Source organism: Lygodium microphyllum, chromosome 25, assembly GCF_053477565.2.
Source record: "Lygodium microphyllum isolate KBCC chromosome 25, Lygodium_microphyllum_v1.1.10, whole genome shotgun sequence".
Classification (NCBI taxonomy): domain Eukaryota; kingdom Viridiplantae; phylum Streptophyta; class Polypodiopsida; order Schizaeales; family Lygodiaceae; genus Lygodium; species Lygodium microphyllum.
This window is the reverse complement of record NC_141159.1, coordinates 40,960,679-41,104,857: the sequence shown is the minus strand read 5'-3', so window position 1 is coordinate 41,104,857 and position 144,179 is coordinate 40,960,679. Positions and strand designations below refer to the sequence as shown.

Sequence of the window (144,179 nt, the reverse complement as noted above, 5' to 3'; positions counted from 1 at the left end):
ACACTGCAGGTGGCGAGCACCCGTCACCATCACTTTATTCTTTATTCTTTTAGTGATAGTTTGAATAAAGGAAGGCCCAGTCATTGTGAATGTTGGAGTTCCCATTTGTGTCTCTCTCTCTTCTTGCTCTTGCTCTCCGCCATAGCTCACTTCCAAGCATGCTTCGATTCTTCTCACCTTTCACTTAACACATATATTTTGGGCAAAGGCTGTTACTATTGTATTTTAGTTGATTAATCAATGCCCCTGCACTACTCTTGGCGGTAGAGTTGCAGAGGAGGTATGGATTGTGATAAACCTTCCTCATATGCTCATTTGAGAGTCTTTGGATATGAGGCATTCTATAATATTCCCAAAGACAAACACAACAAGTTAAATCTGTAGCTTGTCAAATACATCTAGATTGGATATGGTGATGTAGGTGAGATGGGCTATCATCTTTGGGATCTGCAAGCTCGCAAGATTATCCACACTAATGATATTGTATTTTATAAAAGGCAAGATGCATAAGTAGCTAGTGCAAGTGATTGAGATCCATAAGGCGATCTTTTAAGAGGAGCCTCTTGTTACCATATAATCAACCCTAGTTAGACAGCCTCATGTAGTTACTAATGATGTAGTGGCCTAGGATATGCCTATTGTGTAGGATTATCATGTTGGATAGAGAGGACAAGTTGAACAAGTCCCCTAGTCATTCTTGAGATGCTCTACAAGAGTCTCGAGTCCTTCTATACATTATGAGCCCTCTATGCATTATGTCACGGTGATAGATTATGGTGAGCCCCTTACTTATAAGGAGGCATGGACTTCTCTACTTGTCATCATAGAAGGAGCACATTCACAAAGTACTTGAGCAGTTCCATATGAAAGATGATAAGCCAATTGGCATCCCTTTATCTTCTCATGTGAAGGTGAGTTTGGAAAATTGTCCCTAGTCAGTTGTCCCTAGTCAGATGATGAGAGGGCTGAGATGACCAAGATCCCATATGCATCCATAGTGTGGGCAACTTGATGTATGCCATGATAGTAGTTGGATGGATGGCCCTCATTGAGTCTGAATGTAATGTAGGACTCATATTTGTGATAGCAAGGTTTGCAACCAAGCGACCTAACCATAGGGCCTCCTTGCAAGCATCAATGTGACTGCAATGTATTCAACCTTAATAGTAGACAAGGTAGTGCATTTTTACACCCTAGACATCCAAGAACACACCTCCAACAAAGTGAAGACATAGCCAAAGATGAACTTCCTACTATTTGCATGTCCTGCATAATCTGAGTCCATGTAACCCATGACTCTAGTGTCCTGGCTACCATAGCAAAGACACAAGTCTATAAGTGTCCTTAAGGTATCTCATGATACTCTTTATGACATCCCAATGTCTCCCTTGCGAGATGTCACCATACAAGGAGTTACAACTCCCACTACAAATGTAGTGTCAGTTCTATTGGCAAGTAAGATAGAGAGAGGGGGGGAAACTCCCATCATAAAATTGCCCATGCACATAGAAAGGCCACATTAGGAGCCTCCTTGCTTACTTTACCATGCTTCCTACCATACTCCATTGCTCTCAATTTGCTTTATGCATAGATCTCACTTGAGGTCACGTTCATGGTGGCAATTATGCTTGTAATTGCAGTTTCCTCTCACTTGACACTAGCTAGTTTTGCTCATACCTTTCTTGGATCTGGGCTTTGACTTGGAAATTGACACATTAGAGGAATATTTGTTCAAGCTAATACCTAAGAGCCCAGTGCATCTCTCTAAGCTAGGGTGAGGGCTCTTGGTCTTGGCGAATGCAACAATATGTCGGGGGGGAGGGTTGGGTTCTTGTGGCAACACACAAGGCACGCCAATGAGCTAGTAAGGGGTGGATTGATGGAGCTGTTGAGAATAGCAAATGATGCTTGATATGTATGCCCATAGAGGCTGGATGTGTGCTCAAAAGAGGCTTGCCCATAAGTGGCTTTGTATGAAAGATAGACATATGATGTATGCTTTAGGAAGAGACGATAGAATCCCATAAGCACAGTGAGGTAGAGTGGTACTATCCAAATGCTATATAAGCATGTACTTGACACTCATTTCAATGCAATGGAACTATCAGTTTGAGTCATTGTTAGTGTCATTGTCCATCTTACACAAGAATGTCTTTATGAGTCCAAGCTTCCATCTTGGAACCTAATTCACTTGTGTAACAGTTAGTCTATCTAAGTCCATGTCATCATGAATAGTGTCTTCATCTTCCATCCTCCATAGCTACCATGCTCTAGATTTGTGTTTTGACATGGTATCAGAGCCATGGTGAGCATGGTACAGCTCTATACACTACTCCTTTAGCCTCTCTTCACATCTCCTCAACTCAGGTTGAGTGTATGACTCCATCTCTCCACTTGAATCACACACTCCCTACTTGGCAGCCATAGCCAACTTGCATCGTGCCTGTTGTGAGCTCTTAGATCTCCTCATATAGGCCAAATCTCTTGAAGCTTCCTTCTGGAAAAGTATTTCCCTACTATTGAAGCTTCTCCATGGCACTTTAAACATCGACATTGCATTGGCTATAGCTCAGCATTGGCGAAATTCGAGCTCGATGTTGAAATTGCGCTTGCTGGTCGTCCGTACACCTGTTCTCTCTGCATGTAGCACGATTGATCGTGCTACCATAGAGCATTTCAAGCTTGTCTAATAAGCTCCCTCCAACTCAAATATTTTGCCGAATCATTCAATTGATGCAGTGTTGCATCAAAAAAACGAGCTGCTTGCCTGTCAAATCCTAATCCACCATAGCTTCCTCATTTCAAGCTCTTTTTCCACTTCATTTCCTCACTGTTGTCAACACACTAAAGCCTTTGACACTCAAATCTGATTAGTTTCCAGCAAGTGCAAACCTCAGAAGAAGATTTGGAGCAACCCACCTGAAGACTAGGCATCATGAAGCTCGACGTAAAGTCTTCAAGCATAGTATCTCTTGATACTAATCTAGTGCTTGTGGTTTCTTTAGCACATTCAAGAACCAACTCATTGCTGGTTATTCCCAATTGTTGGATGCTGATTCTTGGTCATGTCAATGACAAACAAGAAGATTTTTATGTGGATACCTTTCATGAAGAATTTTGAAGACATTCCAGTTGCCTTGGTCATTATACAAAACTCAAAGTTGGTGGTACCTTTGCTTGAGGGGGATAAGAAGAGCAAAGTCAAAGTCAAAGAAGCTGCAAGCAAAGTGAAGAGCGACAAAGCAAGTTAAATGAAGGACAAGATGTTGTATGATCTCGAGAGGAAATCCAATGTAATGTAAAGCCATGAGTCAAAGCCATATGAAATCCCAAAATTCTATGTATCCAAAGCTAATTTAGTGATGTGCTATCAAGTCATGAAGCCAAAAGAAAAATGTATCCATCTTGTAATAAATGTAATGAACTCGCAAGGTCAAATGGAACTCCAACACCCTAACTTTTGGCCAAATGGATCTATGTAGTGGTTCAACAAGTGCTGTCAAGTCAAAGCAATGTACCTGTTTATATGCATCACAAAAGCAGAGAAAAAGGCACGTACCACACATCAACAAACGGGATAAAGAGCACAACAAAGGAAAAGAGCATGAAGACAAAGAAAACCAAGAAGACCAAGAAGATCAAGAAAAACAAAGGATGCACAAAGAAGATACATTCCGCTGCTCTGACAACAAAAAAAATTCCCATAAGTGGATCATGTTTTCCCATAGTGGATCTTTATTTCCCATAGTGGATTTTGTTTCCCTTAGTAGATTTACTTTGTAAAAAAAAACCCTTGTCAAAGATATAAAGTCTCAAGCTTTAACTTGACTAGGATGCCTATGAGCTAGTCTCCCATGGGCCATGTCATCATGTAAGGGGGGCAAAAGCCAACAACTGTAGAAACTCATCATTTGAGGGGGGGTGTTGAGAATAGCAAATGATGCTTGATATGTATGCCCATAGAGGCTAGATGTGTGCCCAGCTTGCCCATAAGTGGCTTTGTATGAAAGATAAACATATGATGTATTCTCTAGGAAGAGACAACATAATCCAATAAGCACAATGAGGTAGAGTGGTACTATCCAAATGCTATATAAGCATGTACTTAACACTCATTTCAATGCAATGAAACTATTAGTTTGAGTCATTTTGTCAGTATCATTGTCCATCTTACACAAGAATGTCTTTATGAGTCCAAGCTTCCATCTTGGAACCTAATTCACTCGTGTAACAGTTAGTCTATCTAAGTCCATGTCATCATGAGTAGTGTCTTCATCTTCCATAACATAGCTGCCATGCTCTAGATCCGTGTTTTGACAGGAGCGTGAGCTAGGGATCATGAGAGCATGGAGAGATATAGGGCTAGAGAGGCAAGGCTTGAGAGACAGATGCCTTTCTAGGGGAGAAGGGAGCTTGGGATTGACGAGAGGGCTTCTCTCCCCTAAATGTAAGAAGACATTACACACACACACACACACACACACACACACACACACACACACAGAATATGTGTGTGGGGGGAGAGCTAGAACATCGTTCTTAACTCCACCACATGAAGTGTGCCTCTCCTTCAACAAACTACATGAGAGAAAAAAAAAGTAATTCTTTTCTAAAATAAAATATTTTAAGAATGCCAATCATTCTTTTCCTCTAGATTCTTGGGATGCTTTCCCCATTCAACTTAAAAGGTTGCTAGAAAGTATTTATCCATACTTTTTGTTCCAAAAATTAGGCCTCAGGAATCATGCTCTCCTTGCCATGTAGGCTTGGCAACTGACATGTTAGGTTTGCTTTATGCCTTGGAAAATGTGAAAACAAAAGATAGTTTAAATATAGATGAAAAGTGTTTCTTGTCCCTTTTCAAGTCTAGTTCATTCCATGGTAGCAATTCAATATGATCCACCAAAGGTTCTTACTATATTACTTCTTTAATAGGTTCTCAAAATCTAATGTAAGGATTAGTAATACAACCAACTCCTTATTTGACAAACTCTGTATACATAGAAAAGTCAATTTCCTTTCTTGGGAAAAGAGTCCCTATAGTTGTCTTATCTTGGTTATGGAAGTGAAAAGGTTTTCAATATGTAGTACATGTGATTATTGATTATTGCAAAGATGGTCATGATTGTTAAGTCACACATCACTTTGCATAGTCTCATTTTCAACTGCTTTCCACAATATAATTGTAGATTGGAATTTGAAGAAATATATATCTTCTTGCATATATAATCCTCTCTTTTGCCTTTGAACAGTGTATAAATGATCCTTGCATTTGACAACTCCCTAAGTGCAATTGCATATCAAGTGGAAATTTGAACATGTAGCTATGATGGAGAAAAGTTGAATGAACCTCTCTATGAGTTCTTTACTTGATTACATCCTCGAAGTAATCTTTTGCTTGCTTTTTGATGAAAAACTCACCACTCATTTGGCCAACAAGCTCGACATGGTAATGATTTATGTTTCTCAAGTTTCACTTGATTATATAAAATATTCGTAAAATATGTCACCCCTCACATGCCAGGCTCGTTATGCTTAAGAGTGAATAAATTTAAACATATAGTAAATCATCATAAATTGCATATTTTATAAATTTTTTATTTTCTCCTACTTTTCTATTACAATGAAGTCTCCATATTTCAACCAGAAAATGAAAATTTTGTATTAGGGTTTCTAGGATTTTTCGATGTTTCATGGGCTTGTTGACATTACACAAGCAATGTGGAATCTTCTAGTATTTTATTGACCTTTTGAAAACTTTCAAGCATTTTGATCATTAAACTTTTGAAGTAAATGTGAGCTGTAACTCACATTCACAATAAATTGCACATTACTTTAAATTGATGATCAAGTTTTTGTGGATACATACTCAGTAGCCCATATTGGGAGCTAGAACATGTTTTTTTTTTGCGAGGATTTTTTATCACAAGTTTTTGGAGTTTATGGTCTCTAGAGAGAGGTATAATAAGGGGATAGAGACAAATGCAATGAATATGGAGATACAAGAGTGGAGAGTAGAGAAAATTGAAATGCTAACAATGTAATGAATATTAAAAGCTAGTCTATTTGTTAATTACTACTTGATCAATTTATGCAATAGTAGATATATATAAAACAAGATTTCTATTGAAAATAGACTAAGCAATAGTGCCACAAAATGAAGTTTTTTTGGGTCCACAAGTGCTCCGAAATCCCTACCTTGACTTGGACCTTTTTGAGTTTTTTTATAGTGCGAGGTTGATAATATTAGAAAGTCAAATATTTACATCTTCCCATCTTGGGGTGGGGGTGGGGAGGTGGGTTGCCCTAACTTTCAACCCTTTTAAGAGCTTGACCACTAGGGGACCTTGTTGAGTTTCATGGTTGACACTTGATTTTCATGCTTAATTGGAGCTTTTAATTCAAAGTCAGGTGCATTTGTAGTCATGTGCATTATCTAGATAGGAGACTTGACTGTGGACCATAATGTAGTGTAAGAAAGAGCCTTTGGGATTTTTGTAGTTAAACCATGCTTAATTTGAGCTTTTAATTCGAAGTAAGGTGCATTTGCATTCATGTGCATTATCTCGATAGGAGACTTGAATGTGGATATTAATGTAGTGCAAGATGCATTTGGATAATAATAATGTAAACAACATTTGAAGTCATGTGCATTATCTCAATAGGAGACTTGAATGTGGATCATAATGTAGTGTAAGAAAGAGCATATGCATTTTTTGTAGTTAAATCATGCTTAATTCGAGCTTTTAAATTGAAGTAAGGTGCATTGGCATTCTTGTGCAGTATCTCAATAGGAGACTTGAATGTGGATATTAACATAGTGCAAGAAATGCATTTGGATAATAATAATGTAAAGAGCCTCTAGAATTTTTGGAGTTAGTATACTTCTATCTAAGAACAAATGTAATTTAACTTACCACAAGATCGAGCATTCAAAGTTTCATAGACTCTTGTCAAAGGAAGGTTATAATTAGAATGTTACACATACTAAGAAGCCACATAAGCAAGACATGTTGAGCATGCTAAAGTGTTGGTATATAGCACTTTTGGACCACTACATGTTTGATTAAGGATTGCTATAAATGAGCATGCACTAGGTGTATACATAAACACTATGGCATTTATATGAGATGATGGGGTGAATTTTGATAGGATCAACCAATTGGAGTTATAGTTGGGTGGAAAGAGAAACATTATGCTAAGCCAATCATCTCTTATTGAGAACTTAGGGCGTGCAAGCTCATAATATTAAAGCACATAACCTTAAAGATTTTATTAATCCAATAAAGAAGAGGGCCTCTTGAAGAAGGTGAAGGATGTCATTTTCTTTGGATGACCACTGTAGAGAGCACAACAAGTGGGATCAAATTGATCTTTAAGATCTTAAATGCTTGCATGATTTTCTACTCCAAAATCCCCTTATTTTACAAAGAGGACAAGTATGATGTTCCATTATAATGTATGAAGACAAGTTTGATGTTCCATTATAATATAGGACACATAGTGTATCATAGACAAAACTGCCATAATTCTTCAAAGATAATGTTCTCTTAATAACATGATGTGTTAAAACATGACCATGTGTAGTAAAACATTTTTAATTTGTTATTCTTAAAGGGTTAAATACTTTTTATCATGATCATCATGTGTAAGAAAACATTTTTAATTTGTTATTGTTATAGGGTTAAATACTTTTTATCATGATACTCCATCACCTTCCCTTTTTCATTGATCGTGATAAGCTTATAAGTAAACAATCATGAAGTTGTGGCCTATATGAGGAATAATAAGACTTTCCTTTCTCATTTTATTAAATTATCTTGTTTGGCTAGTGTTTCATAAAGAAAGCTCAACTTGAGTACGTAATACTTAGAAACTTATGTCAAGTTGCAAAAACAACACATTTACCACTATAGCATAAGACAAAGAATGGGATTACATAGATGTGGGATAGGAACTCTTGTCAATTGGTGATGGGTTCTACCAACATTTTGACATGAAACTTTATACCCATGTGGATATGGGACACCATGTAACAAGTAATTGGATCGAGCAAGACTTCAATAATAACAAGACTTCTTAGATTCTACAACGGTCTTTATTAATGGGATGATCATCTTTTTAGTGTATTTTCTTATGGAAAACGTGTGCAATTGTAGCCACACTATGATGCTACATGTTGAAATAAGGATGTGGCTACATGCTAAACTAAGGACTTTTAACAGATTTAACTTTTTATGGTCTTACTTAGGTTATGGGGGCCAATAGATTGATGACTCCCACAAAGAAATTTGATGCGAGCTAAGAACTTGACACTTGAGAACCTATGTATTCTCATGGTTTATGTTGAGGCTTTGAGTGCTCATGCAACAAATATGGATTCAAATATGGCATTCTAATGGTCCTTTGTTTGAAAGGTTTGAATTTATGTGCTATGTGATGCCACTTTATACCTGCAACTTTGTAGTGTGCTAGTAACTCCAATGATGCTCTTTGCTGCCAAATTAAGGATAACCATTTTAGTGTCACTCTATTGTCCTTGCTACTTATCATGTCATTTCTCTTCAATATTAGAGCTCCTCATTGCCTTCAATTTGAACTAAAATCAAAACTCAATTTTGACATTAGTAGGTAAATTATTTTTGCTCTTGCTAGTTTTTCTTCATCTCCTTTTCTTCACATGCATACACATTTTGTAGAACCACATTGGATTACTAAATTAAATCCCTTTATGAGAGTTCCAATGAGAATGATGGAAAATGAAAAATTTGGTGTCTGTTTTAATTGCTAGAATTCAAGAGAGTATAAAGAAATTCCATACAAGTTGGCACAATTATGAGCACATGTCAATCTTAACTTTAATGTCATGCTTAGTAGAAGTGTATATGGTATTTTGTTGTTACATTATTATAGTGGGCCAATGGATAAATTGATAAGTTGATTGCATTGATAGCCTTTTTCTTTTGCATCTAGAAAATATCCAAAGTAGAGATGGTATTGCTTCAAGACATGAAGGGCACTATAGGCAGTAGGTAGAAGCTATCTTCCTTGGAGCTATTTTCTATTTAATAATAGGGAAGTGCTTCTAGCAAGGGATACTCCCCTTGTTTTAGGGCTACCTTAGTTCTCCTTATGTTTCACATGTCTTGTTTGAAACACACATACATGCACTTGCATGCACGTGCATGTGCGCGCGCGCACACACACACACACACACACACACACACACACACTCTCTCTCTCTCTCTCTCTCTCTCTCTCTCTCTCTCTCTCTCTCTCTCTCTACTCCCCACTCTAGATGACATCAAGAGTGTGTTCAAGTAATAAATGAGATAAACACAAACTAGAATCATTGTATGAATGAACTCTTAAGATGTCTCAATAATGTGCGCGTAGAAAGAAAGAAGAGGACTTCATGTTTGACTTGACGATGGCAACATTGATAATTGTAGCTCTACTAATGGTTGGATATGGTTGATGAGTTGATGGGCTATGGTAATTTTCTCATGACATATATCCCTATTGAAAATATTTGAAGATTTGTCACGCCCCTTATTGTACAATTCAGCAAAAGGGCCACATGAGAACACCATAAACAAAAGACTTCAACCTACTCGAGGACATATTTATGTTTTGTTCGATTTTTTATCGATAGGTGAGATGTTTGGGCCCATATTTAAAGTTTCTGAAGTACGTGCCAATGTTGGATAATGATTGCATGCTGCATGTTGATGTGCTTGCGGTTTCTTCGATTCAAGGTACATATATCTCATACAAAAAATGCTAAAACCACCACCTTTTTTTTGCTTGATTAGAGTAGATTTCTCATTGTGCTGGTGTCGGACATAGAAAGCTTAGAACTCAAGAGTTTGACTTATGCTACTTAAGGGGAGGGCTTCATGAGGAGAATGATGGAGGCTAGAAAGGCGGAACCTCCTACGGGCAATTACAAAGTATTCAAGGGCATGGCATATATACCTACTATGTAACTTTCTCTCCTAATGGTTGACGCTGGCTATTCCTCAAAGCCTCTTTTTGGGTAGTTCAATCGTTGCAAATATTTATTACTTTTCTAATATTTAACATTACATCATTTCCACCTAAAAAAAAGTCCCATTGGCATACTGATAAAGTTGCATTGCAAATAGTTGCTTACAACGGTGATGGTTAAAACCCATTTTGCTCTTATGAAGTCACATTTAAGCACTTGGTGTCGATTGAAACGATGATATGTCAAACATTTTGTGCGTGTGATTCTTATGAAGCCACATTGTAGTATTGGTGATGGTTGAAATCCACATTGCTTGTGTGAAGTCACATTGGAATATCTAAATTATCTTGGTGCGGATTGGAATGACGAGGTGCCAAAAATTTGTGTACATGTGACTCTTATGAAGGGCAGGCACATTGCAGTATTTTGTGTACATGTGCCAAATTTTTTTTTGCATACGTGTGACACTTACGAAGGGAAGAAGGTACAGTGGATACGGCTTGATATCGATGAGATGTCAACATTTTCGTGTGTGACTGACTAGGGGAGCTTATAGAAAGGGGGCCCCTGGGGTCTTTTTTTTTTTTTTTGGGGGCGGGGGCTCATAAGTAGGGTTGGTAAGAGCGGTTGGAGATAGGGGCAACAAGAAAGAGGAAAAAGGGAGGCAACAAGGTCAAAATTCAATGAGGGAGCAGTCAATGAGATGGTTGGGGACGTTGAGCCACAAGGAAAAAGATTGCATACTGCAGGTTTTTATAAGAGCTGCAATGGTGTCACCTCTATTAGGTCTAAGCCCCAAAAGCAAAGTTCCCCCCCAACCCTCTCTCAAGATCTTCATCATCATCTCTCCTTTCCTTCTCTCTCTCTCTCTCCCAAAAGAGAATTCAAAATCCTTTAGCTCTTCTTCCTCTCTCCCTTATCTGTTGTCACCTGTGCTCTTCTTCCTCCTCCTTCCTTTTGCCATCGCCATCAAAATCCTTCTGCTTCTTCTCTTCCGCTCTGCTGCATTAGAAGCGCCGCAACGCAGAAGACCTGCCCGATCCCTTTCGCAAACCCTGCCCGATCTCATCCGCCCGGCTTCCCTCCCTCCAACCAGAATCTCCTCCCTCGCTTCTCATACATTTCCCGTTCTGCCATTGTCCAAGACGGCCCTGCGGTCTCCATCCCCTTCCCCCCCTTCGAAGGCAAAACTCCCCCCTCACATCCCATACGTCTCCCGTTCCGCAGTTGCCCCGGCCCTTTCTTGGACCCGTCGCTCCTCCCGTCGCATCTCAGCGGTTGATCCGCAGAGATGTCTTTCTGCGCGAAGCCAGACACCTGCATTGCGGGAGAACTGAAGTTCTGCACGCACGCAGAGCCTCGCGTCCTTTGCTGCCGCCCCAGGAAGTCGGCCTTTCTGGTGCGAGCCGTTGCTAGCGATTTTGCCAAGGTGAACTCCGTTGCCAACCATACCAAGGTAGATAAGCCGGGATCGAAGCTGTTCTTCGAGAGCAAGCCGACGGAAAGCAGTAATGGTGCGCTTCTGTCGAAAGATAAACGGGGAGATCATATAGATGCCGCCGTTTCGGCCATGGATGTGGTTTTGCAGGGACAGCAGACACGGCACAAGGAAGATGTCAAGGAGAAAGTCATTCCTCTGGACGCGCTCAGGAAGGGGAGGCTTGTGGAGAACAAACTTGTGTACAGGCAAACGTTCGTGATTCGCTCGTATGAAGTCAACTTCGACAAAACAGCTTCCATCGAGACCATTACCAATCTCTTTCAGGTACAAACAGTGGATGTTTAGGTTCAGTTGTCAATCAATCAGTTATGGCACCTTCTGTTCGCGTGATCAGTGAGTATTTGACAGAACAATTTGTTTCTCGTCCCTATCGATCGGCTGATGAAGATTTTTGGCGCCTGCCTAATACTGTTCCACGCGGAATGTACATGTTCACATGACCGTAACAAGCTTGATCATATGTTTCAGGAAACTGCTTTGAACCACGTAGGCATGATGGATTTTGTTGGAGATGGCATGGGAACAACTCATGCCATGATGAAACAAAGACTGATCTGGATAGTGACGAAAATGCACATCGAGATGAACCGCTATCCCCTCTGGTATTGCAACCACAATCCGCTCGCAAAATCTAGATGATAGCTGGTATTAATGAAAATTCGTCATTTCTGCAACTAGAATCTAGAGCTCTCAAAATATTCATTGAATCGTTTATTTTGACTCGTTCGTGCATCGTTGATGCAGGGGGGATGTGGTCGAGATTGACTCCTGGGTTAGTGCCTCTGGGAAAAATGGGATGCGGAGGGACTTCTTAGTCCGAGACTACAGCAATGGTCACATCCTTGCACGCGGTACTAGGTAAGGGACTTAATGCTCGTCTGCCGTTGATACCGATCAGTGGTACATTGCAATCGTAGCATCATTCTAATTTATTCTCGGCAATGTGGTTGGCAGCAATTGGGCCATGATGAACCAGGACACCAGGAGATTGTCCAAGATGCCCGATACTGTGAGAGGAGAAATCGTTCCTTCTTTCTTGGACAGGTCTGTCATGGAGAATGACAGTTTCAGTGGAAGGGTTCCCGCTCTTGACGGCTCTGCTCCTTGTAAAAGAGGTGGTTTAATGGTAAGTTTTGATGCTATGGAATTACACTCTTGTGACCAAAGTCCAGAATCCGGACGGTTGATGGGACAATTGATCTGCTTTCAATTTTGAAACCAAAGTCGTGAATCCGGACGGGTGATGGGATAATTGAATTTGGAGAGTTTCAATACAAGCGAACACTTCAAAACACTTTATATGTGTTAGTTAGCACAATCTTCCTACCGAGCTTTTTAACTATGCATTGCATGCGTGACAATTCAGTCGCATGTTTCAGCATTCATGGTGTGTCAACCTTTGTCTTTAGAGCTAAATCTTCCTTGAAAAGGCTGACGGCTCTGCCCTGCGAAATTGCAGCCGAAGCTTCACGACCTGGACATGAATCGGCATGTAAATCACGTGAAGTACATCGGCTGGGTCCTCGAGGTAACAAACATACCTGGATTAAATTCCAAATAAATTGTTAACGAATCATGAATGTTGAGTGATCCGCAGTGATTTGACTGAGAAACAAAGCCTGGAGATTAACGATGCCGATGGAAAGCTGAAAAGATATCTGTAGCTGCTTGCACAAACGGACACAGACAAGTTTAAAAAACTAAATGCGTGCGTTTTGGTTGGCGGGGATTGTGATCTGCAGAGTGTTCCGCAGTCAATGCTGGTGTCGTACGAGCTGAAGAACGTGATACTGGAGTATAGAAGAGAGTGCGGGCCGGATGACGTGGTGGAGTCGCTATCGTGCCAGGAGGCGAGCACCATGGAAACGGGCGCGAGGGCTGATAAGGAGGTGCGATTCACGCACCTACTGCGCCTGCAAACTACAGGCACGGAAGTCCTGCGAGCGCGGACGGAATGGAGGCCCAAGCGAAAGTGAACGAGGCATGCGAACGCCCGCGATGCATCCTGCCCTAACGGGGCACCCCCAGGGGCCCCGACTCCATTTGTATATTTTCATGAATTATAAAGACGATGACGACGGTGCCGATGTGAAGATGATGAAAGTGAGATGCATACTTTGTACAGTTGGGGCTAACCGCCAGGTCAGATTCGGGCCGCTATTATTTTTTTCTCCCTTTTCCCTCTCAGATTTTTATAGAACCCTCCTCTCTTCCCAGATTTTATTTATGCTTCACAATGTGTATTTCTTTATAAAAAAGAAAAGATTTCGGGAAAAAATGGGATTAAATTTCTACCAAACGGGCCCCCCCTTTTGAACCACTTTTATTTTCTCTGCACATGGAGTCACGCGAGTCGCGTCCATTTGGGTCCCCTCTGTCCTTCGCATGTTTTGGCAAGCTGGATGGCAGCAGGTCTTGGGTTCTGCCAGAAGCGAACCACGTTCTCAGCCATGTTTGTGCCAGCGTGGCGCCAGCCGACATAGAACCTTTTGGTGTTAAAAATTATATGGGTGGCTCTCTTTTCCTTTTTCTTTTTGCGCTCCCGCTTTCGGAAGTCGCCACGTGCGAATACGCGGCACGCGCCGTCCACACACGCACGGGTTCTCGAAGTTTCTGGCGCAGTCGCAATCGGCTCCCAGAGCGGCGTACTTCTCTTTACCAGCATCTGGAGAATAGCTGGCTGATTGTGACTCCACGAATCGCTTTACTCGCTTTTAAAGCAAGCTGCACAATGTCGATCTATATATATATAGTGGAAACTCTATCACAATGGAAAAGGTAGAAAAGAAAGGTCGGAGTCACAAACGACCTGTCGCCTCTTGTTCTCATGGGTGAAAGGAAATTCCGCGAGTTTTTAATGCCCAAAGTATTATTTCTGCCTGCGTCGACGGTCTCAAAAAGCCTCGAATAATACTATCTTTCGAATTTCTCACACGAGTCACCAGATGTACAAAAGTTTAAAGCAAATTTTGGATACCTTTGTCAGCAGTTTGGTTCGCAATCGAGTTAGGCAACAGGACTTCTTGCAATAGGACTTCTTGCAATATCGCACCCTCCAAATTGTCACGAATGCTGTAAGGCTTCCAGGCACAGGTCACGCAAAAGAATGAGGTGTGCTACATTTCAACATGTGTTACGAGCTGGACCATGTGAAGTGTCAAAAATCGAGCCTTCCGAACATGGTTCCTTTGCAAAAATTCCCGTGTGAAGAGGCTCTTACTCTTGCAGAACAAATAGCAAAACGCTAGGACCATTTATTGGCTAAACTTTAGTGACTTCAATTGTTTTATCTATCAACGGCATGCTCTTGTATAGAGCTAACGGAGCTCTACCTTGCTAAATTGAGGAATTGAACCTTGAAACATTGAACATCCACGCCCTAGTGAAAGTGTCTTGGAACCACCCTAGGCAAACAATCTTATTGTGTTCGATATCTCTCTCCCTTCCAAATGAACCACTTGGAAACCAACTACAACTAGTAAAAGTACCACGCGTACGTGATGTTGCGAATTGGTGTAATGCATTATGCTCATTTAAATGTTTTACTTCAATTTGATCAACAAGATCAAAGAGGAAATCGATGTTTCAATAGTTATCCAATCATGAAACCTGTACTAAGGACTTTGTCAAGCCACTTGGAGGTAAAGGAACTTTGTCAATTTCTTGTATGCAATGTTGCTAATTGGTGAAATGTAATATGCTCATTTAAATGTTTTACTTCAATTTGATAGTTTATACATTTACAAAAAGTGGGCAATGACACAATACAATGAGAATGTGACCTTGCTTACTAGCTAGAGCAGAGCCAATGCTAAAAATAATATTTGGGATGGCATAAAATATATTTCTGCCCAGTACAAACCCATATTGCATGTTGTGTACAATCTTTGCAATGATAGTTTTGATCCTAATTGCCATAGCTTTGCATGAGCTTATATAGGACATTTAGCATGGTCATCAGCAATGAGTGCTAGTGACTCGGAGTCCTCATTTGAGCATTCTTGGGAACTAGCTTGATTACCCCTTCATTAGCAAAAGTAGACATGTTGCTAGTGATTTGAAAAGGAATCAATAGATGGCATAAATCACTAGCACATGTGTCCATAGGAAAACCATTCGGTCGAAGGGCCTTCTCTATTTTCATGGATTTAACGAATTGTAGCAACTCCTCTTCTAAAATTGGTCGATCTAACCTAAGGGTTGTATTAGTTTCAATGTTGCCTTCCATGCAATCCAGAAAAGATTGAACCCAACTAGAGTTATTTGCACCACATTCACATTACTTACAATGGTTGACAAGTGTGAAAGACAACAACAATGCCGTCCTCATTAATTATCACCTTTCCTTCCTCATTCTTTATCATAATAAGGGACTGCCTCTTCTTCTTTATTCTAAGAGAGGCAAGGTAAGTAAGAATATATGCTTCCATTAGTAACATCCCTTCAAATCTCGATTGTGGTTGAATAGTTGCAACTCGATTACACTCCTAGCTCTTGATGAAGTCTTTAGTATTTTGTGGAAGTCGAGGCAGTGTACCATTCGCAGGCATGAAAGAAGAGTAGTTGGAAGAAATCTTTAGCATTATTGCACTACACAAAGCTATCTTAGCTTGAGGTTGGCATGACTATGTCCATAGTGCTTGCTAAAGGATGTGATTCTTTGAATACATAAGTCCCAAATTTTTTATAGGATCTACAACAACTGGATTGTGAGCTCCTTCCCAAGCCTTAGATACACTAGCCAAGTATTTCTTTTGCTTGAGAAAGCGTATGTTCAACTTGAAAGGGGAAGACCCTTTTTATAGGTTCTCCAATATATATTAGCCTATATGTGATGATCACACTAGCATGGTCAGGAATCTATCACTCATATTGGTGGCCATGTTCCAATCACCAAAAAAGACAACCGTTTCACCTATTGACTAGTCCTTGAGCCACGTCCCCTTTTGTTTCCACATATTGGAAACATTAGAAGCATGAATTGTGACATGTCCAATGCCCCACCACTTACATTGATTTTGATTCCTAATATAGTACCTTCCTCATCCTTAAAGAGTAGTGAAGGACTAGATTATTTTTTATTGCTAGTAAAACACCCCCTTTTCCATGTACTGTAGGATCTAACAGAGCATCAACCCTTAGTTTGATTTTTGGGAAGCCATCAACATCTGGTTTACATCTCCTAATAAATGAGGCCACCTCTCACTATTTTTCTATTGCTCGCTTTCTTGTGAAGCCCTTCTTCGCTTGCTGTACCATGTTTATAGCGAGAAGGTCACTCTCCATGGCAAAGTGCCTTGATTATTTGCACACATCAAGCATCAACAAAATCGAAAAATGTAACTTCAAAAAAGAGGGTAAGAATACGTTTGTCTTATATCTCCAATGCTTGTAGGGGTTCCATCCTTCTATCACATAGATTGAAGAAGGGTGGAGCCCAAGTAGAAGGATGAGCAAGCGAAAGCAAGGGAAATGCAAGCTATGGCAGAGAGACAATAGACACAAGGTGTGGGAACTCCAACAATCACAATATGTGACTAGCCTTCCCTTATTCAGTAGTCACTGAAAGAATTAAGAATAAAGTGACAGTGATGGACACTCGCTACATGAAGTGTATAGGTATGTGGTCAGTGTGTGTAGTAAATACAAAGCGATGTAGGCACAAATGTCTTTACCCCCAATAACCTCCCACTTAAAGGCAAATGTTCCTTGAGTGAGGAAAGAACAAGAAAAAAGGTGACAAAGTACAAATATACATAAAGTACAATAGGATGAATAATAGATGTTTTCTCATTCTATGCCAATCATCTTCTTAAGGAAGGAAAGATGTTTTGCTAAGAGACTTTTAGTAAGGAGATTTGTAGGATTCTCATTGTGATAGCACGCCTCAATGTGCTTTGTCTTTGTATCGAAGATTAGATTCTTAGCCAATTGAATAGCAATCATAGAATTCAAATATAGTGAAGGAGTAATAGTAATACTAAGGTCTGCCTCCACTAGACGACCTAGCCATAGGGCCTCCTTGTAAGCCTTGGTGGTTGCAATATACTTTACCTTAGCCATCGTAGAGAAGATTGTGCATTTCTACACCCTGGATATCTAAAAAGTAACATTTCTCCAGCAAAAGTAAAGACATACCCAGAGGTGGACTTTCTACTATTTGCATGTCCTACATAGTTGAAGTCAATGTAACCAATGATTGAATTATCTTGGCCATCGTAGCACATGCACATATCTAAAGTGCCTTTCAGGTACCTCATGAGATCTTTCACAACATCCAATATTGTCACCCAAGTGTAGCCATATAGCATGGCACAACTCCCATTGCAAATGCTATGTCAGGGAGAATGGCTATCATGGCATACATCAAACTATCCACTATGGATGCATAAGGGATCTTGGCCATCTCAGCATTCTGCTCATTTGATTGGGGAGAATTAGTCGATTGACCTTCACATGAGAAGATAGATAACAATCAATAGCTTAACATCTTGCATATGAAATTGCTCAAACATCTTCTGTATGTATGCCTATTGTGATAGGTAAAGAAGCCCCTTAGAGTGATTACCCATGATGCACATACTAAGAATATGTGATGCATACCCTATGTCCTTCATCTCAAAGCTCTTCTTGAGCTAGTATCCAGCTCATCATGAGCTCTTCCAATAATCAACATATTATTGACATAAAGTACAAAGATAATAAGGCTACCATCACGAGCCTTCTTCATGTATAAACATGGATTCATATCACTATGAGTATATCCTTGTAAATACATGAAAATATCAAACTTATGGTAGCATTCCATATGTGCTTGCTTAAGGCCATAATACAAGGGATGAGTATGTTGTGCAAATATGTTATTTACCATATCTTTCAACAAGTCTACACAATAAGGTGGAAATTATAGAGCTCAAAGATGAAGTCTCTCCATAGTAATACTGGTAATCCGTGTGTTGATACCAAAGAACAAAGGTGGTAGGCCATCCTCATAAGGACTCGATGGTTGTTGCAAGTACTTAACTATTATGTGGAGATAATTACAAGTAAATATGGATGTAGGTTTAGGAGAGTTTAATGTTTAAGGAAATTGTTGAAGAATGGTTGCAGATCTATAACTAGAAGATATAGATTTCCCTCTCCTATGGAGCATTAACATTAGGGATTTAAAGAAAGTTATACATGTCATGCCACTCAACATCTTAGTCACTTTTGTGCCTTCTTGGATATATAAGCAATAAAGCACATCTGCCATTTGATTTGAGGAGCAAAAGGTAGAATAGGCCAGTTCATTTGCTTCGAGGATAGAATATTTACTATTAACTATAAGAAGAAGATAAAGAAAGAAGTCTACCAAATTTTGAAAAAAAGAGTACTTTTTATAATGTTTGTTGCATGTCAAAGAATCATAAACCCTCATGGCATTTCCAACTTTGCATGATAGGAATGGTCGAATATTGAGTGGAATAACTCTATCTTTATCAAATATTCCTAATATATAGAGACATGGATAATATCCTCAAGGATGAAGACGTGTATAAAAATGCAGTACATGTATTTATAGGTGAGGTACATTACATGTTTTGCTTCCCTCTTTTGAAAATATAAGTAAGAGCAACTCACAAGCTCATATAGTGACACCACATAATGCATACCTTTTGCTGACAATCCCAGTATGCTCATATAAAACATGTGAGACTCATTTCAAATAATGATTCCTCCCTTGCAATATAGCAATCTGTTTGAGAAGGACACACTCCACTATAGCACATAAGCTTATAAGAAAGATCAGATCAATCTCAAGCAAGAACCCTGATGTTTAAAGATCTTCCACCTCTTCCAATGATAAATATGTACCCTTAGCCACAAACTATACACTAGGAGCTAGCTTAGGTGGTGCAATCATGAAAGTGGTGTCTACAAGCTAAATATAAAATAATAGAAGTAAAAGATCAAGTGAATCCTTCATGAACACCCCCCATGGTACTTGTAGATCTAGGGTAGGTATGTTGATCCCTAAAACAAGGTGCAAGTACTCCACACTATAGTAGAGCACCTTGAGGACTAAAGTATGCCCCACATCACTTTTTTATTGACAATTAGGATTGAGGCTCTTATCCTAACAATTGCACTTGTCTTTCGCTCTTTATTGACTAGAATAGGTACATACTCTACTATGTGGCTATCATCATCTATCACAAAACTAGGGAAGAAGAGCACATGACACTTATGCCTAAATCTCTAGCTAGCAATTCCAACTTCATTCATCACCGTATGGGTCAAGTAAACAAGTCATCTAATTGAAGTTACCTCATCTAGTTCTAGTATATCCACCCACCAAGTGTACATTACATGTGCACTTTGCAATGCAACCATGGTGAGGTGTAAAGTTAAGTGCTTTGTATACCTAATAGCTACTCTCATACTAGAATGCTTTGTTTTTGCGAGATTTATTGTTAGTAGAAATGGACTATTTTCCTCCTAAATCAATATCCATGAACTCCAATAGATTGCTTGAACCTCCCATCAAGCAAGCCATGTATCCAGGGCTGCCAATTTACTCTCAATTGCATGACCTTTTCTCCACCAATGTTGTTGCAAAGCATGCTTACAATCCATTGCTACGACTTTTGAATCCATACCTCTCCATCTCCTATAGAGTACTTTGTGCTCTTTATGGAAAGTTAGCCTCACACAACACTTTGTGTGCCTTACCATGGTTTATTTCCTATTGAAGGAGCAAGATCACTCCTTATGTGGTTGAGTTTTTTTGTGAAAATGGATAGATAACAACATTCCATTTGGGACTCATTTCATCTGCTGTGAAATCCTTGAACTTTGCATTCTCATATCCATTATCCTGGAGCATATCATTTAGCATATTCCGAAATGATTTTTGAGCATCCATGTCTTCAAGCTTGAACTCATAAGTGGGGATGAAGAAGAGGACCATAAATAGGAGCTCCCATTGTATATACCATCTTGGCACATGGTGCACATAGCTTTAGTCCAAACCTCTTTCTCAACAATTTTGGTCCTTCCATGACTTATTCCCTCTACATAAGGATGATCATGAAATTCCATGTGTATTGCACCTCTACTATGTAACTCCTTATCTCTAGGAACATAATTATATACGATTGAAGCACAATACTCCACACAAACAAAGAAAGCTTGGAGCATCTATCTCCAAGTGTTCGATCCCACATCTCCGATTGGTGAGTACTCTATTAGTTTCCCAACTTGATGAGTTTCATTAACAACCGATCTACATACCATGTGTAGGCAATCTATGTTATAACAGAGTAAATGACCAGCATGATGACTCAATCACATCGTGTTTGGAAAACAATTACATGTATAGGGCATATAATCTACCCATACATGCCATCATATTTATGCTCCATGCCAATCATTGGAGAGAAGTTTTTACCAAGTGGTAACTCAAACACAATGTAAATCTCTCTCCTTCACTTTGTCTCCCTCTCCTTTCCACGACTTTCATGCTTGAAGCAATCCACGACCGGTCAACAACATATGAGGGGGACTCTCATGTTCAATCTAAGCCTCATGCTCTCTTTGACATGGTAGCAGGTTGATTTAGTGGCATGGAAGGGAGCGCAGGGGGCTGTCCCCGAGCAACTTGCAAGGGTATAGGGGAGAAGCAATCATTATGCATCCAAGAGCATTGGAAAGCCTTCCCACATTGGGCTATTTGATGACTATTAGGAGCATCTCGAAGCAGCGGCCTGCACACAAAAGTACAGTCACCTTCCCACGTGGATTGTTAGTTACGCCATGAATCGGATGGCTCCCCTTCTTCCCATGCTTTATTTGAGGTGGAGCTTTTCACCACCAGATTCTCATTGCCGCCAGTGCCTCCACCAGCCCCGCCGATATCCAACGCCCGCACCCACAAATGTCAAAATTTTCAAAATTCTTACATTTACAATTCTCAATCACTTTGTTGGTTATAATTTCTAATGTTCATAATTGCAGTGCATATGATAATGCTTACAAGTCATAACAGTACTGTCACTGAGACGGGTAGTATTGCAGTAACCTTTGGTGAGACCTGACTCAAATACCTCAATCACTCATTGCAAGGATAGCACGATGTAGGCAAATGAGATCGGCCAGGCTGCCATTACTATGCAACATGAGCCCTCATCATCCCAGCTGATTAATCCCATGGTCAGCAGGCCTTCCGGATTCCAGCTCAAGGCTGAATCAAATTGGCAGCTAACCACTTGCACTCCCAACACTCATGCCTCACATCATGTCAAGCTCCATGTTGCTGATATTGAGAAGATCAATACTATTAAAGCATGTTGGATGATGTAGACCACTAATCTTTCCTTTCCATGCTTTCTATCTTATCTCCTAATATATCATACAAGATTAATGAATGACTCTTGATGTTGTCCCTCACAAACTTGCAATCCACATTGAGTTGTCAACTTCAAGTGTTTTGGATACTTTCAATCTTTAGGGATGACTTGGAAATGCTTGACTTTGAGCATCAAATCATGTTCTTCACTAGCATGGTTCATTTTTGTTGCCTTGTCTTTTCATTTGCCCATGTGCATTTGGATGAGATCCAGTTTAAGGACTGGTATATAAAACCTCAGTCCATCCATTAGTGGCCAAGTTACCATGTATGGTGCATGGAGGATCAAATGCGATTCCAATCTTTTTTTCGCATATCCCCAACTTTATTTTTCACAACTTGTTGTGATGCTCACACTAGCTCTCCAATGAGGTAGGATACTAGAGATATTGTTGACTATGAAAGGTCACCTATTCTCAGTTTGTTGAAAGAAAGGTTGTGGTTGCTCTTCTCCATCTTTCAATTGGTTGCTCATATTTGCTTGTTTCTGAGCATTTTGGATGTGGATTGTCCACTACATCAAAACTTATAAACAACTTAACTAGATATCGGTCGATGGCCTTCATCACATGTTGAGATTCAATCAACCAAAGATGGAATGGAAAAATTCTAGGGCTTCCCTAAATTCATATGCACAATTGATTGCACCCATATCAAAATGGAAAGATTGGCAAATGAGCTCACAACTAATTCGTACGACAAGAAAGGAAATTACTCCATGACGGTGCAAGGGATTGTTGATGCGAATTTGCAATTCCTTGATGTGTACACAAGTTTTCTTGGCCTAGCAAATAACAAAAGAGTCTTGCAAAATAGCTCCTTCTTTTAGTTGGCACAAGCCAATCAATGGCTAAATAGACCATCCTTTTACAAGAGGGGGTTACAACATCTGCAAGTACATAATAGGAGATGGGGTAGTCTACCACTTGCCAATATGGTTGCTAATTCCTTTCTATGTGCTACGCTCTCTATCACAATTTCAATATAATTTTTTATTGTCATCCTCTCAAGGATAAGCCTTTGGTCAACTAAAAAATGCTTGGCGAATCGTGAATGGAGTCATAAAAAACCATGATGTTTTGCAAGGTCCCCAAGATCATTGTTGTGTGTTGTATGTTGCACAACATGGCCATAGATCATGGTATGGGTGTTGACAATGAGGCAGATTGAGATCTAGCAACTTACAACGAGGAGTTGCCTCAAAGATTGAATCCTTTGAATGCTATTAGTGTTGAGATAGTGACTATGTACCTTGATGAAATTCATGGCACCTTTATGTAATTTTGCCAACTTTTTGCCAAGGAATTGCATCGATAGTCTTACTATCTTATCTCGAATAAGCAATTGTTCACTTTTGCAATCTTATAAAGATAAAATGCATATGATATTTAAAAATATTCACTTATGACTTGACTTAAGCTAAAAACAAGCTAATTTGAATACATGAAAAATAGAACAATTACTTGTTGTGTGTAGTGTATATACTAAATGAATATAAGATATGTAAGATACTATGTCCAATGCATTCAACTAAATCTCTAGCCATATGAGCAAATGTGTTGATGTATTCTAGGTGCTACAAATTGATTCACATAGCTAGGAAATGTGTCATGAGGCCTTGCATGGGTGAAACACTTCAACTTATATGAAACCTATTAGTATAAATGTGGACTTAAACATGAACAAGTGAGCTTGAATGTGAGTGAGCATCCTTTTGATACATTGGTTGATTCAAGTACTATTGAGAGGAGTTGATTCAATTAAGTGTAAGGTTAAGGTGACAATTTAATTTGAGGTGAGTAAACACTATTTAAAATGAATACGAGCTATGTATGGCACTATGACCAATTTATTCAACTAAATCCCTAGCAACGAGAGAAAATGTGTTGATGTATTCTACGTGCTATGAATTGCATGCTTATAGCTAGGAAATGTGACATGAGGCCTTACATAGGTGGACCACTTAAGGAACTATCCTATGGACTTTAGAGTTTGGCCCCCTTTAGGAACTTAGGACTAAGCAGTAGGGGGACTCTTTCTATTCAAGGATCCTTCATATGGCTAGACTTGTCCTTGAAAGCCCACCCTCAAGAGCATCCATTCTTAAAGCACAAGATGATCTAGCTAGGTAAACTCTTTGACATAGGGAATGTGATTGTTCTATTAGGACTTTAGATCAAAGTTACTCTAGACGCATGACAAAATGAAAAAAGCTTATAAGAATCCAAATTTTCTCCTCATCATGGGGAATTAGTTGTCACCTTATTAGAATGGATGTATGTGAATGCAAGTTATGCAATGCTTATGGCCACAAAAAGTAGAAACAAAATGGTCGGGTAGGCTCTCAATAGACATCAATCCAAGAAGTGGGTGTGCATAATGTTTAAGGCCATAATAGAAGCATATAACAAATGTTTTACTAGACTTCAAAATGATTGTCAACATTCTAGACTCAATTACACTTTAGTTTCGATTGGTTGTAAGGAAATTTTTTGTTGCTATGAGGCCTTCTTCTAGCATTGGCTTGTTGGATGTTTCCTTGCCATTTCTCATTTGATAGCCTAAAAGATAATGCATATCGAAAAATGGATTGGATGGATTTTGTGTTACTAAAAATGGTGAAATACGCATAAGTTATAAATCTATTGATACTTTTTGTGTCATGTTGGATCTTCTTTAGTAAATTTTTTGATAATTTAAGAATCGTGTTAAGAGAATCAATGCATAAAAATGGTTGCTAATACCCTTGAGGCAATCCAAATATCCAAATTGTCTCATATGTGATTGTTAGCCTTGTATTAGCCCTTATAGAATACCACGATGTGACATGTTGAAACATGGGTGAAGATGAATAAACATCCACCATTTTTTGAGCTCCTCAAGCAAGAGATCGTAAACCACCTCACCTTGTAGAGCATGAGCTCATCACACTTGCCCATCAAAATGAGTTAATGAGAATTATCCACTATTTTAATTACCAAATATAAAAATCCCTATTATATTAAAAAAAAAGACACAAAAAAAGTTGCAGTAGATTTTACTTACTTTTTGTACATTGTGTATTTCATCCTTTCGTTTTGAATATAAGGTTGCCTCAATTTAATGGTTGACTAAAAAGGCTATAAGGTTTTCCCTTTGCCAACATTCTAATGTCCTTTTCATTTTATTGATCAAGTTTGCTTAGATAGTGAACCTTTGAAATCACTTGTGTGTTATGAAGGTATTGATTTGACAATTCAACATCCTTTTAGAGCAACACAAAAAAAAGAGAAGTACTTCATATTACGAACCAATTGGCTTGAGAATCATTGGTCCAAGTAACACAGAACAAGAAGAGAAATGTTGCAAAACTAGACTTATGAAATAGAAAATTCTAATACAACGTAGAGAGGCACAAGCTTGCTATTGGCATTATAACTGTCCTTTGAACCCTATAAAGCTAAGGGGATGGAGGAAATTGGTCAGAGAGGTAAGCACAAAGGAAGTTAGACATACCCTTTACAGAGTTAGACACACTCTTTATTATAGAGTCCTATAAAACTTGGACTTGATTTTCAGTAGCTTGAACCTGTCTGCGTTGCAAGGAAAGCATTTCCTCAACCTACCTCTGTTGTGCTTTAGCTCTCTCCTTTTGGGTGCATTCCATAGTATCCAAGATTCTTGGTTATATCTTGAAACTTCTTTTTCATCCTTGTTGCTTTTGCTTTAGACTTGCCCCTCCTTTTCCCGGTTCAGTTGGGGCTATATTGACAAATAGGATTTGAGTAAGTCCCCTTGCATTGTTTGCAATATTACTTGCCCCACTTGTAATACTAAAACTTCTAGTTGTTGGGCTTTTCCATGATCTCAAAGTCAAGTTTGGGTTCTCTACAATACACAACATGCATCTAGTCAATACAATGACATGCAACATATATAACAGAAAGAAAACAATGGGAAGGATAAGCCTATGATACCAAGAGCATTAGTTGAAGTATCCATCAAGATAGGATCGGGGTCCACTAAAACATCAGCCCCAAACTTGTTATCTAAAATGTCATGCAATCACATGTCAAAGGTCTTTGGAAATCCTTTCGCCTTATGCTCCTCCACTTCCATTAAGTTGTAGGTGTTTTTCCAAGATGGGATGGCCTAGTCCTAGTCTCGTAAATTCTTATATTTTGGAAAAGTGTTCTCCCACTTGTCTTGACATTGCAATGGACTTTTTTTGACCTTCTTGGCCTTGCACCATGTGGACACCCTATACCATCTCTCGTCCAATAAAAGAAAGTTATTCTTACCTTTGGCTTTTGTCATTTCCTTATCAAGTTGAAGTTTTGCATTTGGGAGAACCCTAAAATCATTAATGGATCCAAACTCGGACGCTGATCCTTCCCATGCACGTAGGTTTGCATGTGCACGCGCTGTCAGGATCCACCAGAGGACATCCAACTTATGCTTACATGGTGGTCTAGCCGTGTGAGTAGTGGCATCGGGTATCATCTCCTAAGGGCACTTTATTCCTTAGCACTGATAAACTCCCAACGGGGAGAAGGCCACTTCGAAACCCCATAAATAGCACTCACGCTCAGTTTCCAAACCTTCAGATGTGCTTCCAGGTCCGCCAAGCGCACTTGTGATGCCTCTAAAGTTAGTTTGCATCAGCAAAATTGATTGTGGTTTTACCCATTCTGCGTTGTGGTATCCCAATTCATACCTGGATGGCTACCCAAGCATGGGTTTCATTTCTAAGATTTCTGGGTCATCAACTGAGAGGACCCAAATGCTCTCCTTCGACAGTTTGAGGTGGCATATATAGTCTATTTTCCCACCCAAGTGGATTCCGCCCATAAAATATGGAAGCTTTGACTTGCAATGAAAAATATCTGGGCAACTTTTGATGATACCAAGGTAGCATTCTACTCACAGTTTCAGCTAGACTAAACCGAAGCCCAGAAATTGGAGAGATTGCACAGTCTCAAGCAAGAAGATGCTACAATCCAGAGTTATACAGTCCAATTTAAAGCCCTAAGAGAAAGACAAGCTAGTGGTGAAATATTGTACTCACTATATGTGCAAGGTATTGTTTGCGGAGGCACTATGCTTATTGATGGTGCGTCAATATCAATATCATCATTGTTGTACATAGGACTATCACCATCTTCATCTTCATTAGAATGAAGGTCTTCAGCATCAATTGGGGTGTTCGTGTTTGTGTCAACCTCGCCTAGCAATTCAGTTGTAACATGTGTTCCTTGAGGCACTTGAGGAGCTTGGATGGATGCATGTGAGAGTGATTGAGAGGGAATGGATGAATGAATATGTGATACTCTTTTAGAAACATATGGAGTAGTCATGGTAGGCAATTCAATGGTTGATAAACTATGACGAGCACATTGTTGCTGAAATGAAGGGTAAGGAAAAGGGGATGGACATAAAAATGGATGGTGAAAGGGATGAGAAAGATGTTGCTATGTAGGGTTACCATGAGATATTGAGTGGAGGCCCATTACACTAGACATTGAAGATGGTGGAAGAGGCAAAAATGTTTGTGGATTCGATGATATTTGCGGATGCTAATTTCAAAGGGGCTTTATGAATAGAATACTTGGAGACATCTCGGACCAACTCAACTCCTCATCGTTAGAGTGGCTAGTCTCATTGAGATCAAACATTGATGCCATGCTATAGTCAAGTATTATAAAGGGTAAGATTGCCACCCAAGGTGTGCAAAAGCAAAAGCACTTTAGAGATCCGAATTTAAGTTACATTCGCTTATGTATATGTGTTAATACTTGGATACATGATGCAAAGATCATGGGGGATGGCATTTCACCTTTCACCACTATCTACTCACAAACTATAAGCACCAACCAATTGATGATTAGTCTAGGACAACATGCTTTATCCTAGCCCACTGTCGTCCATTAAGCTCATGTTCAATTGGTTGCCAGAAGTTTCCAATATGTTAAAATTGTGTATACAAATATGTGAGCCCAAAAATGAAGAAAATAATGTTTTGTTCCAAACAGTTTAATTACTCACTTTTTTTGGCTTCATTATTCATTTAATGGAGGTTGTTTATACATGGTGGCAAAATCATTAAGAGGTTGAAAATTTGAGAGAGAGAGAGAGAGAGAGAGAGAGAGAGATTGTGTGTGTGTGTGTGTGTGTGCACATACATGTGCGTGCATGCATTATATCCAAGCTCAAGGAAAACTATGCATCTAGTTCACCTTGATCAAATTGTAAAATTGGATGGGAAAATAGCATACTTCGCACCTCATATTTACCCATAGGTAGGCGCACGCTTTTCTTAACTAATAGTTGAATGTGTGTATCTTGGTTCCAATAGCTTTATGCCAGAGGAAATTTGACATCATCTAATGACATTGAACTGATGTAGCAGCCCCATCACCACTGAGTTCCTCGACGACATGTAAGCTCTGATCACTCCACAATACCCTCTCCTCTGCTACCATCATAGCTGCCACATGCTAGGTTCTCTCAATGCTTATTGAACAAAAGAATGCTTAATTCTAACGTTGTGCTTCTCTTTCCATACTAATTAGCACAATGAATTTTAAACAAATTGCTTGTCTTTGGCAGATTGCCTCATCGCACTGAGCTTTTCATGGAGCATATTCACATCTGGTCACAGCGACTGTGGGGAGCCTCAACAAGCCCTTCCATTTCTTCTGCAGAATGTTGGACCATGTCCACCCGAGTGATTACACATACCTTGCTCCCTTAGAGCTTCTATGAAGTTTAATGCAGTAGAAAGAAGCAAAGAGCTTCATTGTGAAATCCTCAAATTGGGATGGGACATAGACCCTTTCATTGGCAGCACCCTCGTGGATTTCTATGGGAAATGCACTTTGCATCCAGAAGCAGTTCAAGTGTTTGATATATCAACTATCTGACCTGGGAGATCTACTCGCAGGTGGGTTCGCTAAGATACCATCTCGTGGAATGCATTGATCACCACGATACACCAAACATGGTAATGACAGAGGAGGTTTTGAATGCGGAAGTATGCAGTGTCTCCAGGTCTTTTGACATTCCGTAAGCTTGACATACTATCAGGAGGTTAGAAGCTAGCCAGGAAGTGCTGGGTTTGAAAACCCTTTTCTAGTCAATGCATTAATAGATATATATGAAAAGATGGTGCATTTTAGGATCCTTACCAAGTGTTTGACAAGGCTCTTGTTTGGGATACACTTTCGTGAAATGCAGTCATTGCAGGATATACAGAGCATGGAATTCCTGAGAATGCTTTGACCTGCTTCAAACAGATGCAAATGAAGGACGTTTCTCCAGGTGTGGAGCCGCATTTTCTCGCAGCTTGAAAGCTTGTGGTACAGTAGGAGCTTTAGCTTGTCAAACACACAACGTGATAAAGTTTCAGTGTTCGACTTCCCCTCTCTCTTGTGAACTTCCTTCACTATTTAGGTGTACTAGGACTCTGCACAACATGTTTTGAAACAGCCCCAAAAATGTATTAAATAATTTTGGAAGAAATCTGGACATGTCTTACTTGGAAAGAGCAGATCTCTAGCTAATGCTAGAGATAGGCGAATTCTTTTTGGATTCTTTGGAGCCTTCAAAGGGGCATAACATGTTTCAAATAGTCCCAGGACCATCATTGGAAACGTCATTCAATTGTGACAAGTGTTTTAAGCAACAAAGTGTTGCCAGGTGTGGATGGACCTTCCACTATCTGAAATTTGAAGCAATAGTCAGAGAGTAATGCTAATGTAATACAGTTCCTTTGACCAATGCATGCTGCAATGGTAGGATAGATGCCCAACAATATACATGCTGTAATAATAAGAAATATTCTTTGACAACTATCGCATATTAAGTTGATAGCAAGAACTATATTAACCGCTAATAATATAAGGCATCAATAATGACCCAATAGTCATTGGTTCTTCTCCAAGGAACTTCAGAACGCTGCAGTAAACCTATAGACACAACATCAACAGGTGTAACAAGCAGATCAATTTATCCAAATCAACTTTGCATAATAATACTCTTTGCAATAAAATGGGATTGGTAGAACATGCAATCTGGTTATCAATGGAGGACACCTAGATTAGGCAAGATCTTGCTATTCGACAGGTTGTGAATCGACTATAGACATTTGTAGTTACAGCATGTAATATGCTTTGTCATATATCTTTGATATTTGAACTTGTCATCCGTAGAAGTTCCATTGGGCAAAGAGGTTTAGATCCTTTTAAGCTGCACTAAAGAACCCCAAGTTATTGATTGATAATGCTTGGGAGGAATGCACTTGAGGTGAGAACCCATTGGTAGTGTAGGATAAATAATTTGACAAATAAAACAGTTGACAAAGAATATGGGGTATGATAGGTGAAATGGAAGGAGGCCAAAGAGTCTGACAGCAAAAGGGTGCTATAGTGTGCCCCAACACCATGCCTTTGCCCTTCATCAAGCTTATAAAGTTATAACTTTACCAATTCTTGCTAACCAAATCTAGTCCTTAAGTACTATGCTAATTTTGGCATTGCTTCTAATCAATTGGTTTTGTTCAAACTTCAGAGTGTTTGTTTGACATTATATCAATGTTTTGTGAACACCATACTTTTGCATCTGCCTTAAGTGTTTTTCTGAAGTAAATGGAGACTATAGCATGGTATATGGCTCAAGTTTTGCATAGTGAGAAAAGAATGAAGTGTAAAGAGGATCTTTCGATCCTTAAAGGGCATGCATCATTTTGTGTTATCTACCCACATGACATATACCCACAACAACATGGCTTTTGTCATTCTAACTGGGCAAGTTACTATATTGCTAGAGAGTCTACTAGCAAGTTTTACTATTTTGTTGTGGCCACTTCAACTTATGGAGCTAAGTGCAAGGCAACATTCACACTTCAAATGTGATTGTATCGTTGCTCTAACACGTTGCCGACTTGGATGTTGATCTATCATCCCCTACCACTATCTATATAAATACTTAAGAGTGCTTTGGCAATCGCAAAGACTTTGATTTGCCATACTCACAAAAAGCACATTGATGTGCATCATCATTATGTACAAGTGCAACTCTTAGCAAGCAAAATCAAGTTGATCTATGTGCCTACACATGATAGTATGACATCTATTCACAAAGCAACATTTATTTTCATTACATTGTCTTACCACCCAATTCCTACCAACATTGCTATGTGTGCTCTTGTTTTGTATCCTGCAATTGTTTTCAATACTTATTAGGAACTAATAGGAGCGCAAATGAACAAATTTTCAATAAAACTTCACTTCCAATGCATTCATTTTGAATAATGCAAGGGTAAAGGCTATAGACATCTAGCAAATTGGAACTTATGGAGCATGCAATCATCTTTGCTTGAAAGTGGCATGGTTTATGCTAAAGAAAAAAGGATTACCTAAACCAAGTTGTGTACACCATTAACATGAGAACGATCAACCACCTCTTCATTAGATTGATTAGGTGCCCACTCATGTCTACAATACTTGTTTTACAAAAGAAAAAAGAAGGGCATTAGGAGAATCTAGGACGCATTAAGGTGCGCACATTATATCTACAACCATTGCAAAAAAAGAAAAAATCAAGAAAGATGACTAGGACAAATCTCTTAATCCATAGCACCACTTCCCTAGGTTCTCTTATTGTGGTGGCAATACAAAGTTCAAGTTCAAAGTGGCAGGAATATATCAAAGCTCAAATGGGGTAATTGAGAAAACAAGTGCATTATCATGACAAGGTTCTTTAGTATTACACAAGTACTTTGAAGGGACTAAAGGCTCTCGATGCTCAACTATGGTTATTATGGATGATTTTGATAGTTTAGGCTAAGTTCATTCTATGAAGAAGTCATTTGGCAATAACTCTAACCAAAAGTGGGAATTTGCTACATCACATGTTTAGCATAGTTCCTCAAGACTTCCAAAACATCCAAAATCATCTTATCGTATGACTCAAGCAGGTTAAAACTGGCAAACCTTCATCATTGCAACTACAATCCCAAGTGCTATGTCTGATTTTATGAATGGTTCACAAACTAAGAGGATGGTGTTCACTGTGTTGAATGGAGTACCCAGTACCTGTAATACATTTAAGAGTGCGAGAAATTGGCATGTTAGATACACTGGATGCAAGGGAAATGTACTTCACCTTTCTAACAAGGGCCAGATGCACTTTGCATTTCTTTCAATGCCAAGAATAATTAACTACCGCCTATCCTTCAAGGTTAGAGATACTATTATCCTTTGCAAAGACTCAACCTCTTCAGTTTTCTCCTTGAGTAGCCGCCTAAGTGTTTCTAGCTCTTTTAGATGATCACAGCAATCCGTGTTACCTATCACATCTGAATTATGTGTGGCAGAGTGCTTCCTCTTTTTCTTAGATGAGGCATAATTTCCTGCTGCTCTGTCATCTGGCATCTGTGCATCATCATCATCCATTTCACTCGTATTTTTGAACCCTTCCTTAGATGAGATATGATTATCTGCTGCTGCGTCATCTGGCAACTGTGCACCACAATCATCCATTTCATTCACCATTTTCCTCACTCTAATGAATGCCTCCTTTAAATCAGTGACAGATGTAAGGGTAACTGTCTTTTGAAGTCTTCCATAGGAGTCCTACTTTGCCATCAGAAAGCTTCATTAAGCTCCACAAGAACAAAACAAAAATGAAATTTCATGCAGCAGATGCCACGTTAGCTTCTCAAAGAGGGGGGAGATTAGAGTGAAAAAAAAACAAAACCTGTCCCAGAATGCCATCTAGCTGCTCAAATGCTTTATTTGCTTCATCACTGGAATCGAATACGGCGTAAGTCGATCCATGTTCTTTGACGCGCGATATAGGCTGTAAGAAAAACCATCACATACATTTAATCTTCTTCATCCATAAAAACATATTCATGTACGCACAGATCTTACCTCGATTCTGCAATCAAATTCTTGAGAAAATATCTTCAGCAAGTCAGTTACAGATACTCCACTGGGAATGCTATGCAGATAGAGTTTTGAGAGAGAGCTTTCATCCAGCTGGTTTAGAGACCATACAGAAACACTCTGTGAGGAAAGATAACTCATAAAGCTCATCTAAGGACAACTCAAGACAGCTAAGAAATAATACCTTCTTTGTTGAAATTATATCTATTGGGTTCTGCAATCCATGCTCTAAAGCATGAAGAATGATCTGCATGGGTATCCTAGCATCCTCTAGGCAACTATGAGGTTTCCCTTCACGCCTGAACTCATACCCTAGCACTGTCTGGTTCGATGAACAGACTCAAAGTCAGGGAAGTACAGGAGAGTTTTATAACTGCGACCAGGCAGTGAAACACTAGCTGAACGTTATTCATGTCACCACAAACCATATACCAAATAAACTTAGTGTAAAAGTGTGACCTTTACACAATAGCTTCATAAAGCAGAAGAATGAACAGTGCCACAAAGAAAACTCTCCATACAAGCTTCATGGCTATCAGAAATATTAGGACTAAGATCCAAGCATAGCTGTCAATGCAACATAGAACTGTGTAATAAAAAGTACAAATGTGTTGTCCTTCGAACCAAAAACATTGCTCTGGAATGTATGGGGTTGTCGTTTTTGTTATTGTTGCTCCTCATGAACTCCAACAAAACCTGAACCATTGGTGGCGAAACTAGGAGCAGACACCAACCAGAGCAAGAATCCCTAAACAAACCCGAATTATTTCCTACGGAACCTGCATAATAGCCTCTTATAAAACACACAATCTAGCAGCTACAGGCTATACAACTTAATTTGTGGCTTTCTGAATCAACTATTGCAAAGCATTCACGACACTAGCCAATTGTGCCCTAAACATAGCATTTGCTTCCCCTTCATCTTCAACATGAGGGGTTGCATGACAATGAGCTGTATGCTCATCAATCACATTTGTTGCTTGTCCTGAATCCTTTCTTGCATTAGTGACTCGAAGCATGCAAAGAGTGCCTTTATGTATATGGTTCTTGTTCCTCACTCATGTCGCCACCGTTATGATATGATTTTCAGAAAGCTAAAACCTTGCTGTAATCAAATCACAAGCAGCTAAAAAGTGTGTTTTTGCACCTTCAGGCAACAGCAGGCTCGCCTTCTTAAAGAAGATGGTGATGTCCTAGTGAGAAAACCATGAAACCGACATTCAGGAACCCAATTGATAGTAAACTATAATTGTACACACACTAATTACAGTTGTCAGGTACGAAAGATACGATACAATAAAATACAATACTAAAAGGTAACTTATGATTTTATAAGGTACAATATGATATTAGTATGAAAAAAAAGTTAACTGGATTTTAAAAAAAAACTATAAATCATTAAATGATAGTTCACTCCTTTAGGCAATAGGTCATTGTGATTGGGCAACCAGGGCAGTGCTTGTGCTGCCACGACTTTGGGCATCAGGCAACACATTGCACATGTTTTGTAGCCAAGGTGGCTCCGCCGACAGGCCCGTAGGTGGACACTAATGGCTTCACATGGGTCCAGAGACAATAGAGAGGGAGATGACAAGGGGGGCCACAGCGAGCTCCTCAGACACAGCCTCGACAGCAGGAAGCAGGAGGGCGAGTTATTACGTTGTGCAAACACCCATCTGAGCTCTGTCGATTCTCTTGATGAAGCACGAGAAATCTCTCTCTCTCCACCCAACCACGCTCAGGAAGATGCTAGAGTGGAAATCGACGCCGTGACTCCTCTGCCAGCCGTCATTACTTGGTGAGTTATACTATTTTTATGACTCACTTACTTCCTAAGCTCCCCTTAACCTTGTACAGGCGCCCAAGGCCCCAGGACGGTCATCTCTCGCGCTTGTTTCCCAATAAGTTACATTTATTGATGTAACATTTCCTCCCCCTTAAGAATCGGTTTCGTCCTTGAAAACGATACTTAGAAGGTCCAACTGTAAATTGGGAAACCTTTTTCTTAAAGTGCTTACTCGCTCCCATGTTGAGCTTTCTTCTAAACAATCCCTCTATTTTACAAGACATTCTTGATAAATAGTATGCCTTGTTCGTCTGTTACGAACATTTAAAATTCTTTCCGGTTCATGTGGAATAGATTGGTTACCTAATAGCTCCTCAATGTTATCATTTAAGACTAGATTATCCATATCACCTAGCTTCTTTCTTAGCTTGCTTACATGGAAAACTGGATGTGTTTAACTACCAACAGGTAGTTGGAGCTTATAAGCCTGTTATCCCACCTTCTTAAGTACTGTGAAAGGACTACAATACCTGGGTGAAAGCTTTGGACATCGTTCCGTTTTCATAGTTTTAGTTTTTCCAGACACTTTAAGATAAACCAATTCCCCTTCCTCAAAGGAGACATCTCTTCGGTGAGGATCTGCATAAGCTCTAGCTCAATCTTGAGCTTTCTTAATATTTTCTTGAGCAACATTCAACATACTATTCAAATTCTCCAAAAAATCCTTTGCTGCCTGAACCCTTTCCTTATGCAGTCCTACTGTATGAGGAGCTCTGGGCTAAAACCCATACATTAACATAAATATCCAGTGGAAGAGTGTTTGGCACTATTATATGCAAACTCTGCTATTGGTAAATATTCTTCCCAATTAGTTTTCCTTTTACTTACATATGCTCTCAATATATCTTCAAGGATTTGGTTAACCCTTTTAAGTTTGCCCATCAGTTTGCGGATGCTCCACCGTACTCATGCCAAGTTTAGCATCCAACTTCTTAAATACAGGTGCCAAAATTGACTATCAAATTTTCTATCCCGATTAGAAACTATATTTGCCGGAAGGCCATACAATCGGTATATGTTCTCTATGAATAATCTAGCAAATTCTGGTGTTTTAACATCAGTTGAGGTTGGAATAAACCTAGCCATTTTGGTTAACCTATCCACAATCACCCACACGGAGTCATGCCCCCTCTGTGTTCTGGGTAACGCGATAATAAAGTCCATGGAGATACTCTCCCATTTTCCCGAAGAAATCTCTAATGGATGGAGAAGTCCTCCCATTTTCAATCTTAACTTTATTAACCTGGCATTTATTACATTTGACCACATAGTCAAGGACGTCCTTATTCATTCCAGGCCAATAGAACTGCCTTTTAATAAGACTATAAGTCTTATTAACTCGTGGATGTTCCGCACTAGGAGTATCATGACACTCAAAGAGTATCTGGCGCCTTATTTCTTCATCTTTCGGGACACATATCCTACCCTTGTAGAGTAAATAATCATTATCAATGGTAAAATTCTTCCACTTGAATCCCATTTGAGCAACCCCTGATGCTCCATTTCCTTGTTGAATATCTTCAAAATGTTCCTTCCTCAGTGAAGGCCCTTCCATTTGGATCTCCATTTTCTATTGGTTCCCATATGTTGAAATATGCCGGATCAACCTGGCATTTCTCTTTTAAGGATTCAAGCAAATCGGAAGTGAACTGAGTAAAACTCAATTAATTTATGATGGGCATTTTGCTGAGTGCATCAGCTACTATATTGTACTTTCCTTTTCTATACCTTATCTCATAGTCGAACTCTTGAAGGAGTTTGGCCCATCTGGCTTTACGCCCTTGTAGATCCGGTTGGTCATTAAGCCACTTAATGCTTTCATGATCCGACAAGATCAAAATTTTGGCACCGTACAATTAATGTCTCCATTTCTTCATTGCATGTACTATTGCATACAGCTCCCTCTCATAAACGGAATAATTCCATTTTGCACGGTCTAATTTCTTGCTTTCAAAAGCAACCGATCGACCCTCTTCTAATAAGACCGTGCCTACTACCCTGTCACTGGCATCAGCTTCAACCACGAATGGTTTATTGGGATCCACAATTAATAGTACTGAAGCTTTAATTGGGGAATTCCCCAATTAAAGCTCTTCCCTTTCCCTTTAAGTTGGTCCGTCATTGGAACAGCTAACTTGGTATAATCTCGAATGACCTAGGAAGATCTGCAGCTCTTCCAAGTTCCTTGGAGATGGCCATTCAATAATTGCCCTTACTTTTTCTGGATCCATCTTGATTCTCTCTTTCAAGATAATATACCCCAAATATTTGACTTCTTGTGCGAAGAATTCACATTTAGTTTTCTTCGCACAAAGGGAATGGGTTCTTAACAATTGGAATACTAACCGTAAGTGTTCCAAATGTTCTTCTCTTGATTTACTAATGATCAAGATATCATCCAAGAAGACTACTACAAAGTGTTCTAGATAAGGCCGTAACACACTATTCATCAGATTCATAAAAGTAGCTGGTGCATTAGTGAGACCAAAAGGCATCACCAAAAAATCATAATACCTGTATCTAGTACCAAATGCCGTCTTAGGAACATCCTAGGCCTTAATTCTTACTTGGTGATAGCTTGATTTCAAGATAATCTTTGTGAAGAATTTTGCCCCTTGTAATTGATCAAAAAGATCTTCCATTCTGAGTATAGGAAATTTATTCTTCACCGTTATCTTATTAAGTGCTCTATAATCAACACAAAGTCGCATAGAACCATCTTTTTTCTTCACCAATAAAATTGGCGAAGCCTAAGGTGAATTGCTGGGTTGTATAAATCCCTTATCAAGGTAATCCTTGATTTGTCTTTCGCCTTCTTGGTGCTGTGTTTCACTTAGCCTGTAGTAAGGTGGTTTAGAAACAGGGTATATATCCCTATCTATGTCAATTGGGTGATTTACATCACCCCTATCTAGTGGAAGGCCACTAGGTAAGTCAGATGGAAACACATCTTTAAATTCATCTAACAAACCACTTAATTCATTATTTACATTCAACTCACAAACATAAGAAAATTGTTGCTTTATATTACAAGAAGTAAAAGTGTCCTGCACACGAAGGGACCATAACATATATACCTCACAAGCTTCCTTTTTTATCATCTTTTGAATTTCAAAGGAACATATCAAAGGGTTATCAGATACTTCATGTTCACCTTAAATCACAAAAGTCTTACCATCCCTTTCAAATTCCAGTGTATTATGATGATAACTACGCTTTAAGGATGGTTCCAATCCCCATAGCCACTTCCTCCCTACAGCAATATCGGCTCTTTCCATATTCATAATCTGAAAATCAAGCTTATCTTTATATCCTTGGATCTTGATTTCCAAATTGGATATCATTGTATCCCATATTTTGTTATCCTAACCTTGCATCATGCGAACAATGTATTGATGCTCACTCTTTTGTTGGGGAAGTTTCAACTTTTTGACAAGTGTATAACTTATGAAATTGCGGGTGACAGAGTCATCAATAATGACTCTAACTCTCTTCCCACCTATCGATCCATGCACTCTAACTAAATCATGTGGCCCGAAGGTAGCTTGCCACATAGAAGTTGACATACAATACCTATGTTGTACATCCTTGTGCAAGATCTCTAAAGATTTATACTTTTCATGCCCCTTTAATTCCAGGGTCTACACTACATGGATTTGTTTCTCTTTTCCCTTGCCCTTGTCCTTATCCTTTTCTTTATCTTCCCCCTTTTTCTTTTGAGGGCAATTCCAAGCAGCATGGTTACGAGATAGGCAATTGAAACAAAGCCTTTCTTTTTTGGCCTTATCAAAGTCATCTTGACTTAGCTTTGGCCGTACATATTGTTTCTTTTCAAAGGGTTGTTTCTTGCCCTTAAGGAATGGCATTTTGCTTTTGGATTTACCTACAAATTTTGAGGTCTCAAATTCCTTATTCTTGGGCTCTGTGTTGGTGAGACTAGTGAGTGCACCTAGACGCGTATTATCTTCATTGATTAATGCAAATTTAATTGCCTCTTCAAGCGTCTTAGGTGAACTCCTTTTCACTTTCTTTTATAGGCATTATTAGCCCCCTTATAAATCCTCGTCTCTTGCAATTCATCTATTCCTTCCAATTTGAGGATCTTCCCTTTTGTCTAACAAAATCTCAATCTTTCCAATTTATTTCCATTTCACTTTCAGGAAGGAATTCTTTCAAAAAGACCGATTCAAATTGAGCCCAAGTTTTAGGTATTTTATTTGCCTCCTTTAGAGTTCACCACCATTTATATGCCTTTAGCCCCAAGGTTAAACGAGCCTCCAACACTTGAAGATATGGTGGAGTATTCTTTAATTTGTGTAAATCCTCCCATTTTTGGAGGAAGTTAAAGATAGTGTCTTTGTTTCTATCTTTTTCCTCCCCATGAAACTAAGGGGGTTTTATATCTTTTAACACTGGATTGTCCCTCAATTTTTGGTGGGGTTCCCTAGGGTCTCGCATAGTCACATCTAGATCTTTCGATGAAGATGGAATATCTGAGGTCTCTACCTTACTTTTATCCCTTTCTAGCAATAAGGCTAATTGGGATTTTATTTCGGTGAGTGCTTGAGTTAGCAACTCCATTTGAACCCCCTGTGCTTGCACACGAGCAGTTAAATCATCAAATTATTCTCGTGTAGCAAAAAATTCTTCCCAGTGTTCTTCTTGTATTTTAGTTTCATGGGGATCCACCATAGGATGGTCCCTAGAACTAGAGCCTTCGGTTACCCCCTCTCTCTCTTTCCCCTCCATCTATACACTAGAATTGAAATTGAAAAGAAATTGTAAGAAATTTGGAAACAAAGGATGGGACACTTCCCTGCATTTCCTCCGCCTGATTTCTATTAGGCAGTGTGACAGTAAACCGGCCGTGGAAGATAAGGTGGAGTTTTCATACTTTCCTGTCGAGCAAGAAAGCTAGGCTGCCCTGTCACGCTGGATGCGGCAAAAAATTTACGGCTGAAGGGAAAGGATGTCACTGGCCATGTGTTGCATATTATGGGGTCGCTTGAAGTTGGGCGATGGCCCAGACGAATTACGGGGTCGCTTGGACCCCTAGACACCAGCTACAAGCCACGTCACCCGTCTTCAAATCGTGAGTGGCCTTCAGTATCAACGCCCATCTCCAAGGCTTTGTCCAGGATAGGAGCATCCTAGACAATGTCTTTACCTTCTTTGAGGTGACAAAGGGGGCCCAACACAGTGGTCAGGGATTGGCAGTACTACTCCTGGATTTTGAGAAAGCCTATGATAGGGTAGACCAGGACTACTTGGAGGGAACCATGGAGAGGTTGGGCTTCCCCCAGGCATGGATCCATGGGGTCTCCGCACTCTATAGATCGGCCACCAGTAGGGTTTTCATAGGTGGCAGGAGAGGGAAGGAGTTTTGGCTAGAGAGATTGGTACGGCAGGGCTACCCACTGGCCCCATATCTGTTCCTACTCTTTGTGGAGGCGATGTCTCCCTTCCTTAGATCATGTGTGAGTGGGTTACGCGGCCTTCGACTTCCAATGAGAGAGGAGACAGAGCTGTTAGACTCAAGTATGTAGATGATACAACACTTGACATAGAGGACGATGAGTTGATGTTGGAGAGGGTGAGACTAGCTCTCGAGGTGTTTTGTATTGCAACAGGAGCGAAAATCAATTGGCGGAAGTTGGCTGGTTTCCTTACAGACCCGGACTCCAGTACGGAGTGGGACGTCCACTTGGGATTTAGATGGGTGTGCAAAGGGTAGACCTCCGCTACCTAGGGTTCCGGGTGGGACTCGACATCACCCTTGCCCAACAATTTCTCCCAATCCTCGACTCTATTCGGAGGAAGTTGACCTATTGGAATACGGCTCGCTTCTCCCTTGCGACCAGGTCCTCTTAATGACGGCTTGGTACATCGCCTCATGTTGGTACTTATCGTCTTATGCTGCTCACCTTCGCCGCCTAGTGTGGAATTTCCTCTGGGCCGGGTTGGACCATTCCAGGGACTCTCGGGCCAAGGTGACGTGGGCGACCACCATTTGACATCAGTCAAAGAGAGGGCTTGGGATCATTGACCAGTGATCTGGAACCCCCTACATGTGGGAGGTATACAGGTTGATGGACGAAGAGGTGTTGCAGCAGACATCAGATTGCCAAAGAGGAGTCAAGTTGAGGAGCAGGGAGATTGACGCAACAATACCTCAAGAGTGGCTTGGCCCCTCAATACAAGAGCCAGTAGAGCTCGGGGAGATATGGGCCTCTAAGTTTTCACTGACAAGTACCCCCCTACATGTGGCAGGCAGAGTGGGCAGCACCCCGCAGGGAACTTTCTTCACCATTCAGGAGGGGGGGCGTCTGGTCCTTGATAGAGGGCAGCAGGATGAGGGGATAGCTACCCTTTCGTGGAGGAGGATTCGGGTGATGGGCCTTCACGGGAAGACATGGTGACTAGACCCCTATGTTTTTTGGAAGGAGCTTACAGAGTGGCATCTTTGGAGTGGGATCCTAGGGTCGCCAAGAAGCCATCAAGGTTCCTGGAGTACACAGCCAAGATTGGCAGACACGTGCTGATGCAGGAGGACATGGACTGGGCGTTGTCGAGTAGCAGGTACTGGGCGGAGTATAGCATCATGGATGCTTTCCGACGGACTTTCTAGCACCGCCTATGGGACAACTGGAGGCCGAGGAGGGTATCGTATTTCGTATAGTTGGTGGCACATGGAGGCCTGGTGGTAGGGAATCAGTTAGCCCAAATGCAGAAGGATGGAGGATGTAAACGCTGCACATACCAGCTTCTGGAAACTCCAAAGCATTGCCTCTGGTCGTGTGAGGCGGTGCAACTAGTGTGGAGAAGAGCATGCCACATCCTCCGCCGCATAGCACCTAGCCTTGGATGTATCTCATGAGGAGCTTTTTGTTGGCAAGTAGTCAACCAGTGTCATCACCTTTTGTATGAGGCTAGGATGCAGGACACGATCTTCCTTTTTGAGGTTGGGTCATGCGCAGTAGCCAGCTTGGAGATCCTACCCATCCGCTAGGTATTGGAGCCCACAGTAGACCGCTCTGAGGTATGGGAGATCATAGGGAGTCTCACCGGATGGCATATTTGGACAGCGCGGTGTCAGGAGGTTTTTGGAGGTTTTGTACAGGCGACTTTGGCAGAGCTCTAGACCTCCATCATCCACTCCCTTCGCAGCCCATGGGACCAAGTGTAAGGCGAGTCTCGAGCTCATTAGGAGCCCCATGCGCAAGTCATCCTTTATATGTGTTGCATCAATTGGCACATAGTTTTGAAACTTTACTAAATACTGACGATAGGACTGTTAAAAAACTAAGACCCCGTCAAGTTCCTTAACCCTTCGTGATTAATCTCATTTTTAGCACTACATAAAAACTGCTTAAAGCACATAAATACTTTTAACTTCAAAGATTCAACCCATGTAAATCCTCGGTGTCATTTTTAGCTTTTAATGGACTGAAGTCTAAAAATGCACTTATGTTGGGAGATCATTTTATTGTGTAAAGCCATAAAAATCTTCGCAATTGTATTTGAATATAGAGAAACTGTGTAACCAAAAGACACACCAAGCTCAAGGCCCACAAGTGTCATTGTCTTGAGTAGGAGCACTGTAATTAGCATAGTTATCCGTGTACGACGTACAGACTTGTTCCTTCCGTACATATTCATACAGATTCGTACAAAATAATGGGACACTTTTGTTCGTTGCATCTAATGCATTCTTGCATGGTGAGAACGCATTCTAGGTGCACGTTTCTAAATTCATGTTATTCTATGTGGCACTTGAGGGGATGGAAAAGCCTTGGATTCTACAGCCCATCCCCTTTTCCAGCTCTATACTTCTACCTCCACCTCCTCCGACCCTCTTTGATTGTTTGATCCTTCTTGGATCCCTCTTTTCTCCCATACTCTTCTCTCACCTACAAAAGGTGCTCCTCAGCACCTGTGCCCCAATGAGCAGTTTTGGTAGAAAGTCCATACTATTATCATTGTAGTGACTCCCTTTCATAGAGGATTGCATATGAGCAATTATGAGGGGTCCACCATAGGCCTTCTCGTTTACTTCTTTACAGCAACATTAGTAGAGGCATATGCTTGCACACTGATCACAGAGACACAGCTTATACATGTTCTAGAGATAGCAAAGAGGAGATAGGCATGGATGCATAAGCCCAACCATCGTTTTGCAACAACAATACATATGGCCTACAAGTCACCAGCGGCCATGGACAATAGAAATCCCTAGTTGAACCAACTTGCATATTTGGTTCATGTGGTCCTCATGGATGACCACAATGCATAGTAACAGGGAATGCCCGTCTTGAGGCCCCAAAACGTGGGAACGCCATCCCGAATGGGGATGCCAAAATGGGATGGGGACGTCATTTGTCCTGTCCCAACAGCCGTCCCCCCCCCATCCCGGCCGTTCCCTACCCCGTCCCTTGTCACGTCCCTTGTTAGGGGACGTTTTTGACAGTTTTTTTTTTGGGAGTGGGTGTCTTTTAGGGGGTGGTTTTTTTGTATGTTCTTTGATAGTATATATTCACCAACACACACAGTAACATGGGACCAGTTTTGGGAATAGGGACGGGCCCACAGGGACAAGAATAATAAATTGCCATCCCTTGTTACCATGAGAGGGGGCTCTAACATGGGGATGTTACTAGGACTAGAAGCTACAAAATGGGCATCCCCTATTACTATGCCCACACATCCATTCACCAAATCACATGCATACATTTTCAAATGCTATTTATGTATGCCATTCCCTCCCGCATCCCATCCCTTGTCCCCGTTCCTTGCTTTTAGCCGTCCCCCATCCGCGACCCTGTCCCCGTCTCCGTTCCCATTCCCCGTTACATGTTGCTATGCCACAATGCAGTGCTGCAGAAGCTAGGATGCTATGTAGATCAAAGAGGATATGTGGCATTTCCTTCCCCTACCTGTTGGAGGAGAGAGTTACTTGGAAGATTTGATTCCAATTATGACAATGCCAAGGTCATTGAGCATTGGTAGATCAATTTTATCATAAGAAACCGCTGAAATTTCAGCAAGTTGTATCCCAATTTGGAAAATTTTTGTGTAATCCAAATTTACACCAAAAGGGGCACCAAGCTTGGGGCCAACACATTCATTGTATCGAGAAAGAGCATTCTAGCTCCAACTAAGAGTATTTTTAAGTTGCTGAAATTTATTGTTTTGCTACAATTAATGTGTCTACAATTAGGTTCCAATATCCTTTAGGTTCACGAAGGCCAATTTCAATACATTTCAACAGTCATTTGAGAGTTTTCAAAACATTAGAAATTTAAGAAAGCATCTAGAGAGAGAGAGAGAGAGAGAGATATAAATACAGATATATTAACGTCTTCTTCTGAGGCCAAAATTGGCGCATGAGACAAAACCATATACAAAACTGATCGTCACTAGACATCAAACTATTGTGTACTAAAAGATGATCAATGAGATAAACTATGAAAGGAACCTAAAGTAACGTACAAGACAAAATAGTGCCTATGTTGAGATACAACAAGAGGATGCAGTATATATGTCTAGCTGTGTGGCTAAGTGATATCCGTATACCAATTCCACCCAATCAAGATGGATGGGTAGGGTATGTGAAGATATGCTAGGGTTTCCACTGAGGAAACACAACATGTATGACCAAGACTAAAACACAAAGACTCAGACAAAGACAAGCAAAACTCAAACCCTAAATGCAAAGCGCAAAACGCAAAAACTCTAAAACAGAGATAAACACAAAGAGAAGAAACTATGAAGTGAATGAATGTTGTACATGAATGTAAAAGTATACAAAATGCCCAAGGGCAGAGCAATGCAGTGTCGGAGAGTGACGTCCACCACAGACAGATCCTGAGTGTTGTGACCACCAGTCGAGGTGTCGAAGTGCAGGAAACACCAAACATTGATCACCAAAGTATCGAGGAACAAAGGCGACAATAGGAGAGGTGTTTGTTGATGTGGACCGCCTACTAGATAGCAAAAACATAGGTACTGCAGCAGTCGGCTAGTGCAAGGAATAGTAGCGACATACCGCTTGGCACCCAATTTTGAAAACGTAGGTTAATTAGATGCTATGATGATGCAACAAATGGAGACCACCAAAAAGCAAGGCGATGGCTGAAAACAAGCCGCCTAGAGCAGTATAGTGATGGGCTGCAATCGGTGATGGTTGGATAGTGGATGGTAGGTCATTGTTGATGGCTGAAATCTGTATGGTAGAGTGAGAAACCTGCACAAAAGAATGAGGCTGAATGGTGGGTGACCCGTCAATTTATAGATGTTGAAGGGTGCCCCAAAACTTAGGGTTTTGGGGGACCACTAAAACTCTCTCAAACCACGTACCAAATTTTTGTTTTTCATTAATTAAGCGTGTTTTGGGACTATTTAAAATTGCTAATCAATTGTAAAGCGGAGAGAAGAAACTTTGAAGTGAATGAATGCTATAAATGAACGTAAGAGTGTACAAAATGCCCAAGGGCAGAGCAATGCAATGTTGGAGAGCGAAGTCCATTGGAGACGGATCCCAAATGCTGTGACCTACCAGTCAGAGTGTTGAAGTGTAGGAAACACCAAACACCTGCATTAACTCAACATTGGCTATGACATTGCAAGCTCTCCATTGAGACGAATGTGATCAGGGTGAGCTAATTGAGGGTCCTGCATAGACTCGGTACTAACAACGAGGTCCCAAAGTCCCTAAGATTTGAGCACTTGTTGCATGAAGTTTGACCAAGTAGTGAAATTCGACCCATTAAAATGAGTCTTATCCGTGAAGATATTCACGGCCATGGCAACAAGAGTGGTAGTGCTAGGAGATAGAGATGTGTAATGGAAGTAGGGTGGATAGGCAAGTGGATATCCCTACGTCTAAAAGCTTGTGTGGGGGTTTGTGAGTGTCTGGGGGTAGTGAGGGAAATGCCCATCATAGCCGCCCTAGAGTAAAAGGATGGGATAAAGTGGGGGTAGGTAGAAGGTACAGTGTAAAAGGATGGCATTCCGCTTCACAATGCACCAAGAGGTGAAGTGAATGGAGGGTAGGTAGATGATGGGAGGAAGAAAGAGAAACTGTTAGGAGTGGAGGTGGAAGATTCGACCCCTGGTGTGCTTGAAAGGGAAGTGGAACCCAAGAGGAAGAAGCTTGGCGGTGAGAGCTATGGCGGATGGAGAGCAAGAGCTAAGAGAGAGAGAGACTCAAAAGTGGGAACTCCAACAACCACAATGTGTGGCTGGGCCTTCCTTTATTCAAACTGTCACTAAAAGAATAAAGAATAAGTGACTATGACGGGCGCTCGCCACCTGCAATGTGTAGTGGCAGGTACTGTCAGTGTAGTAATACACGGGTGGCTAAGCGGAGGCGCCTTTATCCCCAACAAATTTGCTCCAAATCAATGCCAAAGCATAGACATAGCATCCCATAACATTTGGGCATCACCGGGCATCAATAGGCATCAAACGGACAATGCCAAGAAGCATTAAACAGTAAATGTCAAGTGCTGCCCTGTTTTGACAGTCCTGGGACTGTGTATACAGCAAAGGGCTGAATTGTAAGCACTCGAATCGATCACCGGGAGTCAAGCACTAATGCCAGGGAATCAAGCAATGCTCCGGAAGGTTGCCAAGAGTGCCGGGAAGCCGAGGAGAAGCAAGGAAATGCCAGGAGCAGGTCAGCCCAACCCCCTAAAAATGTGCCGAAAAATGTGATGTCTGTTCCTGGGGGCTAGGGGGTCTTCAACAGGCCTTGAGGGCACTTGGCAATGTCGAGGGGGCTCCAATGCAGCTCGGGAAGAAGCGATGAAGGTCTGGAAGCTCGAGGAGGAGGCGGGAGATCAAAACATACATGCAAATGAAGGTGCCATGGCTGCCATTGAAGCTCTTCAAATCCAGGCTGAAGAGAATACCGAGCAAGCTCCAATGCCTTTGCTCTAATACCAGTTGAAAGAGAAGCGGAACCCACGAGGAAGAAGCTTGGCGTTGAGAGCTATGGTGGATGGAGAGCAAGAGCTAAGAGAGAGAGAGAGACTTAAAAGTGGGAACTCCAACAACCACAATGTGTGGCCGGGCCTTCCTTTATTCAAATTGTCACTAAAAGAATAAAGAATAAGTGACTGTGATGGGCACTCGTCACTTGCAGTGTGCAGTGGCAGGTACTGTCAGTGTAGTAATACACGGTCGGCTAGACGGAGGCGCCTTTACCCCCAACAATGCTTTGAACCAAAGTAGAATGTAATCCAAGATTTTGGAATGAAGATGTGAGTAAATCAGAATGTAGAGAAAATAGTGGTGAAATAGGAGGAAGTTAAGAAATGTGGTTTACTTGCTCAAATGAAACAGATGGTAGAGACATACTTGATGAAGGGTATCTGCTTCAAGAGCCTCCTCTATGAAAGTTAACATAATGAAAACCATCTGGCTCCTGTACACCAAAAGGAGAAACAAGAGAGGGTTTTGGCTTATACGACTCGAAAGGGTTATATGAACCTGACATAAAGCCTGGCTAAGATAAAGAAGATGAATCGCGAGACACACCGAATGTCATGGTTCCTCCAAGATCAAAGAGATGGCCAGTCACCAATCAGTCTAGACGGAGTAGTAGCACTCGTTGGAAAAGTGTAATCTGGACTATACGTGATGCACGAGTACTCCTTTAACTCTTTATTTGTATGATGACAAAAACAAGAAGAAGATGGTAAAGGTGAAGGTGTATCTACCTCCTTCTTGAGATCATAATGCCTTCTCAGCGCTATCGACGATCTCCCTCGCCAGCGCCATTGTCACCAGCCACCAGCACCATCAACTCCCCCCCTCGCCATCAACAACCACCAGCGCCCATCTCTCCCCCTTCCCGCCAGGGCCCATCGACAGCTCCCTGCGCACTGCCTGCGTCTGCCCTGGCCCCCCCCAGTTCTATTGGGCCAAGGGATCTTCATGGTCCGCCTCAGTTCAGCAGACGCAGCTCGCAAGCTACTCGCCAGTTCACCATATGCATCCACGAAGGGGGTCATATAAATGGTCCCTTGGTACAATGGCTTTACTGTGGAGACGTTTGCACTCCACAATAGGTTTTTTCGGCACCCGGTCACCCTTCTTTTCCCCGGCCTTGCGATTGAGTACCGCCAATTAGTGGAAGACTTTGGGAGGCTCTTCGGCACTGTCCTTCCCGCGTCCTTCACGGATGCAGTGACAGCTGCAGGGTCCCAAAGGTATGGGTGGCAGTGAAGGAGGTCAAGAATATCCTACAGTTCCTAGAGATTGAGGCAAGCAGGCACTCCTTTAGGCAGCAAGTCATTGTGATTGGGCAACTAGGGCAATGCCTGCGTTGCCACGACTTTGGGCATCAGGCAACAGTTTGTATACGTTTCGGAGCCAAGGCGGCTCCGCCCACAGGTCCGCAGGTGGACGCTGACGGTTTCACACGGGTCCAGAGGCGACAGAGAGGGAGACGGCAAGGGGGGGCGCAACCAACCCCTCAGGCACAGCCTCGTCAACAGGGTGATGGCGGATGAGCGGCCCCCTCTCGGCAAAGCACTCCACAGCCTCCTCCCCTGTCTGCCCCACCCGACACAACTGCACTCCCCCACTTTTTCCACATGCGCCACAAATTGCCTCGCCTGAGTTCCCACAGGCTCCTCACCCACCCCCCCTCCCTCCACTGACCTTGGCCCACAACCCCCCCTGCCAGGGCCACCACCCCCCCCCCTCCCTCCCCCCCCCCCCGCCCCCACGCCCGCCATGCTTCTCCAGCCATCCCACCATATCTCGATCCTCTTCACCGCCATCACCCCCCCTAATCCGCACCCAGGTTAGGTGAGCCCCCCCAGACCCACCCCCCCTCCTCCCACAGGAGGTGATGAGCTACACACACCTACCTCCTCTGCACACCAGCAGTCCCCCCCCCCGTCCACACAGCCACCAGCTCATGTGCCCCTGTCACCCGCCATACTTTCCCGAGACAGGCACAATTGCTGCCACAAGAGTTTTTTCGCAATGGCCCATGGTCCTACCTGTGAGTTGCAGAGAGCACGAAGTGTTTCCATTACCTCTAGAGGTGGGGATCTTCGTGGTTCATAAGTCAAGGAGGGGCAAGGTCCACCTACTAGCACCATCGGATGGACCAAACTACGCCTTTTTTCTTCAATCATCTTACTCAGAGGAGTGGATGACAATACAAATTGAGGAGGAGTTGAAGAGTCAGGTGGTGGATCACATCTCCCAGTGGATGTGAGATGAAGGATTAGCACTGTTCGCACAACAGTGGCCAGGTTGCATGATGGCCATTAACTGATGGGCTGGCGCCGACATCCCGCATTTGAGCATTATCTTTCGAGCCCCCTCCATAGTGGAAAGCACCGAGGGACGTGATCGAGTGGCCCCCAGAACAGGCGGTCCGCTTCTACCAATGTGCAGAGTCACGTTTTTCAGCATGGCTGATAGATGCATTGATAGTACCACCTGGAGCATCTATCACCCCTATGGTCCGACCGAGGGCCACCATGGGGGACTGGAGCTCACCATCCGGACTGGCGGCAAAACGCACTTGCATGTCTCATAGTCTCTCTTCCTCATCTGCAGCATCCACACCGAACAGATGCCTGTTCGGTCAGTCACAGGTTTCTCCATGAGCTTACATCTTGCATCCTGGAATGTGAACAGTCTCCACTACAGTGGGGCACGTGGCTCGAGGAAGCTGATTGTCCGGCAGGAGTTGCAGCCTGCCCTTGCCGAACGGATAGACATCTTGCTTCTGCAGGAGCACAAGCTCACCCTCGCCTAGGCTCAGCAGGTTGGGAAGGTACTTCCGGGCAGCTCGCATACTTACTGGGAGCAAGCCATAGGTGCCCACGACAGGAGCGGAGGCGTATGCACCTCTATTGGCCCGAGTCTCAGCACTTGAGTACGAGACCACAGGACGATAGTGGCAGGAAGGGTTCTATGGATCAAATTGGATATTGGGGACTCGTGTATTGGAGTCCTCAATATCTATGCCCCTATGGAGGTTAGGACACGCAGCAGGTTCTGGATGGAGATTGCAACTGGACTCCCAGAGGTGGACTCCTGGATTGTTGGAGGAGATTTCAACAACCTGGAGGCTTTGGAGGACCAACAGGACAGAGGAAGAAACTACCAGGGCATGGCTGGGGAGGAGCAGGAGGCATGGGAGGTCTTTTTGCTTGCAGTCGGAGCACGGGATGCCTGGAAAGACCCTGCCTTCCACAGAAGGGAGAGGTTGTTGGACTTTTCTTGGGGAGAAAGGCGGCTAGGTGGAGCCTTGTTGGAGCGGTTGGACAGGTTTTATGTGGGAGAGTGGGGAGGTTCTCGTGAAGGCCAGATTGAGTAGTTGGCAGGCACCACATTATCCGATCACTGCCCGGTTCTCCTAGCACTTGATCCCCCAGCATCCGCCCTAGATACACAATCCTGCCGGAGCCCTAACTCGATCTATAGGAGGGTAGAGGCGTCGAGACAGATAGAGCAGATTTGGACTAGAGAGTGGGTTAAGAGGGACAGGATAGCAGAGGAGGTTGCAGAGATCCTAGCCGAGTCAAGCAGAATTTGCCAAGAGGCAGCCCTACAGGCCAGGCAGCAGTGTTGGGAGGAGGAGAGAGCACTCCTGCGGGACCTAGCAGCTACGCAGAGATTATTGCAAGAGGCACCAGGGGACCCCACCCTCCATGCACAGGAGGTGCATGCACGTGCAAGCCATTGTTGGCCTAGAGGAGAGGCGCTCGGAGTTCTCTTTCCGCACTTCAGCAGCCTTTTGGGTGCGGAAGGGGGACACGATGTGTAGGGAGTTCTTCCAGGTGCACCAGCCCCGCATCGCAGGAGAGCAGATATGCAGCCTTAGGGATCAGTATGGGAGGACCCGTTCTAGCCCTGATGAGGTGATGGAGATTGCCACTGACTATTACATGCGCCTCTTCCAGCAGGAGACAGCTTCAATTAGAAGACAGAGATGCAGACAGCAAGTATGGGATCACACCCCGTCCCTTGTCACAGAGGAGATAGGACATGCCCTCCTAGCCCCCTTCACAGAGAAGAAACTAGAGGAGGCTTTCCATACACGGGATGGGCAAAAATGCCCGGGGGAGGATGGCCTCTCTAAGGCTTTCTTCACTACCTACTGGGAGGTGGTGAAGGATCCCCTACTGAGGGCTTTCCAGGAGATCTTCACCTCAGGACAGATGCCAGGGAGGCTCTCGGCAGGCCTTATCAGTCTTCTCCCCAAAGGGGGAGACCGGTTGGAGCTATCCTAGTGGAGACCGATCACCTTATTGTCAGTGGCCTATAAGGCTCTGGCAAAGATGATTGACCGCCAATGATGGAAGCTTGATAGGGTGTAGGATCCGAAGAAGGTGGCTGAGACATTATGAGTCAAAATCGAGTCGTGTGTGAGTCTCACACAAAGACTAGCCTCCATAATCACCGTAGGATGCTCTTTAGAAAAGCATTGACTTTGATGCCATGTGAAGATATGCTAGGGTTTGCACTGAGAAAACACAACATGTATGACCAAGACTGAAATGCAAAGACTTAGACAAAGACAAGCAAAACTCAAACACTAAACGCAAAACACAAAATGCAAAAACTAAAAACTCAAACACAGAGACAAACGCAGAGAGAAGAAACTCTAGAGTGAATGAATGTTGTAAATGAATGTACAGAATGCCCAAGGGTAGAGCAATGCAATGTTGGAAAGTGACGTCCACCGAAGACGGATCCCAAGTGTTGTGACTACCATTCGGAGTGTCAAGGTACGGGAAACACCAAATGCTGATCAGCAGAGTGTCAAGAAAGTGAGACAACAACAGGAGAGATGTTTTGCTGATGTAGACGGTCAACTGGACAACAAAAACACAAGTACTGCGGCCAATCACTTGGTGGGAGAGATGGCAGTAGCATATTGCCTAGCACCAAATGCTAAAAACGCAGGCTGATGAGGTGCTATGATAATGCAGCAAATGGAGAAGTCCAAACAACAAGGTGATGGCTGAAAACAAGTCACCTAGGGCTAGATAGTGATAGGCTGCAATCGGTGATGGCTGGATAGTAGATGGTAGGTCACTAATGGCTGAAATCTACACTGTAGAGCGAGAAACCTGCACAAAAGGATGAGGCTAAATGGTGGGCGGCCCGTCTATTTATAGATGTTGAAGGCTGCCCCAAAACTTAGGGTTTTGGGGGACCACTGAAACTCTCTTGAATCGCACACCAAATTTGTGTTTTTCATTAATTAAGCGTGTTTTGGGGCTGTTTAAAATTGCTAATCAGCTATAAAGCGTGTTCTAGCTCAAGAAAGTATATCATACATCCCTAATAAAATAGTATGGGGATAGAATCTGGTTTGAGCCCTCAGCAATGTCATGTGATGCTCATGTTGCCTCACAGATCTCCCTTATCTCTCTCTGATATAGCATCTATGTTTGTTACCCAATATCCACGATTGGCGTGCTACTCTAATCTCCTCAGCTCTCTGGACTATCACCTCTCTCTGTGTTTGAATCTCAACTAGGAATTGACCCAAGCAGCACTGGTCAAGGGACTCCATGACTAGTGCAAGGGAGGTGCCTCCTCCAAATAACCTGGGTTATCTAGCTCAAACTATTGTACTATAGGTTCTGCATCTGCAAATGTAGTGCTCCTCACTCTCCACCTCCTCTTGGCAAAATCTGCAGATCCACTTAGTGTTGAGGTCAATTGAGCAAACCTAAAAAGGAAACGAATGAAATGGTAAAAGCTTGAAAACAAAAAAGCTGAAAGAAAATACAAAACAAATGTAAGAAAAGGAGGTGTCCTCTTATGTGTGAAGAGGATCAATGGAAAGAAATAATTGCAACCACTCTATTAATGGCTGGAAAGAACAGCTAAAACCTTTAACATTTTACCTCATTATCAACCAAATACTGGATGTAAGTTTTGAAATATTCACTTGTAGTCATCTTAACAACTTCATAGTGAAAACCCTGAAGAGGATTGGAGCTTCAAATACAAAATTCTTAATTTCTAAATACAGGTTATAGCGTGGTGCAGATGGAAGAAATTAAGACCCTGAAGACAATTGGAGCTTTCTAATACACAGGAATAAAAAGAAATTCCATGTAAAAGGCTGCAGATGGAAGAAATCAAGTGATTGAGAATACATAGGAATAAAAAAGAAATTCCATGTTACAGGCCGCAGATGGAAGAAATCAAGTGAATACCACCCCAATTGGAAGCCAAATCAGGTCAATACCAGGATTGACCCCCTATCACTCAATAGTGGAAAGATTATCTGTTTTAAGAGAAGATGTTGAGTGGGTGCTTATCCTGGCTTTCTAATAAGAAATCTTTTGTCTGCTTCCAAGGTAGACCCACCTTGAGGAAACTTTGATGGACCCAACCACAAGCCATGATTCCTATCTGAGTGAGTCCTTGAACATACAAGGTGCCTTTGACGAAAACAAGTATACATGGCATTTCAACTTTCCGGAAACAGCTGGACCAAACTCTTCACAATCATCTAAACCAACCATATTGCTGTTGAATTCTCCAGCCTCCTCTTCCTAATCCTCCATGAGGCAGACTGGAGTACTGAGAAAGTTCCCTCTCTAAGATCGGTGAAAACTAGTGCCCTAGATGCCTCAAGCCTCAGGAGTCCAGAAGTCACCTGTTCATAAGTTGCCCCTTAAACAGAAACAGTAACTGCTGCTTGGTTGGCTTTGCTTGTAAAGTTGTAAAAGATCCAGGACTGGAAAGCAATTCTGCTGTCGAAGTGATAAATCATAAGGAATATGCTTAAAGCTGCTACTCAGAACTCGATGAATGCTTACCAATATACAGATGGCCTCTTTTTGTATCCACCCTTCTAGCTATTTTCAAGTTGACTAAGGGGAAACTCAGCAAACCACCCCCCTCCCCCTCCCCTGGGGCACCAAAACCAAAAAAAAAAAAACACAGGATGATGTAACTACTTTTTATATCTCTCCACCCAGTTTTTCGCCCCGAAAACATGAAGGCAAATATCTTAAACATGAACTCCAGAAAGTTGTAAAACTGGACACTGAATCCATTCGTCACCTTATACTTTGTTAGGGATGGACTTCAAATTTTTTCAGCATGCGTACAACCACAAAAAAGAATCATCAACCTTTTATCTGCATGAATATGTTTCATATCAATCGCTATAATACTTGAAGCAGACATGGTCAGGATTTCATCATATCCCTCACCAGTAAATATCTCTATACCTTACAAAGATCATTAAGCCCAGGACTGTAAGTCTGTGGTCGGTTGCGGAATGCAAAAATAAGTGATGTATCAATGACTCTGAGGTGGTCAATCTTCAAAGCTGGAAAAAGCAGTTTCATAAAAAGATCATGCTGGTAGCTCACACAAACCCAGCGAAAATGTTGATGAAGTGTAAATATGTTCATGCATGTACCTTTCAAGTCATTATAGAGACAATGTCCGACTAAAATGGTGTTGCAACTCAGCAAAGCCAGTACTGCAGCCTATACAAGAGAAAGTAAAACCCCCGCAAAAAGAAAGAGACGATGCCACAATTGTGTCAGTCTGAATAAATGATACCATAAATAGTACCACTTAAGTTCAGGTATTTTATGGGAAGAAATTAACTACATTTACAGCAATCACTAAATTCTAACTTACTGTCCCTTCTCTAAAATTGCCAGACCACAACATTAGTCTGAACTAAAAGGTTCTAAGTCTGTAAAAACATTAGTTTTAAGTAATGTGTCCAAGTTGACAAATCCAATTGCTGTTTATAATTATGATTAGAACTGCATTCAATATAGTTTTAGCCTTCACTTCGGAATTTGGACTACTAAATCTGAATGTCTTTCTACTGTTAATCTTTACAGATATATCACTCGCAAAGTATAAACTCTGAACACGGGATTCAAAGCTCAAAAGCTGCATTCTATTGCAATAGAGGGTCAGGATTAAATCCACTAATGTGAAAGCTAGATGCAGTTCATGACTGTCAACAAAAAGCATCCTATTCTAGTTCCATAGCACTCTTCTCCTCCTCATCCTTGAGCCTGACTTAGAGATTTGCATTTTTGGCTTGTACAAAGGACTGAATGCAACATGACAATTGAAGAAACCTGTAATCCAATCTTTATAAAGCAAATAACAAAGTTTTCTAGCTGTTGCTTTCCTAGAATAGTGCTCTGAAAGGAGAATGTTCATAGAACAGTGCTCCATAGAAGCAATTAAAATATTTTAAATATGCAACATTAGCAACTGCAACACTCCATGTCTTTAGAAAAAGGTTATTAGAGCGTATGTCCAAGCAAGCATCATTTACATGATGCTTGGATGCAGCTATGAAACAGTATTAACAACAAGAAACAATTTAAGCCGGCTAAGGGCATTAGCGATGATAAAAGGTAGGAGGAATTCCAATAGATAAAACTAAGAAAAGCCTCTAAAGGTCAAACTGTCCTGGTGAATCCAATGTTCAGATTCAGTAAATTTAGAAGCGGGAGATGCTACCACTGAGCTCAGCAGCACTAAAAAAGAAACATACAGGTTTATCAACAGCATCAAGTGAAGAACAATCAAATGGGATTTCTAAAGAACCATTTATATGTCCTTTTGGTGGAATATGAGTCAAAAGCTGTAAGCCTGTTTTTATTGCATGCTGTCATCTCCTAGTTGTGAGCTCCAACAGCCTGACATAGACAGAGCAGCAACTGTTTCCAGCCCTTGTATTAGAATGCATTTCAGTTTTAGACTGTTTAGGACCGTGTTCGCACTGGCTGTCCTTTATTTCCAGCCAGTGCAGTTTGATTTAATGTGATGGTCCAACCCTTAGAGACCCGCTCGGGACCCCGTCTAGGCCCCGGGGCAGCACTAGACCCTTCCTGTAACTTTTGCATTTTGACCCCTCAACACGTTACGGGGCACCCCAACACGTCACGGAACGCGACACGGAACATAACACGACGCGAGATTTGCACAAGGGCCCATCTTGGGGGCTTCAAGTCATATTCATAGATAGAAAGCATTTACAAGCTTGCCGGGGCTCAGTAAGGGACCATGTCACGGTGGGTGGGTGGAGCTATCAACGCGCTGCGACACGACGCCAACACCGTGGGGTGAGGGAGCGCTCCGATAGCTCCACCCACCCACCGTGACATGGTCCCTTACTGAGCCCCGGCAAGCTTGTAAATGCTTTCTATCTATGAATATGACTTGAAGCCCCCAAGATGGGCCCTTGTGCAAATCTCGCGTCGTGTTATGTTCCGTGTCAAGTTCCGTGACGTGTTGGGGTGCCCCGTAACGTGTTGAGGGGTCAAAATGCAAAAGTTACAGGAAGGGTCTAGTGCTGCCCCGGGGCCTAGACGGGTTCCCCAAGGGGTCCCGAGCAGGTCTCTGAGGGTTGGACCATCACATTTAATGCTGCCCACCTGAGCATTCACACTGAACGGCTGGCAATCAGGTTCCAGCAGGCCACTGCTGCATTAACTGCAGCTACCCAGTCAGCATTTTCCACAGTTTAACCACATAACCAGCATTAAATGCTGGTCAGTCAGTTTTTTGGCATGGATATGCAGCAGTTGGCCAGTTTTTGAGGGGCTGCTGCAGCCCCTCCCCACAGTCAGCTAGACATTCTTGCTTCAGTGCTTGCAGGTTCAGCACTCTCTCCATCATCCGGTGCATTCTCTGCCATCAACATAATGCGGTGACCTCACTGACACTTCAAGAAGCATTCAGAGATCAATTGGTCCACATGTGTATTCAGCATTTCATTTCAGATGAATGTATATTTCTCCTTCTATTCTCTGTATTTATATCAGTTCTCTCTTCCATTCTCTCTCTAGGTTCGTGTTCTTCTTCCATTGTGCATTCCCACATGCTATCATCGCCAAAAGAGAGGATGGGGAGGATCAACGAAGAGGAGGCCACACTCTACTTGTTTTGTGCAAACCCTGAGATATCGGTTGGTACCAAAGACAAAAGTTGTAATAAGTTGTACTTGATAGGTACTAGGTAGTATCTAGTGACAAATTTCGGCTTATATCATTTTATTAGCTTTTAATGTCTCTCGTGACATTAGGAACTAGGCATTAGTTAACTAGTTCATGCCAATTCAAGGGTTAATAAATGCTCACGAATACTTGGGTGACAAATTTGCCTAACCAATTTAATTCTTGGTTGGTGAAATTATTTTTTCACTAAGATTTAATACTTAAATTATCTTTCACAATTAATATTCAGACAATTAATTTAATTTCGCTGAAAATTGCTGGAAAATGGAATTAGAAGTTGGCAAAACTAGCCCATGCAGGTGAGAGGAGGCTAGTTGAATACTGAGAGGAGGAGAGAGTAATTCTAAGTTTGACCAATTGGGGAGAAGTCTGTTGGATCAGGTTTCAAGCAATCCAAGCCTAATTGCAACCAACAAGAGCACCACCTAGGGCAAGCAAGGCCAGCCCGAGGCCCTAGAACAGTACGCAACAGCTAGGCATTGGAGTTTGTGGGCAGGTTAAAACCTCTTGGCTGTAGGCAATAGTTCCAAGGGATGCTTTATCTGTGCAACAACAGAAATCGGCCCATTTTGCATGACAAAAGTCTAAATTTATCTCTCTTCTCAGCATTCTCTCTCATTTTCCAGACATCTCTCAAGTTATTTCAGCCATTTCAGCCATTGAGGTGTGGAATCCAGAGATTCACTACTATAAATCTTTTTACAACAAAATTTGAGGTTTGAAAACCGCATCAAGAAGCATGCTCAGAATTCAAGGCCTAGTACCTGAAAATCTGCAACTGAAATTGGGGAATTTCAAGGAATTTCAAGAGGCCAGCTAGGGGCAAAATTTGTCATTCAAGGAGTGAATTGAAGGCCAATTTCCAAGTCAACCAATGGTCGAATGTGTTTGAAGGCTCACTGGTTGTTATGGACAGCAAGATCTATTGAAGATTGAAGCAGATCATACTGAATATTCTCAATGTACTTCAACCTTTCGTAATATAAGTTAAAGAAATGCCGCAAGGGTCACCAATTTTGGGACCAAGATTAGGCAGTAACTATTACATTTCAATTTATTTGGGTTCTCTTGTTTTCTATAACTAGTGCATAATCAGGTCATTACCGTCCTTGCCAAGAACGAAGGCTAGTTTCATGGTTCCATTGCCAAGATTCATCTATAAAGCAATACTCTACCACAAAAAACACAAAAACAATAGCACAACAAATACACAAAGTAATAAAGAACACACTTAGGGTAAGGGTAACCCAGAGACAATGAACACAGTGAAAGATAATCAATGAATATTGAGTAGAATACAATGCTCAATGCAACATACTAACCCCCAAACTCCAATTTAATTCATTAACTAATTGAGTTTTGGGGCTGTTTTAATAAATCCAATGCATTGTTAGCTCAACGTCCCCTTTCACACCCAAAATTGGGACCGAAAGAGGTTGTATGAGCCTAAGCCCAAACTTCCTTTTCTTTTATCAGAAGGCGTGCCATCCCAAAGCAATCAAGATAGCAAGCAAAGGATGCACATCAACTACCCATTAACCTACCAAGACTACAAAGGCAATGATTATTGTTATGTCCCTCGACATCCGAATGGGTGCTAGTAGCATTGGTCATGGTGGTTCACGAAGTGACTTAGTATGAATGCACTAAGGACGCTTCGGGGTTAGAGCAACCAAGTCCTATTTAATAGGACTTAAGGCCTATTTGTGCACATTCTTTGTGTGATCACTACTCTTGGACTCTTGGCATGTTGGTCAACGCATCCATACACTAGGATGGTGTGGGTTGGTGATATGGGATGCCAACCCTTGGGATGTGGTTGTAACCCGGAGTGCTACTATCTCCCGAGCTCATGGGTGAGCCCATTTGGCTCTATGGGGAGATGAGTCTAATGTCCTGTCCCTTTTATTGTGAGTTTAGCTTGCATTGTATTTCATGTGCAAGTTGGATCCTAGGGGAACATTTCATTGGTATCAAAGCATCAACTTGCAAAAGGACGACGCCAGATTCAATGATGTACACAAAACCACTCTTGCACACGGAATTGTGATGCTTCATGCCTAACATGTATGCCTTTATCTTGTTAAGGGTCATATGGGACACCCCTTGTGGGAGAGGCGTGCATGGGGGGCATGTGTTGCAAGTGGTGGGTACAAAAGCAAGATACGTTTCTTGCTTCATACTCATGCTTGGGTTTTGTGTTGAGATGGTGATGCTTGTACGTACGAATTTTCGGTAGTTCTAATGATTGGAGTCCAAGGAGCTAATACTCCAAGGCTATGGCAGAGCGTTGTCGAAGCCAAAATCTTGTAGCAAAGATAAGCAGCAAAGTTTTGATTAACAATAATTTTTGTCGATTTAATTTTTAATGTTATTGTTATTAATTTTAATAATAATGTAACATGAAATGTTATCATTATTTTATCATTTAATGCTAACATTCATTTTAATTTAAACATTAGGATTAAATGTTAGCATAAACATGGCAATCAATGTTAGTCATCGAGGAGAGAGAATGACTATGATGTCGGGGAGAGAGTAAAATGCCTTTGATAGAAGAAAGAGGAAGTTAGCCAAGCATACACAAAGAGAGAGAGAGAGAGAGAGAGAGAGAGAGAGAAGGGATAAACTCATTGTAATGATTGCAAATGGAGATATATATATATTTCATTGCGTCGCAATGGGATGGGGGGGTTGATTCCTCTCTTTGCGTTTAGATGTGGAGAGCAAGCCACCTGAATGTTTTGTGTGGTCAAATCTTTGGATGGCCACATATAAATTTCTTTCTTGGGGTGTGTGTGTGTGTGTAGCTTTTTTTTTTTCTTACTCTTGCCCCAAATGTGCCCCTCCACATGTCCATTTTAAAAAAAAAGTCAATAGTTTCAATTCTACATTAATTGCAAACGGCTTTTCGTTACTATTAATTGTTACTGCTTCCCTCTCTTGCCCTCTTTGATCTCCGAACCATCATTTCTCTCTATTTCTCCAAAACCTCTTCTCTTATCAATACTATGTCTTCTCACAGAGTATCTCCCTTTGATGCGCCCATTCCCACTCAACTTCAACACATGGAGGATGCCTGTCTAGCTTCTCCTGAACCTGCACACATAGGCAACATCCCAAAGCCTCTTCTTCTTTCAAATCTATTGGAGATTGGTCCCTCATGGCGAATCTCCAAGCTCAAGTAAAACAAATGCAACGCAATTAGCCTAGGTATGCACTCCCCATTTCCCATTCATGCCCATAGCCATAAGGACATTGCCTCTTCAATTCCAACTGATCCATTTTTTGGAAACGTTTTGTGACCAATAATTGAATTGAAAATTTCCAAATACTATTTGAGCTTAATATAGAGAAAAAGAGCTTGGATATGTACCCTCAAGAATTTAAAGATCTATTATATTAAACAAAGGCCTTAGACAATCCTCAAGCACTGATCTACATGCGAATATATTTTTGGATTGCCACCGAACTTCTATTTTGGCTACAAGTAGGGGCAGCTAGTCAACTAGGGCTTCCCATTGAGTTGCCTCGGTCTTTATATCAAAGAAGTTACCTACCTTGGTGGCAACTCATCAATCATCTTCGGAGTTACATAAGAAAAAGGACAACAAGCACAAGGTCACTCATAACGAGGATCACTCAAAGGGTCGTTGCTTCACTTACCATTAGACATGTTACTTTCGTGGTAATTGCGAGTGTCCCTAGAACAAAAAAGCGAAGTCTATTTCCAAGACTTCGATAAATACTCTTAAAGCTCTAGGTATATCTTCTCAATAGAACAACTAGGGAAGGTTAACGCTCTCCTGCCTGTTACGTCGTTGTGTCTCCGCCTGCCTTTCGTCGTGCCCCCGCCTGTTCGTAACGCCTCGACTCGCCCCTGTCCTGGCACTTCGTCGTGCGCCAGCGCCATCGACTCCCTCCCTCGCCACCAGCCACCAGCGCCAGCACCATCGTCTCCCTCCCTCGCCAACGCCATCGCCACCAGACATTCTTTGAGGCGACAGAGTGGGCTCAATACAATGGGCAGAGACTGGCAGTACTACTCTTGGACTTTGAGAAAGCCTATGACAGGGTGGGGGGATTTCCTAGAGGGTACCATGGTGAAGTTGGGATTTTCCCACGCTTGGATTCGCGGGGTCTCCGGCCTGTACAAATCAACCACCAACAGGGTTCTCATAGGTGGAAGGCGAGGGAGGAGTTTCGACTGGAGAGATCGGTCTGACAGGACTATCCCCTGGACCCATACCTGTTCCTACTCTTCGCAGAGGCGATGTCTCACTTCCTCAAGTCACGTGTGAGCGGACTACACGGCCTCCGACTTCCAGTAAGAGAGAAGACTGAATTGTTAGACTCAGAGTACGCAGACAATACATGCCTCTACATAGAGGACGATGAGGTGATGCTGGAGAGAATGAGGCTGGCTACTGGCGAAAGTCGGTTGGTTTCCTCACAGACCCGGACTCTAGCACGGAGTGAGGCGTCCACTTGGGATTTAGATGGGTGAGCAGAAGGCAGACCGTCCGATACCTAGGGTTCCAGGTGGGACTTGATATGACTCATGCCCAACAGTTTCTTCCTGTTCTAGATTCTATTCAGAGGAAACTGACCTACTGGAGCACGGTTCGCCTCTCACTAGCCGGTCAAGCCCTGGTGGTTAACCAGATCCTCCTAGCAACAGCCTGGTACATCGCCTCGTGTTGGTGTTTCTCCTCATCGTGCGTAGGGCAGCTTCGCCGCCTAGTGCGGAATTTCCTTTGGTCTGGGTCTGATGGCTCCACAGACTCCAGGGCCAATGTGGTGTGGGCAACCATCATACGACATCGATCAGAGGAAGGGCTTGGGATCATAGACCCAGAATATCAGAGTATGGCCCTCATGGGCAAGCTAGTTGTGCGCGGTCTCACACCAGGCGGGCAGACCTAGAAGGTCTTACTGCAAGAGGGCCTTCAAGACTGTAAACCGAGGCTTGGCGGTGAGTGGAGGCCATCCCTGAGATGCATCTTCACTTCAGCCCAGATCACCCCCCCAAATACCTTTCCTGCGGAGCCTACTCCGCGTGTGGCAGGGCCTCCGTAAGGCCCTGATCCAGAGCCCCCCAAGTTGCCAAGAGGAAATAGACCGTTAGCCGGTGATCTGGAACCTCCAGATCAAAGATAGGGAAGGGGCACAGATAGGTGAGTGCCCCCACATCCAATGGGCTGGGTGGGAGGCCGGCCTAGCTTGCTCCATCAAGACATGGCGAGAGGTATACAGGATGGCAGATGAGGAGGTGCTACAGCGAGTATCAGGGTGCACGAGAGGAGTGGAGTTGAGGAGAAGAGAGATAGATGCAGCAATACCTCCGGAGTGGCTTGCCCCCCCCCCCGATACGAGAGCCGATAGAGGCCGGGGAGGTATGGGCAGCCAGGTTCTCTCCAGCACGCATCCCTCTTCAGGTGGCAGGTAGAGTGGGTGGTGCCCCCCAGGGGACCTTTTTTGCCGTTCAGGAGGGGGGATGTCTGGCCCTTGACAAAGGGCAACAAGATGAGGAGATTGCCACCCTTTCATGGAGGAGGATTCAGGTGGTGGGTCTTCAAGGGAAGACTTGGCGACTGGACCCCTATGTTTTCTGGATGGAGCTCAAGGAGTGGCGCCTTTGGATCTGGGAGGGTAGACCACTTGATGAGCTGGAGTGGGATCCAGGAGAGCGGCTATGGCCGGCCTCTACAGTTGCCAAAAAGCCACCTAAGTTCCTAGAGTATACTGCCAGGATTGGCAGACATGTACTGATGTAGGAGAATATGGACTGGGCGCCATCACGCAGTAGGCACTGGACGGAGCACAACATCACGGAGCCCTTCTGACGGACCTTCTAGAGCCGCCTATGGAATAGCTAGAGGCTGAGGAGGGTGTCGTATTTTTTATGGCTGGTGCCACATGGAGGTTTGGTGGTGGGAAGTTGGCTTGCCCAGATGCAGAAGGAGGGAGGTTGTAAGCGTTGCACACAGCAGCCTCTGGAAATCCCAAAGCACTGCCTTTGGTCTTGTGAGGAGACGCAGCTTGTGTGGAGAGAAGCATGCCGTATCCTTCGACGTATAGCCCCCAGCCTTGGATGTATTTCATGGGGAGCTTTCTGTTGGCAGGCAGTTAGCCAGGGCCGTCACCTTTTGTATGAGGCTGGGATACAGGACACGATATTCATGATCGAGCCAGGGTCATGTGCAGTGGTCGGTCTGGAGGCTTTACCCATCCGCCAGGTACTGGAGCCCACAACAGACCGCTCGGAGATATGGGAGATCATAGGGAGTCTTACTAGATGGCATATCTGGAAGGCGCGATGCTAGGTGGCTTTCGGTGGAGAGAGACTTTCAGCACTTGCGACCTTAGCGGAGCTATGGACCTTCATCATTCACTCCCTCTGCGGTCGATGGGATCAGGTGCGGGGCAAGTCCAGGGCTCGCCAAGAGCTCCGTGGTCACTTCATGCGTACCTGGGGTGGCCAGGGCCTGTTCTTTGTGATGCAGACAGACAGCCCCATTTGGCGATATACCCCCCTCCCCCCCATGGCTTCTTGCCTCCATCCCCCCTAGACCGCCTTGAGAGGCTTGTATACATGATGTATTGGTGACTTTGCATCAGCTCCAGTTAATCTGTTGAGCATGAGCACTATGTTGTAATCAGTTTTTTTTAGTAATATAATCAACCACATTTTACTTGCAAAAAAAAAGGTATATCTTCTGAAATTTTATTCAAAGATTGTTTTGTTAATGCTAGCAATAGCAATAGTACTCCAATTAATAAAATTACTTTTGATTGGCATGACCTTTTAAAGGTCATTGGATATATATATAGCCAAGAAGTTATAATTTTATTTGATAATGGTTCTACTCATAAATTTATTTCTTCTCACTTGATGTAGAGACTATGGCTCCACACAATACCCATTAACTAAAATTATCGCATTTAATATGCAGAGAACCCTACCGTGGATTGTTGGAACCAGGTTGTACTGAATTTGGATCTTTTGATCTAATAATACCATCAAATCATGGATTTTCAACTTATAAGTCTTAACCATGTCAATATCATTATTGGCATAGCATGTTTCTTTCTTCTATATTAATTATCAAAATCAATACTTTCTTTTGAGCTTGATGGTCGTTTCAATGTAATCGAGGCCTATTTATCCTCTAAGATCACAAAAAATAATGTACATATAATCTCAACAATAGATTTTACTCAATGTTTTTCCAATCCAAGTATTACAACTTATATTTGTTTTGTTGAAAAAGTTCAATTGTTTGATTCTCAATGTAATTCAATCTCTTTTAGTAATAATCTTAACATGAATTCAAATGTAAATGAGTATTTGGATTCAATATTAGATGAGTATATTGACGTTTTTCCATCCAAGCTACCTAATGGACTTTTATGATCTCATAGAATCTTAGACCACAAGATTGAAATGTTGCCCAATAGCCATCTCGTCTCTTGGCAACCTTAGTGATTTACCCCGAAAAAGAAGAGTGAGATAGCTAGGTAACTTCAAGACTATTTAGTTAAGGGTTTTATTAAACCAAGTAAATCCCCATGGGCTGCATCTGTCCTTCTCGCAAAAAAGAAGGATGCACGATGTGCTTCTGTGTTGATTACAAAGGTCTCAATAAGGTAACCATTAAAAATAAGTATATGTGGCCTAAGATGGATAACCTTAGAGATCAGATTTATAGTGAGCAGTATTTCACCAAAATCAATCTAAGGTCCAGATACCATCAAATACGAATTGCTTTGAAGAATGTTCCGAAAACTACATTTTGAACGTGATATGGACATTATCAATTTTCTGTCCTACAATTTGGATTCACCAATGCTCTCACAACTTTCCTACACATGATAAATGACTTATTTCATCCATATCTTAAAAAGTGAAGTCATTTTCCTCAACAACATTCTTATTTATAATAAGTCAATGGAGGAACATGTCAAACATTTGTGCATCATCTTAAGTCTCTTAGGACAAGAAAAATTGTTTGCCAAACTACCCAAGTGTGAATTCTTTTGTATGGAGCTATTATACATGTTGGAGATTGTTTAGTCTTTGCGTTCTCACGTAGGATATAGGCCATGACCCAGCGAAACTGACAAGGCCCAATTGTAGTCTTGTCCGGTTAGCCATCCCTTGACCAGCATTTCTAAGGATATAGTTGGTACGATCAATTCTCTCATAGGGCATGGCATTCTGCAATTTTCTTGTCAATTAGTAGGCATTTTCAGCAGTCACTGTGCAACTATGCCACAAGGCAAGCTAGTCAACGCTGATTATTTTATTCATTCATGTTGTAATCAGCTGGTTGCTGATCAAATCAACCACTCTTTTGCTAGCCGGCTGCATTATTTTATGCCTTTATTTCGAGCTATTTATGCCCCATTGGTAGCTGCCTTCTTCACTTGCTTTTCACATGTCAATGGGAGAGATTCTGCTTGAGGAGATACATCAACAGCCCTTGTACATCTGCCCTCTTCATTCCAGCATGCATTGACTGCAGATTTCTGTGTTGTTATGTTTCTTTTCTCTCTCCCTTTCTCTCACATTCATTGTCTTTCAATCTTTTCCATACGCTACACTCTAACATGGTATCAAAGCAATGTACAAGAGCTGATTGGCCATGGGCAAACCTAATCAGGAGAATTCTTTGCGACAAAAGTTTTTTCAGCCTTTGGAGCCTACAATCAGCAAGTTGTGTACGAAGGAAGAGCAAAGTTGTTGTTTGCTGTTCGTGAAGGAGGAAGGTTGCGTTTTCATCCTTTTGCTGCTTATTTTGAGTTTTCATCGCCTCTGATGGTTGAAACTCTTTGAGAACAAACAAAGGAAGCCCTAGCAAGCATCGGCACCGTGCGTGAAGTCAGAGAGAGCTGCCCTTGTTTTTGTGCAAGTCATTGTATTTACAATGTAGACTGAAATTGACATAGAGTTTAAGCTATTATGGACCGTAAGCTCCCCATGTTGCCAGCTCTTCCTTCATTTCAAAAGCTTGATGGAGAGAATCACCCCATTTGGCACTTGATGATGTTTGCCATCTTGGAGTCTTATGACTTGGCGGAGCTCGTGACCAAGGCTATAGACCATCCTCCAACTTGTGATCCTTCCAACCTTTCTACAAATGAGAAAGCTGAGTTGATGAAGGTACAAACACATTGGCACAAATTGAATGCTCACATCTGTTCTTTCTTCTTTCTCTTGCGCTCCAGCTGTCATTGCTCAAATCAAGCACTTGACCGTGGCTCAAGAGATATGACTAGAGCTTGATCAAATGCATAATTGGATAACCGTGATAAAGCGGGTGTTTCTGGAGGCTCAGATGAGGACTCTAAGTCCCAACAAGTCTTTTTCTATGCAAGAGCATGTCAATAAGCTTTGGCAATTGCAAATGCAGGTCCAGAATGCAAGGAAGGCGATTACCTCAAAGTACATGGCGATAACTCTTCTTTCTCAATTATCGTCCTAATTCGATGCATTCTATTCCACCTTGATTGTTTTAGGGTGGATGTTGGGAATAAAGGGCCATTGTGCCTTTTATACATGCTCGAGTGTGAACACACCCTTAGCACTTGTACTTTAGTACTTTACATATAACTACCACAAAAACCTAAGAGAGGTACAACTCTTTGTATCCACACATCATGCATCTCTCTACGTCCACTGCTATATGGGAGGAGTATCAAACTAGTCTTTATACTGTGGAGGGTCAGCCACCTCTTCCTGACCCACTTGAGCCTTGTAAAGAGACCACCACTTTCTTTACAGAAAGTACGGTCCAAGAGGCCATTGACAGACTTAGCAGAGGAAAGGCACAAGATCATGATGGATTAGTAGCCGAGCACTTCATGCATGCTAGATATTTGGTGGCAGGATTCCTAGCTTACATGTTTAACAGAGCCATGTGTGAAGGCCTACCAAAAAGCTGGAGCACGAACACTATTGTGCCTATCCTCAAGTCAGGGAACCCTACTCTACCCAGTAACTATTGGACTACCATGGTTGAGCATACATTGGCTAAGTTATATGCTTCCATCCTTGAGCATGAGTTAAGCAAGCGGGTAGAGATGTGGGGTCTTAGAGCACAGGGACAAGCTGCCTTTAGGAGAGGCTTCTCCACACTGAATCACGTCCTCACACTCAGAGCAATCATTGAGGAGGAAAGGGCCCATGGCCGACGAACCTACTGCTGCTTTGTGGACTTCCGCAAAGCCTTTGACACAGTACCGAGAGACACTTGGTAAAACCAAGGTGATGGTATTTAATACTACACCACAGTGGGTCACGAGATCAGCACCTAAATTCACATATGGATCTAAGGACCTGGAGTATGTGGATTCTTATACATACTTGTAAGTCTTATTCATAGGGCCCACCTTTTCTATGCAAGAGGCAGCAGACACTAGACTGACTCGCGGATACACAGCACTAGGTGGTTTGGAGAGAATGTGCTCACAGGTACAATTCCAAGAACCCCGCACCAAGCTATGGCTCTTCGATACACTGGTCACATCCACACTATTTTATGGAGTACAGATATAGGGGCCCAATCTTGATCACTGTAGCAGATCAGGGCGCACTTATGATGGATGGAGGTCGATGGAGAAACCCCTAGTGTCCATGATATCCAGGATGATCAGATGTAAGGCCTCAGTGCCACATGAGATCATCAAAGCCAAGCTAGCACCTACATCGATTATGGTAGAGACCCTCACCCGATCGATCGCATACATACATAGCCTATGGGACTTACCCAAACACAGATATGCACGGTTGGCCCTTGAGTCCTCCAGGCAGCTTGCCAGAGAGGGTGATACTCATGTTGGTATGCACAGATGTCGACCTGGTTTAAGCTGCATGGCTTTAGCATGGACAAGTTACCCCCCTTCCAATACTCCCTTGATGCACCATCTCTTGATCTGAGCAAGTTAGAGATTCGCAAGATCATCAGGATGGATCTTACCCAGTTGGATATCAGGCAGACATGGTTGATGCCAAGGCAGGAGCTAGGGACAAAGATAGCTTTCTAACGCGAGCATTTCCTTCATACTACAAATGATGGATTTATTGTTCGCCCACCTTTCCCATGGGATTAGATGTACCATTGGCCAATTGCACACCTCCTCACATCAGCTAGAGATTGAGACTGGCAGATATAGATTCATCCCACCAGAGGAGCACATATGCCAGATATGCCAATTAGAGCCAGAGACAGAGGAGCCTTATATCTCCCCCCGCCAGCGTATTATAAGGCCCATGGTCGTTTCCACTGTCTCTTTAGAGATGGATTTGGACCACTATCCAGAGTCATGGATTTTACCGATCAGCGATGCCTTGGCCTCTTTCTTCTCGAGATACGACGGCTTCGTGACATGTGCCTCAAGAGTACAGCTGCTCCAAGACACCGAGGCCCTTCATAGAGGCAGCTCACTGACTTCTTTGCAAAGGAGACTCAGAAGACTTCAACATAGTTACAGCCACAATCCACACAAGAGCCTCTCTCACCACCACAGTCCACACACAAACAAGGAGTATTGATTGATCGAGCCATTCAGCTTAGCTGATCCAGATGTCCTAGGCCTCGACACAGACACCGACGACACCTTCATAGGCGGATACATGGGATTATTGCTCGGGCTAGAGCTAGGCCCTCCATACCCACATGAGATTGTACCATTTGGAGCTCATTGTTACTAGATAGAGCTCTATGTTTTACACATAGCCATATTTAGTTTCTTTTCTTATTTTTCTTTGTGCTACATACTTTGCCTAGACAATTGTACCATCATACACATGATTGTAACTCATGGTCTCATAGGTCATTTTGGCCTTTTGTAGGTTAATATATCATTTCATCTCTCTCTCTCTCTCTCTCTCTCTCTCTATGCCATTGCCATTGCTGAACATTGAACCTTCAATGCGCGTAGGCCACCACAAACTGGTATCAGAGTTGAAGGCATCCCCACCAAGCCTCCAAAGCTTGGCCAGCTATGACACAATAGGCCATGGGACTATTCAACAGTCAAGAACAAGTTGCAATCTGGCGCAAGCAAGCGTAGCCCATGCAACAACTAGGTCAAGTGGCGCAAGGCAGTCAAGCAACATATCACGGGTAAGTTCCAAGGTAACAGTTCCACGTCAACAAGAGGCGACAGGCGGGAGGCACCAATCAGGCATAGGTCACGTGTTGCTCGACAGTTTTGAGCAATTCGCCGGCATCATGCTATCCGACATGTCGGCAAGTCGTTTTTTTTAAATGGAAATTTTTTTTCCTTTTTTTCCCTTCTTTCCTTGGTGTCTACAAGCTGTTACACGTGCACAAGCACAGTTCCACAAATACCAAACATTTAGCACACATTTGCTCCCGGAATTTGGGGATTTTTATATATGTGTGAAGACTTTACTCGGTAAGTAAAATTTGTGGATTTTTGTACACTCTCGGGTTCTCAAAAATTGAGACTTTTCATGTATGTGCAAGAATTGCAATGGAAAAGTACAATCCTTGAAATTTTAACACATTGGAGCCCATCAAATTTGAGGCTTTTTCTCTTGCATCCTGAAATAGAAGACTCTTATCTCAATTGGAACAACAATTGAAGAAGGGGACGCCCTTCATACTCTACATCTCAAGGTCCAAGAAGGCAATGTCTGTGGCCTCTCTATTGAATTCTTCAAGACAGATGGCAAAACATCGTCACTCTCTCAATTAACAATATGGATACTCCTACCATTCCTTATCAACTCTTATTGGATTATTTCTACCAATCTCCAAAGTCACTTCCTCATCAAGTACATCGCTTCTACTTCTCTTACATCTCTGAGTACTATCCTATTTCCTTACATTTATCAATCTATATCTACTCACTATCTAAAATGCATTTCAATCTCAAAATCATATCTTGATCCTTATCTTACACTTTCTCTATATACTCAATATCCTCATTTTCTTATGGTCACACACACACTCCACTTCAGCTGTGTGTCACAATCTCTTGACCAAATGCAATTACACACATTCTTGGCTTCCTCCTACCCATTCGAGATTCTCGCAATGTTTCAACGTTCACATCAAAATCCTATCTTCTTGAGTTCCTCATTGTCACATCACTACTTCTCAATTTGCAATCCTAAATCCCTACGCATGATGTTATCCTACCATAACAGTCCATCCACACTATATTTATTTATTTCCCAATCCATCAGATCATCATTTCCTTTTATCCTACCCTACTCAACAATTCACATTGTTATCTTCCTCCTACAATCATCTTGCTCTAATTGTATACCCAAATTTCAATTATCATTCTATTTTACATGGCAACAACCTCATCAACAACCACAAGTACTCTCTCTTCCAATTTTTTCTCAATATCATCATAAAATGGTCTACCTTCTACCTTACCCAAATCATCATCTACAAATTATATCTTTCTCAAATCAATAAACTATCTTGCCCTTCCAAAGGAGAGGAAAGGAATGGATAAAGTACAAAGAAATGCATTAGCACATTGGTATAAACTACTTTGTATGGATAACAAAGCACACTGATAATAAGTCTACTATTATTGAAGATGTTATATCCAACTCTTCAAGTCTGCTATTACTGAAGATGTTATGTCCAACTCTTCAAGTCCTCTCAAAGACAATATGCTTGAAATTCCTCATCAATCACTTGTTATTTTACACTTTGTGTATTCATCAACAACCTTCCCAAAGATCACATCACAAGATCCTTATCAATCTCTATCTTACTATGGTATCTAGTGAGATCGGGATCATATTTCCACATACCAACATGCTCTCACTGTTGTTTCACTCCACCTCTATCAAGTCAATTGCAATACATCATCAGGATCATATTTCCACCTACAAACATACTCTCACCATTGTTTCACTCCACTACTATCATCAAGGTATCCATCAATAAAAGCCCAAAGATATTCATCATCAAATTACATCCCTTAAATTATTGTAAGCAAAGATTGATATATCTTTTGTAACAACAAGGATAAGGTCTCATGCTATACTCATCATTCTAATCTTACTACTCTTGTAGCCAAGATGATTGGCAGAAAGTCTTTGTACTACGAAAGAAAATCCTATTTTCTTTTGAGAAGGGAGAAATAATGTCAGAAGATATTATTAACATTTTCTCGAGAGGAGAAATGTTTAAATGATGATATATACTCATTTGAACATGTACTTAGAGAGTGGTGGATCAGAAGTCTCGACATCCATGGGAATCAATGCATCGATCATTGCCTCCATCTCAAGCTCCAAGATTGTACCATATCCACAACTTTCTTTATATATATATATATATATATATATATATATATATATATATATACACACACTCAGCTATTGCAATGTAAGCGAGCAATACAAGTGTGTGATTCATTCTCCATCTCACTGTCTCATTGTCTCACCATCACTTTCACTACAATGACAGTACCTCCGAAAGATGTTGATGACTTGCACAAAAGCTAGAGGCTTAAGAAAGTTGAATGCAATGATGGCAACCAAGAGAGGGATAGGCTATATAGGCCTAAGGCCAGCCAACTAGCCGACTTGTTCTGATGCAGGTCAGACTTGGAAAAACTACCGCCAAGCCCATAACTGACCACCCAAGTCTACCCACCTATGTGCAAAGAGTCCATCCAAACCAAAATGGCTGAAATTCCTACTTGGATGAAAGAAAACAGGCCACTTTACCATGCTACCCACATCAAGGACATGCAAAAGGGCAAAAACACAAGACCAAGACAACTAAGGAAAAATACTAGTCGTGAAATTCACAAATATAGCTAAGAAGAAAGTCTTCCTAACATAGAAGAAAGCACTCAAAGGGGAAAAGATATTCTTGGATGAGGATGTTACTCCCACACAAGTGGCACATAGGACAAAGCACATGTCGCACATCCTTGAGGCAAGGAAAGAGGAAAAGTACACTATTTATCATAATGTCAAGCTATGTAGTTGTTTTGTTTAGAGAAAAGCTCAACGATGTGGTCAATGTAGTGCATAGATATGTAGAGGTGAGATACATGTGGATCAAAGTACACATAGATAGACCTAGGGACATTTACATTGCATACGTTACTTTACCCTAGCATACTCTAAATTCACCACTAGAAACAGATCCTCCCGTATGCATCACATTACGAGAAGATCATGAGATGCACAAGCATCAAGAATGTCTTACTAACAAGAGACTTCAATGCCCGCACAAAAAATAGTCAGGCCTACATTCTATGAGACAACTAATGAGATATTCTAAGAGCTTACAATGGATGAAATGGGGTTACTAAGATTTCCCCAAGACAAACAATTGATGGAATACACAACAAACCTATTGGCATTGGGGAGTGCACATAGTCTAGATATCCTTAATGGACTATCACAATGGCCGGGTACAAATGGTTTCACATGTTGGAACAAAAAGAAGAGACCAAGTACTATGGATTATTGGATTGGTTCACCATGCTTGACACAAGATATCAAGAGTTATGAGATCTCACACAAACCAACTAGCGAAGAAGCAGTTGATGCTATTTAACCTTCACAATGGCAAGTGGTCATATACACATGGCACAGTTATATGTATCTAGGTTCCCACATTATGAATTTGTGGAGGCCACCTCGGAGTATATAGTGCTACAATTCAAAACTCATTGATGGAGCTAGCTTTACATATTCCATTGGATAAGTTCCCAAGATATCTAGCATAGGTATTATATTTCAGCATCCCATGTCCTTCCTCACACTATGCAATCCACTAAGCTGCCAAGGACCATGAGAACTAGACTCAATTACAACTATGCATCCTTCACTAATGCATGGTGTACACTTTGGGGCATAATCTTTACCCTCCCTATTCTTCCTTCAGCACTAATACTCCGGCTACTATAGTCAAGAATACCTTCAGTAGTAAGACTCATTTTAATGGGTCCAACTTCACGACTTGGTCGAACAACGTTGAACCTTACACAACAAGTGCTTAAGTCCCAACACCTTTGGAACCTAGCCATTGGTTTGCTGGTAAGTTTCACTCTCAATTCCAACACTTTTCCCTCGTATCTAATCCTTGGATTCATCTTATTGACCATTGACCCCTATGCAGCAACCTGCAAGAAATCAAACCCACTGCATCAATCTCAACCATATCCTCCGAGAGCTCTTCATAAAGGAAGGAAATTATGTGAAAATTAAGTTGGCTAAACATAGACACACACTTGCAAAGTTAGCCAACTCGAATGGCAAACAAATCACATTACTATTGAACAAGCTAGCTCACTTCCTTGCTACTATCTTCGGAGGGGGACTTTGGTTTCCATTTCTAAAAGAGAGACGATACAATTGACTAACGATTAATTGAAACCGTCAAGTTTTAATTAAGAGGCATGTGAGTTATGCTTTCTTGATTGGTCGTTCTGACAGACCCTTCTCAAGGACATGGACTATGTCGTTTGCCCATTGAGGCGTCAAGTCGGCCTTGAAAAGCTAAGCTTCCTAATGAATGTGGAACAGGCGAGCATCCAAGAGTTGGCCATCAACTCCTATGGCCTTTTCACTATTGGTCACTCTTAATAAGTAATCCACAATGAAGTGTTGTTTTCCCTTGCACAACAGCAGAAAAATCAAATTCCAATAACAAGAGAGAGAAGCCAAAAAGTGACGTGTCTGATAGCACAAGCCTTATTCACAACATAAAGCAATGCTTGATGGTTCACAAAGAAAGTGAAAGGCATGCCAAAAAATAATGGTGAAATTTCTTTATAGCATAAACCATTGCTAAGCCTTTATGTTCCGTGGTTGAATAATTCATTTCAGTCTCGATGAGTTGCCGACTAGCAAAACTCACCAAAAAATCCATGTTATATTCATCGGACTAGCAGAATACGGCTCCAATCAAAATTTTGGAAGCATCAATGTATACATGGAATGTTAATTGTCTAGTCCAGGGCTCTTAAAATGGGTGCAATCATTAGAATCTTTTTTAATGCTTCATAGGACCACTCAAGTCTTAAAAAGTGACTCCCTTATGTAGATTGAACCAAGAACACTAGATTAGTTTGGAAGATTATGCCTTGAAAAGAGCCGATCTTGCACTCACTGCTAGCACTTGGTCATGTGGACAAGGAGTCTTATTCCAAGGTCCAAGGTAATTCTCCTAGACCTTCTCATTATGCCCATCAAAACTTGAGCATACCCATGAATACTACAACCCTCCGGCGCTGTCGTGCCACTACGCGGACACGGTGTGAAAAACTCTAGAGTGCATCATCATCCGACTTTCTTATTGATCAAGAGAGTCAATGACATTTGAGTCATTAGTGCTAGTGTGAGTGGCATGGATGGTCCAAAAATTCTAGATTTTTGGACAATTTTAGCCTATTTTAGATATGTTGAATATTATTTATTATAAATATCCGAAAAAGCTAGGAAAACTTCTAGATTAGGGTGGCATGGAAAAAGCAAGTTGCTTTTTCAGCCAGTTATGGGATTTTTCATGAAAAAAAAAATGGGTGAAATCGTGCACGTCGCGATCGCAATTGACAGCCAGAAAACAGCACTTTGAACTAAAAGAAGAAGAAAAAGTGATCTAGGAGATCCCCGAACACGTGTCCAAGGGTTTTACTCCCCTTTGGAAGCCAACGGAGCCATCAAATTTGGGTTCCGAGCAGCAGAGAGGAAGCTATTGTTTTGATGTACGTTTTTGGTCTACGAGGGAGCTCCAAGAGATCTAATGCTTGGAGATTGCTTCTGAGTAGTGCCAGACAAGGAATTTCAGGTTCTGTCAATATATATTGATTCGATTCATTATGCTTTGTCTTTATCGTGTTTACCACTTGTCTATTCTTTTTCTTCTCTTCCATCTCCTATCTCTACTTCCTTCTATCTCTAATCCCCGGTGCATAGACCTTTCGACTAAAACCCCTCCGACATAGGTGAACTTGATGTGAAAGGCCGTCATAAGAAAAGACAAGATGGGAGAACCTTCGAGTATAATTTCCAGTGATGTTTTACAACAGTTGGTATGGAATATGAATATGCTTATACAAGTACAACAACAACAGGTGATGCAAGCTTTTGCTCAAACAGAAAGTGTTCTAATGAATGCTCTGCAAGCAGTTAAGCGTGAGATGAAGTTATTCAATGGCAGGAATATATATGTATATGTACATGCCTATGCTCAAAAGATAGAATTGTTTGGAGTGGCTCCACTTGCATGGAGTCAGTATTTTGTTCAGATCATTGTACATAAACTAAAAGCATGAATTACTGAATTATACATACAGGATGCTGACTAGGTAGCTTTCAAGAAAACACTCAAGGAAAAATTTTACATTGAAGATACCAATTTGATTACGCGCAAGATTTTTTAGGAGTGGGTTTTACAACCCAATAAGGGTCTTGTGGCTACAGAATTGTTAAGAGAATTTGAAAGTCGATTTGAGCAGTTGGATCTTGCAGAACAGCAAGCTCTTGCAAGTCAGAAAATTAAATTATTTCTACAAGCAGCAAATCCTGAGCTTCAAGAGAAGCTTGATGATTTGCTAGAGAATCAGACTATAGATACAGGTCTTAAAACAAAGTGGAGACATGTCAAGGAAGCTGTTACTGCACTTGTGAAAAAGCATAGAAGAAGACAAAAATTGCATGTCTCTAGCTCACCCATTGTTACAGGCAAAACAGTTGATGTATCTAGTAAGCCACCCACTTCTGTGGCTAAATCTATGGTTGTACCTGCTGTTCCCGCTATTAGGGAAGATGTATTAGATGAATTGGTCAAAGGCATGCGGGATCTTCAATTGAAGGTTGAAAAATTGGATGAAAAAGGATAAGAGGAAAGGGGACGGACAGCAGCCCCTAAGCCAAGAAAAAGATGTATGTGGTGTAATAGTTTGCAGCATGAGAGCAAGGATTGTGCTGCCTATCAAGAGGCCTTGGCACGATAGCTTATCTTTTGGAAAGATGGAAGAAACAGGATTGCCTCTTGCTTTGAATTTTGGAAAGGGAGGTATGTAGAAGTTATTGGAAGACTTGGCTGTCCGAAATGCTTATGCGGTGGTACATGCTTCTACTTTTGGTCCACAGTTGGATAGAATACATGACCAAGTGATGGTTCGTCCAAAGGCTACAATATGGACACATGCTTTGCATGCAACTGAAAAGAAAAAAGTTATTGATAGTGAAATGTCTTATGTAAGGCAACATATTCGTGGCATAATTGGTTGGGAATCACCGGTAGATGCATATTCAATGTATGCATATTCAATGTATGCATATTTAACAAAGATACAAAGCACGGATATACTTGTGGAAAAGAAACAAAAGAGAGATGAAGATAATGCAGGGACATTTAAAAGAGTGACAAGAAGTGTGGATCAACCTAAAGCTACAAATCAACCATCTCCCGAGCATATTATGGAAGAGGTTAGTCAAGAGCAAAAACAAGATAATAAACAAGAGGATAAAAAGAAGAACAAGCAGCTAAGATATAAGTTGCAGTCTGACATTGAGACAGCCACAGATCTTAAGAAGGTTCTTGAAGAACGAATCTTAAACAGTAGGGTGGAATTCACCTTGGGAGAGGTACTTGGCATCGCCAAGCGAGAATTTCATGATGAGATCATTGACATAGTTAAGAGAAAGCGTCAGTTTCTTAGTGCTACCACTAGTGCATTACTACAATTTGAAGAGGAAACTAGTTTGTTGGATATTTGGGCTGAATATGAGCATGAAATAAGTACTGGATTATCTATATAGGATGCTACTAATCAGCGGACAACATGTGGAAAAGAGAAGAAAGTGGCTGAAAATGCATTGTCTTGTAGCAATATACATGGTGGAGTAAGGCAGATGCAGCAATATGAGAAAGAGACTCTGGGATTTATTCCTCGAAGTCATTACACAAGAAATGATTGGGCCAGAGCTACCACTGAAACGGTAGTGAAAACAGGGGAATATGAAACTCCTTGTGCTGCTTTACTTGACCATGGGTCTGAGATAAATATCATTGAGCGTAGATTGTATGAAAATTGTGCATTTCCTCTGGACACTGATCATGGTTGGTATATGAGGCCTGCAAATAATTCTTGGCGATTGGTGATGTACAAGAAGAGCAACACTTCTTTGTACAAGATAATTCCTCATATGCAGTGATTTTGAGACAGCCCTATATTACAGGAGTGCGTATGGAAACAAAGGTGTTTGATGATGGTTCTACTTATGCAAGAGTCAAAAGCAAGGATAGGAGAAAAGTAGTCCAATTTCTTACTATTTGTGTTAATCATCCTAGAAATCGAGATACGCTTCAAGAGTCTCCTTTGGCTCCAAATGCAAGGGAATTCAAAGACCTGGATTTTCATTAAGCACTATTGTAATGCGGAGCTACAGTAGTGCTGATCAGAGGATGTACTCGCCTCTTGATGGAATGAAGCATGTATTTATTATTGGTTTTTCTCAGTTTACAGCAAACAGTTCATGTTGGTTTAAGTCTATGGAAGTTATGTGCAAGGCTAAACACATATCTATGAAACGGGCTACTAAGAAACTAAGAGAATTGAGACTATTAGCTGAAAATGAATGCATTTCAAGCATCTTTTATGGGCTGAATATTAATGATACTATGGCTGAAATTTCAACAACTATACATGCAAAAAATGAGGCTGAAAACAGAGTGTTGTCAATATGTTCTTTGGACATGTATGATCTTATAGCATTGTTTGCTCAACAAGAAGGATTACAATGGGCTGAAGCACTTGTGGAGACAAAGTATAAGAGAGTTGACAAAAAGGTGAAACCAATTGCTTTGCCACTTCCACCAAAAAGTGAGGGTTTCTATGAAAAAGTGTCAAGGCAGCCAAGCTTACGAGATCCTAAAGATATAAGACATCAGTTTACATCTGAAACATTACACGAATTGAAAGTTAGTGTAGAAGGGTTTCTTTGCCCAAAAAGAATGGGGCTTTGAGATTTATTCAAGACATGCAACCGGTCAATAAAGTGACCATAAGAAATGTGGGTGCAGGTCTTGTGCTTGATGAATTCGCAAAGGCTTTTGCAAGCAGGGCGATCTATTCTTTGGGTGATCTTTACTCGAGGTATGATCAGTTTCACCTTGCAGTTGAAAGCAAGGATATCACAACCATGAAGACTCCCTTGGGTTTAGTACGGATGTGTGCTCTCCCACAGGGTACAACAAACTCAGTGGCACACATGACAAATGCTATGAATAGGGTACTCATGGATTTTATACCATGATTGATAATGCCCTTATTGGATGATGTTCCAATCAAAGGGTGTGCAGTGGATGAAAAGAATGAAGAGATGGATGCTCATGCGTATAAACAGTTTATTGCAGACTATATTGTGGATTCTGAGAGGATTTTGACGCATCTAGAAGAGGTGCATTTAACTCTTTCTGGACAAAAGTCTGTCTTTGGAGTTAAAGAGGTTTTGATTATTGGGCATATGTGTGGGCCCTATGGGCGAAGTCCATCACCAACATATAGATGGGATTGATAGAATGCAAGATGTATGCACCAATGTATCAGAGGTGCGTAGATTCTTGGGTGTATATGTGTTCTATTTGATATGGATTCCTCACTTTGCACATGTAGTTGATGCTCTATTTTAGCTTCCGAGGAAAGGTCAGAGATTTCATTGGGGAAGGAAGCATTAGAAAGCAATGAAAAAATTGAAACAACTCTTAAAATCTGCTCCTGCATTGAGAAAGGCTGACTATTCACATGGAAAGCCTATCATTATTACTGTTGATACAAGCCCAATCAGAATTGGATGAGCAATTGGACAAGATGATGAGGAAGGGCAAAGATATGCAATATGCTTTGGTACTAGAGTATTGACTGAACGACAAAGAAGATACCCACAAGTAAAAAGAAATTTATGGAAAATTGTGATAGCCCTTAAATGTGATAAAGAGTATTTCATGGGTGCTCGTGTAGTCATTGAGACCAATTGTTTGCCAATATTGGGTATTATTACTAGTTGTGCTACCCTGAACATTGCTATGCTCTGCTGGATTGCATACATCAAATCTTTGAACTCTGAATTTTGGCATATTGCAGAAAGAGATAGCCCAATGGCAGACATGTTATCTCGAGCACGCTATGAGAATAAAGATGGGATAATGGATGAGGAGGAAAAAGATGACTTTCTTGCGGCTAAAAATGATTTTGTAAGAGTGAATTTAGCAATGTAAAGTGTTGCTACAGCATAAACAAAAGCTTGGACAACAAAGGAAAGATACTTTAGATGTTTTGCATCTTGTGTAGAAGTGTTTCTGAAAGACAAATACGCAGGAGAGTGGTTGAGAATTGGTCAATACCTCAGTACATTAACAAAGAGAGATGAATGGTCAGATAAGAAGTTTAAGAAGATCAAGAGGAAAGCCTATGGGTTTTTCTTAAAAGATGGATACTTATGGAAACATGCTAAAAAGAAACAAGGTATGCCATTGCGAGTTTTGGGTGATAGAGCTTCACAAGTAAATGTTATGCAAGAATTTCATGAAAGCTTGTGGGCTAACAGAACAACTCATAGTGTTGTTACAGGATATATGCCTGCAGAATTGATGTATGGTCAAAAACCTATCATGCTGATAGAACAGATGGAAATCACATGGAGTGTGCTACCTTGGAAGGAGGAGTTGAATTGAGAGGAGTTGTTGGCCTTACGCATTAGACAGTTGGAAAGAAAGTCAGAAGACATAGAGACACCATTTGCAAAGTTAAGGGCAGCAAGGATACAAAACAACAAACGGTTTGACAAAAGACATAGATTCAGGCCAAGAACTATACAAGATGGAGATTGGGTATTGGTTTATGATAGCAGTTTAGACAACCAGCATAGTGCCATGCGTAAAGTTTCCAAAAGATGGTTTGGACCCTATGTGGTAAGACAGGTGTTTGATAATGCTACTTATGCACTAAATGAGCTGGATGGGACAACCATAAAACTTCCGATAGCAAGGAAAAGCATCAAATTATTCAAGAGGCGGGAATCTAATGCCTATGAGTTGCCAAAATTGAAAGAAAATAGTGGCCATGATACAAGGGATAGCCAAAAAGATATGAAAGATAAAGAAGCAAAGGATATGGTTACACAGGAGGACTCAGAATCTAATGACAACTAGGATCTTGGCACATACCGGAGGATGTGCAGATTCAGAGAGGGTGGATGTCGTGTCACTACGCGGACACGGTGTGAAAAACTCTGAAGTGCATCATCATCCGACTTTCTTATTGATCAAGAGAGTCAATGACATCTAGGTCATTAGCGCTAGTGTGAGTGGCATGATGATCCAAAAATACTAGATTTTTGGACAATTTTAGCCTATTTTAGATATGTTGGATATTATTTATTGTAAATATCCGAAAAAGCTAGGAAAACTTCTAGATTAGGGTGGCATGCAAAAAGCAAGTTGCTTTTTCAGCCAGTTATGGGATTTTTCATGAAAAAGAAAGATGGGCAAAATCATGCGCGTCATGATCGCAATTGACAGCCAAAAAACAGCACTTTGAACTGGAAGAAGAATAATAATAAGTGATCTGGGAGATCCTTGCCCAGGCATCCTAAAGTTTTATCAGGTGTCCTAGAGTTTTACCACCCTTTCGAAGCCAAAAGAGCCATCAAATTTGGGTTCCGAGCAACAAAGAGGAAGATGTTTTTATGTACGTTTTTTGTCTACGAGAAAGACCCACGAGATCTAATGCTTGGAGATTGCTTCTAAGTAGTGCCAGACAAGGAATTTCAGGTCTTATCAATACATATTGATTCAATTCATTGTGCTTTGTCTTTATCGTGTTTACCACTTGTCTATTCTTTTTCTTCTCTTTCATCTCCTATCTCTACTTCTTTCTATCTGTGATCCCTAATGGATACGACCTTTCGACTAAAACCCCTCCGACACCGCTGAGAGGAAGTCCTGCTTCATCCTTTACTCCAATTCTTCCTACTCCTGGTCCCCACACAACCTAGTGGCAAACCGTTGGTAATGTGGCTTATAGACAATCCCTCTCAATGCCTTTCAAGATTTATGACCTTGAAGGTTCCCTAATTGGCCATGCAAGTCACCTGCATTGGGCTTTACTCCACATTGCCATCCAATCGCCCTAATGAGGACTCATGATGCATCTAGCTTCACCCCCTTCTCATGATTTCCCTTGGCAAAGACCTACCAAAGGATGTACACAATGGTGGCCCTACCCCTAAACTAGATTTATCTAGGTCCTTTAGCATACATTAGGCTAGTACATCCATCAAGCTAGTATGGTAGTTTCTCTTATTCTTTGTAGGCGAAACGAATTCAAGCCTATAAGCTACTTGAGCTTATGCATGTACACTAGGACTTCATCTCTCCTTTCTCTTCTACTACACTCTACTCTCTTAGCTTTGCTTTATTTTCTTTCTTAGCTAAGCACCAAAGAATCTCACTCTGAAGCACTAGTATGCATACTTTGGTCTCTTCTAGTACTTACATGTTGGTTTTGTAATTCAGTAAAGGACTAATACTATCAATATCCATTGATTCTCACTAGTTTGGAGACATGGTTTGTTGGCCAACCCTTAGGGGCTCATTTCTCCCTTAGTTCAACCCTCCTTTTTCAATTGGCATGGAGACTTCCCCTCTCAAGCCCAAACTTCAAGCATCTCTCAATGCTACCACGGTCATTGCTTCTTTGACCCAGCTCCTCCCGTTGAGGTGCTTCTAATCTATCAACTTCTCCATGAGATCCTCCACAATACAGCTGACATCAACTCCTCCTTTAGCATCAACATCTACGATTTTGAGAGGAGATTGCTTTCTCAACATGGTACATTCAAGTTTCATCTTGTCTTCATCTTTAACATCAACATCCCTTTCCTATTATATCTACCCTTTACATTGCATCATATAACCGCACCATTGTAAGAGGGAACTTGGACAAGTGAACAATTCCCCTATGAGGACACTATCCAAGGGACATCTTGCCACATAGCCATACCTATCGGACTACCCCTTTGCATTTGCATGGTGTGTATATGTTGTCATTTGAATCGAATTAAAACCTATGACTATAAGCATCCTCCAAATAAAACTCATACATTGTGTAGCATGATTCCCTTTTACCTCATCAAGCACAGCATTTGAACACTAATTGCTCACCCAAAATCCCGAGCAGCTACCATACTCCAATCAGCTATCACACTCATCTATTTCTTCAGACCTCTACATAGGGACCCTTGATTGTGGTTTTGTGCTTTGGGTCTAACTTTCATACGAACTATCGAGCTAGGTCAATCACGAAAACATCCCAGTGATAATAATAATGATCACAATAATGATAACAATAATATATAATTCCCACAAGATTGTTCATTGCCCTTGCAACCATTGCACACTCATTGGCAATTGTCATAAGGATGTGTATTTTTAATGATTACCTTTGGCATTATTAAGTCATGCACATGTAAGATACACATGTGAAATACAAGTCAATCAAGTGATAGTAAGACCTTGGTGATCAATGGGTGACATTGGCAAAAGTTATAATAAGTTGTCTACTAGGTTGTACCCAGTGTCAAAACTTGGCGTAAAACGTTTAATAGCCATTAGTGTCAATGGCGACACTAGGAAATCCACATTAATTAATTAACTATTGCCGATTCTAAGCTAATGAGTGCTCAAAATCACTTGGGTGATAAATCGGCCTAGCCAATTTAATTGTTTGCTGATCAGATTTTTTTTGGAGTCGTAAATAAAGACATGTCTAGTAGAGACTACAGCAATAGGTAACACCAATTTGAGGATTGTTTCAACCAAGCAACATTATATTAGGGTGTTCAATCAGTGGCAAGAACTTTCTTGGGCTATCTAGACAAAGTAGGAGTTGATTTCTTCCATTTTTTCCAAATGGAATTCTAAATTTTCTCTCTTCAGTATTCTCTCTCATCCTCCAGCCTATTATCATCCTTCCTTAGCAATTTCCAACAAAATCAGCCCATTGGAGGTAGAGATTTTAACTAATCTCTATTGTAAACTCTAATTTACAAAGCAAAAATTAGGGCTTAACAACTACCTCCGGAAGCATGCTCAAAAATTGAAGACCTATGGACTTGAATTTCAGTCATTGAAATCGAAGCAATTTCAAGACATTCGAGTGGCCATTCAATCAACAAACATTTGGGGCTGAATTTGTTACCCAAGGAGCACAATTGAAGGCCTATCTCCCCAATCAACCAAGGGGCAAATTGGTTTCAAGGCCTACTGGAGATGTAAGACAGCAAGAGGCAATTGGAGAGCTTGCTGGCAATTGGAGCGAATAAGATTCACAGAATCTCATTGTATTCCATCCAAATTGCAATCCAATATAAAGAAATACAGCAAGGGGCACCAATTTTGAGGCCAACATGCTATCCATTGTCCAATATAAACGTATAACATTTTCATTTTTATTTTATGTGAATTTTATGCTTGTTGTAATTATTGATTAATCAAGTTATTACCACCCTCTCTAAGAAGGAAGACTCGTTGCACAACAATCCATCATGACACCCCTAGTCCCATATCTTCATTTCAACAGGTGACGTCTTGGGTGAATCAAAAGAAGATATCCATAATCCATCGCCTTTATTATTCTAGTACATCCTTGGGAAATCTAGAGCGACGTCCATGGCTCAATCCCTTGGTCTTTGTAGGGTGGCACCTTTTGTATCCGAGTTAAAGCCTTCTTTTCACTCTCTATGATCACCCTTTTTGGGCTTAAGAGGAGTGTGCAGCCACATTAAAATTCTGTTTGGAGTATCATATTTTTATAGCATTTTTCTTGGCTCTTCAAACAGCCCACAAGAATTTTCACTAGGGCAGTTGACTCAAAATGTTATTTAAATAGGGATCAATGTGCACTCCCGCTTTCACCCCTCATTCCCACATCTTGAGCCAGCTTTCCATCACCTTCTTCGCCATCATCTTCATTGTCAACCTCTGATTTCTGCTGCCACCTAGCTGGCTGGTGCCGTCGTCCATGAAGACAGCTTAATGCATTGCATTTGAAGAGTCTCAAGATCACCATGCAGCACAATGGAAAAGTTGAGCTCATGCAAACAGCTAGATGCTAACAGTGAGCTGCCCTATACTAAAATGTGCATGTATCTATTTAACATAAGAAAGAGAGCAGCAAATGGCACTGAAAATCTCAATAGAAACAAAATGAAGCGTGGTCAGCCTAGCTCAAGTAGTTTGATCAAACATCAGGATTTTCTTAAATGGAACACTGACTGGAATAGTAAGATCCCATCAGTTTAGAGAAAAGCCCGATATTATAAGGAATAGTTAACATTTTAAATCCAAAGCAGTCATTTAAAACCCAACTAATTTGGGGTTAATCAATGCACCTGTGCATCAGTAAATTGGCAAGTAACACTTTCCATATCATCCTCACATATTCCAGTTATAGATGTCAAGTAATCAACAACTTTTTTTGTCGGTTTAACAAGCGAGTCTAAAATCACCTGGCAAAGTAAAAGAGATTTCAAGATATAGAAAGAGAAAGATCACTTGATTCAAAATTTTAAAAAGAATAAAGTTACCTCACACTGGCTATTTACAGCACATACACGGACCAATTCTTTCTGTCCATCTTCACATAACACCATTTCACAGTCAATTGAAAGTATATCCTCAAGATCACAATCATCTCCTTTTCTTGAGTCTGTCATCACCCATCCCTACACTCAGAAACAAGACACTCCAAAAATTTTAACAAGCACAAAAGCAAAACAGCTTAGCAAGCAAAAACAAAGAAAGCATCTTAATCTTTAAAACAGCTCAGGTTGTAGCCATGATGTGTGATGCAGGAAATCATAAATACAATGTATTGTGCAGTGACAGTAATGTAGTCACAAACAGAATAGAACCCATCAACATGTATGAGTGAGTTATTAGGTGTGTCATGATATACATGTGCAGCTGGTCTGCCGTAACTATCCAATGTCAACCACCCATCCTCATGTGTATGCATGCACATGTATGCATTGTGCAGTCCAGTACACTTGTGTGGTTTGGCTTTCTCATGCACAAATATTAAAACCCCCCCCCACCCAAAACAACATATTTTCTGTGAAACTAATGTTCACTAGCTCATTAATATACAAGCAGAATTGGTTTCACGCAAAACACTATTTTTAAAAAAGAGAGACACACAATGCCAATAATAATAATAATAATAATAATAATAACAATAAACCAACAAACAAACAAACAAAAAAGCCTCTCACATGAGTTGCAATGGGCACTGATTGTTGACAGTCAACAAGATGAAGAGTCGACTATGAAATGTTTCACTCCCGAGATGTTGTGTTTTGGCCTGAAACGTTTCATGCCTAGGTACATCCTAAGTGAAATACTGCATGAAGTGGCAAAATAACACGTTTAAAATACATATGCTCATCAAATTATCAAAAGGAATTGCTCTTTTCTCTTTGAATGAAATAGATAGCAAAATGTCGCACATTCAAACGTTTCAACAGTGAAACATGTTTCACGCTTCAATCCTGATGAAAAATGTGTAAAAAGACGACGTACCAGTGAGATAGTAGGGTTTGCGGGGAAAAACATGGAGTGAACTTGGTAAACACTGAGAAGAGAAGAGAAGAGAGAAGAAACTCTAATGAATGCAATGATGAAGATCTGAATCATGGAGTGAATGTGATACAAGGGAACAAGGGTGGCGTAGCACAAGGAAGATGATGAAGACAGCCATAAACCACGAACCGCAATGTCCTCCTGAAGGGGTGTGAGGTCAGTGGAGAGGCTAGAGAGAAGAGGTGACGGACTGAATGAATCAGCCGTGTCAAATGAGTGACAGAGGCAGCCTATAAATAGGCAAGAGATTGTCTAGGGTGGCGCCCGGAGGAAGGGTGCCAGCTGTCTAGGGTGGCGACTCACTGTGGGTGCCCAGCCCCTTTTTGGGGCTGTCCACTGTGAAACCCTAAACGTAAAACACAACCCTAAACGCAAAACGGAGAATGCAAAACTACGGATGAAGGGTTTCTCAACACCCCTTCTCAAGCCCAAAAAAGGGGAACAAGAGAAGAGAGAGAGGTGGAGATGCAATACTACATGCTAAAGAATGCTCATGCAGCAGGTGCCACTTGGACAATGTCCCACATGGAAAAATTGTTCACTTGCATAAGTGCCCTAGTAAAAAGATGATGAAAACATACAATGCATAGGAGGAATGTCGGACTTTGTGTGGTGCCGAGAACCATCAGGATATGCCTGTACTCAATCTCGGGAGTTGGCTCCATGCGGACCAAGGGACGAAGAAGATTCACCCTGTAATCTAAGAATACCACTTGAAAGGAGACCTTTGAAGATAGTCAAGAGACTGGATGAGCTATAGAACCCGAAACTCAACCTCAGGAGAGAAGCCACTAGCTCCGTGACTCCATGTTGGAAAGAATATAAAGGCCTAGCCACCAAGTCACTACTAAAGACCCAAGGGCCCCAATCTAGGTAGATCCTCTAGATCCTAGGTATATATAGAGGAAATGACTGCTCAAAGGAGAGCCACTCCTCGAAAGTGAAAGGTGGTGGTGTGTGAAGAAATTTATGGCACATAGAGTCCCTCTCTGAATGGAAAGGGGTAGAATCAGGAGCCCCCTTTGAAGCCGAAGAACAGGAAGCTCCCTTTGAGGGCGAAGTAAGAAAATCCCCCTCTCAATCCCAATCTGAGAGAGAGAGAGGCAATCCAATACCTCATGGCTCACAGACTGCAAAGCATCTGATGACGAAGGAAGTGCTGTCGGTCGTTGTCGTGACACTGTGCGTCGACCACTACGAACCTGAGGGCGGAGTTTTTCGCCAAGAATTTGAACACATTAGGCAGCGCCATTAGGAATTTGTTTTCCGTTGTGTGTGTCTTTTTTGTTTGCATGATGCACGAGCACATGTAGTTAGGCTAGGCACATTCTCTCCAAAGCATTCATAAATTTTGTGACAAGCATTGTTTGATTGATTGCATCGCATGGATCCAACATTGCATAATTTCTCGATTCATGAATGCTTGGGCATGAAAGTTCTATTTCGTAGCATATTTTTGCTAGATCACATTGCATAGAGCAAGATTATTATCAAAAGAACATTGACAGGTACCATGAAGAAAACAAAAATAGAAGGAAATATCAAAGGCAAGCTAAAGGAGAAGACCCCAATACGGGCATAGACTATTCTCATGTCAAGTGGAACAAATAATATCACAGAAGGCACTTGTTATATGCTCTGCTACAAAGGTTTCTTACCACGTGTCTTGGAAATTTAAATGTCCAAATGTTGACAACATTGCTCATGGATATTGCCAACATATGCTAAGAAAGCCTCATCCGTGGTTGTAAAATATGAGGCAGTTCTCAAGTTCCGAAGGTCACCAACTTAAGAACATATTTCAGGTGACAGCTTGTCATGAGGGGAGGACGAATATAATGATGACTGTCTTGATTTGGAAGGGAATTTGGTAGGCAGCAGAGAGGCACAACCTCCATGAAAGAATCTTTCCAATACTCTAAATGATACAAGAAGATCCTTTGTACAGTTTGTAAGCTCCTTCATGACAGAAATACATGGGAGCAGACGATCCAACTCCTCCAGAAGTTCTGAAATCATTGCTTGATCCACTCCAAGTTCTTTAGTTGTACTAAGGTGGAGATCTTTCACAGTATTAAATTCAGGAATGGAAGCAGACATCCTAGAACAACAAGCCATTGCAGCTTTTCCAGCCTTCAGCAAATTGTTGGTAGTTTTCCCCACTGCTGAAAGAACTATGATCGGGGTCTCCCGGGGGACAAATCTGAGGATCAGGTCAACAACTTCATGCATCCGCTCAGCTGACACTACTGATGAGCCATCAAACTTCATCACCACAGTGAAACTCTAGCCAGGGGCACCGAACTGCACACCGACGGCATCCTCCTCCTCGACAACAGCAGCAGCTGCCAACATCAAAGCTCTGCTTGCACCCATTGCTTATGACCCTTCCATGTCGCTGTATTCGGTGACGCTGGAGAGGCAGCATACCTTGACCTTCCACTCCGGGACCATGTTCCTCCAAGGCCTCCTTGGATATCCGTTCGCCTGTACCTTCTGCACCTCACTTTAGAGGGAGAGAGCAAAGAAGTGGGTGCTGCATGATCAGACGAAGCATAATTCTGGCTCCATCTTAATCGTCATGCAAGCACCATGGCTGCTAGAGCAATTTGAATAACTGTGCATCATCACCTTTACCATTAAGAGCAGTATTGACTGGAACATTGTCGAGTGGGTAATACTTTTGGAAAAGATTATTGCGAGATGCAGGGAGGAGTTGATGAGATTTTCTGAAAAGCCTCTGACGGCCAGGAAAACTACATCACATGTAAGATGACAATGTGAAGATGGGCACTGAAGGTGATGCGGCAGATGGCAAATTTTGAATCAGTGATGACAAATGGATAGCTGCCATTAATGGTTCACAGGATGGGGAACTAATTCTGCGTTTAAGGTTTTTTTTAAAAGCAAAAGCTTAAAAAGCATAACCTTATCCTTTTAAAGTTAAAAACCTTAAGCTTTTTTAGAAAAGCTAAAAGCATATCAACGTGGAAGGGCATAATGAAAACTATTTAAGAGGATGGGTATGAGGGGTTCTCGATATACTCCTTGAACTCTCCGAGAAGAGCTTATATGGGAGTGGCTAGAGATTGAGATTGTATCCCTCGCCCTCCTCGATATCGCCATCAAACATCAAGGGAGAGAGGCTAGAGATTTGAACTTGAATCCCTCGCCTCCTTAAAGATCTTACTTCGAATTCAGGAGTGTGGGCATGACGTGGAGCTTGTATCCCTCGCCTTCTTCAAAGTTTGCCATCAAATTCAAAAGCAAAGGCTTGAGGTCGAGCTTTAAGCCCCTCACCTACATCGAAGTTTCCATAGTGAGTTGTTCATGAAAAGTGGCTTGAGTTTGAGCTTGGTGCTCTTCGCTTCATTTAAAACCTTTCCTCGAAATTCTGAAATCCCACCTTCTTCTCTTCCCTTTCAGATTGAGAATTCACCCTTGTCTTTTCTGAAACTCTTGTGATCAAATTCGAAAATCTTATGAACCTGTAACTTGCCTTTATTTTAAATCAAGAATTTGTCTTCTCATTCAAAATTCTTTTGGATAAGTTTTATTTCATTGAATTCTCCCATCTCAAAACATCCCTGCGGCGAGCAACTTTCAAAAAACCCCGCGCAAATTCTGTGCGACATCTAGTGAACCCAACGTGACAGCGTCGCTTCTGATCATCGAGATGGGAGACTCTTCGAATAATCCTTCTTCTTCATCAACTACTTCCTTTTCGACTAATGAGACAAAGACCTTATTACAAACTCTTTATTCAACTATTATGATGCAGAATAAACAAATGTAGTTATCTATGCAACAGCAGCAACAATTACATCAACAGCAGTTGGATCAACAACAACTATTGCATTAAGAACAAGAGCATACGCATGGAGTGACCAAGGTGATTAAGGCTGTGGTTAGTAAGCGCAAATTATTTGATGGCCAGAATGTTTCAGCCTATCTTAAAGCCTTTGAAAGCCAGATGCGCTTCTTTGGAGTTCCGACCAACTAGAGCAACTATTTCTTACGGCTTGTCATGCCTACTTTGCACGTTAGAGTGACAAATTTGTTTGTGCAAGACTCCAACTGGAATGTTTTCAAGAAAGTGCTTAAAGGCAAATATTTTCTGGAGAATTATGGTATTGCTACACAGAAGACATTTAGAGAGTGGGTCTATCAGCCCAACAAAGGACTTGTTGCTTCTGAGTTGTTGCGGGAGTTTGAAGAGCGATACAACCAGTTGGATGCATTAGAGCAAAGAGCTTTGAACTCGGAGAAAGTGGAGTTACTTTTGCATGCGGCTGATCCTGCACTTCAAGATGAGTTGGGAGAGCTTCTTGAAGACCGTACGTAGCCTATGGGATTGAAGACGGATTGGCAGGATGTTGTCGATGTGGTTTCTACACTTACAAAGAGGCGGAGATGGAAGACTCGCTTGCAAAACGGCATGCAATCACCTCCAACCATGTCTTCTCCTACCTCAACCTCTCCTACTTCTCCTGTTTCTCCATCCACTACTTCTCCTATTTCTCATCCTGTCTCTATGCCTATACCCATCCCTATTCCTACTGTGGTTGTCAGACCATCTACCAAACCAACTGTCGAAAATATGATAGAGGAGATTTTAAAGAACTTAAAAGACCTACAAAACAAGATGACTCGAAGGGAGCAATAGCCAGCTCCAATTTCAGCCCCAACTTCATGTACCCCTGCAAATTCTTCCAAAATGGTGAAATCTCAAGAAGTCGAAGTATTTATTGAGGAGAAGCGGAGAAGAGATGATGATCAGTCTGAAGGTTTGCAGAGGGTGACTAGGAGGAGTGATCCAATCTCTCAGCCTTCTTCTTCAGGACCAGAGCAGAGTATAGCTGAAGTTCAAAAGCCGAAAGTACAAGAAGATCAGAAAGCCCCAAAGAAAAAGGATCCGAAGCCGAAAAAGTAACCTTGATTTAAGTTGTTTTCCGACATTGAGATAACTACGGACTTAAAGGAGATTGAAGAGATTGATTCTGATGAGGAGGTTACTAAAGGTCTTTATAACGGGCTATTATGCTCAGATACTATGAAGGATCTTTCAGCATTGTTGAAAACTAAAAATCAAGAGTTTTTATATGCCTTACAAGTCAATTCTCTGGCAATAAATTGCCAAATTGCTGATTTCATGCAACAAGAAAATTTAGGTGCTGAGAATTCTTAGCAAAAAGTGTTCTCTGATGAAATATTTTAGCAAAAAGATTTACAGAGTGTCAATTTACAACAGCAAACAGGATTTACAACTGAAGTAAGCTGTGAGTTTCACTGTTGGGCTATTTATATGCAGTCTAAAAAAGATATGGCTGTTTTTGTCAATCAAAAGAGATGGGTGTTGTTTATACACAGCACAATTTGTGTTTACCAGGGAATTTACATCAAGAGCTGAAATTTGTAGATTGTAGCAAAGAAGCCAGAATACACACAAAATATAAGACAGTTGACAAGAAGGTTAAATTACCTTTGGACAGCGTTGATAATTTCCCAATGTTTACACCATTTATGGAGATGGATATGGATATAAATGCCAATGTGGCCAAGACACAAATCAAACTTGTTTCATTGAAGGAGGAAAGAGAGTTTGGAGTCATGGGATTGTTTAAAGATCAACCAACCAAAGAAGATTTGGATGCTATGGAAAATATTTTTGCAGGAGAAAAGATCAAGTTATTCCATACTGTGATGATTATACCTACTTTGATTTATCCATATGATCCAAGAGGATATTGTGATAACCTATGCCAACTTAACTACATGTCATATTACCCCGGTGATTTCCCATATGATCCTAGTGGGCACAAATCTGCAAGTGGTAAACAAGTTGGCACATGCCGAAGGATGTGCAGGTTTGGAGGGGGCGGATGTCATGATGCCGCACGTCCACCACTGCGAACCAGCCTTCCTTCTTGGAATGGGTAGTGATAACCTAATTTAAGAGTTAATTACAGCAATAAATAAATGCACATAAAATGAAATACACACTTTACCATAACATTCTTGTACAGTAGACCCTGTTGGCCCCAAAATTGGCGCCCCTTGCGGTATTTCTTTAGCTTTCATACAATTGGAAGGAGTACAACTTGAAATTCTTCAATCTCCTCCTGCTATCCAATTGCTCTTGCTGTCATAAATGACCAGCAAGCCTTTTGGGTCATTTGCCCCTTGATTCACCCAAGACTTCTTCTCCAATTTGACCCTTGGCTGGCCAAATGCTGCCCCAAATCAATTTGGAATGGGCTGGCTCCTGAAATCCCTTGATAATCTTCAATTATCAGCTGCTGATTTCAGTCCCTTGAGCCTTCAATCTCTAGCACGGATCCCAAGGTGGCTGCTAAACCCTAATATCTGCTGCTGTAAATTAGGGTTTACTGCAGAAACTACGGATCAGCCTACCAAAAATGGCTGAAATCTCCTCCAAATGGCTAAGAATTGCTGAGAATGGCTGAGCATAGGTTGAAAGAGATGAGAGAATGCTGTAGAGAGAGAAAATTCTGAGATTTGTCGAGAACTTATCAAAATCAGCTGCTTCCCTGCTATACCAGCCCCAAACGGATGCACCAACAACAATAGGAGCATCAGAGATTGTGATCTTCAGGAGAAAGTGCATCAGCAGCAATTATCAGCTTCCCAACGTCAAGAATATGCAATCCCCATCACCTAAAAGGTCTCCAATGGCTAGGAATTGGCCCAAAAGCTGGCAGCAACAGTCCAACACTCTTTCCAACAGCTCCACAATGAAAAAAACAAGATTTCCCTCTCCCTTCAGCCCTATTTAGCCTTTCCCCCACTTGCATGGGAAATTTTTGTTAAGTGGCAGCTTTCTTAATCCATTTTCAGCAATTTCCAGTCATTTAATTAATTTTCAGAATTAATTAATTCTGTAAATTAATTCAGCCCTTAATCAATGCCCAGAAAATTAACCTTGCCCATCCAAAAATTAATTGGCTAGGCCATTTGCAACCCAAAGTGGTCCCATGCATTAATTGACCCTTGGACAAGCATTAATCCATTAATTAATGCTTAGTCCCTAGTGTCACCACTGACACTTAATGGCCAATTAATGATCCTAGGGGCAAACTGACACCCAAATTCACCTAGAATCTAACAAGTGTAACTTGTTACAACTTTTGCCTTTGACACCCATCTTTTTCACAAGGTCCTTCGGCCTTCAACTGTGAAAAGTAGCTTGCACCTCACATGTGCAACACATGTGCATCTTTTAATTGCACATTTGATTAATCCTTTAATCAAATGTCAATGAAACATAAGCAAAGCATCAAATTTTCACATCCTCGTGGCATTAGCAATTTATTTTCTATTGTGTGTGTCTTGTTAGTTTGCATGATGCATGAGCACATGTAGTTAGGCTAGGCACATTCTCTCCAAAGCATTCATAAATTTTGTGACAAGCATTGTTTGATTGATTGCATCGCATGGATCCAACATTGCATAATTTCTCGATTCATGAATGACTGGGCATGAAGTTCTATTTCGTAGCATATTTCTGCTAGATCACATTGCATAGAGCAAGATTATTATCAAAAGAACATTGACAAGTACTATGAAGAAAACAAAAATAGAAAAAAATATCAAAGACAAGCTAAATGAGAAAACCCCAATACGGGCATAGACTATTCTCATGTCAAGTGGAACAAATGATATCACAGAAGGTACTTGTTATGTGCTCTGCTACAAAGGTTTCTTACCACGTGTCTTGATAATTTGAATGTCCAAATGTTGACAACATTGCTCATGGATATTGCCAACATATGCTAAAAAAGCCTCATCCATGATTGTAAAATATGAGACAGTTCTCAAGTTCCGAAGGTCACCAACTTAAGAAGATATTTACTGTGACAGCTTGTCATGAGGGGAGGACGAATATAATGATGGTTGTCTTGATTTGGAAGGCAAATTGGTAGGCAGCAGAGAGGCACAACCTCCATGAAAGAATCTTTCCAATACTCTAAATCATACAAGAAGATCCTTTCTACAGTTTGTAAACTCCTTCATGACAGAAATACATGAGAGCAAACGATCCAACTCCTCCAAAAGTTCTGTAATCATTGCTTGATCCACTCCAAGTTCTTTAGTTAACTGAGGTGGAGATCTTTCACAGTATTAAATTCAGGAATGGAAGCAAACATCCCAGGACCACAAGCCATTGCAGCTTCTCCAACCTTTAGCAAATTGTTGGTAACTTTTCCCACTGCTAAGAGAACTATGATCGGGCTCTCTCGGGGGACAAAGCTGAGGATTAGGTCAACAGCTTCACGCATCCGCTCAGTTGACGCTACTGATGAGCCACCAAACTTCATCACCACAGTGAAACTCTAGCCAAGGGCACCGAACTACGCACCGACGACGTCCTTCTCGATAACAGCAGCAGCTACCAACATCAAAGCTCTGCTTGCACCCATTGCTTATGATCCTTCCATGTCGCTATATTTGGTGACACTGGAGAGGCAACATATTTTGACCTTCCACTCCGAGACCATGTTCCTCCAAGGCCTCCTTGGATATCCGTTCACCTGTACCTTCTGCACCTCACTTTAGAGGGAGAGAGCAAAGAAGCAGGTGCTGCATGATCAGATGAAGCATAATTCTGGCTCCATCTTAATCGTCATGCAAGCACCATGGCTGCTAGAGCAATTTGAATAACTATACATCATCACCTTTACCATTAAGAGCAGTATTCACTGAAACATTGTCGAGTGGGTAATACTTTTGGAAAAGATTATTGCGAGATGCAGGGAGGAGTTGATGAGATTTTCTGAAAAGCCTCTGACGGCCACGAGAACTACATCAACACGCAATGACATGGTGAGCTGGGAGGAATCACATCATCTTACATGTGGACTATACCTTGTATTCTGTCGAACGGTTCGTCAAATGTGAAGATGGATGCTGAGGGTGATGAGGAAGATGGCAAATTTTGAATCAGTGATGACGAATGGATAGCTGCCATTAATGATTCGCAGGATGGCGAACTCATTCTGCGCTTAAGGTTTTTGTTTTTAAGCAAAAGCTTAAAAAGCATAACCTTATCCTTTTAAAGTTAAACGCCTTAAGCTTTTTTAGAAAAGCTAAAGGCATATCAATGTGGGAGGGCATAATGAAAACTATTTAAGAGGATGGATATGAGGGGTTCTCCATATACTCCTTGAACTCTCCGACAAGACCTTATATGGGAGTGGCTAGAGGATGAGATTGTATCCCTCGCCCTCCTCGATATTGCCATCAAACATCAAGGGAGAGAGGCTAGAGATTTGAACTTGAATCCCTCACCTCTTTAAAGATCTTACTTCGAATTCAGGAGTGTGGGCGTGAGGTGGAGCTTGTATCCCTCGCCTTCTTCAAAGTTTGCCATCAAATTCAAAAGCAAAGGCTTGAGGTCGAGCTTTAAGCCCCTCGCCTACATTAAAGTTTCCGTCGTGAGTTGTTCATGAAGAGTGGCTTGAGTTTGAGCTTGGTGCTCCTCGCTTCATATAAAACCTTTCCTCGAAATTCTGAAATCCCACCTTCTTCTCTTCCCTTTCAGATTGAGAATTCACCCTTGTCTTTTCCGAAGCTCTTGTGATCAAATTCAAAAATCTTATGAATCTGTAACTTGCCTATATTTTAAATCAAGAATTTGTCTTCTCATTCAAAATTCTTTGGGATAAGTCTTATTTCATTGAATTCTCCCATCTCAAAGCATCCATGCGCGTGGCGAGCAACTTTCATGAAACCCCACACAAATTCCGTGCGACATCGTGCTGAAGAAGGTATCTGGGGCTCAGAAGAAGAAGCAGAAAAGAACCCAGAAGTGGCCTCTCAAACCTAAGTGGAAGAGGGTGGGGAAAAAGGAGGCTCAGGATGAGCCAAGGGTGGGGAATAGTTGCGGACTCTCAGGAGAGTGGACTATGGAGGAGATGTGGGCTATGGAAGCCACTGTATCCGAAAGTGAGTGGGAGAAACCTCTGCGCAGTGGGAAGGTCTCCAAGAGGGCTTATCGCTCGTAGGGTCTTAGAGCCTCCGTGTGCTCAAACGGACTTAGTGCGCATGGATGGCGGCTTATTGCCTTGAGCATAATACTCTGATAGCCGATGCAGAACGATCTCTGTGGCCCAGAAGGAGAGGTGGCACAAGGAGTGTCTGGTGGAAGACGCATATACTTCGAAGGGGTGGGGAGCAAAGGTCGATATCAAAAGTCATCGATGGAATGACCGCTCTTGCCGCAATAGAAACACCCAATAGACTGGTCATCTGTTGGGGAAGAAGTCATGGGTACCAATGTGCCTTGCTGAAGAAGGAAGAGGTGGAAGAGATCAGCCACCAAGGGCATAAAGTGCTGCCAACTGTCAAGGAGGAGCCGCCAGCTGTCAAGGAGGAGCCGTTAGTTGCAAACACAGCCTACAGCAGTGAGGGGCAAAGGGTGGAAGGTTGCTGCTAGCTGTCGCCTAGCTGAAACGCAAGCTGAGAAGGCAAGTGGAGGTACTAACAATGGCAAGAAAAGCCAAACACAACAGGGGATAGGTGTTGGAATGCCGCCGGGTGCAACAGAAGAGCTACCAGCAGTAAACATAGCAAAGGGGAGGTTGAGGAGGCAGCAGCAGCCCGGAACGTAGGTTGGAAAACAACAAACGCAAGAGGGAGCAGCCGCCAGTTAGGGTATTGATGCAGTGGAAGAAGAAGAGAAGTGGATACCAAACCCGCCACCGGTCTTTGCCTTCACTGGAGTGGAGGATCTTTGCCACAGTTTGAGTAAATCCGGCTCTGATACCATGTCAAAAGACGACATACCAACAAGATAGTAGGGTTTACGGAGAGCCGCTTGCTGCCAAGGAGTAGATGCCAGTTGCAAACACAGCCTACAGAGCAGATCCGGCTCTAATACCATATCAAAAGACGACGTACTAGCGAGACAATAAGATTTGCGGGGAGAAACACGGAGTGAACTCAAAAAGCACTGAGAAGAGAAGAAAAGAGAAGAGAGAAGAAACTCTAATGAATGGAATGATGAAGATCTGAATCATGGAGTGAATGTGATACAAGGGAACAAGGGTGCCGTAACACAAGGAAGATGATGAAGGCAGCCACGAACCACGAACCGCAATGTCCTCCTGAAGGGGTGTGAGGACAGTGGAGAGGCTGGAGAGAAGAGGTAACGGACTGAATGAATCAATCCTGTCAAATGAGTGACAGAGGCACCCTATAAATAGGCAAGAGATTGTTTACAATGTGAGAATCTTGAAGAGTACGATAAGAAGTTTGGGAGGCTTTGCTACTCATCATTCATTTGTGACACTATCAGACCTAATTCAAAAGTATTGTTAACGGTTGCCCCAACAAGTTCACCACTATTGCACAAAGTCAAGTGTCATCAGCATTTCTCCGTTGATTAAAAAATGCAAATTATAGTTGATGCATTGCTGAAGAATAGAGCAAGTGATTACAAGAATAGTGAAAGTCATTTTGCAAGCAAAGCAAAAGTCAAGGAAACCTTTCAAAGCCACATTTAGTGTGGAAATAGGGGGAAAAGGTCATATCTCTCAACAATGTCTTTAACACAAGTTCCAACCAAACTTTTATTATAGATGGGAACAAAAAGTTCAAAAGTCTAAGCCCACTAGAAGATCAGTTACCCATCTAATTGACGAGTAGCCAAATGAACATGCAAGTGAGTTGCCACGCATGGAAAAAGAGGGTGTGCACGAAACAACTTTCTTCTTAGTAATGAGATTGGCCTCACTTGAGAACCTTGCACGATGTGAGCAGCTTTTTGGGGCTATGTTCATACTACAGAAGTGTGCAATGTGAGGTTTCAGTCCCTACCCTGCCTATAAATGATCAAATGGTCTAGTTATGCCCATGCCAATCCAAGAAAGCCTGAAACTGTTTTGAAGAAAGCCTTACTAAATCTGAGTAGACAAATACGCAAGATAAGAAACAGGACAATGCAAGAGTATAGATCACTGACAAACAAAACTGTGGGAAACCAGTGTCACATAACAGAACTAATGAATGATACTTATCAATCAGGTAATCACTTACACCTTTGTAAAGAACTTGACAAAAACATAAAAATATGCAAGTGTTTCAGTCACTCAAACTAAAACCTCGTCATAGAATGGTAGCGCGTACAACTCTTTGTAACGTCGATGTTGCAATGTCAACTTAACCAACTTCTGCTCTGGCAAAAAACCAAGTACAAAAAAGGAAACTTTACATTTAAACGAAGTGGTATTGCAACCAATTTGAAACTTATGGATTCCCTACTTGTTCAGGAGAATCAGCCCACAAACCCTCCTCTTCCAATCCTTCAAACCGTTGAATTCTTTTCTCCTGACTTCTAATCTGGCTGACTATCTGCAAGATAAAATTCCCTGATAGATCAGGACAACGAAACGAAAACCTCCACTGACAAATACACAAACAATACAGCCCAAACGAACAACAAGATGAGAAAGACTGAAAGCCACTGAAATGCTTTAATGATACAAATGTGTTAAAGTAATGGATACTAAAAATGTAGCATTCACCTAGCTTTTGATATTTTTTTCCCTGCAAGAAATTTAAGTTGCACCTTTTGGTCTGAACCAAGATTGACTTGACTAATCAGCATTCCCAAAACCATCCCCAGAGTTGGACCATTGTTCATTATTTTGTCAGTTGTGATACATTATCCTCCTACACAAACTACCTGGCCAATAAGATTCCACACTTTTCTTGATAATGTCATTTATTCCATTAACCACATGGCCTGTGATTGACAGCCAAGAAACATGGTGCAGTTAAAGCCTCGCAATCTAGATAACTACAAACCTTGATAGACACCTCTTTCTAGAAATATTCCCTTGCACATGCAGAGCAGCAGTTGCTTTAAATCCAAAACTTGTTGCATGATCTTAACCGCCAAATTCACCTTGAAACAAACACAAAGCAATCAAGGGATCTGTTAGCCCTCTGGTGACAATAAAACAAGCCACAGAAGCAGTAAATACAGGCGACATCTGCTGCCCACAGCTAGCCTTATAACCTCCCCTAGGCATTACTATATAAGCCATTGTAAGTGCCTTAGTGTAGGTTTCTACAAATAGTCTCTTGAGTGCTCATATCTATTTTTTATTTGGCATCTCATACTTTGATTATGTCCAATGCTTAAGCACAGATCTGATATGCCTGTCCATGAGGTATCCGTCCACTATTTTAGCATCACACCTTTGTTAGCACCTTGGGTTTCTTGTGTCAGTCAGACCTGAGTCTGCATTCTGCTAGCTGCAATCTCATAAAATGCTGCCAGATTGGACAAAAGGGGCTTGACCAATTACAAGATCTTCTTAAAGAAGCTCAGTAATGCATGTTTCAAACATGAAAGGACTTAATTTCCCTAGGATACATTAATAATTTGACAACATTCTCCAAAGCACGCTTGGAACTGGCTCACACATGCACGAAGCAAAAGAATATAGCATAATTGAAGACACAAGAGTAGATGAGTCCATAACAAGACAAAGAAGAAAGTAAAACGGTTTCCAACAGTTTACATACAGCAACCACAAATGAATATGGAAGTATGAGTCAGTATGATTAAAACCTAGAGCTGAATCATACATGGCCCTAATTATTATATAAAACTTGAACCGATCTGTAATTAGAATTGATCATCAATATCCTACATTAATCAAACAAGCTAAGTAAACTCTTATTCAATAGTCAAGGCGGCATCAACCAAAATGATGGAGAGATTGGGAAAGGAATCAGCGATTGAGAAGGTACGAGCAAAGGGAGTGATGGCATAGAAGAGGGGTGGTGGGTAAGATGAGGTTCTTGCAAGTATTAGATCGATTTTCATCCATGTCTTTGAGAGCTTTGATGCAATAAGTAGGAAGAATTGCACCGCAAAGATGGATCCTTACCATTGCTAGAGGATCGATTCCGCATTGACATCGAAGAACAACTGATGGCCAAGTTGTCAAAAGTGGATGCAATGATGGAAACATGGAAAACTGCTGTAATAGACTAGTGAACACAAAAGACAAAGGAAAGAGAAACACTGCAAATGAAAAGAACACTGCACAAAGAAGTCAAAAGCAAAGAGATGCTCAGGAAATGGAATCCATATACCAAGATATGAGACAATACAAAACCAATGTGAGTCACTCGCTGTGAAGGCACTGGCACCTACTCCTCTCCCTCCACCAAAACCTGTCAGGTGATGAATGACAGATGATGTGAGTCACTGGCTATGAAGGCACTGGCACCTACTCCTCTCCCTCCACCAAAACCTATCAGATGATGAATGACAGATGATGTATAATGACAGTGAAGGAGGAGCCTGAATAAATAGGCAAAAATAATGCCATAAATGGCAACACATCAGCCAGCATTTAATGCTAGTCAGGCAACATAAAATGCCCAAGATAGACATCACGAAATGCTAGATAAAATACCTAACTAATCCAGGAAATATACTGGTGCCCTAGCCGAAACCGGCCTTTTCCTTCCATGGATGGGTGATAAATCCCTAATTACAACTTAATTACAGTAGCAAACAATAAATGCAAATCTGAAAATACAAATTTACCTACTAATCTTGGACAATGCACACCCGATTGGCCCCAAAATTGGCGCCCCTTTCGGTATTTCTTTAGCTTTACTGAAGAAGAAGTTGATTTACAATGGGATTCTCCCGATCCCCTTCGCAATCCAAACTCCCCTTGCTGTCCAAAGTGACCAGCAAGTCTTCAATTTGTTTTGCCCCTTGATTTGGGCACTTAATTGGCCTTCACCCATTTCATAGACGATGGAAATGCCCCAAATTCAATGGCTCGCTAGTCCTCCACCTGAATTTAGCCGAAATTCAGCTTCGGCCCTGAAAAATCCAAGTCTTGGAGCTTCTAATTTCTGGCATGCTTCCCGAGGCTGCTGCTAAACCCTAATTTCTGTTGTAAATTAGGGTTTACAAAAAGAAATTTGCAATTTCTCAGCCTCCAAGGGTCCAAATGCTGAGATCTTCTGAGCAAGGCTGTGAAATGGTTGGGAGATGAGAGAGAAAGCTGTAGAGAGAAAATTCAGAGTTTTGTCGCGAAGAATGACTGAAAAGCAGTCAAATGCAGTTGTTGCCCTGCCACAACAACATTAAATGTTGTCATCTACAGCTAAGACATCCAAATCAGCTGTCACCTTGTACTTGGATGCAATCGCCCAGCTGTGGAGGGTTCGAATCTGCAATCACCTCCTCAAAACTCACTCGTGGCTAGTTGTAATGGCTAAAAATAGGCTGGCCATGGCTACTTACAGTTCTCCCACGTTTGCTACAATAAGAATGATCTCGTTTTTTCCTCTTCTTCAACCTTTTACCAACCCGTATGGGCAAGTTTGCCAACTACCAGCCTTCGCAAATGGTTTTTCCAACATTATCCATCATTAAATTTCAATTTTCAATCTTTAATTTTACTAAAATTTAATCTAATAATTATTTCAGTGTCCAAAAAAATAATCTAACTAGCCAATAGTTAAACTAGCTAGGCATCTTCCACTCCCAAGTCTCTCTATGCCATCTTTGACTATTACATCGACATTAGGTATCATTAAACGCCACATCTCTAATGTCACCAACTGACACTTATGGCCAAATGAATTACCTAGGCCAACAATTGACACCAGATATTGTTGGGGTGTAAAGGCCCTTTTATTCACCTCCGTCATGTATAATTTAGTTGTACATGTGAATGCACCCTTACATACCCTAAATATAAATACATTTTATTCTTTGTGTACCAACACATTATTTGTACACCCAAAATTGTATCGGACTCTCACTCACTCTCTGTCGCTCTCACTCACCTGCTCACTCCTCCAGCTGCTGCACACTCAACAATTGATTGAAGGGAAGAGTGCACAATGAGAGTGCGAGACAGAAGAGAGAGCAACAATGTTGAGAGTGAGAGAGAGTGAATGCAAAGATAGGTGTATAAGATTGTGATGATACACAAAGAATTAAAAAATGTATTTATATATTAGGATATAATAAGGGTGTATTCACACCCGTATATCTTTATACACAAAGACGAAGGGACTTTACACCCAACAACCTCCCACTTAAAGACCCGAACTAGTACCTTTAAGCTAACCAAATCCCACTAAACGGATGCAATGCTCATGTTGAGCCTTTGCAAGACTCTTAGTGAGAACATCTGCAAGGTTATCTTGAGTTTTGACCTTAGTCAACATGACTAGACCATCATCCAAGACCTGTCGAATAAAGTTGTACCGAACATCTATGTATTTGGTGTGTGCATGAAACATGGTATTCTTAGCAAGACATACTGCACTCTGACTATCACAACCAAGCACTGGAGTACGTGAAGAAAGACCAAGATCCTTGACCAAACGGCCAAGCCAAATAGCTTCCTTAGAAGCTTCTGTGGTTGAAATATATTCAACATGTGTAGTACTCGATGCCACAATTTTTTGCAACCTCGAACACCAAGAGATAACCCCACCAGCCAATGTAAAGACATACCCACTAGTAGATTTCCTAGTGTCAAGATCTCCTGCCATATCCAAATCACAAAATCCATACAACTCTAGTGTACCCTTTCCATAACATATACACTTTTCTTGTGTACCTTTTTAAGTATCTGAAGACACATTTCACTGCTTTCCAATGTGGCTTGCCAGGATTAGACATGAATCTACTAACAACTCCCACTACATGAGCAATGTCAGGGTGAGTTGCAACCATGGCATACATCAAAGATCCACAAGCTGATACATAAGGTATGCCCTTCATAGCACTAGCAACTGCATCATCCTTTGGCCAATCAACTTTGCTAAGCTTTGTATGTGGCGGTAAAGGCATACCAAGAGGCTTAGCATCAACCATATTAAACATGTCAAGTACTTTGCTAATGTACTTATCTTGTGAGAGAAACAACAAGTACTGCCCTCTATCTCTTTTAATGCGCATGTCCAAAATGTGTTCAGCTGCCCCTAAACCTTTCATTGAGAAGGCTGAACTCAACTACCTTTTAAGAGCATTCAAAGTACTCTTATGCTTTCCGGCAATCAGCATGTCATCCACATATAAGACCAGCACAATAAGGCATCCATCGTCAGCCTTTTTAGTATATAAGCAGTGATCTACATGACTGTGTTTAAATCTATGGTTGAGAATAAAGGTATCAAGCTTTCTGTACCACTGTCTAGGGGCTTGTTTCAGCCCATATAAGCTGCGTTTCAACTTACAAACCAAATGCTCTTTGCCTAGGATTTTAAAACCTTCGGGCTATTTCATGTACAGCTCTTCATCCAAGTCACCATGAAGAAAAGCAATCTTCACATCCATCTAATCCAACTCTAAATCCAAGGATGCAGTGAGAGCAAACAAAACACGGAGCGTAGTCATCTTCACCACTGGTGAAAAGACCTCCTGGAAGTCTATGCCTTCCTTCTGTGTATAGCCCTTAACAACCAACCGTGCCTTGTACTTGGGCTTCCCATCAATCCATTTCACCTTGTAAACCCATTTATTAGGGATAGCTTTTCTATCCTTGGGCAAAGGTACAAGCTCCCATGTGTTATTTGCATACAAAGACTTCATCTCTTCGTGCATAGCAAGCTCCCACTTTCTCTTGTTTTCACACGACTATGCCTCTCTAAATGTCAAAGGCTCACCCTCATCAATCAACAAAATACAATCCAAAAATGGCTGAAACCTCTATGGCTGTCTTCTAACACGTATAGACCTTCTTACCCAATGATCTATATTGTTAGGCAATGGACCTACATCCTCAGGTATGTGCACAGCATTACCTGGTGGCTAGTTTTCAGAATTTCCTTGCTGCTGTAACCTGTTTTCAGCATGTTCTTCTTGCTGTCCTATTTCATCCTGTGCATCTATTTGCTGTCCATTATCTTCTGGCTATAGCACAATAGGTTGCTGCTCATTTTCAGCATCAAAAGGAACAAAATCTTCAACTAATGTCTGCTGAATGGCTGCCTGTTCATGCTGAAATTTGACCTTCTTTTTGTCAAGGTCACCATGAGTAGCATTTTTCAGCACTTTTACCTCATTAAATACTACGTCTCGGCTGCGTACTATCTTCCTTCCCTTGAGGAGCCAAACTTTATAACCCATCTCTCCCTCATCTCCATATCCCATAAAGATGCCCTTGATCGATTTCATGTCTAGTTTGGTCCTCTAATCTATAGGTACATACACAAAGGCATCACAACCAAAGACACGCAAATGGTCATATGAAGCAGGTTTGCCAAACCAAACCTCTTCAAGAATGCCATTTTCCAATGCACAATTGGGAGAGCGATTGCATACATGAACTGCAGTTTTAAGAGCCTCTCCCCAGAATTCCTGCGGGAGATTAGCTGCTGACAGCATGCATCTAACTCTCTCACAAAGTGTGCGATTATATCTTTCAGCCATGCCATTTGATGCAAGATTATAGGGGGCTGTCAACTCCCTCTTAATACCATGCATCTCATAAAACTTTTTAAACTCATTAGATACATACTCACCCCCATTATCCATTCTTATAGCTTTCAACTTAAGCCCTTTCTGTGTGATAACAAAAGCATGAAACTTTTTAAAAGCATCCAACACTTCCTTTTTTCTCTTTAACACATACACCCATAACTTTCTACTGAAATCATCAATAAATGTAACAAAGTAATGTGCACCCCCATATGAATTAACAAGAATAGTGCACACATCAGAGTGTACTAAATCAAGAGCATTGGACTTCTTAACGACACCAGAGTAATAAGGAGACTTCACATGTTTTCCATATATGCAATCATTACAAAATTCGAGACCAGAGCCTTTTACATCAAATCTCCCTAAAGAGGAGAGAACCTAAAGGCCTTTCTGGCTCATATGGCTAAGTCTTTTGTGCCAAAGTTCCATCCATGAATGGACTTCAGGCACAGTCAAGAACAAGTTATGCTTTACAATGCAAATAATACAAAGTCTCCCTTTTGCTGCCTTTAACAATCAGCATAGAGCCTTTGTGAACCTTCCGAGATCCACCACTAAAGGTAGTAAAATACCCTCTTGCATCAAGCTACCCAACTGACAATAGACTTTTCTTTATGCCAAGTATGTATCTGACATCATGCAAAATCAGCTCTTGGCCATTTTCAAGAGCCAAGTGAATGATACCTACACCCTCTATTTCACATGCATAGCTGTTGCCCAAGTAAACCTTGCCTAGGCAACCTGCAGTGTATTCAAAAAATGACTCCAAAGAGGAAATAACATGAAAAGAAGCACCGATGTCCACTATCCATGATTGTGACAGCCCATCATGAGCTGAAAATAAGACATCAATTACATCCCTTTTGATGATGTACATATCACTTATTGCTGCCATAATATCTGCATCATTACATGAGGCTACAACAAGTATCTCTTCAATGTCAGGAAGCTCTTCAATGACTACACTTAATGCAACATTTGCTTTTGCAACTTCTTTTGAGGAAGAGCTATCATCATCTTTCTTGTCATCCTGCTTTTTCTTACCCTATTGTTTCTTCCTTTCTTGCTCTTTCTTAAAGTATCGGCAATTGGGCTTTTTATGCCCTTTACGCCCACACTGGTAGCAAGTAACATCCTACTATTTGCTCTTGCTTTTACTCCTACTTTTGCCTTTATTTGCTGCATTACCCCTCTTTTCTGACCTGCCTCTAAGGTGATAGGCTGAACCACTGCTTTCTCCACTGAACTTTCTTCTGATCTCCTCATTGAGAATAGAGCCCCTAACACCATCAAAGGTTAAAGTAGGGTTGTTGCTAAGTAAAACAACCAAAGACTCCCCGCTATCAAGCAAAGTCATCAACAAGAAAATAGCCTTCAATTTATCATCGAAGGCCGGCAAACCAAAGTCCTGTAACTAACTCAAAATCCCTGTGAAAGCACTCAAATGCTCAGTTGTTGGCTTAGACTCATCCAACTCCATGTTCACAAGCTTGCGTTTAAGATGCACTTGATTCACTGGAGTTGTATTTTCATAAGTGTCCTCTAACTTTTTCCATATAGCATAACCCGTATCAAGACGCTTAATATCTGTAAGTACATCATCAGATACGGCCATCTTAATATATGCAATAGCCTTCTTGTTAAGTCTAGCCCAATCCACATCTGTCATAGCTACAGGCTTAGTTTCCAAAAGAGCATCTTCACAGTCCTTGAGAAACAAAATGCCCTGCATCCTGTCCTTCCACAAATCAAAACCAGTGCCATCAAACTTTTGATTTCAAAGAGGGATTTAGTGTCACTCCTGCCAGAAACATTTGCAGCCATTTTTCAGCAATGCACCAAAAATCAATGCTGCAAGTTATGACAACAAACAATGAGCTCAATATTCAGCTAATTTCAGCCCAGATTTTCAGAAAATAAGAGCAAAATTCAGTCCAAGTACATGTACACTTCAGCAATATCACCAAAAATACATCTACAACAATCCCATATCTGCAAATGATCACTAAGACTGCTGCAACATTAATTCAGCAATACATCAACTCAATGGGAGTTGCCCAACATGTATACTGCATACATATGTGACCAAGTCAACTTCTGATACACAAAAAACACCAAAATTCTCTGCAATTTCTCCAAAATCTCACAAGTGCAAGATAAATCTCACTGCTTATAGCATTATAGCACCAAGATTGCTTCAGCAATGTTCCCAAAGTGCATTTTTCACATCGATTTTGCCGAAATCCACAAATTTCGGCAAAAGCCCCAAAATTTCATTGACTGATCTGCCCTGATTGCATTAATACATGTTTCCGAAAGCATAAAACGGATACAATTGGTAAAATTTCACAAACTTCCGCAAAAGCCCCAAATTTCTCAAGTCCAAATATGCACCAATGTCAATAAATCTGGCTCAGCTGAGCAAAATTTCAATGATTCGTGAAAAACCCCAAAAATTTCAGAGACAATGTGCACAATTTTTGCAATTTCCGGGTCAAATGTCAACGTTATGCATGAACAGCATCAAATCTAGGAAAAGCCCCAAATTTCTGGACACAACTCTGAAAACTGTGCTTACACGCGCGAACCCTCATCAGTGAGCAAGGGGCCTGCTTGCAAGAAATTAAAAAAATGACTAAAAATCTGTCAAAAACGTGACATATCAGCTGCTCGCCTGCCCGTTGACTGCTGCGTGACCTGCCAAATTGTCGCCTGCTGCTGCCTGCTTGTCGCCTATCTGAGAGCTGCCGTCTGGCTGTCGCCTGCCTGGGAGCTGCCGTCTGCAGTCACGCTGACTTGTGCAGGCTGTTGCCTACCTGCACAGACATGTCCCTACTACCGCTTGGCTGTCGCCTGCTGCAAATTGTGAACGCAGGCCAGAAAACTGACGACCTGACCTGTGGAGTTGACTATTAGCCAGTCATTTCCTACACAATCAATGCCACGTCAGCACAGTACGGCAAAGGAGGTGCCACGTCAGCAGTGCAGTCGGACTGCACAGTCAGCCAGATTTCTGCTGTTGGCTGCATTTAATGCAGACGACCTGATATTGTTTTTTATTATTTCTTGGCTATTTATAGCCGATTCTTGTGGCACACTTGATCATTCATTCTTCAGAGATCTCAGATTCTGATCTTGAAGATATGTTGGCTGAGACAAACTATGCTCGGGCTGACAGAGATCGAGATCATCAAGTCGAAGACATACGCAGATATTTCCTTTGCCCCCTTGTGTATTTCTGCACTCTTATACAGCATACTACACCGCAGATTTTCTGCGTTTACATTGTCTCCTTTTCTCTCTCTCTCTCTCTTCTCTCTGTGTTCACTCTCTCTCAGTCTTTGTCCTACGCTTCCGCATCGCTGCACTCTGACATGGTATCAAAGCGGTGAAGATAGACTGACTGAGGGCTGAACCTATCTGAAGAGGAGATTTCATCGCGACACAAGGCTGCATTTCCAGGTTTCGAGGGCGAGCGGGAGGGCTGCGCATCGGATCAAGGCTGAAGCGAGCGTGGGCGTGCAAGAAAGGAGTCTAATCGGTGAATTTGCTGCAGGTTATTGCTGTTCGAAGGGGAGGAAGGCTGCGTTTAAGGCCTTCCATTGCAGATTTTACCTTTTCATCTCCTCCGACGGGTGAAGAAGGTTTGAGCAGCAGAGGAATCAGTCCTAGAAGACTGCGTTTTCACAATCAGAGGGGGCTGCTTTTTCGTTTGTGCAGATATTGCAGGTTAACATGTCCACAAAGACTGATTTGGAATTCCATGCAATCATGGACAGGAGGGTACCTGTCCTACCGGCTCTTCCAACGGATCAAAAGCTTGATGGTGACAATTACCGCATCTGGCAGGTGATGATGTTAGCCATTTTAGAGTCTTATGATTTGGCGGAACTCGTGATGGAGGAGATTAACAGGCCCTCAAGGAGGGATGAGTCCAAACTCTCTTCCAATGCTCATGCGGAGTTGACCAAGGCCCAGTCTCATTGGAACAAACCAAATGCCAGGATTCGATCTTTTCTGTTTTTGTCTTGCACTACAACCGTGATAGCTCACATCGAGCACTTGACGGTGGCCTGTGAGATATGGCTGGAGCTCGACCAGATGTACAACCGGATGACCCTGATGAAGAGGGTTTCTTTGGAGGTGCAGATGCGGACTTTGTCTGTGAATAAGTCTTCTTCGCTTTGGGAGCACATCAACAAGCTTCGGTAGCTTCAAATGCAGGTTCAAAATGCAGGGAAGCCTATTTCCTCCGAGGACATGGTGATCACTTTACTATCCCAGTTGCCGCTACGACTCGGTACTTTTTATTCCGCTCTTATAGCTTCAGGGCGGGAGTCGACTCTTCGGTGGGAAGAGTTGGTTCCTATGGTCTTGGACCAGGAGGAACAATTGAAAGGACAGAATGCTTCCAAATCGGAGGCATTGGTTGGTGAAACCTCTCAGAAGAAGGGGAAGGACCAAAAGAAGAAGAAGGAGGACAACAAATCCAAGAAGGACAAGGAGAAGGAATCGACTTGCCATATTTGTGGCAAGACCGATCACTGGAAGAAGGATTGCCCCGACAAAGACAAGAAGGATACCAAGAAGAAGAACACGAAGGACTCTGGAGTGGTGGCTGCATCCTCATCAGCTGCTTTTCTACACTTAGCAGTCATTGAGGACTCTACACCGACAACTTCTGATGCTGCAATAACAGCTCCCCAGGCTCGAGAGTGGATTGTGGACAGTGGTGCCTCACGGCACATGACTACTTATGTTGGTGTTACCCATTTGCGACCTTCGCGTGGACAGATTCTCATTGAAAATAGCTCTTCTATGTCTATTGCTGCAGGGGGTGAGATGCAACTTATTTCCAATGGACGTGGTGGTACCTATACCTCTGAGGTGTTGCATGTGCAAGGATTGGGGTATCATTTACTTTCGGTTCATAAGATTTGTGCTCTTGGTCTCTTGGTGGAGTTTGACAGTAATATTGTTCGAGTCCTTGATCGTGGATCAAGAAAGGTTCTCTCTGTAGGGTATGAGGAGAATGGCGTCTACAAATTGAAATCTTCTTCAGCTCTTACTTCTCTTCTTCTTACATCTCAGACACAGTCCGAGCTATGGCATGCTCGGTTTGGCCACCTGAATTACGAGTACCTTCGGAAGGCATCGCGAGGGTCCTTTGTCCGAGGCTTGCTAGACATAGTGGTGAGCCATCAGCCATGTGTCTCCTGCATTCATGGGAAACTGCATCAGGATGTGATTCCCAACAAAGCTTCTAGGCTGTCTACTTCACCAATGGAGCTTGTATCTACCGATCTTTATGGCCCGATGAGGACCGAGTCCCTCAAGGGAAGCCTGTACTTCATGTTGATCGTAGATGACTACAGCAGGATGACTTGGGCCTATTTCTTGACTTTGAAGTCAGAGGCTTTCTCTCATTTCAAGGATTGGCTTCTCTTTGAGGAGAACCGTTCTGGCCGGCGACTGAAGACCTTGCATTCAGACAAGGGAGGTGAATTTATGTCTAATGAGTTTGCTCCTTTTTGTACAGATAGGGGCATTCACCAGGAGTTTGCTAACACCAACACTCCCCAAGAGAATGGCATTTTGGAGCGGAACAACCGAAGTGTGATCGAGATGGCACGCACCATGATGAAGCACCGACAGACATCTCAGTTTCTATGGGCCGAGGCAGTGGCTACCGCAGTTCACATCCTTAATCGATCTCCCACTTTGGCCGTTGACAGAATGACACCTTTTGAGGCTTACTTTGGGACTAAGCTTGATGTCTCTTATTTCAGGATCTTTGGGTGTGACGCTTATGTACACATTCCGAAGACGCACCGTGATAAGTTCGAGGCGGCTTCTCGACGACAGGTTTTGTTGGCTATAGCTCCCAATCCCAAGGTTATTGTTTGTTTGATCCCGTTAAGCGGGATGTCTACACGAACCGAGATGTGCGGTTCGTGGAAGTACCGGCCATAGAGGGGGGTGAGGAGCACCCCGTCCTTGGAGATCCAAGGGAAAGTTGGGCTCCCAAGAAAGTTTCTTTGGAGCCCGAGCCTCTCGATGGAGATTCTTCTTCGGATTCAAAGTCTTTTCTTCCACTGGCCACCCCCGAGGAGCTCTTGTCGGTAATTATCCCTGAGTCTTCAATAGATGGAGAACGATGGGGAGAGGTTCGACCTCCTCCTCATTGGGCCCATGACACCCTCCGAGATTCAGGGATCGAGGGGGTCCCTGAGGAGTGGGAACCGCAAGATGGACCGCGGAAGTCATGGAGGCATCAGGCACGTTCTTCGGAGCTTTGTCTGCTCTAACTATTGTTTACTGACCCGTGCTATGCAGGATCGAGAGCCACTTCAGTAAAAGAGGCTTTGCAATCCGATCATTGGTGGAAGGCCATGGAAGGCGAGTTGGAGGCTATTGAGAGGAATGGCACTTGGTCTCTTGTGCCTCGTCCCTCTCACAAGAAGGTGATTGGTGTCAAGTGGGTCTTCAAGATCAAATACCTTACCGATGGTTCTTTGGACAAGCACAAGGCTCGCCTTGTTGCTAAAGGTTTTGCTCGGCGCCCAGGCATTGATTTCCATGATACTTTTGCCCCCACTGCTCGTATGGCGACTATTCGAGTTGTTCTTGCCTTAGCTGGCCATAGGAGATGGCCTATTTATCAGTTGGATGTGAAGTCGGCCTTTCTGAATGGTGACTTGCAGGAGGAGATCTATGTTGAGCAATCTCCTGGCTTTGGATCCTCGGATGGGAATGTTTACAGGTTGAAGAAGGCCTTGTATGGCCTCAATTAGGCTCCGCGTGCATGGAACGAGAAGATTGACTCATTTCTTCAGTCGAAGTTGGGATATCAACGCTCCAAGGCTGATCCGCAACTTTATGTGCACACTTCGCAGGTTGGTCGTGTGCTATTCATGTTATATGTTGATGATTTGATTTTGACAGGGGATCATGCACAGAAGGTCCGAGAGACCAAGACAGCTTTATATCAGCATTCGAGATGACGAATTTGGGGCTTCTTCATTTCTTCTTCGGTCACGAGATTTATCAGTCTCAAAGGGGGATTTTCATCTCTCAGCAGAGGTACATTCAGGAACTCTTGGTGACTTTTGATATGGAGACTTGTCAGGCCATTACTACTCCTATAGATCTGAATTGGAAGGCCACTTCACACTCAAACTCTCTCGTGATGGATGCTTCATGCTACCATCAATTGATTGGATCCTTGATTTGGCTTCTCAACACTTGTGTTAATCTTTGTTTTGCTGAGGGTCTTTTGGCAGGGTTCATGACGGAACCCAAACAAGTGCATTGCCAGGCTGCCTTGAGGATTCTTCGGTATTTGAGGGGGCCCTCTAACTTAGGGATTTCTTTTCTCGTAGGTACAGATGCTTCAGATCTGGTTCTTGCAGGTTGGAGTGACTCGGATTGGGCTGGCGATGTGGACCACCAACGGTCTACTACAGGCTACTATTTTATCTTGGGTACAGTCTACCGAGGCGGAGTATCGGGCTGTGTCTTCCACCACATGTGAGGTAGTGTGGCTTCGGAGATTGTTGGAGGAGCTTGACTTCCCCCAAACTCGTCCTACTCTTCTGCGGTGCGACAATGAGGGTTGCATTGCCTTGGTACAGAATCCTGTATTCCATGCCCAAACGAACCACATTGAGATCTAGTATCACTTCATTCGGGAGAAACTTCTAGATGGGACCATTGATGTGGAGTTTTGCAAGACGGAGGATAATCTTGCAGATTTGTTTACGAAGATGCTTCCCCAGGCTCTTCTTCGGCAGCATTCCAAATCCCTCAGTCTTTTCACCCGTCCAGAATCTGAGAGGGGGTGTTAGCCAGTCATTTCCTGGATAGTCAGTGCCACATCAGCACACTACGGCAGAGGAGGTGCCACATCATCAGTGCGACATCATGTGTAACACATCAGCAATGCAGTCGGACTGCACAGTCGGCCAGATTTCTGCTGTCGGCTGCATTTAATGCAACCGACCTGATGCTGTTTTTTATTATTTCTTGGCTATTTATAGCCAGTTCTTGTGGCACGCTTGATCATTCATTCTTCAATGATTTCAGATTCTGATCTTGAAGATCTGTTGGCTGAGACAGACTGTGCTCGGGCTGAAGGAGATCAAGGTCATCAAGTCAGAGACACGCAAATATTTCCTCTGCCCCCTTGTGTATTTCTGCACTCTTATACAGCATAGTACACTGCAGATTTTCTGCGTTTACACTGTCTCCTTCTCTCTCTCTCTCTCTCTCTTCTCTCTGTGTTCACTCTCTCTCGGTCTTTGTCCTACGCTTCCGCATCGTTGCACTCTTACAGTGACAACTTGCTGAAATGTGTCACCTCGATGCGCACACAGCCGTCTGATGAAAAACGACGTGCTGTTTTCTTTGCACATGCGAGCTGAAACTAACTCACCTTGACTTCGGGAAGTGCGCACACCTTCATCAAAGCTATAATACTAGTTTGAAGGGGAGAGTGCGCAATGAGAGTGCGAGACAAAAGCGAGAGCAACAATGTTGAGAGTGAGAGAGAGTGAATGCAGAGATAGGTGTACTAGATTGTGATGGTACACAAAGAATAAAAGAATGTATTTATATGTTAGGATACAATAAGGGTGTGTTCACACCCGCATATCTTTATACACAGAGACGAAGGGACTTTACACCCAACACTAGTATCAAAGCCCAAGGTTTTGCACGCTTCCCGAGACCAAGACGCAGCCGATAGGTCATACAGGCAACTTGAGCCAAAAGGCCTATTCAACACAAGTCATACTAAAGACCAGCACAGCAAGCGACCAACAGGTGTTGTGCGTGGCAACAGGGGTTATCAGCGTGGAGGCTAGGTGGCACGTGCAGACAGGACATAGCGAAACCAGGCAACAGGCATCACATGACTGATGTGACAGGTCGAGCTGAGCAGGTCAATGCTAGCAAGCACAGCACACGCGCAAGACTCGAGGCAACCAACGTGACGGGGCAGGGAGGCGCCGTGACGCCAACTGGTTGCACCACACGATGGCAACGCGGCAGATCCAGCAGGCACGGGTGATCAAACAGGCATCGCGTTAGCGGGTCAACGACCCCCCACCCCCAATTTTTAATCAAAATTTTCTTTTAATCTTCCTTATCCCCTTCCTCTGACAACGAAGGTTCGCATGTGGAAGCATAGGTTCCAGATCTGTGTAAATCTCGCCCGAAAATTTGGGGATTTTTCCATATTTGAAGTTGTTTATGCTTGGCAGTGACATTCGTGTCAAAAATTCCAGACATTGTGCATGTCTACCTCAATTAAATTGGGGATTTTGCCAAATTTGTCGAAATTTCGCTCATTCAAGTAAAATTTCTTGACATTGGACCGGAAAATTTGGGGTTTTTCATGTTTTGCTGAAGTTTTGCTCAACTGGGTCAAATTGGCTACTGACATTTATGCACTGTTGGACCTGGAATTTTGGGATTTTGTGCAGAATTTGGTAAATTTCTGCAGTATTTCCCCTTGTGGTGGCTGGTTTATGTAAAAACAGCAGAGATTCATTTCTGGTTGGGCAAGAACAGCAGTGTATTTTCCGTTTCAGCTTGTGCTCTTGCAGTTCAGTGCATTTACTCTTGTGTTCGTGATAAAAATGGCTGCAACTTCTTCCAGTTCTAACATTAAGAGTTTGATGGAAATCAAACAGTTTGATGGTCAGGGCTTTAACCTTTGGAAAGACCGTATGATTGGGCCAGAGTCAACAAAAAGTCTAGTGGAGAAGGCAACAACTCAACTTACAATGTTAGAGGCAGGGTTGAAAAGAAAAATGCAAATGCTTGACAGAGAAGCAAAAGCAAGAGCAAAGGAAAGCAAAAGAGTGATATTACTTATCAGTGTGGTCGGAAAGACCACAAGAAGCCTGATTGCAAGTACTACAAGAAGAAACAAGAGAGAAAGATGAATGTGGGAGACAAAAAGAAGAAAGAGGATACGAAAGATGTATCTAAGGCAACCAAAGGCAAGGAAAAGGCCAATGTGGCCTCGATATGTAGATTACCAAGGTTGATGTGATTGATGCACCTTTATCAGTTGATGAAGGTGTCACTCAAACTTGGATTGTAGACTCTAGTGCCTCTTTCCATGTAACTCCTTGCTTGGAGTATTTCGCTATGTTCAATGCACGTAGTTATGGAAAAGTATACCTTGGAAATAACCATGCTTGCAGTATTGATGGGATTGGCACTGTACACTTGTCTTTAGATAATGGCCAAAAGCTTGTGTTGAAAGATGTCAAATACGTACGTGGCATCAAGAAGAGTTTACTATCTGTTGGACAGCTTGACTTGCATGGTTACACTACATTGTTTGGTGGTGGTTTATGGAAATTGAAAAAGGGTTCCATGCTGATTGCAAAAGGAACCAAGAAGGGCACTTTGTATTGTTTGCACTGTAAAGCTTTGAATGGCAAGTTTCTTGCAATTGCTGAAATTGGCTGTCATTTGAAATTGTGGCATAACAGATTAGGCCATATGAGCCAAAAAGGACTTAATGTCCTTACCTCTTTGAAGAGGGTTGATGAAAAAGGCTCTAAACTTGATTTTTGTAATGACTGTCAGTTTGGAAAGCAAATTAAATTTTCCTTTTACTCTGGTGTCTTCCATAAGTCCAATGTCTTGGACTTAGTGCATTCTGATGTATGTAGTATGCCCGTGAAATCATTGGGTGGTGCTGCATATTTTCTCTCTTTTATTGATGATTGTTCCAGGAAGATTTGGTTTTATCTGTTGAAAAAGAAAAGTGAAGTGTTTGCTGTTTTTAAAACTTTTCATGCATTTATGACCACTCAGACAGGTAGAAAGCTGAAATGCTTGAGAATTGATAATGGGGGTGAGTTCACATCTATTGAGTTTAAGTCTTTTTGTGACTTGCATGGCACTAAGAGGAAGCTTACAGCTCCTTCTTCAAATGGGGTGGCTGAAAGATACAATAGGACTATGTGAAAGAGTGCGGTGCATGCTATCCACTATTGATCTCCCTCATGAATTTTGGGGAGAGACACTTAAAACCACGGTTCACATTTATAACCGCTCTCCAAACAAGTCCTTAAATAATGGCATCCCTAAGGAGGTTTGGTCTAACAAATCGGCCTCATATGACCATTTACGGATATTTAGTTGTGATGCTTTTGTGCATGTTAGAGATGAGCTAAGGAATAAACTTGACCCAAAATCCACCAAAGGCATTTTTATGGGCTATGGTGATGAGGGTGAATTTGGTTATAGAACGTGGTTACCTCAGTCCAAGAAAATTGTTCGCAATCGTAATGTTGTGTTTAATGAGGCAAAGTTGCTGAAAAGTCCTTTAGCCTCTGATGAAGACATGAAAAATGTCAAATTTCAGAATTTGCGGCCACCTATTACTTCAAATGATGAGCCTCATGATGTTGTACCACTAGCTGAAACTGATGATCAACCGGTTATTTTTTAGCCAGATAATGACGAACAGCAAATAGAAGCACAAGGAGGTCATGGCCAGCAAGATAGACTTGCTGATTATGAAAATGCAAGTGCTGGAAATGAAAATGAAGGTGCTGTACAACATGAACAGCATGCTGAAAATGGCTTACAGCAGCCAATAAATACTGAAAATAACATACCTCCAAATGTAGACCCAATTCCTGAGAATGTAGATCATTAGGTATACACGTCTACACACTTAAGAAGGCAGCCACATAGATATGACCCCTCTTTCCACTATATGATGCTTACAGATGAGGATGAGCCTCTTACATATAAAGAGGCCAAGTCATGGAAATTCAGCAGTAAGTGAAAGCTAGCTATGCAGGAAGAGATTAAATCTTTGAATGCTAATGATACTTGGGATCTTGTGTCGTTGCTCAAAGGAAGAAAGCCTCTTCCAAACAAATGGGTTTACAAAGTAAAGACAATTGATGGAAAACCCAAGTACAAGGCAAGACTGGTTGCCAAAGGATATGCTGTCACGAGGACGTGATAATTTAATGCTTTGCTTATGTTTAATTGACATTTGATTAAAGGATTAATCAAATGTGCAATTAAAAGATGCACATGTGAGGTGCAAGCTACTTTCTCACAGTTGAAGACCGAAGGACCCTGTGAAAAAGATGGGTGTCAAAGGCAAAAGTTGTAACAAGTTACACTTGTTAGATTCTAGGTGAATTTTGGTGTCAGTTTGGCCCTAGGATCATTAATTGGCCATTAAGTGTCAGTGGTGACATTAGGGACTAGGCATTAATTAATGGATTAATGCTTGTCCAAGGGTCAATTAATGCATGGGACCACTTTGGGTTGCAAATGGCCTAGCCAATTAATTTTTGGATGGGCAAGGTCAATTTTCTGGGCATGGATTGAGGGCTGAATTAATTTTCAGAATTAATTAATTCTGAAAATTAATTAAATGACTGGAAATTGCTGAAAATGGATTAAGAAAGCTGCCACTTGGCAAAACTTTCCCATGCAAGTGGGGAAAAGGCTAAATAGGGCTGAAGGGAGAGGGAAATCTCGTTTTTTCATTTTGGAGCTGTTGGAAAGAGATGTTGGACTGTTGCTGCCAACTTTTGGGGCCATTTCCCAGCCATTGGAGACCATTTTGGTGATGGAGATTGCATATTCTTGACCTTGGGAAGCTGGCAATTGCTGCTGATGCACTTTCTCTTGAAGATCACAATCTTTGATGCTCCTATTGTTGTTGCTGCATCCGTGTGGGGCTGGTACAACAGGGCAGCAGCTGATTTTGATCAGTTCTTCGCGACAAATCTTAGAATTTTCTCTCTCTACAGCATGCTCTCATCTCCTTCAGCCTATGCTCAGCCATTCTTAGCAATTCTCAGCCATTCGGAGGAGATCTCAGCCATTTTTGGTGGGCTGATCTATAATTTCTACAATAAACCCTAATTTACAACAACAGAAATTAGGGTTTAGCAGCCACCTTGGGATCCGTGCCAGAGATTGAAGGCTCAAGGGACTGAAATCAGAAGCTGATAATTGAAGATTATCAAGGAATTTCAGGAGCCAGCCCATCCCGAATTGATTTGGGCAGCATTTGGCCAGCCAAGGATCAAATTGGAGAAAAAGTCCTAGGTGAATCAAAGGGCAAATGACCCAAAAGGCTTGCTGGTCATTTATGGCAGCAAGAGCAATTGGTTAGCAGGAGGAGATTGAAGAATCTCGAGTTGTACTCCTTCCAATTGAATGAAAGCTAAAGAAATACCACAAGGGGCCCCAGTTTTGGGGCCAACAAGGAGTCTATTGTCCAAGAATGTTATGGTAAAGTGTGTATTTCATTTTATGTGCATTTATTTATTGTTGTAATTAACTCTTAAATCAAGTTATCACCACCCATTCCAAGAAGGAAGACTGGTTTCATATGCACAAAAGGAAGGGATTTTGACTTCCAAGAGGTCTTCTCACCTGTTGTGAAGATGACCACTCTACGTGTGCTTTTTGCTCTCATTGCTATAGTGGACTTAGAGCTGTACCAAATGGATGTGAAAACAACTTTTTTGCATGGTGACATTGATGAGGAAATCTACATGAAACAACCCGAGGGCTTTGTAGTTCCTAGAAAAGAGCAATTGATGTGTAAACTAAAACGCAGCTTGTATGGGCTGAAGCAAGCACCACAGCAGTGGTACAAAAGGTTTGACACTTTTATGCTCTCTCATGGGTTTACACGCAGCCATGCAGATCATTGTTTGTACATGAAAAAGGATACATATGGCAACCCCATCATACTTGTTTTGTATGTGGATGATATGTTGCTAGCTGGGAAACGAAAGACTAGCTTGGATACTCTCAAAGATCAGCTGAAATCAGCTTTCTCCATGAAAGACTTGGGGAATGCAGAGCATATATTGGGCATGAGGATTTGCAGGGATAAAATGCAGAAATTATTGTTATTATCTCAAGAAAAGTACATTGAAAAGGTACTAGACAGATTTAACATGGCTGAAGCTAAGCCTTTTGGGGTACCCTTACCTCCATATCTTAATCTTAGTGAAGCCAACAGCCCACAAGATGACATGAAAGCCAATCCTATGAAGGGAGTCCCTTATGCATCAGCTTGTGGCTCTCTTATGAATGCTATGGCAGCTACTCGTCCAGACATTGCTCATGCAGTGGGAGTTGTCAGCAGGTTTATGTCAAATCCTAGCAAAACACATTGGGAGGCTGTCAAGTGTATTCTTCGATACCTAAAGGGTACAAAAAAAAAGTGTATTTGCTATGGGCAAGGTGCACTTAGTTTGCAGGGTTATTCTGATGCAAATATGGCTGGTGACTTGGACACTCGCAAGTCCATTAGCGGATATGTCTTTACAGTTGCTGATGGGGCCGTTTCTTGGTGCTCCAAGTTGCAGAACATCATACCACTGAGTACTACTGAAGCTGAATACATATTAGCTACTTAAGCTTCTAAGAAAGCTATATGGTTGAGCAAACTCGCAGAGGATATCGACATGTCTATGAATACTCCAGTGTTGGGATGTGATAGCCAGAGTGTTGTGTATCTAGCTAAGAATGCCATGTATCATTCACGCACAAAGCATATAGATGTGCGATATCACTTTATCAGACAGATTCTGGAAGATGGTCTAATCACATTGATCAAGATCAAAACACAGGACAACTCTACAAATGTTCTCATTAAAAGTCTAAGCAAGGCTCAGCATGAGCATTGCATACGACTAGTGGGAGTTGGTTAGAGGTTCACTTTGGACCTTTAAGTGGGAGGTTGTTGGGGTGTAAAGCCCCTTTGATTCACCTCCGTCATATATTATTTAGTTGTACATGTGAATGCACCCTTACATGCCCTAAATATAAATACATTTTATTCTTTGTGTACCAACACTTTGTTGGTACACCCAAAATTGTATTGGACTCTCACTCACTCTCCGTCGCTCTCACTCACCTACTCACTCCTCCAACAGCTGCACACTCTCAAGAGATACCACCAAGTACCTGTGCAACATAACTTCAAGCAACTTTTGCCTTTGACATCCCGTGATTTTCTCCGGTTCTAGGCTCGTAAATTTACTCTAATCCCAGTTACACCTCACATGTGCAACATTTACTTAATCATGTGATTAAAAATTAATCCACATACACCCAAAATTGTATTGGACTCTCACTCACTCTCCGTCGCTCTCACTCACCAGCTCGCTCCTCCAGCTGTTGCACACTCAAGAGATACCACCAAGTACCTGTGTAACATAACTTATAGCAACTTTTGCCTTTGACATCTCGTGATTTTCTCGGGTCCCAGGCTCGTAAATTTACTCTAACCCCAGTTGCACACCTCACATGTGCAACATTTACTTAATCATGTGATTAAAAATTAATCCAATGTTAAGTGAGGTTTCAAAAATACATGTCCTCATAACACTAGCCCACTGAATCACAAGCACAAAACTCAACCATGAACTAGCATATCTGCTAACACTCTCTCTTAGATTATGCGTGATTTGATACACTATAATATACAATGAGAAGGTCCCATCATAGTACATACAACAAGGACCAGAACCATGGATACCGAAGCAGTGGATGTGCAAGCCACCACCAAGGTGCCTCAAAGAGAACCTAATGTTGATGTCGATTGTACCAACTCCTAAAAATAGAGAAGAATCATAGGAGTGTCAGAGTGTAGCAATGCGGAAGCGTAGAACAAAGACTAAGAGAGAGTGAACACAGAGAGAAGAGAGAGAGAGAAAAGGAGACAGTGTAAACACAGAAAATCTGCAATGTAGTATGCTATATAAGAGTGCAGAAATACACAAGGGGACAAAGGAAATATCTGTGTATGTATCTGACTTGATGACCTCGATCTCTGTCAGCCTGAGTACAGTTTGTCTCAGCCAACAGATCTCAAGATCAGAATCTGAAATAATGAATGCTGAAGTGTGCCACAAAGCCGGCTATAAATAGCCGAAAAATAGGAAGTAACTGCAACAGGTCAGCTGCATTAAATACAGCTGATTGCAGTAAAAATTTGTCTGATTGTAGTACACTGTCCAACTGTAGGTGCTGACGTAGCACCTGCTAACGCGGCACTACCGTCTAAACTGTCCAGGCAATGACTGGCTAACACCCCCTCTCAAATCCTGGACGGGTCAAAAGACTGAGGGATCCGGAATGCTGCCAAAGAAAAGCCTGGGGAAGCGCCTTCGTAAACAAATCTGCAAGATTATCCTCCGTCTTGCAATACTCCACATCTATGGTCCCATCCAGAAGCTTCTCCCGAATGAAGTGATACTAGATCTCAATGTGCTTCGTCCGGGCATGGAATACAGGATTCCGTACAAAGGCAATACAACTCTCATTGTCGCACCACAGAAGAGTAAGACGAGTCTAGGGGCAGCCAAGCTCCTCCAACAATCTCCGAAGCTACACAACCTCACATGTGGTGGAAGACGCAGCCCGATACTCTGCCTCAGTAGAAGAAAGGGCGACCGTGGGCTGTTTCTTGCTACTCCAACAGATAACACCTGTACCCAAGATAATACAGTAGCCTCTAGTAGACCGTTGGTGGTCCACATCGCCAGCCCAATCCGAGTCACTCCAACCTGCAAGAACCTGATCTGAAGCATCTATACCTGTGGGATAAGAAATCCCTAAATCAGAGGTCCCCCTCAAATACCGAAGAATCCTTAGGGCAGCCTGCCAATGCACCTGTTTGGGTTCCGTCATGAACCTTGCCAAAAGACCCAGAGCAAAACAAATATCAACACAAGTGTTGAGAAGCCAAATCAAGGATCCAATTAATTGACAGTAGCGGGAAGCATCCATCACGGGAGAATTTAAGTGTGAAGTGGCCTTCCAATTCGGATCCATAGGAGTAGTAATGGGCCGACAAGTCTTCATCTCAAAAGTTACCAAGAGTTCCTCAATATACCTCTACTAAGAGATGAAAATCCCCCTCTGAGACTAATAAATCTCATGACCCAAGAAGAAATGAAAAAGCCCCGAATCCGTCATCTCGAATACCTAATGTAAAGCTGTCTTGGTCTCTCAGACCTTCTGTACATGATCTCCTGTCAAAATCAAATCATCAACATATAACACAAACAACACACGAACAACCTCGGAAGTGTGCACATAAAGCTGCAGATCAGTCATAGAGCGCCGATATCCCAACTTCGACTGAAGAAACGAGTCAATCTTCCATGCACACGGAGCTTGCTTGAGGCCATACAAGGCCTTTTTCAACCTGTAAACTTTCCCATCCAAGGATCCAAAACCAGGAGGCTGCTCAACATAGATCTCCTCCTGTAAGTCACCATTAAGCAAAGTTGACTTCTCATCCAACTGATAAACAGGCCATCTCCTATGGCCAGCCAAGGCAAGAACAGCTCGAATAGTCGCCATACGAACAGTGGGGCCAAAAGTATCATGGAAATCAATGCCGGGTACTAAGCAAAACCTTTAGTAACAAGGCGATCCTTGTGCTTGTCCAAAGAACCATCACTAAGGTAGTTGGTCTTGAAGACCCACTTGACACCAATCACCTTCTTGTGAGAGGGACGAGGCGCAAGAGACCAAGTGCCATTCCTCTCAATAGCCTCCAACTCGCCTTCCATGGCCTTCCACCAATGATCAAACTGCAAAGCCTCCTTCACTAAAGTGGGCTCTCGATCATGCATAACACGGGTCAGTAAACAATAGTTGGAGCAGACAAGCTCCGAAGAATGTGCATGATGCCTCCGTGGCCTCTGTGGTCCATCTTGCGGTTCCCACTCCTCAGGGACCCCCTCGATCCCTAAATCTCGGAGGGTGTCACGAGCCCAACGAGGAGGAGGTAGAACCTCTCCCATCGCTCTCCATCTGCTGAAGACTCAGGGACAACCACCGAAGAAAGCTCCTCAGGGGTGGTCGATGGAAGAAAAGACTCTGAATCCGAAGAAGAATCTCCATCGAGAGGCTGGGCTCTAAAGAAACTATCTCGGGAGTCCAACTCTCCCCTGGATCTTCATGGACGGGATGCTCCTCACCCCCCTCTATGGCCGGCACTTCCACAAACCGCACATCTCGGCTCGTATAGACATCCCGCTTAACCAGATCAAACAAACGATAACCTTGGGACTGGTAGCTATAGCCAACAAAAACCTGTCGTCGGGAAGCCGCCTCGAACTTATCACGCTGTGTCTTCAGAATGTACACATAAGTGTCACACCCAAAGATCTCGAAATAAGAGACATCAGGCTTAGTCCCGAAGTAAGCCTCAAAAGGTGTCATCTTGTCAACAGCCAAAGTGGGAGATATATTGAGAATGTGAATTGCGGTAGCCACTACCTCGGCCCAGAGAAACTCAGGTGTCTGTCGGGGTCCTCCATCATGGTGCATGCCATCTCGATCACACTTCAGTTCTTCCACTCCAAAATGCCATTCTCTTGGGGAGTGTTGGTGTTAGCAAATTGCTGGTGAATGCCCCTATCTGCACAAAAACGAGAAAACTCATTAGACATAAATTCACCTCCCTTGTCTGAACGCAAGATCTTCAGTCGCCGGCCAGAACGGTTCTCCTCAAAGAGAAGCCAATCCTTGAAGTGAGAGAAAGCCTTCAACTTCAAAGTCAAGAAATAGGCCCAAGTCATCCTGCTGTAGTTATCTACAATCAACATGAAATATAAGCTCCCCTCCCCTTCAGGGACTCGGTCCTCATCGAGCCACAAAGATCCGTAGATACAAGCTCCATGGGTGAAGTAGACCGCCTAGAAGCTTTGTTGGGAATCGCATCCCGATGCAGTTTCCCACGAATGTAGGAGACACATGGCTGATGACTCACCACTATGTCTGGCAATCCTCGGCCAAACGACCCTCGCGATGCCTTCTGAAGATACTCGTAGTTTAGGTGGCCAAACTGAGCATGCCATAGCTCGGACTGTGTCTGTGAAGTAAGAAGAAGAGAAGTAAGAGCTGAAGAAGACTTCAATTTGTAGACGCCATTCTTCTCATACCCTACAGAGAGAACCTTCCTCGATCCAAGATCAAGGACTCGAACAGTATCACTGTAAAACTCCATCAAGAGACTAAGAGCACAAATCTTATGGACCGAAAGTAAATGATACCCCAATCCTAGCACATGCAACACCTCAGAAGTGTGGATACCACCACGTCCATCTGGAATAAGCTGCATCTCACCCCGCGCAGCAATATACACAGAAGAGTTGTCTCCCATGAGAATCTGCCCACGCGAAGGTCACAAATGGGCAACACCAACGGAAGGAGGCATGTGCTGTGAGACACCACTGTCCACAATCCAATCTCGAGCCTGGGGAGCTGTCATCGCAACATCAGAAGTCTTCAATGTAGAGTCCTCAATGACTGCTAAGAGTAGAAAAGCAGCTAATGAGGGTGCAGCCACCACTCCAGAATCCTTCGAGTCCTTCTTCTTGGTATCCTTTTTGTCTTTATCGGAACAATCCTTCTTCCAATGACAGGTCTTTCCACAAATATGGCGAGTCGATTCCTTCTCCTTGTCCTTCTTGGATTTGTTGTCCTCCTCCTTCTTCTTTTGGTCCTTCCCCTTCTTCTAAGAGGCTTGACCAGCCAATGCCTCCGATTTGGAAGCATGATGTCCCTTCAATTGTTCCTCCTGGTCCAAGACCATAGGAATCAACTCTTCCCACTGAAGAGTCGACTCCCGCCCTGATGCAATAAGAGAGGAATAAAAAGGACCGAATCGTGGCGGCAACTGGGATAGTAAAGTGCTCGCCATGTCTTCAGAGGAAATAGGCTTCCCCGCATTTTGAACCTACATTTGAAGCTGTCGAAGCTTGTTGATGTGTTCCCGAGCGAAGAAGACTTATTCACGGACAAAGTCCGCATCTACACCTCCAAAGAAACCCTCTTCATCAGGGTCATCCGGTTGTATATCTGGTCGAGCTCCAACCGTATCTCACGAGCCACCGTTAAGTACTCGATGTGAGCTATCACGACTGTAGTGAAAGACACAAATAGAAAATATCGAATCCCGGTATTTAGTTTGTCCCAATGAGACTGGGCCTTGGTCAACTCCGCACGAGCATTGGAAGAGAGTTTGGACTCATCCCTCACCGAGGGCCTGTTAATCTCCTCCATCACCAGTTCCACCAAATCATAAGACTCCAAAATGGCCAATATCATCACCCGCCAAATGCGGTAATTGTCACCATCAAGCTTTTGATCCGATGGAAGAGCTGGTAGGACAGGCACCTTCCTGTCCACGATCGCCTGGAACTCCAAATCAATCTCTGTAGACATGTTAACCTGCAATGCCTGTACAAGCGCACCGATTAGACTCCTTTCCCGTACGCCCACGCTCGCTTCAGCCTTGATCCAATGCGCAGCCCTCCCACTCGCCCTCGAATCCTAGAAACATAGCCTTGTGTCACGCTGAAATCTCCTCTTCAGATAGGTTCAGCCCTCAGTTAGTCCATCTTCACCGCTCTGATACCATGTCAGAGTGCAGCGATGCGGAAACATAGGACAAAGACTGAGAGAGAGTGAACACAGAGAGAAGAGAGAGAAAGAAAAGGAGACAGTGTAAACACAGAAAATCTGCGGTGTAGTATCCTGTATAAGAGTGCAGAAATACACAAGGGGACAGAGGAAATATATGCGTATGTATCCGACTTGATAACCTCTATCTCCGTCAGCCCAAGCACAGTCTGTCTCAGCCAACAGATTTCAAGATCAGAATCTGAAATAATGAATGCTGGAGTGTGCCACAAAACCGGCTATAAATAGCCGAAAAATAGGAAATAACTGCAGCAAGTCGGCTGCATTAAATACAGTCAACTGCAATAAAAAACTGTCCGACTGCAGTAAATTATCGAACTGCAGGTGCTAACATGGCACTGCCGTCCACACTGTCCTAAAAATGACTAGCTAACAAGGAGCTCTCAAGATCTGTCAACAATGTCTGGCAATAGCATACAAGATCATCCTATCAAAAATGCCTCTGGACATATGTAACCATGGATTCCATGCCATACCGCAAAAGCGTCTCCTCATGTGAACTCGGACAAGGAGTCAAACCCGCTCTTTGTCAAAAAACTAGCTCATCATGAACCTAGATGTTCATCCCACCTCCAAGATTTGAACTTGCCAGACTTTGCTCAATGCATTAGGAAAACCCCTCTTGGGAACCTGTGCACATTTATACCTGTATAAATGAGGCTCTTCAACCCCATCTCACCACCCTCTCACTCCCTCTCTAGCAACGATGAGTTGTGAGGGATGACCGAATCACCTGTACTGGCAACCTAGAAGGGAGGTCTCTACAACCATCATTGAGATCACATAGCTAGAGCCTAAGCTTGGCCCAAGAGATGAGGAAGACTCATCGAGAGAGTTGGTACCCTTTGTCACCATCCGCTCTTGCTCCTACTGTAAAGCTACTATTGTCCTACAGTCATTCCAGAAGTGCCCCTTCTTACCACAACAATAGCATTGAGACTTCTTCTTCCGTCATATGGCACCCCTCTCTGAAACTAGAACATCTGAACAACCAAGAGATGGCATCCTCACAAAAACCTGAAGTCAAACACAACAAATCTCTAACATAACACTAGTAGATGAGTAAATAATATTTCTATGCTCACCATTAGGAGATGCCAGAGGAGCCATAAGGAGGAAGATACCGAGAAGACAAAAAAAAGACAAGGGATCTTCAAGGAGAAAAGTATGCCAAAACTACAAACTCACAAGGATTGCATGAGTTCAAAGCAATACAAAAAGCATAGAGAGAAAACATGAACAGTAACCAGAGTGTAGTGATGAGAACATGACAACCAAATGCACATGAACCCTCTATAAAGCTGAGCAATGAAGCACAAAAGGAAAATATGAACCAAACACAACCTATAAACAACCTGTAACCTGTCGCCCAGCCTTACACATAAGTAAAAAAGTAAAAGACAAAGGCTGTTCAGTAAAACACAGACAAAAACAGCTATAAATGCAGTCGGCTTGCAAGAAAACAGGTTGCCTCAACCAACAGACAACAAAATGCTAATGTAGAAGGGGCAAAAACAAGTCCCTAGCCCTGAAACAGCCGCAAAAAACTGTAATCACAGATGGCGAACTGCAAAACATTGAGAAATAGCAAAAAAACAAGCCGAAATTTAGCAAAAGATGCTCGCCCAGGCTGCAAATCAGGCACAGCAGTCAAAAACAGGTCCAATCAGCATACAAAAAGTCAAAACTCAGACCCGAAACAATGTATGACAGCAGCGCGAACAATGATCCTGCAACCTAATGCCATGTTAGAAGTGGATGCAGTAATGGAAGCATGGAAAACTGTTGTAATAGACTGTTGAACACAAAAGACAAAGGAAAGAGAAACAGTATAAAAGAAAAGAACACTGCACAAAGAACTTGGAAGCAAAGAGATGCTCAAGAAATGGAATCCATATACCAAGATATGAGAGAGTACAAAACCAATGTGAGTCACTGATTGTGAAGGCACTAGCACCTACTCCTCTCCCTCCACCCAAACCTGTCAAATGATGAATGACAGATGATGCATAATCACTGTGGAGGAGGAACCTGAATAAATAAGTAAACGCAATGCCATAAATGGCATTATGTCAACCAATATTTAATGTTGGTTGGCCAACATAAAATACCCAAAATAGACATCATAAAATGCCTAAATAATCTAGGAAATATACCGGTGCCCTAGCCCACTCAATCACATGCACAGACTCAGCCATAAACTGGCATATCTGCTAATACGAGTTTCATAGGTGTTGGAAGTGTTTGTAGAAGCAAGATGAGGAGATGAAGATAGTTCACATGGTGATGAAGGAAATATCTTGGCAATGAGTAAAGTTATTCACAAAGGCACAAAAGCAAGGCACAAGATCATAGTTTGAAAGAGGGTGATGGGGCATAGACATCATGAATTTTTGGAGATTCTACTTGCCATCCTTGCTAGAGTCAAAGGATTGTACGAATTGACATGGGCAAGGGCAACATGCCAGATACTTCCTCTCACTTTATAGAAGATATAGCAATATGCAAACCAAGCACAATTGCTCATATTCAAGATGGTTCCTTGCTACCGGTGCACTATAGGCTTCTATAGGTTTTAAAAGGTGCTTGTTGCACCTGGCCCTATTGTCCATACAGAGCAATGTGTAGGCTTCCATACCAATTTGCTTGAGCCATTTAGTAGCAACATTAGAGCTTGTGTAACGAGGAGATTAATTGGTGGAAATCGAAGAATACAGCATAGGCACCAAGGGAGCTCAAAGTTGAAGATAAGAAGTTTAACAAGAGGCTACAAATTTCCTTGCTGAATGTGGGAGATGGTTATCCTCTATTTGAGGTAGGTCTATATGAATAAGAGATAAATACTATGTGGATTCTTGTAAGAGTTGGATGAGTAGTTCTGCTTGGGGATCTTATTGGCTCTTGAATGGTTGTCATCACCAAAATGAAGCACATAAAATAAATATTAATAATTCAATTAAAAATACTTCATTTTTGGTAGCCCTAGCTTTGAGTATGGTTACCACTTCGCTAGCAATGGAGGATATGACATAGAGCATGCACTGGACAAGTGCGAGCTATGTGCACAAAGGCATGGCAAATAATCCAAGATAAATGAAATTGAAAGTTTGAACCGTTAATAAGTTACATTCAAACTTTTGCTTGTGAGTAGTCACTAATTGCCAAGCAATCCCCTTATCATTTAATGCAGCTCTCGGATTTTAGAGCTAGTGAATCATTCCCCTAGGATCAATTGACACACCAAACACAACACAAGCCATATCCACAAATAAAAGGGACTTGACATTAGACTCACCTTCCAGCCATAGAGCCAAACAAACTCAGTCCTGAGCCTAGGACATAGTGACAGGAAACGGCCGGAACGGCCCCCCGGCACGTGGAATCGCCGTCCCCGAAATGTATCCGTCATGGACCGCGTTTCCAAATGATGGAACGTTCCCTGTCCCATTTTAGACAGGGAACGCAGTAGGGAACGTGTTCTTGTCTGAAACGGGACAGGGAACGCCACGTGGCAGGCAAAACTTACCTGCGCCCAGGCGCCCGCATTCTGCATCCGCCTGCACTTCGCGTTCTACTCCCGCCCGGCGCCCAGACTCCCGCCTGCATCCTGCTCTTCGCGTTCTACTCCCGCCTGCATCCTGCTCCCGGGACCCGCCTGCATCCTGCCCCCAACGGCCAGCGGCCCAGCCACCTTCATTCTCTTCCTTCTTCTTCTTTCTTCTCTTCCTTCTCTTCCCTCTCTTCCTTCTTCTTCTTTCTCTTCTTTCTCCTCCCACCTCCAACCTCTTCCTTCTCTTCCTTCTTCTTCTTTCTCTTCTTTCTCTTTCTTCTCTTCCTTCTCTTCTTCCTTCTATCTTCTCTTCACTTCTCCCTTCTCTTCTTCCTTCTTCCTTGAACCTTCTTCCTTCTCTTCCTTCTTCTCCTCTTCTCTTGAGTCTTCCTTCTAAGTTCTTTTCCAAGTTCCAAGTTATCCTCTTTTCTTCTTCTTCTCCCTTCTCTCCCTTTCCCTTCTCTCTCGACTCTTGAGTGAGTCTTGACTCTTGAGCCTTCTCCCTTCTCTCGAGCCTTCAATTTTTCCTTCTCTCGACTCTTGAACCTTCAATTTTCAGCCTGAAATCATAAATGGCTTCATCTTCCCGCCCCGCTCGTCGGGTTGGTGGTCGAGGAAGAAGGTCTGATGATTGGTCATGGTGGGAAGAAGTAAATGTTGACCGCCCTTTGAGTGGTGGAGGATCTCGACCATGGACTTGCAAGCTTTGCCCATACAAGCGAACTAGTGGAGCAAACAAGGTAATCCATTGAGCCGAGCATTTGTATTTCAAATTTTTATTGATTTTAATTTTTCAAAGTTCCTTAAATATTAGAATATGGACTACCAATTGCTACTTGTTCCATTTTAATATTTATGCATAATCAGGTCCGAGCTCATCTCCTACATGAGCCAAATTCAAAGGTGCAGTTTTGTCCAAATGTGACCTTGGAGAAGCAAAGGGAGCTTCGTGACCGTGTAGCAGGTCAACAAGCTTATCTTACATCTAGACCACGACGTGTTGCAGTTGACCCTGTAACTTTTGTGACACCATCCCCATCAGATGTATCTAGAGCAGGGTCAGTATCAGGAAGTGCTACCTCCACACCTACTGCAGGCATTGCATCGGCCATGGCATCAACAACGCCACATGTTGCACGTAGACAAAGCACACTTGATGCTAGTTGGGATCCCAAGAAGAAGGAAGAGGTGGATACATCAGTGGCACGCTTTTTTTATCATGACCACATTCAATTTCGTGCAACCAGGTCAGAGTATTTTAAATTGATGTGCAAGAAGATTGGTGAGTATGGCCCTTCGTATGTACCACCATCATCAGAGACCTTACGCACCACTTTGCTCGACAAGGAAAAGCACCTTGTTGAGCAAGCAGCAGTGACTAGAAAGAGCATGTGGGCTAAAAATGGAGTTTCCTTGATTGCTGATGGTTGAAGTGATACACGCAAGCGATCCATTCATGGTATGGTTACTTATTCTCGTGGAGAAATGTATTTCATATCTTCACATGATGCATCAGGGACAGGAAAGTCAGCAGATGTACTTGCAGCAGAGTGGGTTACAAGTGTTGAGCTTATTGGCCCACAGCATGTTGTGTGATTTGTTGCAGATGGAGAGCCTGCAAATAGGGCAGCAGGTGCTATTATTCAGGGATATTATCCGCATATCACAGTTTCATATTGTATGGCTCATTGCTTGAACAACCTACTAAAGGATATTGGTAACCTGTCATGGATTGCACCTGTCATAGAGCAAGGAGCTCAAATGGTTAGCTTTGTTTTGAATCACCAGTTTCTTCGCCATCACTTCTCTTTGCGGTCGAAGAAGACACTTTTAAAATACTCTGATACCAGATTTGCCTTTAACTTCTTGATGCTAGGCAAGTTAAGAGAATGCAGTGGTGCCTTGAGGCAGTTATTTCTTAGTGATGAGTTTACCTCATCAACATTGGCAAATACTCCTACAGGTATCTTATGCTTGGAGAAAGCAAATAACTCCACTTTTTGGGATGATGTAAAGCGGATAGATGCTATGGTATCACCCATTGTACATTTATTGAGGGTTATGGATGCTATGCAACCTTGCATTGGCAAGGTATATGAGGCTATGGACAGGCTGAATGAAAAGTTACAGGAGTTAGCACCAAATGATGAGGCGTATGAGGAAATACACCATTTAGTTGTGACGAGATGGAACTCCTATAGCTCACCCATGCATGCAGCTGCATTTGTTGTGGATCCTGAGTTCCAGGGCAAGGGTCAGGAGAATGACACTGAGGTTATGGATGCATGGAGACTTATATTGTCTCGTCTAGTGCCTGATCATGGCACTAGACGAAAGATCAGAGATCAGCTTTCATGTTATAGGACCTTTCGGGGTTCTTTTGGTTGTGGGGATGCACAGGAGGATCGCTGTAAGATTGGGGCAGCTTTGTGGTGGGAGGACTATGGTTCGGATGGTCCTGAGTTGCAGCAACTAGCCATCCGTATTTTGAGTCAGTCAGTTAGCTCCTCTTATTTGGAGCAATTGTGGAGTACCTACGCTCACATTGCTTCAAAGAAGAGAAACCGTCTTGGTGTGGAGAGGGCAAACGATCTAGTATTCGTTAGTGCTAATTTGAGGATGTTATGTAACAGTATGACAACAAAGCCTGATCCATTCACAGAGTGGGAGAGGCAGCAAGAAGAGGAGACACATGCTGATGTTGAGGGAGATGCAGCAATTCATGGTACACATGATGATGAGGCTGGCACTTCAGGAGTGGCTAGAGCAGCCTCAGATCATGATCATGATCTTTGATTTAGCTTACTTATCACGAGTCTCATGATACATGAGTCATGACACATTTACATTATATATGATATTATGATCATTGATGACACTGTGACACTTGGGCTGTTGACAGTTGTGCCATGCCGATATTATATTTGTACTTGAGTCTTGCAATCTTGCAGTTGCCCTTTGGGCTATTTTGGCATGCCGCATTTTGCTTCAGTCTAGAGATTAGACTTTATATTTGTAGTCTTTTTTGGGGCAATGAGCATGTTCTTTCAAAGATTAGACTTCAATTTCATATTTGTAATCTTTTAAGTTTTTTGGCAATGGTACCATAGGCATGTTCTTTTAGCTTAGACTTTAAAGTTTAGTTCATTGTTCATTGTTTTATCATTTATGATTTTTGGCATATGTATTATGGATTTTATTATTTATAATTGAATAGCTTACATCTTGAGCCTTGTAAGTTGCAATTCAATTTCTAATGAGTAGTTTTAGAATAATGCATGATATCTTAAAGTTAAAACTTAAAATGATTTGTCCTTGTGGATTATATACCTTGGTTTTAAGTTTTAACACTCCAGAGTCCACATGGATTATAAGTGAAATATTAATTTTTTTTCATAAATTTTGATTTTTTAAATGTCGTTCCCATTCCCACGTCCCCATTCCCTAGGTTTGGCGTCCCCGTCCCCGTTCCCCGTTTCATGTTTCTATGGCCTAGGAGCTAGTAGTACTCTGGATCATGACCAAATCCCAAGAGTTGGTGTCCCATACCACCAGCCCACACTGTCCTGGTGTATGGATGCATCGGCCAACAAGACGAGTCCAAGAGTTATGATCACACAATAATATGCACAATAGGGCCTTGAGTCCTATAAAAAGAACTCAATTGTCCTAACCCCAAAGTATATTTAGCACATTCACACTAAGTCACTTCATAACCACTGTGACCAATGCTACTAGAGCCCATCAAGATGTCCAAGGATGTAACATTTCCCCCCTTATAAATAATTGTTGTCCTTAGCAATACCCTAAGGACAAAGTGGAAAAAACAACTCCTCAACAAACTTACTAACTCAAAAGTAGCCTCCGCATCTGAGCGGTTTTTCCACTTCATCAAACACTCGAATAAATGGTCCAATGGGATTGTTTAGTCCTAAGATCAAGAACAAATCCAAGTTTGAGTGAAATGTATCAAGCAGTATCCTCAAGCCAAAGGACTTCCTCAATCAGAGCAACCAGTTCACCTCGTCACAATTATCCTTTCAAACAACTAACATGGAACGCAAGGTAAACTCAAATTTCCGAAGGTAAATCCATCTCATAGGATATGCTACATTTCTTCTTGGTAATTTGGAAAGGACCAAAATACCTCGAAGATAATTTAAAACACTTCCAGTAGTCATCGAATTGGAGTGCTTTGAGACTTTCGAAATAAAACCACACGCCCTCCTGGAGTTCTTGAGAAGTATGGTGTTGGTTAGCATAAAATGTGGTATGGTCTTGGATCGTTTTATTACTTTTCCTAGGTATTATCAACATCCCTTGCATATCGTGCAGAAAGTCGACCATGGACTATATTTTCACCCCCTTGAGCTGAGGCAATCGATGGTTTCAGCTCATAACCACACAAAACCATAAACTAGCTATAACCAGTAGCTAAGTATCTATAACTAGTAGCTAAATACTCCGCACTATTATAAGTAAACTCAATCTAACAAAGATAATGTATTCAATCAGATTGCCTACAAAAGACATACGCACACAATATATCGTCCATGGTTTGATTTGTCATTTTGATCTATCCATAAGTTTTATGGTGCTCTAAGAACAATATGAAAAACTGAGATTCCAGTTTTTGGAAAACTATTTACTAAAAATGGCCAATGAACTAAAGATTCCTCTCACTAACTATTTCATTGAGCAAACCATAAAGTCCATAAAGATGTTCGACAAAGAGACCAAGCAACTTGTGACTTTTCACGGTCTTCTTTGTAGAAACGAATCAATCCATTTTCGTCAATCAATCGACCACAACCTAGATTGCATCATTATCTCAATTCATATGGAGTAATCCTACTACAAAATCCATAGAAATGCTACTCCACTTTCTATCGAGAATTTGTAAAGGATGTAGCGTCCCCGCATATCTGTGCCATTTAGCTTTGTTAAGCTAGCACTACAAGCACTCACGCTCATAAGACTCAGCCATTGTCTTAATATGCAGCCAATAAAAGTAGCGAGTAACCAAGGCCAACATCTAGTGTATGCCAAGGTGCCCACCAATGCTCCACGCATAGTGACACTCATATAAACTTTTCTTGCAAATATCTTGATCATTAGATACACAGACTTTGCCTTGTTTAAAAAATAATCCATCATGAATGGAATAGTTTTCCACCATCTTCCTCTTATTAGCCAACTTTTGAGTGTCCAAACCACCAAAGCTTCTTGGACTACTAAATCCCCTCTTGAGCTAGTTGTCAAATCTTACCAAGTGAAGATCCTTTTGGCAACGCCCCTTGAGAGAGATAGAAATCTGTTGAGATTTCAAAGAAGGATAGGAAATTGGCAATTGTATTGGTTACGCCCTTTCTATAACAAATCTCAAAGTCAAATTCCTGCATAAAGTCTTATCCATCTCACCATGTGGCCACAGAGATTAGATTGATCACAAATGTACATTATTGAATGGTGGTCCGCCCAAATAATAAATAGGACACCGTACAAATAATGACGCCATACTTTAAGCACTAGTCCATTCCACCTATATGACTTGAGTCATCCTTTGAGATACCATGCTAAGGCACATCAATAGCATTACATGGCTCGAAAGTAATGGTTCTACAAGAAAAAGTAGACATAAATTTTCAAATTGTAAGCAATATCCCCTATTTGCAAGGTTTACATGCAAGCTAAATTACAAACCTAAATATATCACCAAGATCTCAAGAACTGGGTTGACTTTAAGGCACTTTCATAATGGTTTTATAATATCCAACAAGGACTGGTACTCTCAAAGCCTCTTTTTCAGAACTCCCCCTCAATCCCTTTTGGGGAACCAAAACTAAGTCCAAAGTTTCATACAGGTTTCACCCTTTGCCCAGGTGCAGGTACAAGCACCTTGCCAATTTTCTTTGGGGTTTTTTTAAACTCAATTCGTGGAAAAGGACTATTAAAAGTGAAGAAAGAGAAATGGAACTCGCGCGTGACTTTAGTTCCTTTGTAGTATTTCAAAATTTCTCTGATAATCAGTGAACCAGGAATAATTCACATTTGGTATTTCTACAAGTTTGTTTAAATGTTGATCTATGGCCAGTCAAGACCTTGCCTATGGCTAGGTGTCATTGACAGCAAGCATATGCCTTGCCTAACAGAGAACTGGTGGACTTGACAGAATGCTAACAAACTGCAAAAGAATGCACACAAATGCGAGTAGAGGGTGATACAGGCAGACCTCGATGCCATCGTGAGTTGTCAATGTACGGACAAAGCTAGCAAGGGTTTGCCAAGGACGCCTAGCAGGGTCGCTCCTGGAGGCTCCCAGCTTCTTGTCTGTGGCTTTGAGAAACTCCTTCCAGTCGCCCTTGGAGCCCCTTATGTTGCGCCCTTGGGCTGCTTTCACGATTCTTACAAGGACCTGTCGACATCATGAGACCGACATATCAGCAACAGTGAGCGTGTTAGTGGCCTTCCGTCGTGGATTGACAAGCTCACCTCTTGGTCCTCTTCTGTGAACCCTTTCAGAGACTTCTTTCCAGCCATGGTGGTTTCACTGCAAAGAGCGCCTCAGTTGGCGCAACATCCACGAAGGGGTAAATCGAATTCAGCCACATTTATATGTGCATTTATATTTACCTTTATAACTCCATTTATGAAATTCAAGTTACACAAAAAGGTACCAAAATCAGCTAATTTTTTTAAGGATCTCGTCCCGTGCGGACCCGTCTACCTTAACCTTATAGAGTTTCTAGGAGTGTGATAACTAAAGTGGACATTTTGTCATGTGTTTCTTCTCCCTCCTTACTTGCTAAACACTAGCTTTCGTTGCGTCCTTCACGAGCGTGGAATGTTATATTATTGTCGCGAAGTTGTCTTCCCTTCCATGTTGCACAACAACTTCTCTTTCTTCACTTCTTCCTCATATATTATATTTTGCTTTTTTACTTTTCTCATTATCTCCCCTCACTTCTTCCCCTACACATTGTATTTCACTTTTCTCAATTTCACACGATAACTTCACTTCCTTGTATACACACACACATATATATACATACCAATATTAGCACCATCACCTACCAACTAAGTCTACCTTATCATTTGTTTTATGTAAGCTCAAAGAGAGAGAGCATGTGTGTTGTATATGTTTGTGTGTGGCATACACTCTGTGTGTGTGTGTGTGTGTGTGTGTAGAAAGAGAGAGAGAGAGAGACTTAAAAAGAGAGCACAACAATGTGTTAATAGAGAGATGCAAACACCAAAGGCTATATTTCTCTCTCTGTTGTACCTCTCTCCCCCCTTAAAACATGCATCGATGCTATGACTAAAATATAAAAGGAAATAAATTACAAAGTTTGTAATGTAAAAGGCTAGAGATGCCTTTTATGCATCAAACTTGTTAACTTGTATCCATGCACATATTATTAAACTATGCCTTTTATGCTAGGCATGCTTTGCACACAATATAACTATGATATAGCTATAATATAGTATAGATTTTATCTTGCGTATCAAAAACCTTTTACACATTTAAAAAGAATCGAGAATTAAATAATTATAATAATGATGAAATGAAAAGATACTGAGAAGATTGGTGTACATCCAAATTTCGCACCATGGAAATGATTACTAAAAATATTTTTTATTGATATTAATACACATATTTTTCATGTGCAAGAAATCTAGGCTACTTTACAGGAGCTTCAAAGGTGTATCATGCAAAGCTACCATGAAGTGGCATTATGAAAGAAGCAATGTAACGCGCGTGCGCACACACACACACACACACACTCTCTCTCTCTCTCTCTCTCTCTCTCTCTCTCTCTCTCTCTCTCTCTCTCTCTCTCTCTCTCTCTCTCTCTCTCTCTCTCTCTCTCTCTCTCTCTCTCTCTCTCTCTCTCTCTCTCTCTCTCTCTCTCTCTCTCTCTCTCTCTCTCTCTCTCTCTCTCTCTCTCTCTCTCTCTCTCTCTCTCTCTCTCTCTCTCTCTCTCTCTCTCTCTCCCCTACTTGCATGCAAATCTTAACACATGTAGAAAAATTCTTGGCAACAATAATGAAACATTGTCGAAACTATATCACTTATATTACTTGCATGTAAATCTAACCATATAATACATGCAAATATAAAGGATATAGCAAATAAATAATGTTAAAACATGTAGCAAAAGTCTTGGCATCAATAATAAAACACAATTAAAACTATATCCAAGTGATTCAAAAGAGATTCAATGTCAAAAAGATTAAGGAGATTTTCTCTAATAAATGTATTCAAAGTAAAGCTTCCCTTTCTCATGGAACTATTTGGATAAAGTTCATCTCCACGTATAACATGGAGGGGAGAAGCAATGTGGCGATCTACTCTTGTGTTAGCATGGTGGATGAGATGCTAGTCTTCTCTAGGTTTCTTACACCTGTAATGAAAGAAAATTACATAATAAGTGATAAACATCATTAGACTACAATAAAACAATGTAAAGTCAACCAAAAATACTATATCATATTTTCATTAATAATAATAATGTGAAAATACACAGCTTAATAATCCTTGACCATGTTATAGGTGATATGTAACCCTGATGCAAGGTTACATAGCAACTTAGATCCTTGAATTCATACTTCTCCCAATCTATAGGTATCCTATCCACATGAGAGCATCTAAACTTTTGATTCTGGTCATGTACAACAAAGTCAACACAAAAGCATTGAGTCTAGCCTAAATGTACTATCTCAATGAACAATGGAAACATAATGTCTATATTATCACCAAACTTCACACACTCAATAACTCTAGCTAATGTCCTTCTTATGATATCATACGTTGTTATTGCATGTAAAGTATGTTGAAATTGCTTTTGATACTCGGAAGCTAGATAGTATCCCCAAGCCGGAATAGGCATCAACAAAGGTCAAGTAAGTACTAAGAAGTCTTGTTTCTCTCTACAATGAAAATGCCATTTTCCAAACGCATAAAAAAGGGAAAAAATGCATGAGCCAAGTAGTACAAACATAGCACAAATTCATCTTCCCGAAAAGAAGATTTATATCATTGCACTTTTTGTAGTACATCCTTATACATGATATTAATATGATATTTGTAGCCTCTTCATTTCCTTCCGATAAAACTCTCACACCAAATGATAATTTTACCCTTGAAAATGCAACATACAATTGACCATGATCAAACACTGGTGCTTTTCAGTAAAGGCCAACAATAGACAAAGTTTGCTCTTGCGCCTTCTTAATTGTCATAGCAAATGCCAGTCGAAGAAGAAATTGTCTTCATTTCATAGTAAATGGAATATGCAAATTGGTGGGAACGAAAGTAATTCTGGGAATAAAAACCCTTTTCCCTATTTTTGTCTCTGATATTATTTCACTATCTATATCACATTTCTTTTAAAAGCCTTACATATTAGTCTTGTGCCATTACATAAACTCTTTCTTAGATTCAAGTTTCTAATAATAATTATTAGTGCATTTATCTCCAACAATAAAAGATGAGGAGGGAATCCATCTTCAAGATCCAAAGTGTTTAAGTACTTTATAGAGTACAAAAACAAGTTATTATTTGTCTTTGTTATTGAATCTACAATATAATATTGTGTAACATCCCCTAGCATCAATTATAATGCATGATGGTTCAAAGTGGCAACCTCAGTATTTTGTGATGCAAGTATAGCACGCTCTCTAAAATATGTTTCAACGTTAATGATAGTGCATTCATGGTAATATACACTATTAACCAAGACTTTGATAAAAGATCCTTTTAATACAATGCTAGGTGGTATCTCTAACTGGTCACAATCATCTGTAATGCCCACCCCATCATCTATACCTTGAATCTAGTCACTAAAATCATTATCCTTTGTATCACTATTTATAGATATATACATATTATCAAAGAGTGTTAATACGTTAGCATGCTGCTACCAACAAGAGTAGTATAGAATTGCACTAATAATATTCTCATGGAAGCCCTTAATCACAATTGGCAAGATGTATCTAAAATCTCCTCCAAATGAAATAACATTTTCACCAAAGAGTTTATTATACCTTATAATATTCCTCAAAGTTCTATCAACTACCTCAAAGGCATACCTGTTGAGATGGCAAGCTCAACACGTGTGGACATGGATGATTGACTCCCTAGTTAGATGGGTTCTCACATCTACACTTAGCACGTCAATGGTCATTACGATCCTCACATGGCCACTAACTTATCATTTATTATATTTAGTTTGTTGCATCTACCTATAGCTAGCAGTTAATTAGTATGGTCAGATATGCATTGTTTGACTTGGTAGGCCACTTTTCTTTATGTTGTATCTTATCTATACTTTGTGTATATTGTATTGTGTGAGAAAGAAGTAGAAGAAACTAGAAAGAAAACTTTTTGGCCTCCATCTCTCCTCTTGTGTTCTTGAGTGAGCTTCCTCTTATGTGTATGGTGTGTGTTTGGCGTAGCAACTCAAGCAAGTCTCCCCACCACACAATTTGTGATAGTACCAATGCATCACATGAGCCTCATCCCATAAAATAAGGCTAGATCGTCTCAATAACTACACTAGGTCACTTTGAATACAGATATTATAGGTAGATTGACTATTTAATTCCAATGGAATTTTGAGCCTCAAATCAGTAGTATGCCCACCAAGTAGGAGGAAGGCAGCAATGCTAGATGATGATGTTGCTAACACTATACGATGATTACTTTGTAATTTAACAAGCAAGCATTTATAAAGAAAATCTTTCTACATCCACCCACTCTATCTAGAAAGAATATATCTCTAGAGTTTGATTCCACATCATCAATTATTGCACAATATGCAACTCTTTGTCCATCATTCAACATGGTCTCTATAGAAACATAAACACTTTGTTGCTCTATGATATCATATCTGGTTTCATGAAAGGGGATTGAAATGCAATTGAGCTTTTGGTTTATGAAAACAACCTTCATCCATCCTTATATAATAAATCCTCGAGATACAATAATGCCTATTTGATGCCTCTTAATGTAGAATAGAGTTGCAAACATGCCCATATTATTGTTGTGATTTGTATAAAATGTCTTCCATCATTGGTTCCAAAAATCTATCCCAAAGTCAACCAAGTTGAGTAGCTCACAAAAAAGACCAAAATTGCAACAAATAAAGCATGAAGTTGAACACCAATTTGTATGGATGCATCTTCTTCCAAGCATAGAGTTCACTCATCGTCACATTCTAGCATGCCTTTTGCAATGCAGACCTCCTTAAAAGTGTAATACACCACATTGTCAATAGTTTGCAAATCCTCAAAGGAAGTACAACCTCGAGATATTGTCAAAAGCACCCATAAGTAGTAACATTGTTGGAGGGGTTTTAGTTGAAAGGTTGTATCCATCGAGGATCAGAGAGAGAAGGAAATCGAGAATAAGAGATAGAAGAGAAGAAAAAGAATAGACAAGAGGTACACAAGATAAAGATAAAGCTCAATGAATCAAAGCACTATATATTGATAGAACCTGAGAAGATAAACAAAATCCTTGTTTGGGACTACTCGGAAGCAATCTCCAAGCATTAGATCTCTTGGAGCTCCGTGGTAGACTAAAAACATGCACCAAACATTAGCTTCTTCTTTGTTGCTCTTAGACCACAAATATGATGGTTCCGTTGGCTTCGAAAGGGAAGTAAAACCATAGGACACCTAATCAGAATTCTCAAAGATCACTTCGTCTTCTTCTCCCTGTTTCGGAGTGCTATTTGCTGCTTGAAAACTGCGATTGTGTGCCACGTAATTTCAAGAAGCCCTTTTTTTGCATGAGATCTCCTAAAATGGTTGAAAAGCCACTTGCTTTTTTAAATGTCACTCTATTCTAGAAGTTTTCTATAGATTTTTAGGATATTTACAAGAAATAATATCCAATAGATCAAAAATAGGCTAAACTTGTACTAACCATACTATGGACACTAGCACTAATAACTAAGATGACATTGACTCTCTAGATTAATAAGAAAGCCAGATGATGATGCACTCCAAGTTTTTTCACACTGTGTCCGCATAGTGGCAGGACAACGCTCACCATAGATAGATGCCACAAAGTATATCAGACTACATGTCTTGCCACATTTTCTCTTGGTCCAAACCTTCCATTGAGCATTCCATATCCAATGCATTAGGAAATCTTGATAAAAATATAGTTTCAACCTCTAGATACTCTCTATTATATACAAACCATTTAGTAATAATAGTTTTTTGGAAATTTTTATTTCACACAATATTTGATATATTATAAGTATCCTAAAACACATGATTCTCACCAAGCAAGTGCACTTACAAAAGTTGTATATTTGGTTTCTCATTATGCAATGGAAAATCAAATATTCACTGACATGCCTCAAAAGCAAAGAGATATATCTTGCATCTAAATATCTTTGCATTTCTCATCCACTTCATGAGCAGCTAACTAATTTGGAATTGAGCCAACCCTAGCACAGAATTAAATCATTGCAGGGTCATGTCCCTTGTATATATGTTTATACAAATATTTATCAGTAGCAACCACTGTTGAGTAGACCTCTACAATTATATGTGCATTATCCTTTTTACTCAAATAAGGATTATATGGCACAACCATTGGTTATTAATGATATTATCCTTTATAATCACACTATTCCCATTATCTTGCCTTCTATAAATGAAATAGCCAATATCATCAACATTCATTGTATGCACAAATCTTCAAGAAAAATTTCTAGTGCATTGACCATTACACCTGCAAGGACTATTGGAATTTAATGCACCACAAGGCATGAATACTGCATTTTGAAATTATTTCAAATAATGTTGGAAATTTTACTTTGTCAAGTAGCTCAACGCAAACCAATCTATCATAGTGAGACACTTCAGAGGCTTTAAAAGGGTGCTCCAAAATTAACAAGGTATGAGAACGTGGCAACCCTCACTTTTCAAACTCATCACACTAACATAACCTCTAATATTCCCAAAGAGTTTCTCTTTCAATAGTGTATGCATCATATTAGAATGCTTTTTATGGAATACCCCAATTGTCAAATCAGGTCGATCATGTGCACTTTGTTTAGGAAACAAAGCATCAATTAGCTTTGACCACATTGGGTTGCACATCATTATTATGAAAAGATCAGGTTTCCCTTTACTTCGCACTATGGCCATCACATCTTGATATATCTCATATATATGCATTGGTCCACTAGTAAAAGAAGATGATATAACCAACCTTTTACCCATAGAGGTGCCAATAAATTGTACTTGTTGGTTATCCATCACTCCTACCATATCTTCCAACCCTCTATACACTTCCATATGCAATACTATTTGATTTTTTATGACACCAAGCCAATCTACACTACTCTATACTACAATGACAATCAACAATAAATTGTTGTAATAGTCTACCACATGCAACATACACACTTTAGTGTCTTCATGCACTTGAAGTCAAAATAAATAAAATTGTATGTGAGTAATACAATCTTATTCCGTAATTCATATGCATGCACTGAAACATCCACATAACTATAAGGGACTTTGATATGCCATCCATCATCAACTTTGGGGAAAAGAATGACATATAACATCAACATATGTGCTATGTGCAAGTTTGAAATAGCAACACAATAGATATCTTGAGGATAAACATGAATATCTCAACAATTAAGAGTATCCTCATCATCTTGGCCTAGCATGATAGTTACAACCATAGTTCCTACTAGAATTGAATGTTGATTGTTACTTTGTGGAACATTAAATATGGTCATTCTCAATTCTTATTAGAGGATTATGTTGCAATTGCATACCTACACATCTAAAAGCTTGGGTATATACATTGTGCTGATGCATCATTGACTACAGCTCTCCCAATAAGCTAGGCAATAGATTAGGCATAATTCCTAGCCAATTAGATAGCTCATACTCAATGTCATTAACATAAAGCTGCACAAACTTTGGCTTTTCTTGCTACCACATATTTGGTAAGAGAGAACCTATACAATGATAAATGGAGTTGTGTACTCTAAAGGTATAAGCATTTTTAGCAATGCTTAAAAGCTCATCAACATTGGCACCAAGCAATACAAATGCAAAAGCACTATTGTATACACGTCTATTATAGCAATGGTTTTGTGATGGATGTTGCAATGGTTCTAAACTTTTCCATTTCAACAACAATATTGGCCATACAAAACTAATTGATACATTTGCATTTCACATCTCCATAGTTTTGCTAAGCACTACTCCCAAACCTCAAAAAGACCTCCAATGGAATGTGCATCTAGATCTTGAAATAATATTATTATAGTTGTGGGATGAGTACCCATTGTAAGTAGAGCATATAAAATAGAGCAAAATCCACCATTTTGAGGGTTAATTGTAGGAGCATTATTAATATGTGAGCCATTAACTAAAAGATTCTCTTGACTCTGCCCATTTTCACCATTGCCATTTATCGTTGACATTGGAGCTTCATGCATAAGGACATCTACTTTGTTATTTCCATAAAAAATTTATACTTGAGAAATAGCATTTTGACACATTGTTCTAAATAACTAACTCCTATATGATATTGAGTGGGAAAAAAAGGCATCATACAAACCATCTTATCATATCTCATAAAAGAAGATCCTCTTTTTTGTGAAATGTTATTGTGAACAACTATAGCAGAAGAGTTCTCTATTTGCTTCGAGCAAGAATTTTCTATTTGTAACCTAACCATTTGGGTCCTAAGTCTAGCAATTTGTCTTCTAAACCTTGTAGAATTGAGCACTTGTTTATGAATATGCAACATATGCTCTCTACTAGTTCTTCGATACAGTAATCGCATATTGATTGGAGTTTGTGAAAATTTGAAAATAATGCTTTCATTTAATTTTATAATTCCATAAAATATTTTATTGTTGATAGGTAATGATAATGATTCTACAAAATCATCTTTTAAAAAATAGAGACATCACATTGACTTACAAATGAATTAAAGTTTGCTATGGTGGATACATGAGTACTTAAGACCTTGAAGGACATAGTGGACCTCCATTACCATCTTGACTAACTCCTGTATGACATTGAGCAACAAAAAAATGCAGCATACAAGCCACCCTATCATGTCTCACAAAAGAAGCTCCTCTTCTTTGTGAAATGTTATAATGAAGAACTATAGAAGAAGGGTTCCCAGCTTGCCCCCCCAAGTCATGCTGGGTAGCATGAGCACTAAAGGCTTTAAAGGGAATAGTGGGCGCACGCGCGCGTGCGCACACACACACACACACACACACACACACACACACACACACACACACACACACACACACAACAATGGTAATATGTAAGAAAAATGGAAACAATGGCAATGACATGCAATGGCAATGATAACAAAGGGTAGTAGCACTAGCAATAATAGTAGTAGCCAACAATAGTAGCAACACCAACAACAATGGGATCAAAGGTGACAGCATGCAATCTCCCTCCTTGTGTGTGTGTGTGTGTGTGTGTGTGTTTGCCTAGCATTCCTTATGTGCAAAGGAATGCTCACACACACACACACATACACACAACAATGGTAATATGTAAGAACAATGGAAACAATGGCAATGACATGCAATGGCAATGATAGCAAAGGGTAGTAGCACTAGCAATAATAGTAGAGTCCTAGAATCAGACCAGTCCCAGAGTCAGACCAGTCCCAAAATCGGACCATCTTTGCCTGTCTGATCGTCCGATTTTGAAAATGGGACACTCGGACCCTGAAAATCGGACACAAGGAATCGGACCACTCAGAATCGGACACCTGTCAAAATTGGACGTCTGATTCCAAAAATCGGAGGTGACCAAAATCGGACCACTGGGCCGATCGGACCAACCAAAATTGGACGTCCGATTCCGATAATCGGACTCCTGAAAATCGGACGTTTGAGAATCGGATAAAAAATTGTCAAAATTAGACAGGTATCTAGAACACAAATTTTGACGCATTTAAACCCCGAAATTGACCCCAAAGGCTACGTAGAGCTAAAGGCACATCACAGATCCATCACTGGGTTGAAACTTAGAGCAAATAGTTCAAAATTTGGCTATAAACGGTCCTCCAAAGTGCGCATGGTGTTTACCGTAACGGCCCTATGGGCCGGGGGGGACTGCCCCCCTCGGACCCCCGCAGAGGGGGCTCTGCCCCCTCCGCACCTCCCCCAAGTAGGTTGGAGAGAAAACGTGCGCCGTGACAGGACCTCCAAATTAGACCCTAGTGTAGTAATGGCTCTACACGA

The 144,179-nt window shown here is 41.6% G+C and overlaps 2 protein-coding genes and 1 pseudogene across 10 annotated transcripts; 2 read left to right on the top strand and 1 right to left on the bottom strand.

Moving 5' to 3' along the window:
• The first annotated feature begins 10,768 nt into the window (after positions 1 to 10,768).
• Positions 10,769 to 13,791, top strand: LOC148014124 (oleoyl-acyl carrier protein thioesterase 2, chloroplastic-like). The gene is made up of 6 exons (XM_087666641.1): positions 10,769 to 11,756; positions 11,961 to 12,094; positions 12,237 to 12,350; positions 12,447 to 12,618; positions 12,952 to 13,020; positions 13,235 to 13,791. The coding sequence occupies exons 1-6, from the start codon at positions 11,283 to 11,285 to the stop codon at positions 13,466 to 13,468; spliced, it is 1,197 nt and encodes a 398-aa protein (XP_087522767.1). The 5' UTR covers positions 10,769 to 11,282; the 3' UTR covers positions 13,469 to 13,791.
• A 15,596-nt stretch (positions 13,792 to 29,387) lies between these two features.
• LOC148014122 (small RNA degrading nuclease 1-like) lies at positions 29,388 to 134,533 on the bottom strand. Of its 9 annotated transcripts, none has more exons than XR_015688710.1 (14): positions 134,401 to 134,533; positions 134,141 to 134,323; positions 97,616 to 97,705; positions 97,456 to 97,524; positions 84,280 to 84,417; positions 84,085 to 84,201; positions 54,086 to 54,155; positions 53,892 to 53,992; positions 32,995 to 33,132; positions 32,796 to 32,903; positions 32,620 to 32,721; positions 31,277 to 31,363; positions 31,022 to 31,077; positions 29,405 to 29,828 (listed from the first exon to the last, which is right to left on the bottom strand). XR_015688710.1 is itself a non-coding variant. In XM_087667126.1 (14 exons), the coding sequence occupies exons 1-12, from the start codon at positions 134,446 to 134,448 to the stop codon at positions 31,277 to 31,279; spliced, it is 1,251 nt and encodes a 416-aa protein (XP_087523252.1). In that variant the 5' UTR covers positions 134,449 to 134,533; the 3' UTR covers positions 29,405 to 29,828; positions 31,032 to 31,077. The 9 variants fall into 9 exon arrangements, 8 of the variants coding, with proteins under 8 accessions (XP_087523251.1, XP_087523252.1, XP_087523253.1 ...); XM_087667126.1 differs by having other exon boundaries at positions 31,032 to 31,077; XM_087667125.1 differs by having other exon boundaries at positions 29,388 to 31,077.
• Positions 129,370 to 131,012, top strand: LOC148014123 (uncharacterized; annotated as a pseudogene).
• Positions 134,534 to 144,179: the final 9,646 nt, after the last annotated feature.

Bases quoted from the DNA above. Each gene is read 5' to 3' on its own strand.
- LOC148014124 (XM_087666641.1), top strand. From the start codon at position 11,283: ATGTCTTTCTGCGCGAAGCCAGACACCTGCATTGCGGGAGAACTGAAG. The intron at 11,757-11,960 runs GTACAAACAGTG...CATATGTTTCAG, and splicing joins CCATTACCAATCTCTTTCAG to GAAACTGCTTTGAACCACGT. The intron at 12,351-12,446 runs GTAAGGGACTTA...TGTGGTTGGCAG, and splicing joins ATCCTTGCACGCGGTACTAG to CAATTGGGCCATGATGAACC.
- LOC148014122 (XM_087667119.1), bottom strand. From the start codon at position 134,448: ATGGCTGGAAAGAAGTCTCTGAAAGGGTTCACAGAAGAGGACCAAGAG. The intron at 53,993-54,085 runs GTACATGCATGA...TGCTTTTTCCAG, and splicing joins TCTCTATAATGACTTGAAAG to CTTTGAAGATTGACCACCTC. The intron at 32,722-32,795 runs GTAAGATCTGTG...TTTTTCTTACAG, and splicing joins AATTTGATTGCAGAATCGAG to CCTATATCGCGCGTCAAAGA.